Source organism: Lynx canadensis, chromosome B4 (genome assembly GCF_007474595.2).
Source record: "Lynx canadensis isolate LIC74 chromosome B4, mLynCan4.pri.v2, whole genome shotgun sequence".
NCBI lineage: Eukaryota > Metazoa > Chordata > Mammalia > Carnivora > Felidae > Lynx > Lynx canadensis.
The window spans coordinates 5,412,244-5,555,914 of record NC_044309.1 but is presented as its reverse complement, the minus strand read 5'-3'; the positions used below and the strand labels follow the sequence as shown (position 1 = coordinate 5,555,914).

Genomic DNA, 143,671 nt, shown 5'->3' with positions numbered 1-143,671 from the left:
TTGAATCATGGTATTGTAAACCTGAAAGTAACATGACACTGTATGTTAACTAATCGGAATTTAAATTACAACTTTAAAAAAGAAGAAAAGTTTTAAACACTCATAAAAACAAAATAGTACAACGGATCTGCCCAGGTCCATTACTCAGTGTCAACAATTATTTCATGACTTACCTTGCTTCATCTACACTCTGTTCTCTTCCCTCTTCCAGGTTACTTTTGAAGCAAATGATCACAGACATCATATTATTCAATCCAGAAATATTTCGGTATATCTCTAAAAATATAATTCTTTATAAAACAATGGTAATGCCCTTATTATATCTTCAAGATTGATAATTCCTTTACATCATCAAAAACCCAACAGTATTAAAATTTTTAATTGTCTCAGAAACACCATGTGTTGGAGTTGTTTTTTTTTTTTTTACAATTTGTTTGAATCAGTGTCCAAATAAGTTTCCCACATTGCGACTGAGGATTTTCTCCTAAGTCTCTCTGTAGATTCTATACACCCATTCTCACCCACATCTTTTATTTTCACTTGCAGTATTTTGTTGGGGAAATTAGATGGTTTGTCCTGTAGAGTTTCCCACAATCTGTATTTTGCAGATACATTCTCGTATGTTTCTAACTTATTCCTCTTTTGTTTGTATATTTTGTAAATTGGTGGTTTAATTTTGGCAGGACTACTTCGTAGGAGTGGCTGACCAGCATTTTTTAAGTGATGTTTATGAAATGATTTTTTAGTGAGTTCCAGAAACAAAAGATTTATACAGATCAGAAAGATATAAACATAGTCCTGGTTGGATGTACAGTGATGACTAAGTAATACAACTTACTCTCATGGGTACATGTTAACAGACGAACTGATAACAAAGTAGACAAGTTTAGAACTACGTCTAACTGTAGACAGCACATTTTTTAAAAGGCAATCATACCTTTAAGAGCAATGTCTATTTCCTAAATAAATTAAAGAAGTATAAGTTTACTTGCTGATCTTAATTGTACTAAGGTATATTCACAAAGTTGTTTCTTAAAAGTTTTAGGGAGATGTGTGTCAAGAAGGGTAAGAAGGCTGTATGTGAAGTCAATCGCATCCAAAACAAATAGTGATGCTATCGCCTCAGTAGCTTTTCCACTGAAAAGCTATTGCAAGAATTTTCATGATCTCTTGGGCTCTGGCACCAGACCACGAACCCTCAGATTCCCAGTCTGGATGATCAAATTTCTTCATGGCCAAGGTGGTGCAAGATGTAACTGTGGCAGAAGGAAGGAAGAAAAGAAAGCAGGGAAGGAGGGAGGGAGAGAGGGAATAATCTGAATGTTGGTATCTCCCCAAAATTCAGGACTGAAACCTCACTCCTGAAGGTGATGATGTGAGAAGATGGGCTTTGGCCTGATGGTACCATGAGGCAAAGCCTTCATGAATGGATTAGCAGCCTTTAAAAGAGGCCTCAGAGAGCTTCCTTGCCCCATCTACCATGTGAAGACACAGCAGGAAGATGGTGGTCTATGAACCGGAATGGAAGTTTCACCAGACATCATATTTGTCTGCATCTTGATTTTGGACTTCCTGATCTCCAGAACTATGAGAAATAAATTTCTCCTGTTTATAAGCCACCCAGGATATGGTATTTTGTTATAGCAGCTTGAACTGTCTAGGACTAGAAGGAAAGAGGGAAGGAAGGAAGGAAGGAAGGAAGGAAGGAAGGAAGGAAGGAAGGAGGGGAGGAGGAGTGGGGGAGGGGAGGGAGAGGGAGAATGGGGGAGAAGGGAGAGGGGGAGAGGGAGGGAAGGAGGAAGGAAGGAAGGAAAGAAGGGAGGAAGAAAGGATAGAAGGAAGGAAGGAAGGAAGGAAGGAAGGAAGGAAGGAGGGGAGGAGGAGTGGGGGAGGGGGAGGGGAGGGAGAGGGAGAATGGGGGAGAAGGGAGAGGGGGAGAGGGAGGGAAGGAGGAAGGAAGGAAGGAAAGAAGGGAGGAAGAAAGGATAGAAGGAAGGAAGGAAGGAAGGAAGGAAGGAAGGAAGGCAGGCAGGCAGGCAGGCAGGCATTTTAAACTGATCTATTCTCAGGGTGTTGAAATTGTCCTTTCCCTAGGGACACCCTTGGTAGCCACCTACATCCGGGATGTATTAATCAGTGTTCTCCGGAGAATAGAACCAATAGGATGCATAAATATAAAGAGATTTATTATAAGGAATTGGCTCACATAATTATGGAGGCTGGCAGGTCCAAATCTGCAGGGTGGGCAGGACCTAGGAGAGCCAATATGCCAGTTTAAGTCCAAAGGCTGTCTGCTGTAGACACAGGAAAAGTTGATCGCACAGAGATAGCCTGCTGGAAAATTCCCTCTTGCTTGGGGAAGGTCAGTCCTTTTGTTCTATTCAAGCTTTCAATTGATTGGATGAGGCCCACCCACATCATAGAGAGAAATCTGCTTTACTCAGAGTCCACCCACTTAAATGTTAATCACTTCCGCAAACACCTCAGAGATACACCCAGCATAACGTTTGACGAAATATCTGGGCACCCGGTAGCCCAGTCAAGTTGTCATAAATTTAGCCAACACTCCAAAGAGCTGAGAAAGTTGCCCTGATTACCACTTTTATAGCCCTATAGCCTCATTATCCCACACCCTATTGGAAGAGCCCCATGGAAGAAACGTGAGCACAGACTCATCTCTGGCCAGTTCTGAGACCGCTCTGCTCTACGGGCCTGGAACAGGGCCTTCCCGGTGCAAAGCCCTGAAAAATAATTATTCCATAAACAGAGGCTCTGTGGCAGGCCTGAAGGCATTTCCTCTTCCCTCTACTCACTCAATCTCAGTTCATCTTCCTGGGAGTTTTGCATGTTACTTCTTTGTTTTTTGGCAAAATATGTACAGAAATTTGTTACATTTTAGAAAAGCAAGCTTGACATCAGCCACCTGTTGATCTGAGCTTATGGGCACCCCCCCCCCCACACACACACACAAACACATCACTGCTCCTGGCCTGGCCCACAAACCCATAGGGAAGCTGCATGAACAGTCCATTCACAGCCCTCTGGAGGACTGAACACCCCCAAAGACGCTCCCAATGAAAATCACCAAAAGGCCAGGCTGAACATTCAACAGGCGTTTCCAAATGCACGTCTGAGAGGTCTGGCAAGATCACACTTGTGTGCCGGGTTTCTGGTGTGACAGGTGCACAGGGCTTGGGGACAGGCTCGGGACATGCTCAGGTAGAGTCTGTCACAAGAACTGGCCCCTCCCCCTCCCCAGCTCAGGGCTCTCCAACCAAGGGCAGATCGTCAGAGTAAGAGGAAGGAGAGAGGAGCACGATACGTATAAAATAAGGCAACCGAACTTGCTTATCTTGACCTTGGCACCGTGTGGAGGGGGGTGGGGGGGAGCAGAATCTGCCTTTGGAAATTGTGACCAGAAACCAGACTTCAGTCACGGTTTGCGTCGGAATCGCAAGTGACCTGTGTGACTTGAAATGGCTCATTGTGATATTTATATTTAAAGTGGTCAAGGTTGACAGCACTCCCAGACAACTGGCAGGAGCAGATAGTCTCTAGAGAAACGCACTTCAACCCAGGCCTCAAAAAACTCCCACAGCTAAAGTAACCCAGGAGAATCAGCCGCTCTCAGTAAAAGGATGATGGAACACACAAAAAAAGCAAAGCGGCACGTAGAAGGAAGCAAAAACGACAAGCAGCAGAATCAGACGTGCCAGTATGTCCGAGATACGACAATTATCTGACACGGAATACTTTTTGCAATTATGTTTGCCATCCTTACATAAACCGACGGAAGCTTGAAGGGAAAATCAAGGAACAAGAGACAGTAGGGAATGGCCACGCATATTTGAGCGGACGCAGATTCCATCAATGTAAGAACGCGTAATACTGAACGCTAACATTTCTGAGCGGTGAGGGAGCACCTTAGATACCATCAGAATCTGACTGTTGCAATGTGTGAAGAGGGTGAGTGTCCCGGAACAGAGGCCTGAAGAAGTGACAGGGACTCAGCACAGAGGCGAGCTAACTACAGTAACACCTTGGCCCCAAATGCGTAATGACCCGGACTTAACACAGGTTTACTTCTGTTTGTGACACTGATCAAAGCAAGTGCTGTTTGTTCACAACTACTCCACGGGGCAATTCAGGGACCCAGGATCCTTTCGTCTCGTGTTTCTACGGGGCTCTGGACCCTCCTTCTCCCTCGAACGCGGCCAGCAGCAGAGTGAGATGCTGTGTGTCTTCCAAGGTTCACCCAGAAGTGAGCATTTCACTGCTGTCGCTGTTCCACTGGCTCGACCTCACTATAATCACTTACTTCTCATTTTCCAGGTTTTTATCTTGGAATCGAGAGTAAATAAATGCTATTTTGGTATATATTGAAGTCATGAGCTTAGTTTGTACTAGACCCACCTATGTGACATTTAAATTTATAAAACCTTTTCTATTAAAACATCAGGGCTTTCTTTTCATCGAACCCTCACTGTATGGCGGGATATTGCTATCTTATACCATTTACCTATATTTTTACTAGACTTTCCACTTCTCTGGAAGGGAAACCAGTCTCTTTTTATTTTCCTTCTTCTTCTTTGTATTAGGTTTCTTCTAGTTTTGTAAATGATTGTATTGCCTACACAATATATAACATACTTATTACTCTCATAAGATTACAGTGGCACACAAATGCTTAAAGACATTAAGCTGGATTTTTAAATTTTTTTTTCTTTTTTCCAACGTTTTTATTTATTTTTGGGACAGAGAGAGACAGAGCATGAACGGGGGAGGGGCAGAGAGAGAGGGAGACACAGAATCGGAAACAGGCTCCAGGCTCTGAGCCATCAGCCCAGAGCCCGACGCGGGGCTCGAACTCACGGACCGCGAGATCGTGACCTGGTTGAAGTCGGACGCTTAACCGACTGCGCCACCCAGGCGCCCCAAGCTGGATTTTTAAAGGGCGAAGGAGTAAATAAGGTTGAAAAACAAATTATTTGTGCTTTACAAGGCCTTTTGTATGCTCGTTTCATCAGCGAGTGCCAGACCAGCTATTAGAGGACTGATCCTCGCCTCTGCCCTGTTCCACTGTCACCTGGGGCATGTCACAATGCCACATCACCGGGAGCTTCATTTTTAGCTGTACATAGGGTACTGGATAGACGTGATAGCCGAGATTTCTCCCAACAGCCCAAGGGTTTTTTTCTGAATTCCACAGATGACTTCTTCAGAAGCTAAGAAAGATCACTTTAAAACCAATATTTTTTTTCTTTTTTTTGCTTTGGCCTCCTACCTAAAAGGAAGACAGCTGTGGAAAAATCACAAATATGTTATCTTTGTGTAAGTAATGAAATCAGCACATTTCTCCGTCCCTGTCCCATGAGGACGTGGAAAAAGCAAAGTCACATTCCAGTCACTAAAAGTCTCCAGGAGGAACCTGTCAGGAATCAGTCACTAATCATTTACCAGAGCAGCTAGCAGGTGCTACCCTCCACCCAGATTTCTGCATGGAGATATTGTGGGCTCCCCTTTCCTGGAAGTTACATGACAGAAGGAGTGAAATGCAGTGTGGCCTCCCTTATCAGGATAGAGTGATGATGGTGCATTTGAACCCCATTTCCACTGTGGCTTGAGGCCATTAGCACAATTCTGACACAAGACCTTTGAACTGAGCTGCTATTTAAGGCTAACTTGTGCCACTAAGTCGACACTCAGGTTTATATCAACCAGTGCTTTTCAAAAAAGGGGTACGGGGAGCTCTCATTAATCTGTTATCGCATCAAGTATCCGGAAATCCAAATTAGCACAACTCTATTTCAACAAGAAGTCCTGACTTTAAGAAATGACGTGCTTCCCTAGGGTGTTTAGAACAATTCAATTCCAAGAGAAAAACTTTTGATCAGCACTCCATAGTTTTTAAGGATGTATCTCAAACGATCGGAGACTAGACGTTGACCATTACCTACAGTAAGGGCGAAGGAAAGTAATCTTGGTCAAGTCCCTTAAACATCCAGGAACTGCTAGACGTCTTACATATGTGCTAGGAATAAGTCTTAGTCCTGCAATCTAGATATGCGTGAATCATCACGTTACTTTATGTCCTTAAATCAAAGTCAACTCCAAGTCACCGAAAGAGTGCAGAGTCCAACTGCGGATGCTTCTTCCCATTCAACACCTTCTTCAAAGTTAAAAAGAGCAACACAGAGCAAAATATTCATTTCCTGTTCACACCTACATGGCCCACTGGGATCTGGCAGCCTGTGGCTTCCATGCCAAGTGTAGGCAGACGAATCTGCGGCAAGATGGTATATTCGGTCGTAGGGCCCAGCCTCCATGGTGCACCACATGGCCATGCCTTTCAGGGTCTTCTCACCTTTCCTGACGTTGCCAAAGAGAGAAGAACAGGATCCCCTATTCATGGGACCCACAGATCCCTGTCCCCTTCCCAGTCTGGGCACTACCCTTCTCTTAAGGGCAATAGCTTCTCTGTACTACCTATGGCATAATCTCCCTCAAGAAGCCAAGTTTCCAGAACTTAAATCCAGGAGGAAATCACATCCCATTATACACAACTCCTGACTTCCTCTCTGCATCACAAGACTGACCTTGCTGAAGCATGGGCTTCTGGGTAGCAGTTAATGATAAAACAGCAGGAAAGCGTGCTTTGGGGTGTGATACTTAGTTTCCTTTTCATTTCAGAGCTGTTCTGGCCCCAGGAGAGTACAGGTGAGTTGCCTTCGGGAAATGACAGGTCTGACGTTTCAGGTTAGCACATGCTGATAAGCATCTGATAGGTATTGAGAAAGAGTGCTGCCTGGCAAACCTGGGCAGGACTTGGCCGGTAAAGCTGATCTTGAGATGAGCTCACCATGTCTCTAGAATCTACTACTTGGTCCGTAAGTACAAATATTCCTTGCATACCTATTACATGCCGGGCACTATGTCAAATGATACAGGAAGTAAGGTGCATGAGACATGGTCTCACCTTTGAGGAGTTCAGTCTTGTGGACAAAGACGGAAAAATCCACCATGCAGTTTGTGCACACGAAAGGAGGCATCGAGGGATGCAAAAGAAGGATAAGAGATAGATGCTGCCCTAGAGCATCCTGCCTGAAGAGGTGAGAGAGAATGAGAGCCATTATCGCCAAACCATGAGGACTAACCCCAATTGCAACAGGAATTCTGGAAAGGGAGGACATCTTAACGGTGCTCTTACTGCAGCATTGGGAGGACTCGAATTAAATTTTACATCGCTCTCTCTTCCTAGAAAAGCTTGAGAGCCTATTGTGAACAGGCCCTGTGCTAGGCTCTGGGAATACAAGCGCGAAGATGTTAAAATCTATGCCTTAACATGCTCTGCGAAGAGTGAAGGAGGAGGCCAACGAAACGGAGTTACCAGACAATGTGATAATGTAAGCAGCAAGAGTGAGGGGCCCCCAGAAGAAGACAGACAGACATAGCTTTCTTAACATAAGGAAAGTCATTTTTGGCCCCTGGCCACTGTCAGGGCAGGACAGAACCTAATAATCACCTGATTGCACACTCGAGTTATCTTCAGGGGTTCCTGGGGGGCTCAGTTGGTCGGACGTTTGACTCTTGATTTCAGTTCAGGTCACGATCTCATGCCCGAAGATGAAGGATGCACTGAACAAATAAGTGGACTATGACTTCTCTGTTCTCCCTCCTTTCTCCATCCAGCTTCCATGGGGATCACCCAAGGACATTCTGTAATGGTTGCCCTGGAAGGTGCAGTGCAGATCCCATGGAGCCAAACTATAGACACAGAGATCTGGGTTCGGTGAGTCCCCAGGCGGGGTCACAGCATGCGCCCCACCTTTTCTTTTGGCTTTTACTCGGGCTGATTTGCAAGATAAATAGACTGCTAGCCAAGAAGGCTCTTTCTTTTCTTCTTCTTCTTTTTGTTTTGATAAGTTCCTTAACGAAATAGAACATAGGGACTTATGGTACCAGCCCAATTATTAAGAGCCACTTCAGTTTGAAAATGCAATTTATATGTTCGTTCATCCACAGTCTTGACAGATGAATGGACTGAGGCCCCTAGAAATTTGTCAGCAGAGGGAAGAAAGCCTGGTCTTTCAGGACACCTGGGACTCAGGTGCTCAACAAAAATGAAGGTACAGGAATTAGAGTCAGAAATACCCACACACGTGAAAGAGGACCCTACACCATCATCAAGGGAGTCCCCATCCACACAACAAGCCTCCTGCTCAAATGCGAAGGCCCTGAGCAAGTCCCCATGCGCAGAAACAGGTCTGCTCGGACTCCACCCTCCACGCACCCCTCATGGTGGCATCTTGCCAGAGTTCCTACAGCAGAAAATATTTTGCTGCCTCCAATGGTCCCACCACACCCCACCCAAGGGCACCGCATCCACACGTCTTCAAACAACATGGATGACCCCTCGTTGACAACTCTCTTCCTGATTCTGAGTTGTACTTTGCCACCTGGGCCCTAGAGCAGCCCTGCTCCTGTCCTTGATTCACACAAAGGCAGCCTTTATATCTTTTACCTACTCTCTTTAGGGTTCAGACATCATCCCCGTGTCCTATCTTGGGAACAAGTGGTATATACCATTTTCTCCCCAGAAATCTGCACAAAATAATGTTTCCCATGAAAGGTTCTTCCTTCATGCATGTCAACCATTGCAAACGCATAGCAGGCAGGGGGACACTGGGCCGCTATTTTAGCACTCAGCCTAACTTCTACTCTCAGTGTATGCTCTAGTGGAACACAAAAGGATGTCCTCAGACACCCCCCCAAAAATTCCCAGTTATATCCAGGGAAGCCTGGTCAGGGAGAGGAGACCCAGGTTCCAGCTCAAGATTGTCTTGCTGGTTCCCTACACCTTTGCCATGTAGATGTAAGGTCCGGTCTATCATCCCTCTGCCTCAGGTTCCTATAAACTAGGTCTGGGGAGTCCCTTTCATAAACTGAATAGTTGCCAGGGAGTTTCGGACAATACTTGCAGCCGTCAGTCTACAGTGGGTGCAAATCTCAGTCCTCAAACTAAGATGTACTGAAAAAGGCTAACTTCTTGTTTCCGGTCTAACGTGTAAAGAAGTTAGAAATCATCGCTACCATGCTCACAACAAGAAAACAAAAGCTGAGCGAACTAAAGATCAACACGTCTTGTTAGATCCATCAGAAAATTGAGGTCACAAAGCAAACAGCTGTCCCCAGAACCGGAGGGACAGACAGGCAAATACAAAAACTCACAGCTCATGCAGAGCAGAGGCCCAAAAGCAGAAGCCTGGGGCTGCAGCCAATATTTGTAGGAACACTTTAAGCTGTAATTGACTAGTTGCTAGAGGCTCAGTGTAGACAGGCTTGAGAATCAGACACAACTCTAATGGGACCCAGTCTTAGGAGTTTGCTCACACTTTTGTGAGTTTTACCTCCAAGAGTCCTGCCAGGTTCTCACTGTAGAGTTCAGAGCAAAAATCTCCTATTGCTTCCAAAAGGAGGAAGGGAAAACATTCTATTCTCATTAATGAGGCCTGCCCTTCAAGAGCAATTATTTACCAAAGTCTTACCGGTTGAGGCTTTACCAAAGCCCAGAGGGAGAGAAACATCCAACCCAGGCTCGTGGAAAGACTGAGGCCTCAACGAAAGACTACAGGATGCTTGCTATCCCTCATACCTCGCCACCACATCAGTAGGGTTCCTGTATAATAACAGGAGAGTACAGCTTAAAAAAAAAAAAAAAAGCAAACTTCATGTCCTATTTAAATGTCTTTAGGGAAATCCAAGACAGCGGGGGACATTAAAACAGGAATCTTAGAGGAAATTTTAGCCTCTGACACCACAGCTAGAGTAAAGAGTAAACACAGCCAACTAGACCTAAAACTCACATCAAAGGCCTACCTACCTCAGCTCCTCTCACCTGATACATCATATCTGACTTCCAGTAAAAAATTACAAGGCATGATGTAAGGTGAAAAAACACAATCTGAAGCGACCAAGCAAGTATCATAACCAGACTCGGATATGGTAGCAATTTGGGGATTATGAGACTGAGAATTTTTTTTTAATGTTTATTTATTTTTGAGACAGAGGGAGACCGAGCATGAGTTGGGGAGGGGCAGAGAGAGAGGGAGACACAGAATCTGAAACAGGCTCCAGGCTCCAAGCTGTCAGCACAGAGCCCGATGCGGGGCTCGAACTCACAGACCATGAGATCATGACCTGAGCTGAACTCGGATGCTTAACCGACTGAGCCACCCAGGCACCCCTAGAGAGACTGAGAATTTAAAAGAACTATGATTCATATGCTAAGGGCTCTAACCAGAGATCCTCAGAGAAACTCCAAGAACACCAAACAGATATACCTGGATACACTGTTATTTGAAATTGGACTTGAATTTGTTGTAAATGCAGACTGCATACTTTAGGACAACCACTAAAAAAGGTTAAAAAAAAAGGTATAATTGATATGTTAAGAGAAGAGAAAAAAATCGTACAAAATGTTCAATTAAAACCAGAGAAGGCATTCAAAAAGATATATGCCTCCCGGGGCACCTGAGTGACTCAGTTAGTTAAGCATCTAACTTCAGCTCAGGTCATGATCTCACGGTTCATGGGCTCAAGCCCCACACTGGGCTCTGTGTTGACAGCTCAGAGCCTGGAGCCTGCTTCGGATTCTGTGTCTCCCTCTCTGCCCCTCCTCCGCTCATATTCTGTCTCTCTCTCAGAAAATAAATAAATATTCTTAAAAATGTTTTAAAGATATATGCATCCCTATGTTCATTGCACCATTATCTGCGAGAGCCGAGGTATGGCAGCAATCTAAGTATCTACCAATAGATGCGTGTATAAATAAAATGTGATATGCGTGATGGAATACTACTTACCCATAAAAAGGAATGAAATCTTACCATTTGTGACAACACAGATGGATCTGGAGGATATTATGCTAAGTGAAATAAGGCAGACAGAGAAAGACAAATACCATATGATTGCACATATATGCAGAATCTAAAAAACAAAATAAATGAACAAAACAAAACAGAAACAGACCATTAATACAGAAAACAAATTGGCGCTTGCCAAAGGGGACAAGGGTAGAGGGATAGGTGAAACAGGTCAAAGGGATTAAGAGGTAAAAACTTCCAGTTATAAAAAATATGACTGGGGGATACAAAGTGCAGCATACAGAATATAGTCAATAATATTATAATAATGCTGTATGGTGACAGGTGGTAGCTATACTTGTGGTGATCAATTCATAATGTATATAAATGTTGAATCACTATTTTGTACACCTGAAATAATATTGTATCTCAACTATACTTCAATTCAAAAAATAAAAAATAAAACAGACAAAACAGAAAAACGGCAGAAGTGGGGAAAAAAGAAAAAAGAAAGAACCAAGGGTGATGAGGCATTGAATAGAAAACAGTTAGAAACATGGTCAATACTAAAGCAACTGTAATAATAACTTTACGTGTGAATGGTCTAAATATACCAATGAAAAGCCAGAGAGTGACAGAGTGAATAAAAAAAAAATACCCACCCAATTACATGCTGTCTACAAGAAACCCACTTGAAATACAACAATACAGATACATAAAATGTAAATAGATGGAGAAGAAATTGGAACCCTTCTATACTTCTGGTATAAATACAAAATAACGCAGCTGCTATGGAAAACAGTTGCCAGTTCCTAAAAACTTGAGCATAAATTACCAAATGATCCAGCAATCCCACCTCAAGGTTTATACCCAAAAGAATTGAAAGCAGGGACCCAAACAGATACCTGTATATCCATGTTCATAGCAGCATTTTTCCCAAGAGCCAAAAGGTAGAAACAACCCAGATGTTCATTAATGGATATATGGATAAACAAAATGTGGCATATTCATACAATGAAATATTATTCATCCTTAAAAGTGGAATGAAATTCTGATACATTACAACATGGATAAAACTTGAAAACGTTATAAGTAAAAAAAAAAAAAAAAGTCAGACAAAAGGACAAACATTGTACAATTCCATTTACATGTGGTACTCAGAATAGGCAAATTCATATAGACAGAAAGTAGGATAGAGGGCTACCAGCAGGGGGGGAAGTTATCATTAAATGGTCAGAGTTTCTGTTCCCAGGTTCTGGACATGAATAGGAGTGAAAGTTACACAATAATGCGAATGTACTTAATGCCATTGAATTATACATATAAAAACGGTTAAAATGGCAACATTTGTGTTGTATATTTTTTACCACAGTAAAAAAAAAATTAAGAAAAGGAATACAAAAAGACATATCATGCTACCACTTATCAAAAAGAAAACTGGAGCAGCTATTTTATTTTCAGAATTGAGAGCAAGAAAAATTATCAGGGATAAAGAGGAGAATTATGTAATGATAAAAGGGTCAATTCTCCAAGAAGACATAACAGTTCTTAATGTGTATGTGTATGTGCCTAACGCAAAGCATCAAAATACATGAAGCAAAAACTGATAGAACTACAAAGTGACATAGAAAAATCCACTATTATAGATGGAGACTTTGACGCTCCTCTGTCAAGAAATGTTCAGATCCAACAGGCAGAAAATCAGTAAAGATACAGTTGACTGAAAATCACCATCAATCAACTTTATGTAATTGACATTCATAGAGTAACTTCATCCAACAACAGCAGGGTATGCATTCTTCTCAAGCTCACATGGAACATTCACCAAGAGACCATATTCTGGGTGAAGAAAATGTCAAAATATGCTCTCAGACCACAGTGGAATTATGCTAGAGATCAACAAAGATAACTGGAAAAACACAAAATATGTGGAGATTAAACAACACAGTTCAGAATAACACAAGTCAAAGAAGAAGACAAAAGAAAAATTTTTTAATGTTTTGAAGAAAATGAAAATACAACCCACAAAATTTGTATGCACAGTGAGAGCAGTGCCTACAAGGAAATTTTTAGTATGAATGCATACATATATACATATATATACATATATATATGTATGCATTTATATATATATAAGTGATCTAAGCTTCTACTTAAGAAAACTAGAAAAGGTAGAGCAAACCAAATCCAAAAGTAAGCAGAGGAACAGAAATAATAAAAATTAGGGGATAAATCAGTGAAATTGGGAACAGAAAAACAAGAGATAAAATCATTCAGACCAAAAGGTAGTTCTTTGAAAAGATCAATAAAATTGGTAAACTCCTAGTCATGCTAATCAAGAAAAAAAGAGAGAAGACACAAATTACTAATATAGGAAATGAAAGAAAGAGTGGATATCATCACCAAAGATCCCATGGACATTAAAAAGATAATAAAGGAATATTATACACTACCATATACCCACAAATTTGATAACTTAGATGAAATGGACCAATTCCCTAAAAGACACAGTCTACCACAACTCACACAAGAAGAAATAGACAATCTGAATAGGCTTCTATTAAAAAATGATTCAATAATTAATAATCTTCCAAAACAGAAAGCACCAGGCCCAGATAGTTTCACTGGTGAATTTTACTACATTTTCAAGGAGCAAATCATACTCACTATCTACCATCTGTTCTAGAAAATAGGAGAAGAAACACTTCCTAACTATTCTATGAGATTCACCTAACACCAAAACCAGACAAAAACATTACAAGAAAATTACAGACCATTATCTCTCAAGAACATAGATGCAAAAATCTTCAACAAAACATTAGTAAGTCGAATCCAACAGTGTGTGAAAAGAATTATATACCACAACATAACCCAAGTGAAATTTATTCCAGGTATGCAAGGCTGGTTCAACATTCAAAAATCAATTAATATATTCTGTCTCATCAATAGGCTAAAGATATTATAGATAGATAGATAGATAGATAGGTAGATACATATAGATATTATATATATATATATATTATAAATAGCTTTTATGCTTAATTACATAAATATAATAAAGGACTGTCACCACAGAGGAAAAAACCAACTGATCCTGTCCAGTAGAGTCAAGGAATGCATCATAGAGGAAGTGACAGTGTAACCAGGTCTTGAGAAATGAGTAGAATTTCTCCAGGGAAAGGTGGTTTAGGGAAAAGGGGCACTTGAGCAAAGATAGCATAGCAGGAAGGTAGTCAGGTATGGCTAGTGTGTGATGTGGACAGTGTGGAAAATCTCTGGAATCCTTTGTCTCTCATACCTAGCTACTCTGCCCACCCGCAAATCCCAGATTTCTCCAAGAGGCATTTCTTAACAACCTTTCCTACTCTGCATCCTGCCAGGGTCAAGCGCAATGACAAAATAATCTTTATAAACCCGACATTGCCTTGACATGTCAAAGCCAATTGACTCTAGCTCCATTTATGTAATGGTAAATATCACTGGTCTTTATTTGTCAAATAGCTGGAAATTTCAGTCACCTCCTCCTGCCCCTGTAGCTAGTTAATGGTTAGTTTCTAATTGCTGCCTCATGTTGTCTGGCAGGAGGTTCCGTATGACTCAGGGCTTTACTGAGTATGACATTCCAAGAGGTCACTGGAGAGACACTCCCCCTGAACGTGACCCCGGGCACACATGCTGTGAGCACAAGCAGACAAGAGGAGAGATCCTCTCCCTTCTAAGTATTCAGGCAGCAATGAAATTTCTGAAAAAGAAAAGAAGGAACCAAGACACGTGTTGCTTATATGTATGGAAAGGGAAAAATAAAATCTGTTCACCCACTTTTATATGAGAAGATGCCATTTTCGAAGGTGGCTAGAAACCCCTCCACAGCTGCACAGAGAAGAACATTCCCATCTTTACAAATGTCTAAAAATGTGCATAGGCGGTTTGGTATTTGGCCATTAATGTTCCTAAGATAATACTATACATGATACGGTTAAGCAAGAGTTGTCATTTCAAAAAGAAGACACAACAGGGGCAAATGGGTGGCTCAGTCAGTTAAGCATCTGACTGCGGCTCAGGTCATGATCTCACAGCTTGTGAGTTCAAGCCCCGCATCGGGCTCTGTGCTGACAGCTCAGAGACTGGAGCCTGCTTCGGAGTCTGTGTCTCCCTCACTCTCTCTGCCCCTCCCCCACTCATACTCTGTCTCTCTCTTTCTCTCTCTCAAAAAATAAACATTAAAAAATTTAAAAAAAAGAAGATATAAGATATTTTGAATGTTCATGTATATCTACACACAGAATTTAAATTTGTGTAAATATCATGTATATCATGGCACATCTTCAGTTAAATGGAAAAGCTTTACAGAATAAAAGCAATAAAAAGATATGGCTTTTGCATTATTACGATCTTATGTAGGTCCATGACCAGCTTACGAATGATAGCAATAACAACCGAACTTGATTAAGTAATTAGTGAATAACAGACTGTGCTTAGAGCTTCATGCATTTCTTCACAACAGCCCTACGACAGCAGTCGTGCTATTATCCCATTTTACAGATGAGGAACAGAGGTCTGCATTCGATCAACCAGGAGGTGATAAAGTCAGGCCCCAAATTCTGGTCTGGATTTAAATCTTTATTTTAACCACCCCCCTACTGTCTCCTTGAAATGGCTGCTTTACATCTATTCAGTCACTAACCAAGCCTTTATCAAGTATGCATACATGAACACTGTGCTAAACACAGTGGATAAAAATGTGTCTAAAACGCCATCTGCCCTCAGCAAACTGTTGGTCTAGTAGTCAGTATAATTTTTTACCTTGAACATTACCATGCAGAAAGCAGCTTTATTCATAAGAGGAAAAAAAAACAGGAAATAAATGTCCTTCAGTGTACAAATGGATAAAATAAACCATGGTGCACCCCTATCATGGAATACCATCCAGCAATAAAAAGGATACATAACATGCAACATCATGGACGGATCTCAAAGGAATTAGGCCAAGAGAAAAAAGTCAACCAAAAGCTTAAACACTGTGCAATTCCATTTACGTAACAATATTGAAATAACAAAATTACAGAGCTGGAGAACAGGCTAGTAGTTGCCTGGGGTTAGGAATGGGGGGTGGGGGAGGAGGGGCAGCATGAGGTGGCTATGTTGATGGAACTGATGGACATCAGTAAGTTATAAGAATCCACACACGTGATAATATTGCATAGAACGATTCACACACACACGAATGCATATAAAACAGGGGGAGTCTGGATAAGCTCTGCAGACCTATGTCAACACCCTGGTGGTGATACTGTACTGTAGTCATGTAGGATGATACCATTAGGGGAAGCTGGGTGAGGAACACCACCTCACCACCAACCCCCCCCCCCCCCCCCCCGGGTATTTTGTTCTGCAACTCCCTTGAATCTACAATGATTTCAAAATTTTTTTAAAAATTTAACTAACGTGCAAGTATTTCTCCCTTTTTGGAGACTATTTAACTCCAGCAGTAGCTGCAACATCTCTGCCCTTGCCTTGAGGCCATTGCCCTAAGAAAGCAAAGATTTTGTGGGTCCTTGGCAGAATTCAAATTGAGATCATTATAGTCAATGGTTAAATCAGCCATTAACATGCAATGAAACTGCCAGCAGGTACGTGGCAATCCCATAGACAGAGATGTTTTTTTGTTTGTTTGTTTGTTTGTTAAACAGATCCACAACCCCATTTTGGACTTTAATACATTTTCTAAAGTATGATCTAAAACACATTGTGACTCATACATACAAATAAGTAACGGGTCCCTCTATTCCTCTGTCCTTCTTTTTGAAGAATTATCCTCTTTGCTATCTATATACAAAACATGCCCCCCGAATCTGATTCAAAGGACAAAAATCCCACAAAATTAAGGTAGCATTTGGCTGACTATCTACTCTGAGTGACCAAAGGCTTTTCTTGGGTGGGCAGAAGTCTTGGCCCTCTTTTTTATCAAAATCTTCTAGTTCCCTAATAGCCTGTATTTTTATGCACCCCATTTTGTCAAATACAAGATGCCAGGAATTTTAAGAGACACCCTGATTTTGGAAATATTCAAGCATAAACGAGGTGTGTCTTAGCATCAGTGGAACACTGTGAATAGTCTACCCAAAGGCCTCCAAAATTCCATCCGTAGATTTCCACATGTAACCTCTGCGTTTGTTTCAAGAACAGGACCCTTCCTTATGCCATAAAGAAAATGTTTCTATTTGTGGTGATGTAATCCCTCCGTTCAAACTACAAGGTCCAAATAGAGGCTTCCTTTCTGGAAGATAAGAACCTGTAAGGGAAGGGGAGAGTGTGGTTATTTGCACGGATGAGATGAGCTCATGTGAAACTGCCCGGCGACACCAGTGCCTGGGATCAGCCGTGTGTGAGTGAAGACCAGCTGACTGGAGGCCCATGATTCATCCACCACTGACTCCATCACAAGGGCAAGGATGCAGTTCCTGAGATAGATAATCAGCTACTTCCTGCCTGTGTGGGTCCGCAGGAAGGCTCAGCTGAGTCACACAACAATAACTGGGGTAGCTCTGCTGAGTCACAGGCCAGCCATGCAGAGAAGTCTTCTGGAGTAAGCACTGTGGTGCTTACGACTGAGAGGGGACCACTTCCACGAACAACGTGGGCCCTACCACCATGACAACAGAGAGGAGGAGGGTGTGGCACGACCACCAGCCCCTGACACCCAGTCCCCAAGGCCCACCTGGATGGTTGGTGGGACCAGGCAAGAAGCCACAGACTTCAGCCTCTAAGAGGAATTAATCCAGAGTCACCCAATCACAGATCTCCAAAGGTCCCAGACATCGGCCAGTCCGGGAATATGTACACTTGGATGAAAATAAAATCCTTGCTCCGCTAACCAGCAACGGATATCTAGCATCTTAACTATGAGTGTAGGCATCATGCCACATCAGCAGCCCTGTGTCTGCCACCAATAAAAACCATAACCTGGTCACATCCCATTATGGTTGTTGCAAATAGCTTGAAATAGCATTCACCTTTCATCTCTACTTAGAATTTATGATTCTTTTAGACTTGCCGCTCTCTCTTGGTATTGAATCCATTATTAAAGTAGCACCTACGTTCCTCTTCACAAATGTTTGGTATTTTGATAACTGTATTTCAGTAAACATTCTTATAGCTTGATGTATTATTTTTTACATGTAAGCATTATTGTGAGAAGGGATCCAGGGTTAACCTTAGACCACCGAAGAGGTCTGTGGGAGGAAAAAGCATAAAGACATCATAGAAGCTTGCTGGGGTTGCTGTGGGAAAGGACCACAGACTGGTGGCTTACACAACAGAACTTTGTCCCATCACCTGGAGACTGAAAGTCCAAGATCAAGGTTTTGGCTGGGTTGGTTCCTTCTGAGGCCTCTCTTCTTGGCCTATGGACAATGCATTTGTTCACATCACCTTCCTTCTATGTGGGTCCCTATGTCCAAATTTCTCCCCTCTCTCAGGACACCAGGCATGTTGAATTAGAGCCCACCCTAATCACCTCATTTTAACCTCATCACCTCTGCAGAGACCCTGTCTCCAACTAAGGTCATATGCTGGGGTCCTGGGGGTTAGGACTCCAACATATGGTTTTTGGGGGGACACAATTCAACCCTTAAGAGACACATACTGTCATGCAATCTCCATGCTTTCTTCGCGAGGAGCCTCAGGCCCAGATCAGTGGAGAAACTGACAAAATTGCCAGCAGAACACAGACTCCCCAATGCCTCGTTCAGGACTTACAGTGCTCTGTAAACCAGAAAGGACTGCAGTTGTAGGTTCAATGGCGATCTCTCCCTGGCAGGCGCTCTCAGAAGCGTGCAAGGTCCATCCGAATGCAAAACTTTTCATCTACTAGGCAGCCAGCTCTTTGGCCTCAGAGAAGGAACAGGGGCCGCTGGTGATACAATTTCATTACTTTCCTCTGGAAGCTGCTTCCAGTCTCATCTTTAATTTTTGTAGCAGTTGGATCGCCTGTATCAGGCATATACAGTGGTGGGCAACGGGGCCCAGGGGGTCCACTTGCGGTCTCCAAGAAAATGCCTACAGCCTTGACGGCACTTACTTACTGCACAGAAGACATGTGAACACTGTAGGAAAATGGGAAATTTCACCATTTCTCTCTGAGAGACTCTCTGATAAATCTTGCCCTCAGACCTAGTAACCAAATCTGAAATCCCATCCGCCCCGCCATCTGACCCTGTTCTCAAGAGAGCTGAAATGGACTCTTTCCACCTAGCTGTGGATATGCACAAATCCAAGATATGGAACCGGTCCAATGGAAACCAGTCAAAGCAGAGAGCTGCTGGAGTCCACACAGACATATTTCAATACACCAGCTAGAATCCATAAATCTGATCGTCATTCAGGGTTTACTTAAGAAACCACCAGGGGCACCTGGGTGGCTCAGTTGGTTGAGCATCTGACTTTGGCTCAGGTCATGATCTCATGGTTCATGGGTTTGAGTCCTGGGTCAGGCTGTGCGCTGGCAGCTCAGACTCTGGAGACTGCTTCAGATTCTGTGTCTCCCTCTCTCTCTGCCCCTCCCCTGCACATGCACTCACTCACGCTCTCTCTCTCTCTATGTCAAAAATAAATGACATTTTAAAAGAAAGAAAGAAAGAAAGAAAGAAAGAAAGAAAGAAAGAAAGAAAGAAAAGAAGGAAGGAAGAAAGGAAGAAAGAAAGAAAGAAACCAGCACACCCATGTCTCACTGAGGCATTCAGAACGATCATCTCCACTTAGCAGCTTGAAGTCAAGGCAGGGAACAGGGGATCTTATTGCCTGCAGGTCCTAAAGTGACATCTGGGACACTAATCATCTCTGAACAATGCCCCCATCAGCCGTTTACCAAAGCGTACCAGGCTGGTTACAGCCCCCACATTGCATGAACTTGGCACTTGGCATTTCTTCATCACATACTAATTACAAACACAGCAGCAATGAAGCATATAACAGCCAAGTCCCTCCCTGTCCTCCCTGCTAGAGGCTAGGGGCCACTGTGAGTCTTTCCTACCGCCATATTCTTGGTGCTAAGCAAGGATTCCCACACGTGGCCAACACCGATCAATATTTGTTCAGCAGACAAACAAATGCCTCCCCCACTTTCACACCCACCTCTCCGATAGCCTGTGCCCTTCTGTGGCACTCTCTGCCCTTCAGGGTGACCCAAGTTCATTTAAATTCAGCTTTAAAAATATGCCCAGAGTATGGGAGCAAAAAGGCCACTACAACCTGCCTCACAGACCCACCCATTGGACGGGGCCCTGTGGCGGTGTGGGGTGACCGGATCCTGGCTGCTCTACTGAACACTCCCTGTCTGTCAAGGGTCGAATGTAGACTGCCTCATTCATTCTGCACAGTGACTTTATTTGAAGGACTCACAGGCTAAGGGTTGAACATCTTAGGTGAGGTCACACGGCTGGAGGGTATTTGTGGCATAATAGGAAATACATTTGGTCTCTGTCCCCTATTCCCAGGGCAGAACTCCTAAAACCCTTGGAATTTCCTGAGTAATAGGAATGTCCTTTGTTTCTCACAAGGAGCCCCTTTGGACCTCACCTGAGTTTATGCCAATGAGGTCACACATTAGCATAAACCCACACACAGGTGGGGCCCCTAGATGGCCTCAGGATGGGGCTTTCAGGGTGGGGAGATTCCAGCCCTACCCCCTGAGCCCTCCATAGGGCGCTGGGGGCTACAGAACAACAAGACCACCTTCTGGGTTGGTGATGGCAGAGAGGTGCGGGGAGAGGGGCACCGCCAGGGAGCAGGGGAGCTCCACACCCCGTCCCACAGGCCCTGCGCATCTCCTCCCTCTGACTCCTCCTGACCTGGAGTCCTTTATGATGAGCCCGTAACAGCACCTGAGTTCTGTGAGCCACTTCAGCCAATTACCAAACCAGGGGAGGCCGACTCCCCCCACAGTATCGCCAGAGGGTCAGAAGTTCAGGTAACAAGCTGGTATCCTGCGCCTGGTGTCTGAAGGAGGGCGACAGTCATGTGGGAATAAGCCCTTACCCCATGAGGTCTGCGTTAACCCCAGGCATATAGCGTCAGAAGTTAACTGAATCAGCAGACACCTAGGGGGTGTGAGACAAGAGGTTGTTGGCCGGGACAAAAGCCCACATGTGGGGTCAGATGTGTTCCGTTCAGTCGGTATCGAACCAGCACTGGAGCTCAGATACGGCTGATTCAAACAGTGCGTTCATCAGTGAGGTGCGCACCCTACGTGGAGGTGGCTTTGTGATTTGCAAAGACCGATTGGCTTCCCAGCCCCTCTCTAAGCACCGCGACCATGCCCTTCACCCTGCCATCCCACAGCCATGTCCACATTTGACTTCTTGCCCCTTGGCTCCCAAGCTCCTAGCAGGCTGCCTTCAGAGTCCCTCGGTGACCAGAGGACTTCCCCAGACTGTCACACAGGCACCAGGAAATCAACAAAAAGATGACACTTTTTTTTGCAGTCTTCAGCCCTGTCTTATCCAGGTGCCACAGACAGTGCTGACATGTCGAGCCCCAAAACCAGACGCAGCAGCAATCACGACCAGACCCCCTGTTCCCTTGGCTGATCAGCAAGTGGCCAGAGAGTTCTCCCATTTCCTGAAAACCCCCGTGCCCCCTACTGTACCCGGGTAGATCCTCACTATAAAAAGCAGCTAAAGAAGAAGAAGAAGAAAGAAGAAGAAAGAAGAAAGAAGAAAGAAGAAAGAAGAAAGAAGAAAGAAGAAAGAAGAAAGAAGAAAGAAGAAAGAAGAAGAAGAAGAAGAAGAAGAAGAAGAAGAAGAAGAAGAAGAAGAAGAAGAAGAAGAAGAGAACAAATACAGAAAAGAGATTTTTCAACCACACAGCCTCCTTGGCTACCTTAGCAATTGCATCGCACGGGTGTTTCCAGGAGAATTTGTTTAAATTCTAAACACGTGCTCCCTTCGCACTGGAAACCAGGTTCCAGACGGTGGACGTGGCTGAATACTAATTACTTGTAGCCAAGGACACTCAAAGACCAATCCTTCCCTTTTTTCCTAATTTGAATCATCTGTTCCTAATGCTTCTTGCCCAACCCACTTCTCAGAAAACAAGTTAATAAACAGGCAAAACCGACAGTTGGGATGAAATTAATGAAATTAACAAGCTTCCTCTCCTTCCTTCGTTTACGTGACAAATATTTATTGGGTGCTTCCTCTCCCCAGGCAGTGGGCTAAGAGTGATGAGCAAACACAGGCACCGTGCCTGCCCCGGGTGCTGACTTCTAGCAAGAGAGCAGACATGAAGGAAATAATCACACCAATAAATGTAGAACTGCAACTTTGGGAGCCCCATGGGAGAGAGAGGTGCGGTCTAATGAGTGCATGTCACAGGGATTTGAGCTGGTCCTCAGGCTGGGAAGATGGCCCTGAGGACATGACAGCAGATGCATCAGGAGTTGGCCAGCAGGGGGAAGAGGGACACTTACGAGGCAGATGGAAACAGCAAGTGCAAGGGAAGTTCCAAGGGAAAGGATCATGGCCAGGTCAAGGGAGCTTCAGAAAGTCAGTATGACCGGAGGAGTAAGTGGTCTAAGATGAGGCCAAGGAGGCGGCCAAGGGCCAGGCCACCTGATGAACAGTGAGCTGTGCTGAGCAAGGTTGTCACCAAGCCCAAGAGCCACAGGAACCATGGAAGGACTTTGATCACTGGGATGACACAATCAAACTGTCACTTCAAAAATGTTACTTTCGTGGAGGCATCATAAGTAATATCAGCTGTACTGTACTTTTCATATGAAATAGGAAAAAGTAGGAATTGTTATCTCCTCTGGAGATGGCAGTCCTGACACACAGAGAAGGAAAGCAACTTGCCTGGTCATAGCGTATGAAGGGCTAAACCATGGGACCCTTGTCCCATGTTCCCAAATCTCTAAACATCCGTTCTTTTTTAAAAGTAGGTCAGGAGCACTTGGGTGGCTCAGTTGGCTGAGCATCCTACTCTAGATTTCGGCTTAGGTCATGATTCCAGCATCATGGACTTGAGCTCCATGTTGGGCTCTGCGATGAAGGTGCAGCTGGCTTGAGATTCTCTCTCTCCTTCTGCCCCTCCCCTATTCTCTCTCTCTCTTGCTCTCAAATAAAAAATAAAATAAAGTAGATTAAAAATCTGTCAATAGTCACATTCGGTGACCCTCTCAACTTATGCATCTGACATGCTGATTTCTGAAGTTGTGTGGGTGTAAAGGACTCAGCCAGTGGCCAGAAATACAAGCCACCTGATGTCGACTTCTAAGAGTGGTTAAGCTTTACTTCCTCTTCTCTCCACACACTGGATCTATTTCTCCACTCTAAGTCACCCCCAACTTCTTAAATGCAATGCCTCGCTCCTAGCACAGGCCATGTTCACTGCACTGCCAGGATGGCCTTGTCACCACAGATAAAACAGACCCGGAGTCTTGGAAATGAAAAGGAAATGTCATGTGTTATTCCCTAAGACAAGTCTAAATCGTTCTGGACCATTGAGTAATAAACAGTGAGAGAAAGACCCAGGGGCTCCAGTGAACAAGCACGAAGAGTTAAATGCTTCATATGCTCAAGGAGATAAAATACAAGACTGAACAATTCAGCAGAGAAATGGAAATTATTTCTTTTAAAAAGAACCAGCAAACGTGGCAGTTCTTTAGGGTCCACTGGGACCTCTGCCTGTGTAGAGGCCATGTAGCCTCTACCAAATACCCTCCAAGCAGGGGAACTGCTTCTCCCCGTGTGGCCCACGGACCCCTCACACCGCACTGCCTGTTCCTGGGGATTTGCCCTTCCTCCTCACCAGAGCACCACCAGGTACAGGTCTCTGGAATTTCTGACTCTGCAGTCCACTGTTTATAGAATCCTAATGGTATTGAAACCCTCTCCTTTCTCCCCATTAATGGTTTTGGGGAACAGATTTCTTGTTCAGTCCCTTGTATTTCCACTCTTTCTCTTTCTCTCCAGCTACTTTTGGGGGGAGTGCTTTGCTGCACTCTCCCCCCTTTCTCTGTCCTCTCTCCATAAAAACAGCTGCTTACCCTCCATGGCCTCTCTCTCCCCCAGTTCACCTCTTCACGCCACTTACCTGCCAAGTTCTGTGGCCCAAGTTATGCACATTGTTGTGTCAATCCTCAGATCAGTTTCCTAGGTGTGTAAGATGGTTTGGTGCTGATCTAGCTGTATTTCAGGGACGGGAAAAGCCAAGGATTTCCATGCTGCTCCGCCATCTTGGCCCCCAAATTAAAAAGATCCAATGGAAGTTCTAGAACTGAAAATATGGTATCCAAAATTAAGAGTGCTATGGACAAGTTCAAGAGAAAATTAGAAAACTAAAATATACAGGGGGAAGATAAAGCATAATAATAAGGCACCGAGCAGCAAAAACATGGAAAGCACAACAGAGCAGCTAACAGCAATAGAGTACACGCTGAGAATGTCTAGGGTATGTGCTTATGAAAGTCTAGAAGGATAGAAGAGAATGAGGGGAAAGTGATATGAAAGAAATAATGGCTGAGCAATTTCCAAAAATGGTGAAGATCAAATCGCAAAGTCAGAAAACCCTAAGAATTCCAGCAGGATAAACAAACAAACAAAAGAAACCCACCCCCAGGCACATCATAATAAAACTATTGAAAGTCAAAGACAAAAGGGATATCTTGAACACAGCAAGAGGAAAAAAGGCATATTATCTTAAAAAGACCTAAAATAAAATGTCCACAGACTTCTCAACAGAAGACAACAGAATGGTACCTTTAAAGTGCTTAGGGAAAGCACGTATATACAAAGTCAGGAATAAAAAAGCAATAGCACTGCCAATCCTACATGTATTAAAAATATACTACAAATCGCTCCTTGGCCTTTTGGCTAAGATCAAGTGTAAAATACCCTATGAAGGTATTATAAACAACCCTATGAAAGGTTAGATGGATGGTCAGATTACCAGAGAAATAAAACTTACTCAAACTGTCACAATAAAGCAGAAAATATAGTCATGTTACTATGAAAGCAATTGAATCCATAACTTAACCCCCCCCCCCCCCAAAAAAAGTCCTGGTCCGGATGAATTCACTGGGCATTCCAGTAAACACTCAAAACAGAAATAATATAAGTCTTACACAAACTCTTTCCAAGAAGGAAAAAAAGCAATCTAAAATTTGTGGGGTCTTAAATTATTTATTTATTTATTTATTTAGAGACAGAGTGTGAATAGGGGAGGGGCAGAGAGAGAGGGAGAGAGAGAAAGAATCCCAAGCAGGCTCCACACTGTCAGCGCACAGTCCAACACGGGGCTCGAACTCACGAAACTGTGAGATCATGACCTTAGCCGAAACCGAGAGTCGGACGCTTAACCGACTGAGCCACCAGGTGCCCCTCAAACTTGTTTTTTTGATGATGATCCCAAACCTCTTAAGAATATTACAAGAATGGAAACTTTCAGACCATTCTTACTCATGAACACAGACATAAAAGTGTAAACAAAAGAAGGGTAAACCAAATCGAACAATATAGAGAGAAATTAATACATTATAGCCAAGTTAGGCTCATCTCAGGAATGCTGGGTGTATGTAACATTCAAAAACCAGTCAGAATCATGTGACATCTCAATAAACACAGAAAAGGCATGAAACTCAACATACATTCGTCAATTAAAAACCTAAGAACAGAAGCTAACTCTTTGTTTTTATGTTTAAAAAGCGACTACAAAAAAACAGTATTGGTTAAACAACAAAAAAAAGTACACACTTTCCTTCTGACCTGACGAATGATGAAAATTCCCACTGTCATCACTTCTAGTCAATGCTGTACCGGAGGGCCTAACAGCAGTAAATCAAGAAAAATGGAGAAAGGATAGAATTGGAAAGAAAGAAGGAAAACGGTCATCATTCTCTGAGTACGTAATTGGTTTATGTAAAATGTCAAAACAAAACAAAATTGCAGATGAGGTATTAAGAGCTAGTAAGTGGATTTAACAAGGTCTGGAGGTACATAGATAGGTTTTTAAAAAGCAATTATTATTTCTACGTAACCACAGTAAATAATTAGAAAATCAAATTTTGAATATACCTTTAACCTTTTATGTTTGATCTTTCTGAATGTGTCACCCAGTCCAAAAATAATAATAATAATGGTTTTGATTAAACAGTCCTTTGTTGTGGAAAGAGAAAATTTTCACAATAGTATCAAATGCACACACGTCCTAATCTGTACTATAAGAGCAGCCACTTGAGTTTAAAACTCTCCATACGACCTCCCCAAAACAAGATCATCAAGGAGTGAAAATAAACCACACATGCCTTCAGCATTACCAGAATCTGGAGGAACTCCAAGTTATGCAGAGAAATACGCACTTAATGGCAACAAAGATATCACTGGAGCTCTGCTGGGGCTTCAAGACCTTGGGGGTAAAGAGTGGGGAGGGGAGTCTTAAGAAAATCCTTGAAGACTAGGAGTCCTATAAACTGTGCAGTCACCCAGGGCTCTGTGCTCAGAAGGACCTGCCCTTGGTTTAAAGCTCTGTTGTCACCATCTTGAAATTCTCACAATTTTATCTTCCAACCGATGCCATCATGCATGGGAGTTCAGGGAGGTTCAAAGCGAGTGCACAGAAAGTGTGTTATGCCTGCAGCTGGGTAAGTGAGAGAAGAGCCCCGAGGAGACCATGCTTTGTTTGACCTTGAACTACTTTGACTGCACACAGAAGGCTGTGCATCCTAGAAAAGGGCAACGACCAAGGAGCTTGAACATCATCTTTCTTCCCTCCAGTCACCACATATGCTAAAAATAATGACATAGAAGAAAGGGGAAAGACCAACAGCCCAGAGTGTCTTTTCTTCTCAGTCCTTCTTCCCTCATCAGTAACCCAAAGGGAGCAAGTGTTGGTAGAATGTGGGCATATCAAGAAGTGAAATAGGGGTGCCTGGCTGGCTCAGTTGGTTGGGTGTGGGACTCTTGATTTCAGCTCAGGTCATGATTTCACAGAGTCCCACATCCTGCCCCATGCTGATAGCATACAGCCTGCTTGGGATTCTCTCTCTCCCTCTCTCTCTACCCCTCCCCCCCTCAAAAATATATAAACTTTATTTTTTTTAAGTTTATTTATTTTGAGAGAGAGACAGTGCAAGTGGGGGAGGGGAAGAGAGAGAGAGAGACAATGAATCCCAAGTGGGGCTCAAACTGATGAAACCATGAGATCATGACCTGAGCTGCAACCAAGAGTCAGACACTTAATCGACTGAGCCCCCCAGGTGCCCCCCAAAAGAAATAAATTAAAAAAAATTAAGTTGCCATTCTGCAATATAAAGATGGACAACAGAATTTGTGCTGATAACTTACATTTAATTTTTCTTTATTTGGAATGACAGGAAGTAGCAAATAAAAAACACCATGACAAATCAAGAGGCAGCAAAAAGAAGATGCTTCATATTTTAGTACCTTTAATGACATTTTCCCCCTTTTTGAACAAAGGGTTTAGCATCTTCGTTTCACACATGGTTCCCAAATGCTATAGAAAGTCTTGAACAAATGTGTCAATACTGCCCATGAGCATTCTCACTATGGAAAAAGGGAGACAATACAAATATGCAATGATGAAGACAGAGCCTGCTGTGTGTGCGTGAGATGCAGGCAGTCACAGAGGGTTTGGTTCAGTGCTCTTTGCTGCTGAAATTCTGGACAAATTTTGAACCAGAGGTCCCACATTTCATCTTGCACTGGACTCCACAGATTATGGAGACAGTCCTGGGTGATTTTCCTGGTTGGAACTGAAGCTACCAGTGGGAAATTATATGTCTAATAATATAAATACATATAATTTTAATATAAATTGAATATAATATATATTAATATAAATATATTCAGATATATTCTACTTAATGTTAATTCTACTTAGTTTTATTTACACACACACACACACACACACACACGTATATTTATCCTAGCTCTGGCCACTGAAAGAGCACTGGACAGCCCTCCATCCAGATCCAGGAACAAGAGTTCAGGGGAGACATGGCTGGTTCCAGTGCTGAAACAGGGAAGGCAGGGATGAGCATGGGCTCTTGGGCCAGAAAGTAAGGACATGCTCAAAGAGGGTAGGCATGCCAAAGGACATAGGAGTAACCTCGAAGATGTTCTCACTCCCAAAATCTGGGACAATTTGAGAAGAAAAGAGAGAAAGAAAAGAAGGAAGGAAGGAAGGAAAGAAGGAAGGAAGGAAGGAAGGAAGGAAGGAAGGAAGGAAGGAAGGAAGGGAGGGACACTAATGGATTGTAATCCATTGACTATAATAGGAATCCATTCGTCCATACAACAAAAAGCAGAGAAACAAAGAAAGAAATGAGAAAGGAGGGCTCTTGCTGATGTCAAGTCAAATGCTGAATGATAAATGTGGAAGAAGTGGCAAAACTGGAAAATCACCTTTTTGCAATCATCCCAGCAAAGATGGGTTTGGGCAGGAACCATCAGCAGATGCTCACAGCAAGGGAGATGTTTCACAGGGAAAGGATATCTCCTGGGCAGGGCTTCGGTGTTTTCCCCCAGACCTGCATGTTCACCTCGAGGGGAAAGAGGATATGTGTAGAGTGGAGAAACTGAACAATGCTTTGGGTGGGTGATCACAACCGTTACCAACGAGAGGCAGGTGGGCACCTCGTGAGTCCAGATGGAACACCTGAGAGACACGTGTTACTTCCAACATATTGCAGCCAAGGGTGCATAACCTGAATCTGACCGTGAGGCAACATGAGACAATCCAACTTGAGAAACATCCAATGAGATAACTGGCCTGTAGCCTTCCACACGGTCGGCCTCATGGAAGCCCACGAGGGCCCATGGATCTGTACCACATCAAAGTAGACAAACACAGAATGACCACGAAATGCAGTCTGTGCTCCTGAACTAGCTCCTATACTGGAAGGATGCTATGAGGGCGACCGACGAAATTGGAAGGTGAACTGCTTTAGATGGAAGAATTAAATCAAGGCTAAGTTTTCTGTTTGAGAACTTCACTGTAGTTCTATAGGAGACTCTCTTTGTTCTTAGAAAATGCACATGTTAATATTAAAGGGTAAAGGGGACTGATTATGCAATCTACTCTCAAGTGATTTAGAAAATAAAAAATAAAAATACCTATAGACAGAATGAGAAAGAAAGAATAACAAATGAATGTGGCCAAGTTTCCAATGTCGAATCTGGATAGAGGGACTAAGGGATTTATTTCTCTGCACTCTCCTTGCAGGTCTTCTATAAGTTTAATATTATTTCAAATAACAAGTTAAAAGAACAAATACCCAAAACTATATGTGATGAAATATGTATGAGAACAGAAGAGCACCAAGCATCATGATGGGAAAATATTAGAAACCTAAATAAGAGAAGGAATAAGCCATATTCATGGATTGAAAACCCCAATACTGTAAAGATGTCAATTTTCCCAAAGTTATCTATAGAGTCAATGCAGTCTAAATAAAAATCCCAGCAAATGTTTATGGCAATTGAAAAGCTTATTCTAGAATCAAATGGAAATCCAATGGGCCAAGTCTAGCCAAGATAACCTTAAAAACAGAATGAGATGATCTACTTTATCAGATACCAAATTTTATTTTAAAGCTACATTAATTAAGGTGATATTGATGCAGGTTTAGACAAATCGGTAGAATATAATAGAGAATCTAGAAACGGGTCCTCTGGATTTATAACAAGATGGCCCTGGAGAGCAATGAGGAAAAGACAATCTTCCAGGAAGTGGTATTGAGTCAACTAGAGGTGGCAGGTCCAGGGGGGGAATGACGCCAGACTCCTAACTCTTACCATCCACAAAAATCAATTCCAGGAGCATCGCAGGTAAATGTAAAAGGCCAAATAATAAAACTTCTAGAAGATTACTGTGCCAGTTATTAAGTTCTTGTCTCTCAGCTCCAAATCCACTCTTCTGTTCTCTGCTTTGTGATTCGGGCTGGGACTTTCTACATTTCTCCTTTGCCAGTTGGTTTCCTGCTAGATTCTGTGGTTGGGGCTGCAAGAGGGAGACTGAGAGGTGGGAGAAACTGAGAAAATCCTTCCTCCTTCTGGCTCTGTGAGCTGTCCTGTGCGCATCTCTCCAGCTACAGCCCTTCACCCCGGCAGCACCTGGTTCCGGCCTCCGGCTCAGCCCGTCTTATCACTCCCGCCCAGGAGCCCTCAGCATCAGCAGGACAGCACCGGCACCTGCCTCCTCGGCTGTGAAGGATCTCATCTCTGAGTTCAAGGTTCTGATAACACCCACTCTTGTCTCTGTTGCCCTAGTCTTAGAAGCTCCACCCGTTTTCCGAAGTGATTATCTCTGTGTCGCTGTAAGCTCCCTTCTTTTCCTTCAGCTCCCGATCCCCATGTAACCACTTCTTATTAAATTCTCTCTGTTGTACCCGGTGTGACTTCAGTTTCCTAACTCCCGTGATGGCTGATCCAATAAGATTCTTATGCAAGAAGATTCTTATGACCTCAGGGTAAGCAAAGGTTTCTTAAGTAGGACCCCAAAAGTGCTAAGCATAAAGGAAATGCTTGGTGAGTTGAACTGCATGGAAAATATCAAAAGATAGCATTTAAATAATTAAAAGGCAATTATGTATGCCTCAATAAAGCTGGTAAAGGGGGCAAAGACTTCAAAACGTACTTTGCAAATGGTGACAGACAAATGTCCAAAAAAATACACAAAAAGGCTTCTGACCTAACTATACTGTTTGAGTATAGCTTGGTTAGAGGTCATTACCATACGCATGAGGATAGCGGTGACTTCTGGAAGGTAAGGAGTGGGTGATAGTTGAAAAGGGGGCACACAGAGGACTTCTGGGTTCTGGCAATGTTCTACTTTTTACCTTGTTATATATATACGACTTTGCTCTTTGACCAACTATTGAGCCATACCTTATTTGCAGTGTACCTGTCTTTATATACGTTCTATTTCACAATAAAGAGGATTAAAACGTAGACAATACATACTTCTTAGGATCACTGTAAGGATTAAATGAGATAGAGTGTATAGAGAGCTTTGCAAAGTACCTGACAGGCAATAAGCGTTCAGTACATGCTGGTTGTTATTATCTGGTGTAGTAACACTGAGAGACAAAAGTAACTATGAACCCAGGACTAGGAGAAAACAAACCCTAATAAGAAGCAGTCGGAGGGCCTGGAAATGGTTTCTAATATATGCTAAAGGCTGTAGGTAAAAGTTGGAGGTGAATTTCAAGTGTATTTGCTACAGATGAATGACAAAAGACCAGGAATAAATTGTCTGCTTCATGACACTCTCCCAGTAATTACTAGAAACATGGATGGATGGATGGATGGATGGATGGATGGATGGATGGATGGATGGATAGGTAGATGAGTAGGTAGACAAATGGGTGCATGGATGGGTGGGTAGATAGGTGGGTAGGTGAATGAATGGGTAAGTGAGTAGATTGGTGGGTGGGTGGGTGGATGGATGGACGGACAGACTGAAGGATGGGTGGATAAATTGAAACAAGAGTTGGTGTGATGCAAACCTTGCAGCTCCAAAGTGAAAAGACTTTCTCCATGCATTGCTCTTTGCCCAGAGCCTAACACAACCTCATATACAAGACTTTATTTCAGCCTTTGTGATTACAGGGATGTTGGTGACCACTTCTGCAGACCTTCTCATGGTCCTTCTTGGTTGTTTACTGGCCAGAGGAAGGGATTATATCAACCTGGATCTATAATACCTACCATCAAATCTTAATTTGATTTTACCTACAAATTAAGCGTCTGGCAGGGCTACCAATTCAGGCTGAAGGCCGAGTATTAGAGTAGTTTTTCCACCCAGACAGACCCCCCACAGGGAGGAGAGGCTAAACTGATGAACATCCAATGGATAGGGACTCAAGCATGACGAGGAGGCACCGGGCTAAAAGCATGTTTTCCTAAGACAGCCTAAAATGACAAACAGGCATCCGGAATAGAGACCACCAAAGCCACAATTTCTAGTCCGGTATTGTACGTAATTGTAGACTTCAAAGTTTTGTTCACTGCAGGGAAACATCACAATATGCACCAAGCAATCACTATGTCCCTTTCACTCAGGAAGCCTGTCTGGTTCTTAGAGCTGCACACAGAGTTACAGAGGCACGTACCATGGTCACACGGCAGAGGTCTTGGACGCTGCTTTATTTTTTCCTATTATAAAGCATAATAAATACGCTTGCCCGTAAATCTGAACATCTCCCCCTACTCCACCCCCCCCCTCAGGCCCTCACGTAGTAACACAGTTAACTGTTGGATCTGTTTCCTTCCAGGCTTTTTTCTTTACATGCACACAGACACACATTTCTCTTTATAAAAATATGACATCAAAATATATATGGAGTATAAGAAGCGATCTATTTGGGCTTTGCCCCCAGTTCCTGAAACAGAGCTCCTAAAACCCGTGGGATTTCCTGAGTAACTGGAAGGCCTTGTTATGCATAAGGTACACCTTTTGATCACACCCAAGTTTCTGCCAGTGAGGTGACACAGGTAGGGCCCCCAGATAGCTTCAGGATGGGGCTGGACCCAAGTGATTAGAGAACTGGAACTTTCAGCTCCATCCACCAACCTCGGGGAAGGGGAGAGGGGCTGGAGGTCGAGCTCTAGAAAAACTCTTGCATGAGATGTGACGAGCTTCCAGGTTGGTGAGGGCGGTGCACCTCGCCCTGGGCCTCTCTTCCATTTGCCTGCTCCTGAGCTGTATCCTTTATAATAAACCAGTAAATGTACGTACAAGAGTCTTCCTGAGCTCTGTGGGCCACTCTAACAAATTCTCAAATCTGAGGAGGGGATCCTGGGAACCCCAGTCTATAGCCAGTCAGCCAGCAGTACAGGTGACAGCCTGAGACTTGTAGCTGTCATCTGCTTTGGGGGTGGTCTTGTGGGACTGACTCTCCAGGGAGTGGGTGTCAGAATTGAATTGAATCACCGGCTACCCAGCGGGGGTTGGAGAATCGTTTGGTGCTGGGAAACACCCTGGAATATGTTGCTTCTTAACTTGCCTTTTCACTCAGTGTTTATCACAAAGAACTTTCAACGGGAGGACTTCACACTGCATTCTTTTCAATAGTTGAGTAGTTAAGCAGAGTCGAGCCAAACCCTCCAATCCCTCCACCATTTCAGTGTGTGTCCATCCCCTGGCCTATGTGTGCTTCTCTTTAGCTGTGCGCACCTGCTAAGGCCTGCCTTTGACCTTCCGGAGCCATCTTGCCTGTAGACACCGAGAACTGGGAGCACCTGTGGGATTATGAGAGCCAGCTCCTTGCCTCCAGTTGGCACAATTCATTCTCCAGAGATCACCCAAAGGTGCTGGGGGTGGTCTGAAGTCACTCCCTGACTTGATTTCTTCCCCTTCCCTGCTCCCACCTTCTTTCTACATTCCTACCAACACTCCTGTAATAATAAATGATAGCAAGTCACATGCGGACGAGTCCTCACTGCAGGGTGCATTCAGGGATGATTCATTACGTACAATATTCCACGGTATTGGATGTGCCTTCATCTTCCTAATTAATCTCCTGTTACTGGACTTCCATATTATTTCTGAATTTCTCTATCCCAGACCATGCTGCACACACACTTGCACCCTGCTCCTACAATAGAGTCCTCCGTGGCCCCCCACTTGGCAACTCTGACCGGGTGCTTTGGTGGTCAACTCAGCTGTCTGGCCCCCTATGGTCACTGCTTAAAAATAAGAACGTAAACACTGCTGCAAGCAACCCACTACCTTTATTAGCAACCAGGAAGCTAAATGAGTCAGTGTGCTTGTTTATCCCACCCCCCCCACCAAGTTAAGATCAAAGACCTCGGCCCACGCAGCTTCTCAAACCACCCTCCTCTCAGATTCCTAAGTAATCAATGGTTATTATCACACACCCTCCCCAGAGGCTGGTGTAGATGTATTTTCAGATCAATGACTCAGAAAGAGCCCTTTGAGAAATTACGGGGTCTTACATCTCAGTGTCTAACCTTTTCCCAACTCCTTGGATGGTCCCCAGAAAAAGATGAGCCCTGGGGCACCTGGGTGGCTCAGTCGGTTAAGCATCCGACTTCAGCTGAGGTCGTGATCTCACAGTTTGTAGGTTTGAGCCCTGCATCGGGTTCTGTGCTGACAGCTCAGAGCCTGGAACCTGCTTCGGATTCTGTGTCTCCCTCGCTTTCTGCCCCTCCCCCACTCACGCTCTGTCTCCCTCTCTCTCAAAAATAAATAAACATTAAAAAAATTAAAAAAATAAAAAAGATGAGCCCTTGCTGATGGAGAGACTTCACGTAGTGACGCGACTGTGAAATTTTCTGGGAATTTCTGGAAGGAAAAGACTCCAAGTGAGTTGACTATTTCTTTTTGAAACGAACAGCTAAGACATGTGGAAATCTGCTTGGAACTCTTGTTTTAGGAAACCTTTAAAAACAAGCCAAACTGTCTTACTCTCCAGGGAATCACCAGAGTAGAAACTTCCTCCACATCCGTCTCTCTTGGCACAGAACCTAACAGGCAGCAGTAACTTGGTTCCTTCCTTTTTCTCTCCTCGTGGGTGAATGTGATCTATCAACGTCTGAAAGGCCCCACTCATCTCTGACTACGGATTTCTACTCACTGAATCGTTCCAATGGGGTTGAAGGATGACAAATCTCCATCATACTAAATATGCCTGCCCGTAGCCACCCCGCCCCCATTCTTGAAATTCTCCAGGGCGATTGAGGAAGTCAGTCCACTTACAACAACACAGCCATCATGGGGGAAAAGGAGATGTAGCAGGTGCATCTCCCGCTTGCATGACAGCCTGGCCGAGAGATGGAACAGGAAAGAACGCTGCAGACACATTCCCATCACCCAACCCTGGGACCAGCTGGGGAGACACAGCATCTCCCTGGCGTGTTAGCGTTCGCATCCCAGCAAAGACAGGATCTCTCCTTTTTTTTTTTTTTTTTTTCCATCGGGGATGACAGACTTAAGACAGTTTGATTTACCTGCACCTCTTAATCTCCTATGAACACATCCCTTCCTGTGCTGGAAAAAAAAAAAGTCTTCAATCGCAGGCAATCCACTTCCCGGGGTTCTCGGGACGCTGGGCCAAACCATCCGCGAAGGGGAGAGTGATGTCTTCAAAAAGTCATCTCAGTCCTGATGCTAACAGCAAAAGACAAAGCAAGGGCTGAGGTCACAGACCCTAGAAACTTCGAGGTAGAAGGGAAGCCCGCAATCCGACTGTGAAGGAGCGGGATGTGGAATACAAGTTTTCAGAGTTTAAGTGGTTTACCCCAAGCCAGGTCATTAGTGGCAAATCAGAGACTGCAGCCTGTTCTCCTAATTCCTGGCCTGCGGCTCTTTCCACTAAGATTTGTTGCTAATGTTATTGGAAGCAGAAGGAACACGAGAAAGGAGAGTGAATGTCAAGGCCCCTCGGATCACCTGCCAGCACTTTATTATTATTACTATTACTAGTGTTATTGGTATACAATGCTGTTGTCACCTTTTTTTTTCACACTTGGCTAACTTCTTCCCCATGGCTTTAGCATCAGGCCCGCCCAAACTGCCCCCCTGGGTCGAGAGCCGAGAGCATCCCCAGAGTGATGTCATTCAAAACTCGGGACCTTCCCCCTGAAATCTGCACACCCAAACTGTCTCTGGCTCAGGGCAAAGCCTGCCGTCAGAACCACTGACCTGGCCGAGTCCTGCAGACTAAAGGAAACGACAGGAAACATTCCTCTTAAGTGCTCTCCTGTTTACGCCCTCTTAAAAGAAGACACCTGTTGAAAGAATCTTATCCATAAATATCATATGATTTCACACATATGTGGAATTTAAGAAACAAAACAGGTGAGCATAGGGGGAGGGAAGGAAAAATGAGATTAAAAGGAAAGAGGGAAACAAACTGTAAGAGACCCTTAAATACAGAGAACAAACTGAGGGCTGCTGGAGGGGAGGTGGGTGGGGGATGGGCTACATGGGGGATGGGCATTCAGGAGGGCACCTGTTGGGATGAGCACTGGGTGTCCTATGTAAGGGATGAATCACTGGGTTCTACTCAGGAAACCAATACTATGCTGTATGTTAACTAACTTGGATTTATTTTATTTTATTTTATTTTTTCATGTTTATTTTTGAGAGAAAGGGAGACAGAACACTAGCGAGGGGCAGAGAGAGAGAGAGAGAGGGAGACACAGAATCCGAAGCAGCTCCAGGCTCCGAGCTGTCAGCACAGAGCCCGACGTGGGGCTAGAACTCACCAACTGTGAGATCGTGACCTGAGCCGAAGTCGGACGCTTAACCGACTGAGCCCCCCAGGTGCCCCAACTAACTTAGATTTAAATAAAAATTTTAAAATGAAAAAAAAAATCTTACCCAGACAAAATATATCTTGCATTTTTGCATTAAACTTGATTGATTTAAAAAAAAAGAGGTTGATTTAAATTTTATTTCATTCCCATAGGGGTTAGAAAAAATAGATGTAAACCCCTCCCCATGAGGGTGTAAGTGGGGCCCAAGAGAATGAACGGCCAAAAAAAGCCAGGTTAACAGAAAACAGCCATTTTCAATTGGTCCGTACCAGCAAAACACAGAAGTAAAGACCCTAAACCTATTTCACTCAAGTGACACTGATCTGAGAGTGGCAAGTGGCCACAGAACGAGGAAACCCTCTCTCTGGGGCTCATCTTGGTCTCCAGTCAATGTGGTTTCTTCCAGGGCGTCACCAGAAGCTGCTGTCAAGAGAGCCAGAGGAGTGACAAAGCCGCACGACGCCGGTCTGGGCTCCGGGCTGCTGGGGCAAGGGCCAGCTGGGCCTCCTGGTGCCCGGGGCCCCTCTCCCGGTGTCAGCCAGGGGCTGGACTGGGTGAGCCAGGGTCCCTTCCAGAAACTCCATTCTTCCACTCCTGCAGAGGAAGAAGCGCGCTGTGGATTGAGTGGCTTGAGTGGATCATCAGAAGCGGATACAGGGGAAAGTACATGAATTAACAGACCGTCTGTTCCTGGTCCCAGGTGAAACCTGCTACTAAAGGCCGCCTAAAGACAGTGCCCTTTCCCTTGTCCTGGTGGTGCACTGCTCTCCCCTCCCCCAGCACCAGGCCACGGTGGCATCTTTTCCTTCTCTACACCAGTGGCCAAGGTAGAAGGACGTGGGACTGAAGGACGGGGTGCTCTTTCTGAGCTCACGTCTCAGAACACACCCCAGCCTTGGCTGTTGGGTGACGACACACTGTCACCCTCACGTGGAGCACCTCTGTCTGCATTAGGCGACCACATCCTGCCACCCACGGACACCCGCGTCAGCACAGCTTGTCTGCAAACCTCACCAGGTCGCCGGTTCACCTTGAAGCTATTGCCCGACTGGTTGAGTTTTATGAAACCACTTTAGATTTCTAGAAGAGGAGGTAGCTTTTTTTAAAATCTTGCAGTAAGCCGGCAAGCTTCAAGAGAAAGTACAGGGGCAGAAAACGAACACTCGAGACTTTTTACGATTTTACTGTGTTTTTTTTTAATTCAAGTTACTTTTTTTTTTTTTATTTTTTTTTAATTTTTTTTTTCAACGTTTATTTTTATTTTTTTTGGGACAGAGAGAGACAGAGCATGAACGGGGGAGGGCCAGAGAGAGAGGGAGACACAGAATCGGAAACAGGCTCCAGGCTCTGAGCCATCAGCCAGAGCCCGACGCGGGGCTCGAACTCACGGACCGCGAGATCGTGACCTGGCTGAAGTCGGACGCTTAACCGACTGCGCCACCCAGGCGCCCCTTAATTCAAGTTACTTAACACAGAGCGTAATAACGGTGTCAGGAGTAGAATTCGGCGATTCATCACTTGCAAATGACACCCAGTGCTCACCCCAACAAATGCCCTCCTGAATGCCCATCCCCCAGGTAGCCCATCCCCCCACCCACCTCCCCTCATCAACCCTCAGGTTGTTCTCTGGATTTTGAGTCTCTCATGATTTTCCAGATTTTACCATTTTTAATTACATAGGTAATAGATATAATTGTTCTCCTTGTAAAAGATCCAAATGTAGAAGTTTGTAGAGTAAAACGTAAAGGTCCTGCTTTACCATCTCCACCCACTTTACCCCCAAAACCAACTTAGCTCTGTTAACAGTTTGGTACCTATCCTTCTAAACACATAGGATTTTTTTCTATGAATTAGCATATAGTATTTGTAAATAGCATAGGTATAGGACATAAATGACACCATACTACACAATAATATGTGTTAGAGATCTTTTCAAATCTGTACATGTATGTTTATCTCATTACTTTTAATTGTTGCTGCTTCCCATCGTATGACTATATTACAGTGCTTTTTAATTTTTGTATTTGCTTTTGAGAGAGAGAGAGACAGAGTGTGAGTGGGGGAAGGGCAGAGAGAGAAGGACACACAGAATCCGAAGCCGGCTCCAGGCTCCAAGCTGTCAGCACAGAGCCCGACGCGGGGCTTGAACTCACAAACCGTGAGATCATGACCTGCACTGAAGTCAGACGCTTAACCAACTGAGCCACCCAGGCACCCCTAGATTATAGTTTTTTAACAATTCCGTATTGATGTCCATTTCAGTTGTTTCAGATATTTTTATAATCACATATACATGATTTTGCAGATATATATTATATATATCATCCCTTAATGTAAGAAATTTCAATCATTTCTAAATTTATCCTTACTATAAATAACTTTCTACACAAATCTTTGCCTGCATTTATGTCTTCGGACAGATTTCTAGAAGCTGAATCACTAAATTAGAAGAAACGAACTTTTTAAAACAGAAGCCTTCCATGCTTACGTATCCAATTACCAATCAGAAAGTCTACACTACTGTCAATGACAAACAACACCAAAAAAAGTCACAAAGGAGACTTCTATAGGGGATGTTCTAGGTACCTGCTAACAATCTTACCATGAGTTTGGGCATACGTTTTCTTTTTTTATTTTTATGTTTATTTGAATTTTAGTTAACATACAGTGCAATATTGGTTTCAGGAGTAGCATACATAGAACACCCAGTGCTCATCCCAATAAGTTTGGCGTAAGTTTTCTGAACCATCTCATTCATTCTCAGATACAACAAAGTTCAATGTAGGAGTCCCAGGAGCCAAAACCGTCTTCTACAATTACAGCAGGATAACAGCTTAAGCCAAAGAGTATTATTTCCATCTTAGCCATTCAGCAGGGGCAGTAAGCTTCCTCTGGCCAATTACACAAAGGACACGGAAGAGTTCAGGCGTTGGAGTGAGACACAAATTTGAGTCTTTCCCTAGAACTTGAAGCCTATTCTCTCATAATACCCCTCTCATTCATCAACTTCCGTTCCATTCTTACAACATCCTCCCTCCTGCCCATATCCTGACTCTCCTAAATTTAACTCATCCTGCCTTTGCCCCCAGACAAATCTTCCCGCCCAGCAATTTGCATGCCTCTCTTTGCAGAGCTTCCCAGTACCTAAGAGAGATCCACTTCCAACTGGAATACAGAAGAAACGATCACACCCACCACCACAACCCTTGGAGAAGAGGAAAAAGAAAAAGGAAACCGGATAAACTAGCAAGCACATATTTGTTAAAAAAGCTACTGGGAACCATGGATTCAAAGTGGTCTACAAACTAAATTCTAGAGGGAGAGGGTCTCTCCCCCCTGTGAATGCAGGTGGCAGTTCATCCTGGAGGCAGTGATGGGGACGGGTGGGAGGATGGATGGGGCTGCCGTAGACTGAGGGAAGGTGATATATAATCCCCGTGAAGATTAACTGAGATAAAATACTAATCCAGTGGTTTCCTCCCGCCCCAACCCTGCCCTCTGAACATCCTAGGTTTCCTCACATCAGTTTAGACTTATGCAATCTGAGAGCTGGAGAAGATAGTTTGGGTTACTGTAGTTCAACGGTTCTGAACCTTGGCTGCATGTTAGAATCACCTAAGAAATTTTAAAGAACAACCATGGGGGAAGGGGGCAGCGGGGTATCAGACCAATCAAAACAAGACCTCTGTGGGTAAGGTCTAGACCTCAGCACTTCATAGAGTTTACAAGGCGATTCTGGTGTGTTGCCAAAATTAAGACACACAGGCTTAGTTCAACATGCTCGTATGATCCCTTACGGTCTAGGTTAGACTTTTACGTGTCAAACTGTTTTATCTCCTTCGCTCTTCTGAGTGCTCAGGCAACATAGAGAGATCATCTTTGTATCTTTCACAGCATTCCATAGAGTGCTTTACCCAAAGCCAGTAGAAGGAAGGGAATAATAAAAGAGCAGAAATAAATGAAATGGAGAGCAAAAAACCAAAACAAAACAAAAAAACAAAAACAAAAACAAACAAACAGAGAACAGATCAATGAGCCAGGAACTGGTTCTTTGAAAAGGAGCAACACAATTCATGAATCTTCAGCCAGACTCATTTATAAAAAAGAAGAGAGAGGACTCGAATAAATAAAATCAGAAACGAAGGGCAAATAACTACCACAGGAACACAAGGAATTGTAAGAGAATACTATGAAAAATTATATGCCAACAAATTGGACAACTTGGAAGAAATGGATAAATTCCTAGAAACATATAAACTTGCAAAGATGAATCGGAAAGAAATAGAAACATTTGAACAGACCTATTGCTAGCAATGAAATTGGATCAGTAATCAAAAACTCCCAAAAGTCTAGGACCAGGTGGCTTCACAGGCGAATTCTACCAAATATTTAAAGAAGAGTTAATACCTGTTCTTCTCAAACTATTCTCAAAAAAACAGAGAGGAAGGAAAACTTCCAAATTCATCCCGGGAGGTTTGCATTACCCACTTATGAAAAACAGATAAAGACACTACAAAAAATAGAACTGCAGGCCAATATATCTGATGAACACAAATGCAAAATTCCTCAACAGTGTATCTAACAAACCAAATCCAACAAGACATTTAAAAAAATCATTCATCAGGGTGCCTGGGTGGCTCAGTCAGTTAAGCATCCTACTTCAGCTCAGGTCATGATCTCATGGTTCATGGGTTCGAGCCCTGTGTCGGGCTCTATGCTGACAGCTCAGAGCTGGAGCCTGCTTCAGATTCTGTGTCTCATCTCTCTCTTTCTGCCCCTGCCCCACTTGTGCTCTCTCTCTCTTTCTCAAAAATAAATAAACATTAAAAAAAATTTTTTTTAATCATTCACTACGATCAAGTGGATTTATTCCAGGAATGCAAGGGTTGTTTGATATTCACAAATCGATCAACAGATATATCACAAGAGAAAGGATAAAAAAACATATGATCATCTCAACAGATGCAAACAAAAAAAAAAAAGCACTTGAGAAAGTGCAACATCCATTCATGATAAAAACTCTCAACAAAGTAGGTTTAGAAGGAACATATCTCAACATAATAAAGGCCACATATGAAAAACTCACAGGTGGGGCACCTGGGTGGCTCGGTCAGTTAAGCTTCCGACTTTGGCTCGGGTCATGATCTCACGGCTCGTGAGTTCAAGCCCCACATCTGGCTCTGTGCTGACAGCTCAGAGCCTGGAGCCTGGTTTGGATTCCGTGTCTCCCTCTCTTTGCTCTCCCCACTCTCAGAAATAAACAAACATTAAAAAAAAATAAAAAAAATAAAAAACTCACAGGTAACATCATACCCAATCATGAAAAACTGAGTTTTTCCTCTAAAATTAACAACTAGGCAAGGATGCCCACTCTCACCACTGTTGTTCCACACAGTAATAATAAAAGTCCCAGCCACAAAAATCAGATAAGAAAAAGAAAGAAAAAGCATCCAAATTGAAAAAGAAATAAAAGGTATCCAAATTGGTAAGAAGGAAGTAAAACTGTCACTATTTGTAGATGACATGATACTATGTATAGAAAACCCTAAAAACTCAGGGCACCTGGGTGGCTCAGTCAGTTGAGCATCTAACTCTTGATTTTGGCTTAGGTCATGGTCCCAGGTTTATGGGATTGAGCCCCGTGTGGGGCTCCACAGTGAGCGTGGAGCCTGCTTAAGATTCTCTCTCTCCCCCTCTGCCCACTCCCTGCCCACGCTCTTTCTCAAAAAGTAAAATAAATCTTGAAAAAAAGAAAAAAAGAAAAATCCTAAAGAACCCACCAAGAAAACTACTAAAACTGACAAATAAATTCAGGAAAGTCACAGGATACAAAATTTAATATATAAAGAAATCTGTTGCATTTCTATATACTAATAAGGAAGTAGTAGAAAGAAAAATAGAGAAAACAATCCCATTTACAATTGCACCAAAAATAATAAAATACCTAGGAATAAACTCAGCCAAGGAGGTGAAAGACTGTAAAAACTAGAAAACATTGATGAAAGAAACTGGAGGACACAAACAAATGGAAAGACATCCCATGCTCATGGATTCGAAGAAACAATATTGCTAAAATGTCTATACTACCCAAACAATCTACACATTTAATGCAATCCCAATCAAAATACCAACAGCATTTTTCACAGAACTAGAACAAATAATCCTAAAATTTGTATGGCACCACAAAAAAAAAACTCTGAATGGGGCCCCTGGGTGGCTCAGTTGGTTGAGCATCTGACTTCGGCTCGGGTCATGATCTCGCAGTTTGTGAGGGTCATGATCTCACAGTTTGTGAGTTCGAGCCCCACGTCAGGCTCTGTGATGACAGCTCAGAGCCTGGAGCCTGCTTCAGATTCTGTGTCCCCCCCTCTCTCCTCCCCACCCCTGCTTGTGCTCTGTCTCTGTCTTTCAAAAATGAATAAAAATTTTTAAAAAATTAAAAAAAAAAACCTGAATAGCCAAAGCCATCTTGAAAAGGAAAAACAAAACTGGAGGTATCAGAATTCCAGATTTCAAGATATACAACAAAACTAATGTAATCAAAACAGTATGGTACTGGCACAGAAACAAACCCACAGATCAGTGGAACATAATAGAGAGCAAGAAATAAACCTACAGTCATATGGCCAACTGATCTATGACCAAAGAGGCAAGAATTATCAAATGGTAAAAAGACAGTGTCTTCAACAAATGGTGTTGGGAAAACTGGACAGCAACATGCAAAAGAATGAAACTGGACCATCTTCTTAGACCATCCACAAAAAAATAAACCCAAAATGGATTAAAGTCTTAAATGTGAGGGGCGCCTGGGTGGCTCAGTCGGTTAAGCGTCTGACTTCGGCTCAGGTCATGATCTCACGGTTCGTGAGTTCAAGCCCCGCGTCGGGCTCTGTGCTGACAGCTGAGCCTGGAGCCTGTTTCCGATTCTGTGTCTCCCTCTCTCTCTCTGACCCTCCCCCATTCATGTCTCTGTCCCCTCTCTCTGTCTCAAAAATAAATAAAAACGTTTAAAAAAATTAAAAAGAAAAAGACTTAAATGTGATACCTGAAACCATAAAATTCCTAGAAGAAAACATAGGCGGTAATTTCTTTGACATTGGCCATAGAAACATTTTTCTAGATAGTTCTCCTGAGGCAAGGAGAACAGATGCAAAATTAAAATATCAGGATGACACCAAAATGAAAAGCTTCTGCACAGTGAAGGACACCATAAAAAAAAAAATCTTACGGAATGGGAGAATATATTTGCAAGTGATATATCAGATAAGGGGTTAATACTCATTTTATAAAGAGCTCATGTAACTCAACACCAAAAAAAAAAAAAACACCCACAAATAATCCAATACAAAATAGGCAGAGGATCTGAATAGACACTTTTCCAAAGAAGACATACACATGGCCAACAAACACATGAAAAGATGCTCAACATCACTTATTATCAGGGAAATGCAAATTCAAACCACAATGAAGTATCACTTTACACCCGTCAAAATGGCTAAAATCAAAAACACAAGAAAAAACAAGTATTGGCAAGGATGTGGAGAAAAAGGAACCCTTGTGCACCGTTGGTAGGAATGCAAACTGGTGCAGCCACTGCGGTTCCTCAAAAAATTAAAATAGAATTATCGTATGATCCAGTAATCCCACCGCTGGCTATTTACCCAAAGAAAATGAAAACACCAGATTGAAAAGACACATGTACCCCTATATGTATTGCAGCATGATTTTCAATAGCCCAGATATGGAAGCAACCTAGGTGCCCATTGATAGGTGAATGGATAAAGAAGACGTGGTATGTATTATACAGTGATTATTCATCCCTAAAAAAGAATGGAATCTTGCCATTTGCAATGACATGGACGAAGCTAGAAAGTATAATGCTAAGTGAAATAAGTCAGTCAGAGAAAGACACATACCATATGATTCGACTCATATGTGGAATTTCAGCAACAAACAAGCAAAGAAAAGAAGAAACAAACAAGACTGTTAACTAGAACCAACTGGTGGTTGCCAGAAGGAAGGGGGTGTGGGCGGTGGGGTGAAGTAGATACAGGGGACTAATGACGAACACTTGAGGAGCACTGCAGAATGTATAGAATTGTTGAATCGTTATATTGTACACCTGAAACCAATAAAACACCGTGTGCTAATTATACTCAAATTTTAAAAAATCATTAAGTTGTAAATAAATAAATAAAAGCATATTGCTTTACATGCAGTAGGGATTCAACAAATATGTTCACAAGGTGATTGATTAAATACGCTCCCATGACAGTTGGTCTTTAAGAACTCAATATCGGGAATTAAATGCATTTCTTTACACATATAACACCTCAAATAAAGGAGAGAGAATGGCATTTCCAAGCCAGAAAAAATACATACCTTACGCTACGGGCCCAGGGAAATGGAAGTGACGACATTTCCAGGGAAATCACAAAAATGAAAGAAAAGGTCCATTTTTTCCCATCTCAAACGATTTCTCCCACAGGGTTTCTCCTCTTTCTGGAAACTCACTGACTTGTCTCTCATCACGTTGAATCCAGCAGAACAACAAAGACATTGGCTTTATGGCCACCTGGTAACCATGATCACCTGGTTTGTTTCCCGCCCCTCCCCCTCCCCTGCCACCTATGGCAATCTGTGTGATCTAGGGCAAATTATTCGACCTCTCAAATTATTTAACCTTTGAGCCAAATAGTTCTCATATATGTTGTTAAAAGACAAACTGAGGCCTCTGACAATTTCTGAAAGCTCAAGGAAAAATCCATCCAAATAGAACAAACATCCAATCTAGAAGATAGAGAGGAACTGTGAGTTGCTCTACACAAGGAAAGTCTTTTATAGGCAGAGTGGAGCCAGAACTAGGTCATATTAGGCAAGAAAGCATGTTGATGATTGCAAGGTCACTTTCCTTAGGAGATGGCAGGGGTCTATGCGGCAGATGACCCAGCCAGTGCTGCTCAAGAGATACCTGATGGTCTAATTCAGGATTCCATTTCTGGGAGAACCCACACTGTAATTAAGCCTCTGTTTGGTAACGGGGGCCTTAGCATAAGTGACTCCATTTGGAACCTGTTGTCTTGTTTTTTAACAATATAAAATGGAAAAAGGACATAGAATCAGGTCATAAAGCTATGGAGGAGGTTTAGTGCAATGTTCTAAGACTAAACACCTAGCCCATAGTAGGCATTCAAACATTGCTTCTGTTTATTCTTTGGGACCATTTTTCATATATTGTCTAGTAAGAAAACCAAGTTCTTGCTTCTAGTGATTCCCAGAACCATCTGAGCACCCAAACTAACCACTGTAGAGATACAAGATGCCCACGTCAAAACTACGAAGGTTCAAGTAGGAAGGGTCTGGGAGAGAACACGTCACAGCAGTGGAATGGGACTTGCGAGCTGGACTGGCCAGGAGAAGAGAGATGGCTTTTTCTGTTAACGCAGGGAGAGCTGAACTCTTGAACCAACTAGATGTGTTTTCCTTTGTTTTGCCTTCCCCTGGACCAGCCCACAGCAGTGGGCGGATGGATGTCATTGCCCATTTCCTCCGGTTGTTTTTATAGACCTACATTTTGAGAGGGCTAATTGTCGAAGCCCTCTTCCTTCTTCCCCACAAAGAAGAGAGCTTTGTTCGGCAACGAAATCAGGCTGTCTGACATGCAAAGCCCTTCCATTTTAGAGCAAGGTTTGGCCCCCAGAGTAAAAGAAATACTGCCTCTTTCTTATTCAGCTGACAATGTTTTCTCCCTCAGAGACCAAGGACTGGACTCTCCTGCACAAGAGAAACACTGGTCCCACCACGACATGTGCCAGGAGGGGAGACCCCCGTGAGCCCAGCAGAGCATGAAGATAACCAGTCAGACATCTTGTTTCTGCTTCCAACGAACGAATCCAAGCCAAGATTCCCTTTGGTTTGTCTACTAACAGCCTCAGGCCTCTCTCTTCCTTTCTGGGACCCGTCGGATTTCAGACCCCTCACCAGCCACATGGATTACACGCACCAGCTCCTGCCATCTCAAGAGGTCTTCTTGGGCACCCGACTTGGCGAAACTGATGTATTCTTCTCTGATGTCCTAGAGCCCCTGAGAAAGTCTCAAGGTCACTCTAAAGTGATCGCCTGCTCTCCGATTAAAGGGTTGTGTTCTGTGGTTTTAATCTGAGGGCAGACTCCTCCGGCCCTTTCTTTGGGAAACGGTGCCCAAGTTTCGTGGTGCGAGTCACATGGCAAGTTTACCCTTTAAACAGGAGACTCGGGAGCTTGGGTCTGGCGGGGCGGACGGCCAGCGCCACAAAGCGAGCCAGGAGAACACTGGGGCCAAGGGATGCCTGCAGGAGGCTGAGGGATCCCGGGCAGCAGAGTCTTTGAGAAGGGCTGGAAGGGCCGGCTTTCAGTAGCTGTATCTGGCAGCACGGAGCTCTTCTCCTAGAGCCACGCAGAGCTCTGCCACGTCTCTCCCTCTCTTGCGGGAGGTTAACCCTCACGGAAAAGAGAGCCAGATCGGGGGTCAAGCTGGTTGAGTCCCAGCTGCCGTCGTGCCTGAAATTACTGTCCCTCCGTGAGCCTCAGTTTCCTCCTCTGTTAAGTGATGGGGTCAACGAGAGCACCTCGAAGTTCCCAGCCCTAGCAATCTAAGCTTCTAGAACTAAAAAGCTCATGTTACAATGTGTTTGCGTTTCCCTTTGATAGGGACTAATGTTTTCCTCATGCATCTTCTGTAAAAGTTCTTCCCAGCACGTAGCGTTGGACCATAAGAGGAACCCCTTGAATTCTGGGTGAATGAAGGAATGAATGAACGAACCTGATTTAACCCAGGTCTTCGAACTCCCGCCGTGACGAGGGCCCCACACAGTAGCACGATACGCCTTTGTCCTCAACTGCCCTTGGCGGCTTCTCGGTCCACCCTAATCCTTTGTGAGCTGTGGATTTAAAACACCAAGAACTGCTTCTCCACATATAATCTGCTTTGCCATAGCACCTACTCATTCCCGTATAAGCCCAGACTCTTGACCGGGCTAAGGTGCACTTCAGGGTCGAAACAGAGCACCTGCCGAGTGCTTTTCCTGGTACGATGCCCACACTCTCGGGCATGGTCTGAACTGGAATATAGTTCGTGTGTTTCTAAAACAGAGCGAGCAAGCAGATCGCTCCAGGGAGACCGTGGGGTCTCCAGAAATTCCCTTCCAGTTTGACCAAACCCGTTTTCCTGCGGCCTGTGGTCATCTGGCTAGCTTGGAGAGCTGAGTTTGGGGGTCACCAAATGTGCCTCACTCCTTGGATAGGGTGCTTTCTTAATCCTGGTGAGGGATCTGGTACCTTGCTCTTCGTGTGGTGCCTGAGGCCCAGAAAGGCCCAAACATCTGAGTTGAGGTCACACTGCTCCCGCCCCCCCCCCCCCCACCGTGAGCTGAGGAAACAGAGCCAACACTTTAACTCGCAGGCCCTGAAGTCATCAAATGCCGAATGGTGATTTATGTCCCCCTTCTTCCCCACTCCATGTGAGTAGACACAAAACCATTAGAAAAAGAGAAGAGGCCCCAGTAGGAAAATGTCTCAGCTTCTACGGCTCAGATGCAAAGGAGATCAGAATGACAGGGCCCAAAGGCCAGCCTGCTCACAGGGGCCGTGTCTCCGGTCCCTTTCAGAGGGAGGGGCGGGCTTCTCTGACTCGGTCACAGTGGGTGTATTTCTCCCTTCATGTTGCTCTCTCTCTGTTGGCCATTCCTCAGTAAGTGCATCCGCCGAAGCCTTCTGGGGTTGAACCACAAAGTAAAGAAGTCTTGGACCAAGTTTCCCTTGAATCTTGGGGCTGCACAAGAGATGCTAAATTCGTTGTCCTGGGGACCTTCAGTGTCTCCATTTCCAAAAGTGGTTTTTAAAGGAGTCAGTCTCTCTCTCTCTCTCTCTCTCTCTCTCTCTCTCTCACTCCTTTTTTCCTTAACGAGACCTTCTGAAGCTCTTGCTCTCTTCTCTACCCAGCTCCCTTGGCTGTTCTGGAACTTTAAGGACCTGAGCATCCCTAGTGAACCCATCAGACTCCTAGGTCTGAAAGGAGCGGCCAAGGCCGAAAACATTCTCCAGCTCTGATGTGCACAACGAACCCTCAGACTGCGACAGAAGAGGCATGTAACAGCCACCTGCAGCCTGCAGCGGGGTGACCCCCCCCCAAGTCACACTGGAAGGCCTCACTGGAATAAGTAAAACCGAACCCCTCCAGGCTGGACAGTCACAGAAGGTGATATTGGAAAAACTGTTTTCAGCACCTTACAGGGAGGATATTTTCAACCGGCAGGCTTCGCCCAGACGGCCGAGTGAAATCTTCCCTAACAGTTAAGGCCTCGGACGAAAATGTGAGCCGGGACGACGTCGACTTACAGGCCAGGCCACTGCCTCCCACGCAGTCAGGAATATTAGGTGCTTGACATTTCAGGCAGTGGAGGGCATGTCTTCATGGAAATCAAACGATCAACGTTTAAGAAATACAAACTCTGGGGCGCCTGGGTGATTCGGTCGGTTGAGCGTCCGACTTCAGCTCAGGTCATGATCTCGCAGTTCGTGAGTTCGAGCCCCATGTCGGGCTCTGTGCTGACAGCTGGGAGCCTGGAGCCTGCTTCGGATTCTGTGTCTCCCTCTCTCTCTGCCCCTCCCCTGCTCGTGCTCTGTCTCTGTCTGAAAAATAAACTAAACATTAAAAAAAATTAAGAAAAAGAAAGAAACACAGAAGCTCATCTATGAAGGAATATCCACAACTCCACAGTAATATAAATACATGGTTGGATGAGCACTTAAATGGGGAGACGGGGCACATTTTCCTCAGGGAAGAATCACACGTAATAAATGTAAAAGGAATGAGGGGAAATAGACAGTTCCCACTAGAGCATCACAGCAATTGCTGCTAGGAAAATACACTCACGGGTGCTGACGTCAGGGGCTGCGGGGCGCCCGCGTGGCTCAGTCGGTTGAGCATCTGACTCGATTTTGGCTCAGGTCATGATCTCATGGTTCATGAGTTCGAGCCCTGCATCGGGCTCTGCACTGATAGTGTGCAGCCTCCTTGGGATTCTCTCTCTCCCTCTCTCTGCCCCTCCTCGCTCTGCCCGCCCCATTCACATGCTCTCTCTGTCAAAATAAATAAAACGCAAAATAAATAAACAAATAAATAAATAAAATCAGAGGCTGAAACTTTAAGAAACAGATATTTGTATGTCCTCAAAGTATCTCTCCCGATATATGTATTAATTACAGTGGTATTTTAACAAAGGTCTGCAAATTCTTGGACACGCCTCCCTTCAGGAGGGGGATCTAATGGTCTTCCCCTGCATGGGAAGTGGACTCCGTGACTCATCGCCAAATAACTAAAGATGGGAAGGGAAAAATACCAACTCTGCAGTGGCAAAACCCGGCAGGTGCCACCTGCCAAACGATCCGTTAACGTGACCAGTGACGTCATGTCGTTGTCACAAGTCACCTCACCTCTGTGCTCTTCTTCCCCAACACGCGGAGCCTTAGTCCAACCGTGAGAAACCATGAGACAAACCCAAACTGAGGAGCGGTCTCCAAGACACCTGATGAGCACTCTTCACACCGAGGCCATGAAAGAAGAGGAACGACGGATTGTCACAGATCCGAAGAGGTTAAGGGCATACAACCAAATGCGATGTTCCCTCCCGAAATGGGATCCTGGAACCGAAAATGGACGTTGGTGGAAAAACACAGGAAAATTCAAATAAAGTCTGCAGTTTTGTTAAAACAGTGTTGTACTAATGTTACAGAGCCTGGTGTGAACTCACAAACCGTGAGATCATGACCTGAACCGAAACCTAGAGTCAGACGCCCAACCGACTGAGGCACTCAGGCACCCCTAAGCTCTTCATTTTAAATATAAGCAACCTATGGGGCACCTGGGTGGCTCAGTCGGTTGAGCGTCCGACTTCGGCTCAGGTGATGATCTCGTGGCTCATGAATTCAAGCCCCGTGTCGGGCTCTGAGCTGACAGCTCAGAGCCTGGAGCCTGCTTTGGATTCTGTGTCTCCCTCTCTCTCTGCCCCTCCCCTGCTTGCATTACGTCTGTCTCCCTCTCTCAAAAATAAATAAAAACATTTTTTAAAAAATTTTAAATAAAATTAAGTATATATAAGAAATCTAGGGATGCCAGCTTGCAAGTGTTCATCATCCTAGCAGCAAACACGTGGTAAGTGTTTGATGAATGTTTCCTTCATTTCGTGGACTTTATTCTAATGACTAGGGGGTAAGCAACTGTCCCCAGAACCCAGGTGTCCTGGGCAAGTCCAAACAAACACTGACTCTATAAAGGAAGGATAATAATTTTTTAAAGTTTTGTTTTTAAAAATAAAACAGAAATAAAATAAAAACAAGAAGAAGCTTCAATGCTTTCACTGACCATCAAGTTCAGATTTTCTCTACATATAGTTCACGAAACCAAAAGGCAGGCATGCCTATAATCTAATCTGCTGGGCAGTGGGCACAGAATTTAAATTTTTGTTAATAGGAGGTAGACATCACTACACATTTAGAAGATAAACCATGAGGACTGATGGTAACCAGAGTAAGTATTTCATGATATGATTTGATAAAATAGGTTTTAATCTCGCATTAAACGGCACAGACTCTTAAAGAATTCCTGGAATTCTTTAAGAAGCAATTATTTTACACATTTTACAGATCTACACGTTTACGATTTCACCCTTTGGACTTTGTCAGAAACACCAGAGTTTTTGTCTTTTCCAGTCCTTGGTAATCTACTGACTTAAAGCAAAGAAAAAAAAAGCCAACTCCGAATACACCTTCGGAGTTTAGTTTTAGAATAAAAACTGTTTGAATAATTAGGTCTTTGCATTCCTGAAGATAAAACAAACATGCAGCCTTTTTATCCCATTTTGCTCAGTAAAACTGTTCAGAATATCAAAAGTGGTAAAGACGATGTAAACTTGAACATTTTTTCATACTGACATACATTGTTTTACTTAACATTTGGGAGAGTAACTCCCTCTGACTTGAACTTGAGGAAACACTTTTTTGCTTGCAAGACTATTCTAAGAACATTGCAAAGTTGCAGGAGTGAGAAGAGAATAACAACAGACTATACACCTTTTACCTAGACCTACCTGTGGTCAACACTGTGTCCCAGTTGGTTTACTCTTTATTCCCTCTCTCTCTCTCTCTCTCTGTGAATTTTCACTCAACCATTTTAGAGTAAGTTGTAGGTCTGCAGACACCATGGTCTGGGAACTTCAATACTGTAAGAAATAACACAGAAGTTTTATCTGCAGGGATTTTTTTCAGTGTTTTCTGAAAATACTTTAAGTCCTAGAAAACACTCCCATCACGTTTTAACAAATCTGTATGGCTAACCTATATTGCTGCTTCAACCGTTCAAAGGTATTTTTCTTTCCAGCTGGAGAATACCGACAATATTGCTCATGTTTAAATATGGTTTTAATTTTCAGCGCTCGGTATTTCTTACTGATGTTCTCTGCTTTGCTCTCAAGGCAACTCTTCATCAAGAGGGTAATGTCCTTTCATACTAGCAGACAACTGGAAGAGAACAAAACACTGAAACACAATGATTACTATTTCTACCATTTCATTCTACCATATATCATTCAGAATAATGGAACAAAGTGATTCTCCCTATAAAGAAATATACACAAGGCAGGGAAAGGCTGAAAGTCCTAGGGCTTATGCTACCTTGATTAAATAACTGAGGAGGTCTTACTTTTTGTGTTGTACCCTAGAATTTTTTTTACATGCTGGGCAATGCAGCCAGGTGAGATCTGAGATGGGTAAGAGGCACATTCTCAGACAGACTGGCTTTGCAAAAGAATACACGTGGAATTGAAGATCTGAGCTGGCCAGAAACCATTGCTGTTCCCCTTGCGTCTTAGAAAGTCTTCCCGAAAGCCCCAGGGGAAACCGTGTACCGGTTGAAAGACCACTGTGCTAAATGAGTCATGGTGGTCTGAGCAAAGAGAGGGCTCAACTGCGTAAGATCACCTGGACCCAGATTCTTGGAAAAGCAATTAGGGAGATGGCCCGCCCCCATCTGACTCATGGGATCACAGGGCAATGCAGAGTTGCATGAGTTCCATTTCGTCCATTGGTAGCCACCATAGCATCTAACAAATACTATATGATCAGAATGGCAGCCGAGAATATGATATGTGATCAATCAGGTGAAAAACAATTTGGTTGGCAAAGACAGAAAGGTATGAAGGAATCTGAACCACAGGATGAGGGCTCCCAATGGTAGCCCTTCCTTCACTCATTTGCCATCATCTCATTCACTCTGAGGTTGGTTATTGAGTACTCACCATGTATATATAGACGTCTCACTTGTTCTGGTCCTCCGGAGAATAATCCTGACCCTTCAACATTCTGGACTCTCAGAGCACCCCATGCTTAGCTTCATGTTGTCATACGACAATGTAACGGTCTACTTATAAACCTGTACACTTTATGTGTGTACATTTAAAGAGAGAGGGGAGGCTATAAATCCCAAGATCTGCAGGATGAGTCAGCACGCTGGAGACCCAAAAGAGCTGATGACATAATTCCTACATGAAGGCCTGCAGACTTGACGCCCAGGAGAAGCCAGTGTTTCAGTCTGAGTCCAAAGGCAGAAGAGGACCAATATCCCAAAGGCTGTCGGGCAGGAGGAATTCTCTCTTACACAGGGAAGGTCAGCCTTTTGTTTTATTCAGGCCTTCAACGGATTGGGTGAAACCCACCTACATAAGGGAGGGCAGTCTGCTTTGTGAAATCTACCCATTTAGATGTGACTCTCATCCAGAAACACCCACAATAAAATGTTTGACTTAATACCTGAGCATCCTCTGGCCCAGTCAAGTTGATACACAAGTGAAGGGAGACAGACCCAAAGACTGAGCTCTAAAATTAAATCTTTTTTTATTTAAATAATTTTTTAATGTTTATTTTTGAGAGAGAGAGACAGACAGAGCATGAGCAGGGGAGGGGCAGAGAGAGAGGGAGACACAGAATCCAAAGCAGGTTCTAGGCTCCGAGCTGTCAGCACAGAGCCCGGCGCGGGGCTCGAACCGTGAACCGTGAGATCTTGACCTGAGCCAAAGTTGGACACTCAGCTGGCCGAGCCACCCAGGTGCCCCTAAAATTAAATCTTAAAGGACTAGTGGGACTTGGTGGAATTGGAGGGAATGATTTCTGATCCAGACAGATAGAGGAGAAAATGAAAGGGTTCAAGAATGAAGTGCATGGCTCAGGATGGTGGCAGCTGGGATTGTAAGGACTGGAGGTCTTTAGTGAGGGATTACGAGGGAACCTTGTTGCCATGATAACATCCTGTCCTTTTTCTGTGGGAAATGAATGGGTGGTCCCTGAAAGGATTTACGCATGGGAATTATCAGATTTCCACTTTACAAAAAAAAAAAAAGGGGGGGTGGGGGGGTTTAACTTATAAAAACAATACAGTTTCTCAAAAACGCAGTGAGCTATCACTATGGAAAACAACTAACAGTATTTGTTGGAAATTTCAAGTTTTCAAATAAAAATTAAAACCGTAGAAAACTTATAGCTAACATTATCAGACCCATAGTTTTTCAATACTTTAAGAATCTTCTTCGGGGTGGGGACGGGCACCTGGGTGTCTCAGTCAGCTGAGTGTCCGACTTCAGCTCAGGTCACGATCTCGCAGTTCATGGATTCGAGCCCCACATCGGGCTCTGTGCTGACAGCTCAGAGCCTGGAGCCTGCTTCGGATTCTGTGTCTCCCTCTCTCTCTGCTCCTCCCCCACTCACGTGCTGTCTTTTCTAAAAATAAATAAACATTTAAAAAATAATACGAAAATAATAAAAAAGAATTTTCTGGGGTGCCTGGGTGGCTCAGTCAGCTGAGTGTCCAACTCTTGATTTTGGCTCAGGTCATGATCTCACACTTTGCGAGATCAAGCCCCATATCGGGCTCTGTGCTGACAGTGTGGAGCCTGCTTGGGATTCTCTCTTTCTCTCTCTCTCTTTCTCTCTGCCCCTCCCCACTCTCTCTCCCTCTTTCTCTCAAAATAATCATTTAAAAAATAAAGTAAAATAAATTATTACGTACGTGTACTTTTTAAAAAGTTTGTAGTTTTCATCTCAAGTACACTAAACATGAGTAGAAGTAACCCACGTAAACAAGGGCTCTTTGGAGCCTTTAATAATTTTTAAGAGCGAAAGGGAGTCTTGAGACCAGAAAGTTGGGAGCTGCTACAGGAAGTTAGAGCGCTTCACCTGTTCTCAATCCGAAACCTTCCAAAAGCTGTGGAGTTGCCCCTTTCACAGAGCCCGGGTAGGAAGGAAACCCCTGGTCGTGTGCCCTTTCAGGGGTTAACCGTTAAAGGAGGCTTCCCTCTGTTGGGGGCCCTGGAGGTGTCCCCACCCTGGGGCAATGCACTGTAGTCACTGCCTCTGAGGTAGGTGAGGGGTTCCCCTTTTGTTTGCAAAGCAAAGAAACACCATTGCAATTGCCGAGTAAACAAACTTCTCCGGCTGTTTTAGGAAGAGTGAATATGGAGGTTGAGGATCTGGAAACCTACTCCCCTAAAACTATGCGTGTGTACCCCTGGGAAATTCTGTGTACCCCAGGAATAGGGTACCCCAAAAGATGCTGGCTTGGAAGACGGGGGGGGGGCAGTGGAGGGGAAAACACAGAACCTTAGACACTGGACATCTGGTCTTCAGGGCCCTGCAATCATCCTGAATCACAGCCCTTTGAAGAAAATCTATTCATTTAAATGCCCACAGACCTCTCCATAGCCCCAGGATACAAAAGCCTGCTTGCTAAAATTAACACGCAACTCAGTCCCCATCTTGCGGTTGGTGATTCATCCAGCCGGGCCTGGCTCAGCTGTGTGGTTCTTAGGCTGCGTGATTTGGCAGTCTGACCAACGTAGGCTTACCCCCAGCGGTGGCTGGGCAAAATCAAGCAGGATCGTTAAATTCTCCTGGCCTCAGTTCCACATCTGCGAAGTGGGTATAACAATATCTACGTTGCATTTAAAGCACCCGGTGCTATTAGACGAATAGCTACCATTTCGGTACTTACTCTGTGCCAGAAACTGTCAAGGTCTCTTCACTTCTAAGATTGAATCCTCACAAAAAGCCTGAAAAGTAATTGTGGTATTTCTTCACTTCTAAAGAGAATTTTTGTCTTCATTTAACACATCCAGAAGTTGAACTGTGTCTCGCATCGGATGTACGTACGGTTTGTTCTATTTTGCATGAAAACTTAACAAATCAGTGGTGAATCTTAAAAAAAAGTGGTATGAACATCCCTGCTTTATGAACAGGAAGCAAGTTAAAAAACATGACAACTTGTCCAAGGCCACGCATCTAGAACGTGGTGGGACAGTCGGACGGACCTGGGACGATCCGTCTCCAAAGCCTGGGGGTGCCCCATCAATTCGTGGCTGGCTGCCTCCCCTGGCCCCAGCCCCTGGATTCTACCACACAGCCGGGACTTGGAAATGAGCTGAGTCCCCCACCAGGCCTTAAGAGCCGCCTCTGCCCCTTTCCTCACCAGATATAGTTGCCAGAACAAACAGGTGAGATGTCTTTAGATCAGTTCCACCGACATGTCCAAAGTAGTATGTCTCTGATGCCTGCGGCTTAGTTAAGGCCTCAGGGAACCGAAAACGGACAGCTTACCTGTACCCCCCACCCACCCACCCACCCCCAGCATCGAGGATTCGTCGACGATGCCACGTTATGAAGTCTGTTTTTTTTTAACATTCGTTTTGAGAGAGAGAGAGCAGGCGTGTGCAGGGGAGGGGCAGAGAGAGGGAGACAGAGAATCCCAAGCAGGCTCCACACTGTCAACGTGGAGTTGGGGCTCAGTCTCACAAACCGTGAGATCATGACCTGGACCGAAATTAAGAGTCAACTCTCAGCCAGCTGAGCCACCTAGGCACCTCCTTTTTTGGGGAGCACGTTATACATGGGGGACACTTCCCCGCTGAGCCCATCCCGTAGTACCATCCCGTATCTTCCCCAACCCAGCCCGCCCCAATCTGCACTTCACCCCGTGCATTGAATCTTACGCGGCCAACGATCCCTGCGCGTGAAAGAGATGAGGCTTCTGCGATTGGCAGCCAGGCAATTGAGTATCTCCAAAGACGTCTCCCCGGGAATGTGCAAACGATCCTCTTTAGTCCTAAGTGGCAAAAGTACCATGTTCTGAGGTGCCTCTGTGGTCTCTATGGGGGTTCTCTTTTAGCACGGTCTTAGGAGTATGTCCGAACCTGCAGGCTGAGAAACCAGTGCCTTTATAAAGATTACCTGGGCCATCGATGCATTGACTGTAAAGCCTCCTCACCTGCCGAGAAAATCTTGATTTAAACCCACTCATGCTGTGTTGAAAAAATGTGAGCTCAAAATGAAGTGTTTAAAACAACCTTCATAGCGTTAACCCCACCAGACTTCAGTTGCCCTGTCTTTAGTCTAAAAGATCGCAGGGGCGCCTGGACGGCTCAGTCGGTTAAACATCTCTGACTCTTGGTATCGGCCCAGGTCACGATCTCACAGTACGTGAGTTCAAGACCTGCATTTGGGCTCTGTGCTGACCGTGCAGAGCCTGCTTGGGATTCTCTCTGTCTCTGACCCTCCCCTGCACTCTCTCTTAAAATAAATAAACATAAAAAGAAAATAAGATTGCAAAGGTGTGGGGTAAAGATTAAATAAAAGCCTTTGGGAATCTAGGAGAGTCTGCACATTTTTCTGATCACTCTGGATGGGTCTCCAATTTGTATTTTAGGATAATTAGGATAACAGATTTGTTGCAAAATTTCTTAGCGCGTTGCTTCCCTTCTGCTTACAACGGTTGTTAATGACTTTGAAGTTAAAATAGTTACATTGTGGAATCTCAGTATTTCTTTTGTGGTTTATTTTACTGCTTTTAAGCCGGACTTTTGTCCACCCAATATTTTCTTCTCCTTTTCAACAGTTTGATCCTTTTTTAACACCGAGGTCAAAATGGATAGTGCAATGCTATGATCTAATTAGCTTCTTCTCAAATAGCAGACTAGTTTTCCCAGTTCTGTTTATTAAAATATCCCATTCATAAAAAATATCCCCAACGATGCTGGCGAGAAAAATGTTAAATGAGCCAAGGGCGGAGGGAGAGGAGAGTCGGGCTGGCTGGAGGCTCCCACCCGCGGGTCTGGACTGCGGGTGGGAGCCTCCAGCATTCTTTATAGAATGCAGGTGCCAGGGCACTTGGGAGGCTCAGTCGGTTAAGATCCGACTTCGGCTCAGGTCATGATCTCACAGTTTTTGAGTTCGAGGCCCACATCAGGCTCTGTGCTGACGGCTCAGGGCCCGGAGCCTGGTTTGGATTCTGTGTCTCCCTCTCTCTCTGGCCTTCTCGGGCTTGCACTCTCTCAAATAAAACGTTAAAAAGAATTTTTTTTAAAGAACGCAGGTACCGCCCTGCCTTGCTGAGAGCAAAGCCACCAGCTGCTTTCTCGCCGTGAGCCCCTCCAAACGCCCTCATGCTCGCTCCCCACCCCTCGCTGGCCGCCCACCTTTCTGGCCCAGTGCTATCTATCTGCTGCCTCTTGGAAGTGCCAGTAAAATTCTTGGAGAAACTTGTGCCAAGACAGATTTGGGGCATGACCTGGGGATTTCGGAAATCTGGGCCTGACGTGCTGCTGCTGCTGCTGCTGCTGACTCCTCTGGAGACCCTGACCACCTGAGCAGCAGCTGAGCACCGCAGGGAGCACGTAGGGAGGGCCAGCCCATCCTCCCGGCCCCACGGGCAAGCAGCTTTTAAAGCCCACCGGACGCCTCACCTGTTGCACTGCTAACTCCCGTTACCGTGGAAAGACCCAGGCCACGTGGAGGCGACATTTTACAGCGGTTGAAGCCACAAGCTTGAGAGTCCCAGAGACCTGGATCGGAACCACTAAAACCGGCCTGCCACGCTCAGGGCTAAGTTGCTTTCCTTCAGGGAGTCTCATATTCTTTATCTGCAAAACGGGCCTGGCAACAGCAGGTTAACTCCCAGGGCGCCCCGAAGGATCACTGAAGATCATTAACTCAGTATTTATTTAGTCTTGTAGCTGTTAGTACTTAGCACAATGACTTTATCTGCTACAGGGGAACTCCTGCTCTGGCTTTCAAGGTACAAAGAGCCACAGGGTGTCTGGCTCACGTTGGGGACCCAGTGAACGAATCCATTTCCTTCTGGCATCCACCGTCCTGCGGCTTCCTGCCCCTCTCCTCCCCCCCGACTCACCCACCTGGTCACCCTTTCGTCAATATTTATCCAGTAATTATAGCTCTGGCCCAAGGTCACACGCAGATGGATCTCAGAGTTTGCCCAAAAGGTCACGACACCTGCGGACTCCCATCACCCAGCAGGCCCGGGTTTTGAAAGTGTGCACACATCCTCCTTCAGGACGGCCTTCTAATTTCCTGGGGCCATAACCTGAGAGACTGGCCCGACCTAGGGGTGAAGACCCACATCTGCGAAGGCCACGTCTCCAAGCCCAAGCCCGCACAGCGAGCGCTGAAACGTGGGCTCAGAACTTGAGAGGCTGGCCTGAAGGGTGGGTCGAGCCCAGCCCGCACAGGGGTGTTCGCACCCCAGTCACTGGACAAGGCCCTTTACCCAAATGCTCTGCCCACCATGCCGGTTACAGAGAACCTCGGAAGCCGTTTCAAATGGAGGTGCCCAACTGCCGACTCCGGACACCTGGGGCGGAGAATGCATCAGGGACGCCCAAAGACGAATTTGGGAGAAGGACTATTTCTGGAGTCTTTAACAGTGGGGCCCGTGGAGGAAAACTCGGACCCGGTGAGGGCACTGCTGGTCGCCAATCCTCTGCCTGAAGGAAATGCTCCGGGCTCTCGTTCAGCCCTCAGCCCGGTCTGCGAGCGTCCTCATCGGTAGGGATGAAGGTGCGGAAGGAGAGTAACTTGCTCAGGGTGTGGCAGACTGGTCCTAGACGTGGACCGAGTGTTTTCCCCCAGCAGAAACCAGAAAGGGGCTGGGGGGGGGGGGATGGTGGAAGGAACCCGGAACCTGAAACACAATGGCTTCCTGTGATCCGCCCAGGGCCTGTCACACTGGGCGATGCTTGTGTAAGAGACACTGCTGCCATTCAAAGGGCTGAGGGGAAAGGACACGGGGTGAAGGGGATGCGAATTGCTGGGCGCTCTGTCTGCGGTAATGGGACATGCACACGGGTATGCATTGGCCAAAACCCGTGGAACCAGAGGGAGCCCTAGTGTTCACCACGGACTCTAGTCAACCGTAACGCATCAATGCTGGCAATCAGTACTGGCACGTCCTGTTTAAAGATGACGGCTCGGGGCGCCTGGGTGGCGCAGTCGGTTAAGCGTCCGACTTCAGCCAGGTCACGATCTCGCGGTCCGTGAGTTCGAGCCCTGCGTCGGGCTCTGGGCTGATGGCTCGGAGCCTGGAGCCTGTTTCCGATTCTGTGTCTCCCTCTCTCTCTGCCCCTCCCCCGTTCATGCTCTGTCTCTCTCTGTCCCAAAAATAAATAAACGTTGAAAAAAAAAAATTAAAAAAAAAAAATAAAAAAAATAAAAATAAAGATGACGGCTGGCGGGTCGGTCAGGAGCCCGGCGATAGCCACCCGGTGCGTGGACCGCAAGCGTCAACTGAAGACTTCTCTTCCCGCCTCCCCCCCCCTACCCCCCAGAAAGGACCAGGGGCGCACTTCATCAGCGTATTTCAATCAGGTATTTTATTGTTCTGGCAACTGCAAAATATACAAATTTCTGAAAAGCATCCCCTGTTTGAAAGCTGGCACAGCGTCATCCCAGGTCATTAATTCAGACAACTATACAGAACACAGAGAAGTCATGAGTCACACGTAAAAGGCCCCCCAAAACCAACCACCGAACTACACCCAATCTATACAGCTTTCTATTTTCAGGCTCCCTTATACATATTAAATAAATAAATAGCACATCTGCTATCAAAATAATAAAAAAATAAATTTCAAGTATTACAAACGAAAAACATCATTGGTGCGGCCGTTCCTCTGCTGCCCGCAAATGACGAGCTTCGCCCACGGTCTCCGGACAGAATGAGAAGGGGAAACCCACCCACAAACAACTATGCCAAGTGAACAAAATTGGTCCCAGGTGGTTTTCAGGGGGCCGGGGGAGGGGGGCGGGGAGAGGCCATAGTCAGAGTGGCAGGAGCCCCGTGAGTGCAGGTCAAACACGTCCCCCAGCTGGCGCCTCGAGTCCGATCACGGCTTTCAGTTGGGCAGCCTTCTGCAACCTCTGAGGTCTCGCTCCTCGTCCGCTGGCACGTTCTGTCGCCTCATCTAGGCCCCGACAAACGCGTGTGCAGGATGTTCGCCTCAGTGGGTAATGACCTCGGCAGCTGGAGGCGGGCAGGGCACCCACACCCACACCCAACCCCACGAGCATCATCGGCAGGAAGGGTCAAAGCTCAGCGTGGACTCCGACAACCGGTGTGAAAAGGAGGCCAGAGAGAGGGACACGTGGAAGCCGTTTCGCGAGAGCTGGGCTGCCAGGGAGAAGACCGACCCGCAAGCACACGCTTGTGCCCGTGCACACTCGCCACCCGACGAGACTCAGTTGGCAGGAAAGGGAAATAGCCCTTCTTCCGTCACACAGGAACAGAGATGTTACGTATCCTCGGGCACGGTGCCCGGCTGGGGAGGAGGTGGGGGGAGGGGGCGGGTTTTGGTGTGAAACCCACGAACTTGACCGCAGGGCATCTACAGCACATCCCAGTTTCCCACTGAACCCCAACCAGAGAAACACGCGTTGTCCGGTGCCCTCTCCAGATGTCCAAGCCCCCACAGCCGCGCTCCCAGAGCCTGTCCCGTAAGACAAGAGGGGGCGAGACCGTCAGGCTCGAAAGCAGAGGGCAAGCAAGGGAAGCGACCTTTGGCTCCAGCTTTGAGAGGTCCTCAAAGGGTCACTTGGACAAATCCTACGCCGGAGTCTCCAAATCGTTCTGTCTGGGCCTCAAGACGCCTCCTTTTCCCCAGGACGTGGAGGCAACGAGGAGAAACCAGGAGGCAGAAACTACAGGTATTTCGAACCACACGTCTCCCTGCTGTGAGCCACCCCAAAAAGAGGCCACAGGCGCCACGAACACCAGCGAAGACACCGTCTTCTTCGGACTTCGCAGCCACCGGGCACCCGCTGGGCGTAGGGCAGGTGCTCCACAAAAACAAGCAGGCTGAGCTCAGTCCTCAGTCCTGCCGGGAGACCACAGGCAGCCTCCTGGAGAAAGTGGCCGCAAGTGAGGTCTCGGCTGGGCCGCCGTCCCCACCTGGGAAGCACAGGGAGGTGACGAACATCCTGGAGGAAGGAGGTGACCCTCGATCATCTCTGTGCCAGCCTGGCAATGACCCACATGACTTGCTCTCCGGCTGGTTTCCTGGGTCCCTCCGAGCTCCCCACGGCACGGGCGCACCCGACTCCCCACGTTCTTTCCGAGCTCCAGCCCCCACGGGCACAAACCCCAAACATGTAAGTTCGTGGAGAGAAGGTACCACCTTCAGGTCCCGCCTTCTGCCGTTGAAAAAGTGCAAAAGCAAGCAGCTCCGGGGGGGCCTGGGGCCCAGGCGGGAGGGCGGAGACGGCAGAGCTCCCTGGGGGGGGTGAGGCCCCGGGACTGTTCCGGCAGAACCTTTCCTTTTGCCTGCACGGCCACACTGTGCGTGAGTCACCCTCTTCCGAGGCAGGACGCAGACCCGGCAAGCCGTGGACGCATTGCACGGTGGCTCAGAGCCTCCACCCTCCTCCTCCGGGACTGGCCCCAACCCGGCACGCGCCCGAGTCCTGCCCTCACGAGGCAACGTCCGGGGCCACGACGCACAGAAGAGCCTTGTGACAGTTTTCAACATCCCTTCTTCTTCAGCAACTAGACCCCCTTCGATTTTAGGATTCTGGGGCCCGTGTCCTCTCCCCAGGCTGGGACATAGGTCAGGGTCACAGAAACGAAACAAAACAGAAGAGCCTGGAGGCCACCGTCCCCTCCTCAGGGCCCTCTCTCACCTCTTCCACCGCTCATGGTCCTTTCCGAGCCTCGTGGGGGGTCAGCGAGGCTGGGGGCGGGGGGAGGGGCCGCTAGCGCGGGGTGCGCACACGGGAGGGGCCGCCGTCGGGGGCACGGTTCTGTCTGAGCGGCGGGCCCCTCTTCTACACCACCCACCCTGTTCGGAAGACGTCCTGGGGATGGCTGGCCTCGGGCGGGTGGAAAAGCACTAAGGAGAAGCTGCAGGAACAGAACTGGCACGGAGCCGACGGGCCTGCCTCAGTGCATCCTGGTGTCGATGCCACTCTGGGTGTTCTTCATGTTCTGTTTCCAGGAGAAGAGAGGGGCGAGGAAGGGGAATTAGCATTTCCTGCCGACTAGGCTTCTCAAGACCAAAGCCATGATGTGAGACCGCCCACCTCCCCCAGACAGAAAAACACAACCCTGGACGGGCGTCCTCACCAACTGGGCAGAAGAAAGCCCGGGGAGGCTCCGGGAATGTGGTGGGGGTTAAGCCCAGAGCTGCCCGGGAGAAGGGCCTGGCAAGGCCGGGGGAGGCCAGGCATCTGCCTCTAAATGGGGAAGGAGGGTGGGGTGGCCCTGGCGGGTCAGAGCTCTGGGGAGCACTGAGCGCCAGCACCTAAGGGAGCCTCCTCAGGGCCTGGCCCTTTTGCGCCTCGAGATCGCCTCCGCCCGCACCCAGGGCCCTCCTGCTGCCCGCGGCCGGGCAGGGGACGAGCCGGGACTCTCCTCCCAACAGGGTTCAGGTAGACCGTATGCTCCAGCCCCCAGAACCCACATTCTAGGAACATGGGCTCAGCAGCTAGAACACAGGTGCCCTGGGCTGAGTGGACGTCACAGGGGAGGACCCAGGCAGAGAAGGCAGGTGTCACTCACTAAAGCTCTCTTCCTGTTCCAACAAAAGCAATCTTGGCCACAAGTCCCACCCCTGAGAAGCTGCCAGAATCAAAAACCCCTTAAAAATGTTCTTCGGGGTGGTGGCTGACTCTTGATTTTGGCTTAGGTCACGATCTCATGGTTCCTGAGTTTGAGCCCCACGTCGGGCTCTGTGCCTGGGATTCTCTCTCTCCCTCTCTCCCTGCCCCTCCCCTGCTCACACTCTCTCTCTCTCTCAACGTTAAAAAAAATAGTTTTTCAATCGGCTGGGAACAGATGACAGCTGCCACTGCAGAGCAGCAGGCTCTCTGCCTGACTTGAATCCGCCGCAAAGAAAGGAAACACCACTTTTATAAGTGTTCTTTCCCTCCCTGTGTCCACCGAGACTGTCTTAAAGGGACAGGGTGAGGGGAGCGTGGATGCTGGGCACGCACATATGCAGGATCATGGCAGCCCATTCCCCTCCAGGCAGAACCAAGGGCCCACCGTGGAGAAATCTCTAGGGACTCGCAGAACCCGCACTCAGACCTGAGCCCGCTCTCAGCCCGACTCCGCCCAGGCCACCCGACCCTCCAGTCACGAGCACATCAGACAGTGTCTGTGAGTGGGGGGGTCTCCCAGGAGGACCCTGTGGCCTTGCACCCAGTCTCCCCCGATGGGGTCAGAGCCCGGGATGCTGCCAGGTCCCACTGCACCTGCCAGCTTCAACCCACCCTCAGACATCTCGCGCCCAAGGCTCCGAGCGCCCACGGATGATAGATGCAACAATGACACTGGGGACCACGTCACGTCACTCACTCATGGTGCCCTGGCTCAGGCCACACGGAGGGGAAGGAGGGAACGAGAGAGAGAGAGAGAGAGAGAGAGAGAGAGGACCTCGAGACAATGGTGCTGCTCTTGAAAGACACAAGTCGTCCGGCACGGGTGTATGAGTCACATACTGCACGATGGCCCGTCGTCACACAGACCAAGATGCCCTGACAGGCTGAGATGCCATGACTCGGGGAGATGCAGAGGGGACAGAGAGGGGCATGCACCGAGCCATTTACCTTTCCAAGGTTAGTAGGGAGAAAACTTTGAGAAAATGTGACAAACAGTTCGTCTTTCAAGCATAGTGGGGGGAAGGGAAGAAAACATGTTGGAAAAGAAAAACAAAACAAAACATCTTTAGTACTATCTTCTTTTCAGTGCGCATTTGAAACTTAAAAATCAAGGATGGCCGGATGGTCTGGTGGCCGGGAGCACTAGTGTGGCCCCCCAGGGCGCTGCATCCATCCGGGCTGTCGTCACCGACCGTGACAGTTTCACCATGAAGCCACGATCGCTGGTGTCCTCAGGCCACGACCCGTAAGCCCCCAGGGGTGCCCCACACTCCCCAGGCTCCCGGTGCTCCTGCTACTCAGAAGAAATCCTACTGGCCTGTGTGGAAGGGACGGCGGGGAGGGGGGGGGGGGCATCAAAATACAGAGCAAGTGCAAGCCCAGGGGCCTCGGGCATCCCCCCAAATTGCAGGGCACTACCTTCCCCACGATAACGACTGTGCTCCGCTGGACCCTGAGTACGCACCGGGCACTCTGCTAAGCGCTACGTGTATACTCTCCTGATCAAAAACACCTCAACGTGTCACCGCCTCCACCTTACGGACAAGGAAGTAGATGTGCCAGAATTGTGTCACCTCGCCCAGAATTCTAAAGAGGGAGGGTAGTAAAACCGAGATCCCAGCCCGGCTCAGTTCGATTTTAGCGGTCAGTTGTGGGGTCTGCAATCCCAGACACGGGCCCACGCTCCCAGGCTGGGCTGGATACTGGGACCCCAGAGTGGCGTGGCGGGTCCAGAGGAGACACTTCTGCTGAACTGGAGGCATTCTAGCTGGAAGCACTATTAGCCACCGAGACGGGCAAGGTCAACCTCGGAAGGTGGGGGGATGTGCCTGAGAGGACCCTCCCAGCAGGAAGAGCTCTTTCCTGGCAACATTAGGCCACGGCCCAAAAAGAACAGAATATGCACAGAGGCAAAAGCCGAAGGCTCCAAATCCAAAGGCCCGTTTTCACCAAGGGGAACTCTTGATCTAGACACACTCCGTGTTCTACGCCTGGCTTCGAGGAGGTACCAGACATGGGGCGGTTCGTCTTTAAGACTGAATTTAACGGACAGTTACACACCCAGCCGTGGAGGGCGGCTGCATGGGGACCCTGCAAGGGCTAGGAAGGAAACCCAACAGCTCGGCCCGGTGCCTCACGGCTGCCCGGGACAGGGGTAGGTGAGCAGTCCCTTGACCGTTCCCAGAAACCAGCAGAGAGAAAGCAGTCAGCCTTCAGGACCAGGAGACCCGTTCAAGTCCTGGTTCTGCTACTGACCGGCTGGCCGGCCGTAGGCAGGTGCCTCCCCCTCGGTCATCTGGTAAAAGGGACAGAACTGCCCTGCAGACCTCCTGGGCTTATTTTAAGGCCCAAAGGCACGGAACACACGTGAGCAAGCACTTTCGCCGTGAGCTGTCCAGTATCCCAAAATAGATTTCCCCGCAGGCGGTGCCACGGAATCGAAGCACCATGCTCCGCTACTATTTTCCAAGAACAAGCCCCGCTTTGAAGCTGACAGGCTGGACTCCTCAAGCCAGCTCAGTTTTTGCATCAAGTGGCGAAAAGAACTTAATCAGCAAAAGGGAGGACGGGCAGGTGTGACCTGAGGGGCTGGGGAGAGGCGCACTGGAACAGTGGAGACACTGAATTATCCAGCAGGCGCTCCGGCGGACCCTTAACCAGAAACTTCCTGCAGGGAGAGCTCCGGCTGAAGGAGAGGGGAAACCAAGGGTCTGACCGGAACGCTGCACCTGGCCCTGAATGTGACCGTTAAGGCTAAGCACGTGCTGGTAAAGGACAACCGGACCCAGAACTACGGTTTCCCAGGGTGTCAGGGTCCAGGAGCCTCTGCGAGGACAGAAGGGTGGGGGGGGGGCTCCAGGGCTGCAGCACCCCCCACACTCCCACCAAGAGTCTGTCCTCCGTTTGTTTTGCAGATTTTGCCTTCTAACGCGCAAGGCCTCTCCAAGGGGAGGCACAGAACTTAAAAGACAATGCAAGGGGCAGAAGACCCAGCCTGGCACGGAAATCTGACTCTGAAGGAAAAGGCAGACTTCTGTCAAGCCACGGGCCACCGCGAGCACCGGTAACCGGGACCCCGAGGGGCGTGCGAGAAGCCAGCCGTGTGAGGCAAGTGCCGGCAGCCAGACGCGCTGAAGGCAGCTGGGCCGTGTGGCTTCTTGTCTCCTTTTCTAGAAGTTCATGAATCCTCCCTCCCTCCGCCCCCATGCCCATCCTTCTCTATCAGATATGACAAAACCCGTCATCACCCGCAGCATTTTCACAGGCAAAAGGCCAAACCCGCAAGCAAGGAGAAAGAGGGGCGAGTGGCAAAACGATTCAGAGAAAAATACTTACAAACAGGCTTTCCCTAGCAAAGGCTGCAGAGAGAAAAAGCGGAGAGAGAGAAGTCAGTAGAGGACAGGGTACAGGCCCCGAGTCATTCGAAACCAAGGCATCCTCTGTGGGGACACGAAGCCCTGTCCGGCCTCCCGGCCCGGCCCACCCAACGGCTTCCAGACGTCCCGGGGACTTGGCCTGGCCACCTCAAAGGACGGTCCCGTCCAAGTCGGGGGAGCCCCAGCCACGCGTCTTCCGTGACCCTCCTCCGGGTCGGCCCCACATACCATCCAACCCCGGCCCAGGCCAGTGCCGCCCCCACGTGTCTGCGACAGCAGCCGCTGAACTTCCAACTATGACCCCACGGTCTCCACCACAACTGGGCGTCACAGGCAGACCGCTTCAGTTCTCAGCCTTCACAGAAAAACGCAGCAAAATCCTACAGCTACTGCCAGTGGGGGACACCAGCGTGTCGGCCGCTCAGCACGAACTACCTCGCTGGCCCTGCCTCTTGCAGTAGGTGCCACGCCCCCATTCCACAGATGGGAAAACTGAGGCCTGAAGAGGTTCGGTGGCCTCCCCGAGGCTGCACGGCCCTCTCCCCCCCATCCCAATTCCAGACACCACACAATTCAAATGAGCTTGAGGAGAAATGCAGGGTAAGTCTGTGGGCCTCAGCACGGAGCTCGTAAGTCTGACTCAAAATTCAGCCCGTGAGTTATCTGTTAAGAGCCCAGACGTGGTGGGTGGGAGTGGAGGTGGGGGGGGAGGCCTCAAGGTGGCCCCCAAATATGTGCCCAGGAGTTTCTATGTCTCACGTGCTGGCAAAGATTCTTGGCTGTCACCGAGGAAAAGACTGCTCTTGTGAAAAACATAAATCTTAATGTCCAACAGCCAAGAACCTTCAGCTTTTAATCTCTGTAGCACATGACACAAGTAAAACCTAGCTAGATTTTTGCTTACTGGTGTTTTTACTACCTGCTAAAGTAACTACGTGATGAAAGAAAGCGGCTGTTCCCAGGCCATCCTGCGAGTCTGGCTGTCCAGGTTCTAACCCGGCTCTGGAGGGGGACACGCTTTTCTCTAACTGGGGACCGGATGCAAGGGAGCACGTAAGGAAGGTCCTCAGCCACTGGCCTGGGACAGAAAAGACGTCCTCAGGCCACACATGGCCAAGGGCCCAGAACTGAATGGAAACTTCTAGGGTTTTGTCTTCAATCTTGAGAAAACAAAGGGTTCGGGAATGTGAGCGGGACGCAGACTCAGCCATTTCTTCTGCTCTGCCCAGTTTTCTGCTCCTCAGGAAAGAGGTGTGCGCGCTCAGGTCGGCGAGGAAGGACCCCAGGGTGTCACGGACCTCGTGGGAGGGCGTGCCCACGTTCTCCCCGTCCACCGCCCACGCGCGCTGCCCACGGCTGCTCTCCTCCCGACCCAGACTGACTGTGAGGAAGGAGAGGGGAGAACGCACTTGTCCAGGCAGCTGCGTGGGCACCTCCGGGGGCAGGCAGTTGGGCAGGGCAGCGGAGGGAGAAGCCACATGCTCCTCAAAGCTGTTGATGCGAGGCTTTTTGGTGGGCTCGGGGCTGGCTAGTGGGGTGACACTATTGCGTCTCATGAGCGGGTTAGGTCCCTTCTTTGCATCCTAAGCGAGACAAAGACAAAAGAGAGAAGGCGACAGTTACAAGGAGTGGGGAAGTATATAAGCCAAAAAAACCCCAAACCAAACCAAAAACGTTTCTCTGCTTCTGGATTTCCCAGATACGAGACTGACCGCGGCGACTGGCCCCAGGGACCAGCAGGGGTGCCATGCTGTCCTGCGTCCCCAGTCTGCAAGAACAAGGGATGACCTCCTGAGCCCCTGTGCCGGAACATTCCAAGACACCCACTCAGACAAGCGCAACACATTCAAGGCAGGCGAAGGGAGAACACAAGACCAGCTCTGCAGACAGTCATTCAAAGGCGGCAGATGATGAGGTCGGAGAAAAGAACCCGGCCACCAGCCTCCAAGAGAGCCAAGGAAGGGGGAGGGAGGCCTGAGTGGGAGGCTCAGGTCAACCACTGAGGGCAGGGAGGAGAAGGTGTCGGTGCCAGACTCCCTGCGCTGACCGTGAGCCGGGATCTGCACAGCAGACAAGGAACAGCGCCCGCTGCCCATCACTGCCCCCCCGGCTTGGGACGAGGAGTGCCGGCTTCAACCCCTGCCAGGGGACTAGAGGTGCAGAAACCCCAAGGTGGGCAGCAAGGCAAGCCAGGCCCAAACACGAGCCTTCCCTCCAAGTGACGACACAGTGGAGCGAGGACCTGTGTCCCCAGGCCTGTGGCTCTGCAGCCTCTAGCCCAGGGGCCTGCGCAGAGCTCTGTCTCCCTCAACACTGCCCCAGTTAGGCATAGGCAACCGTGTGCAGGGGCCACCGGAGCCCCGTTCCGGCCCAGCCCCGCCGGCGGAGTCAGGCCGGGAAGAAAGGTGGGACCCCACCACCCACGTTCAGAAGTGGGGGCCGTTACAGGGCCAAGGCTGGCCCACCCGCTTCCCCTGTGGCCACCCGGCCGGACAAGCTGGCGGAAGCTGGGATTTTAAGGCCAAGACCTTCGGACCGAGCTCCTTGGGAAACAGAGAGGTGTCCTGCTCGGACGGGAACACCACGCTCTGTGTGAGGGAAACGGTCAGCTGGCCAAACGCTGTTGTTTGACACTCAGTACAAAGTCAACCCAACATTCCTTCCCGACCGCGTCTGGGGCAGCAATCTGCTCTACCGCCGGGGCCTCCTGCAGAAAGCCTCCACCCGCCATGCCCCGAGTCCCTCCTGCCCAAACCACCTGGTCTCTGCCCTCCCACCTCCTTTCCACGATTTCCATCTTCTTGGTAATTCTGCACCGAAGCGTACACAGACGACTGAGTGGATTTGCTAATCCCGTGTGAACCTGGAAGGCATCTCAGCTGCCCCAAAGGAAAAGACGACGGTAACTGAGCTACGCCTACTCTTGAAAGCGCAGGATGCGTCTCCCTCTTTAATACTCACGTCGTGGGTTAAGTCGAAACGGGGGGAGAAAGCATGCAAAGTGAGAAAGAGAAAATGCCAAGCAGCCACATATAAACACGAGATAGGAACACACGGTAGCTGAGGAAGAGCAGGGGAGGAGGTCACAAAGGCCGGCCAATCTCAAACCAACTACTACTCCAGAGAGAACCCGCTAAAAGACACAGGTTCAGTTGCAGGCAACTCAACACGGGGACCTCTCGAGTGCTCACACTCCCTGGCCCTGTCACTCGACAGGGACCCTCTAGGGACGGAGGCCAGGACGGGGACGCTGGGGACCAGGAGGCAGGGGGCGTTTAGACTCACCTCTGACCTCTCCCGGTGTGTGCTCACAGACTCTACATTCAGGTAGATGGACTCTACGCGGCAACCTGGGTGGGGGGGGGACAGGGGTTGGCTTCCGGTTAGAGGGCACAGGCCGCGGACAGCCCCAGAGCCACCAGGAGCCAGCGTCCCAGGGGACATCTTGGCCGGGGCTGTGTCCCCATGCTCACCGTAAGCGACAGGTGTCAGTTTCAGGACGGTGTGAAGGGGGCATTTCAGGTAAGGCATCTCCTCTGAAAAGAAAAGGCCTCGCGATCAGCTAGGAGCCTTGAGGACGGATACGCACAAGTCCCCAGTGAGAGCTTCTGCCTGTCGTCTGTGCCCCTGGAGTCCAGGCCGAGCAGGAGACAGGGGTGTCTCCCCGCTACACACAGGCCCCCTGCTCCAGGCAGGCAGCCTAGAAAAACCAGTAGCCAAAAGACGAGCATCAAAACAAACCCCAAGCCCACCCTTGCACGGTACACTAGAGTTAAAAGAAAAAAATCGGGGGTGCCTGGCTGGCTCAGTCGACTAAGCGTCCAACTATTGGTTTCGGCTCAGGTCATGATCTCTGTGCTGGCAGCTCGGGGCCAGCTTAGCATTCTCTATCTCCCGCTCTCTCTCTGAAAATAAATACATAAACTTAAAAAAAAAAAATCATTCCCTGAACAATTTAGGTGTGTCAGGATTCCAGTGAGCCTTGGGTAGACATAGGCTTAAATTTTAAGAGTCTCATTAGAGTTTTCTGGGCTCTTTGTTCTTTAGAGGTGGGCTGCCCCACCCCGCCCCTCCCCCCCCCCAGAGGTGAGCGGCTGGGGGCCTGCGGGAGGCTGTGCTCTGAAGGCTCCAGCAGGAGGCGCGGCCGAGGCCTTTCCTAACGCTCAGCAGCAGTGAACCACGCGGGGAGAGAGACCCCGCGTGGTCCCGTGGGGAAGGTGCTGGTCCGCGGCGTCCCCCGACTCAAAGGCTGGCTTCCCTCCACCCTTTCTCGGAGCTCCACGGGCTTCCCCGTCGCCCCCACCACCCAGAGCAGGCTTGGGGGGGGGGGGGGGGCGGCGGCACCTGCGCTCTTATCCAGGAAGTAGGCGAGGAGGCAACGCAGGACGGCCTGATGGCAGATGACCAGCACGTTCTCCTGCCGCTCCAGCTCCATGATCACCGGCTCCAGGCGCTGCACCAGGTCCTGGTAGGACTGCAAGACAGAGGGACGGGTCGGTGCTGCTGCAGAGGCGCACGCGGGCGGGGGCGGGGCTCTGCCGCCTCAGCCACGCCCCTTCCCCCGTTAGAAACCAGAGAACACGCCATCGATCGATAATCGATCCACAGCCGGCGGTGTTTCGGGGCTGCACCCCTCAGGGCCCCTGGGGACCCACATCGACTGGCTTCTTAGAAAAGGGAGACCGTCCCCTTGTTGGTGAGGATGTGACGCATCCCCTGCCAGAACATGAACCCGCCGTCCTCCCTCTAAGGGCTGCCTCCTAATTCTCCACGCGGGGGGATGAGGGACTGACGACCGGACACACGCTGACAACGTGGGGGACCCTGAAAACGTCCCCTGAGTGAGAGAAGTCATACACAGTGTGACCACATGTTGTATGACCCCTTTCTGTCAAACGTACACAGTAAGCAATGCCACAGAGACGGGAAGTAGACCCCTGGTTTCCAGGGCTTGGGGGAGGGGGGAACAGGCTAGGGTTTCCTTTGGGAATGATGGAATGTTCTAGAATTTGTAGTAATGGTTGCCCAGTACTATGAATACACCTAAAAACCACTGAATCGTATGCTTTAGTGAGTTTTATATTGTGTGAATTTTCGCTCAATTAAAAAAAAAAAATTTGAAAAAAATGGGTGGGCATGTGACTTTTAAGGCTACCAAGGTTCCTGCTCACGCCCATCCCTCTGTGGTCTCCCTTGTTCTCTCACTAATCAGGTTCCGGGAACAAGGGCCATGGAGGAGGTGAGCGCCCTGAGCAGGAGGAAACTGAAACGTGACAGACAACCAAGACGGCCCTCAGACAGCAAGGACCCACCAGGTGTCACCAGGCTGCCTGCAGCCGACACCAGAGCATCGCCCGGAGGCTGCGTCCAGGGCTCCCTCAGCGAATCAGTGATGCGCGGGACCTGAGATGACACAGTTGCCATCGTGTCTGCAGTCAAAGGGGAACCCGCGCACATGGTGAGCCATCACCCCTGACTGCTGTTGCCTCCCACGTTACCATGGGCTCATCTGAGAGACACATCTCTCGCTGGTGCTCACAGGGAAATACACCTGTCCCTCTCCTGGAGCCGTTTATAAGGTTCAGTTTAGGAAAACTGGATTCAGAAGGGAGAGTGCCGGGAACAGGCATCAGAAGGCACAAGGGGCAGGCGTTTGCAAGAGCCCTTCCTGCCCCTTCCTCCCGGAGCACGTGGCTGCTGAGCACAGTTACCCGAATGGGGCCACCTGGGCCCCCCGAGGCCCTCTCTCAGCCCGGCCTGTCACCGGCTCCCGTGCGCACAGCACACACCGGCTGCACCGAGGGACGCGGGCGAGAGCGGGCACACGTACCTCCCCGGTGGGGTAGCGGTAGTAGTACTTGTCCTGCTCGCGCAGAGTGTACTCCTCAGGGTAGGTGTCCCTGATCTCCTCGTAGGTCATCTCCTCACAGACACCCTGGCGGGAACACCCAGACGTCACCTCAAGTTGCTCAGCATGGCACGTGCGGGTCTGCGAGGGCTCTCGTTTCCCAGGGGAGAGACCTCCGTGCCCTCCCGCTCCCACGGCCAAGGCCAGGCCCCGGCACTCACGGCGTCGATCTCGTTGAGTGCCTTCCACTGTTCGTAGGGGAGACGCAGGGCTTCCGCCGTCTGGATGGTGCTTTTCAGCTGGCTGGTCCACACCTTGAGGTCCTTCAGGTTCTGCTCCTCCACAAACTTGCTCAGGGCATTGGCAAACTGCAAGGGCGTGGGACAGAGGGACATGGCCTGACTCAGGCTCCTGCCCCTCCTGGAGAAGCAGAGCAAGACCTGTCTCATTCCGCATCGGGGGCGTGACTACACTATCACACACACACATACACGCACACGCATGCATGCACGCACGCACGCACGCTGCACACACGGGATGCACCCAGCCCCTCGGCAGCCCGCCTTGCCCCCGGCTCCCCCTACCTTCCTGCCCCGGCTGGACAGACCCGAGTCCCCTCCGATCTTGCCCTGGAGGTTGTGCTCGCTCTCGCCGTGCCGACACAGGTAGATGGTGCGGGGCTGCACGTGAATGTTCATCAGGTAGTACACGATGCGGCTCTGAATGTGGTCCTGAACTCTGTTCACCAAGAACCTCCGGCCCACGTCGATCACCTTGATCAAGGACAGGTCCCTGCAGGGGAAGGCGACCAGCCGATCAGAACTCCGCTGATAGCACAGCCCAGCCCAGCCAGCCCGGGTGTAAACCCCCATGGCCCCGGCCGATGGCAGAGACTCAGCCCCCACAGACCCACGAGGGGAGGGCGCAGACTGAATCTGTGTTCTCGGAGACAGAACACGTGGGCACTGTCCGCAGCAGCGTGTGGTCAGAAGAGGGGAGAGGGAGGCGGGAGACCAGAGCAGAGAGAAAGGACACGCACGTCAAGGGGACAGGAGCAAGACGGGGCTCACGTACACTTCCCATGCTTCTACAGTTAGTGCCGGAAACAGTCACGTGGAATACGCAATCAAGGATTTTTTTAAAGATGTTTTAAAAGACAGCTTATAAAAGGATGCAGGAGCAAGTGCTTTGTACGGACGGCACGAAAACGCTAAAAAACAAACAAACTCTACCAAAGCAGAAGAGTCAGAGACAGTCACCTCTTCGTTATTACCTGTCACATTTATCAGGGTCGAGGGGCTGATAGCTGGCTTCGTAGCAACTAATTCTCTTCATGAAGTCGTCCATAGCTTCTGCTGAGTTGCAATCTTTGTAATCCGGGCTAGAGATTTTAACTTCCTGTAACACCACAAAGAGGCAGCTGATGAATCACGCTGGAAGGCTTTCTGCTTAGACGAAGCGAGATTTGGGGCTCGCAAACAGGGAAAGTACAGACCAGCTCAGAGTAACGATGATCCCACCCAGCGTTGAAAAGAAAAAAAGAAATACACCGGGGCTTGAGTTCTCACCCAGTGATGACACAGGCAGAGCACCCACAGTGGACAGGGGATCGCTCCCTGGAAGGACGTACACAGGAAAGCCACAGGCTTCTACTGAACACATCCGAATGGGGCCACGATTCGGGGTCAACCTGGTAGGTCATCCCCAGACCGCCAAGCCTCAATTCGAACTCTGGATCCACACCTGCAGCACTCCCCACACCAAGGGCCAGGCTGTCGGTCAGCGAAGGCGCGCTCCCGAGTTGCTGGCGATGCCCTGCCCTGTGCGCCAGGCAGGATTCTTCCCGCCACCACCCATGGATGGGGCACCACATGCTTGTAACTGCTCCCCAACTAGTGCTTCTCCACCGGGCCCAGTCCTTTCTAAGGTTTGCTCTTATGGGAAGAGAAAGCAGAAGAAACAGCCCTCGGACTCACCCATCCCCTGTAAGTGAACGGTAGGTCTGAGAAACCTGGCAGGGTTTTTAGCAAAATTCAGCGAAATTTTAGCGAAATTTGTTCCTGCACGTGCTCTTTTCCTCTACAACCACCACCACTGCCAGGAGACAGGCGGACACTCTTTACACACCCGAGTTCAGGGGCGCCTGGGTGGTCAGTCGGTTAAGGGTCTGACTTTGTTCAGGTCACGATCTCACAGTTTGTGAGTTTGAGCCCTGTGTCGGGCTCTGTGCTGACAGCTCGGCGACATTCTGTCTCCCTCACTCTCTGACCCTCTCCTGCTCACATACACTCTCTCTTTCTCACAAAAATAAAGACATCAAAAATATATATATTCTTAAAAACAAAAAACCAGGTTCAGGGGCACCTAGGTGGCTGAGTCGATCAAGTGTCCGACTCTTGATTTCGGCTCAGGTCATGATCTCACGGTTCGTGAGACCGAGCCCTGCATCAGGCTCTGCACTGACTGCAGTGCCTGCTTGAGATTCTCTCTCTGCCCCTTCCCAGCTCACGTGCTCGCTCTCTCACAATAAATACATAAACATTACAAAACAAAACCTGAGTTCAGTGGGGAGTCAGCGCTTCACGGGTGCAGAGTCTCGGTCTGGGAAGATAAAAAGGTTCTGCGCATCCGTGGTGGTGACCACGGTGCAGAGACCTGTGCGTGCTGAGTGCCACGGGGTTGAACACTTGCGCGGTGAAGACGCTAAATTGTATATTTTACCACGATGAAAAACAATCTAAGTTCCCAAATCCCTTTCTCCCTAGCACGCCCGCCGCCAGAGAGCATGCTGGGAAGGCCTACCCTGCAAAGCTGCTCTGGGGCTTAATCGGAGACACAAGATTCCTGAACCCGGAGGGTCGGGGCAAATGACTGGATGTGTTAACAGAGGACAAGATCGGTGGTGAGCTCCTAGCCACGCACGTGCTGACTGCTCACTGCGGAAGATGCACTCTGCGTCCGCGCTGTGCTTCGCTACCAAGACGAAGCTAGTAGAATGAAACTAAAGGAACGTAGCAAAACCCTTTGTCCAGATCACAGCAACTTCTGTTCTACCTCCCCGTCCTTTGGGCCTCTTCCTCTGGACCCGATGAAACGCATCTGGGTTTTCCACAATGTGAACAGCCCTTTCTGAGCTATGAACTCCGTTCTTAGAAATGCTTGTACACATTCCCACTGCCTTGGAGAAAAGTTCCAACATTGGAAGCCAGTGAATCCTCAGCAACCCTTTAAAGATGCGTGCTTGTAACGCAGCAAACCCCAGCATTCCCTGTAGAAGCATCAGACCTGCTTTTCATTAGAGACACGGCTTATTCTCATGTATTTAAGCTGCACAGAAAATTACCTACATGAGAAGGTGACCTATGGTAGAGTCTTCATGGTAATGGCTTCCATTTATGGTATATTGCTTTCAAGCGGCAAAACTTAAGAATTATTCAAATTAAGCTGCCAATTACCCTCAGTTTATCTGGGCAACCTCCCCTCGGCACAGGGCGAGGAGAAGGGTATGTTAGGGACATGTCAGCAGGAAGATAGTTTTACTGCCCCCGTTTTTCCCACACTTGGGGATTCTGCCTTTCAGTCTGTTGTGTCCTATGAAGTTTTATCAACACACAGTCATTCTTTTCTACTGGGGACCTTCACAGCTAAAGAGAGTCCAGCCTGCTGCCTTCCTTCCCTTCTGGAAGGGTGAGCTGCCCTTTGTCCCAAGCAGCCCTGTCCCCACCCAGCTGCCAAGCTACTGCCACTCACAGAAACTGTTCCCAGGCCCCTGCTTTTTATCTCTTAGGTCCCGCAAAGGCTGCTTTCTGCCAACCGCCTGCAAGGACCCCAGATAAAGCCAGGGCAGGTCACAGAACATGCTTCTAAATTAAACACCACTCCACACCTCCCACTTTCCCGGTCCCACAACTCAGACAAAACCAACAGGCTGGGACAGCCGGCTCGTCCTCAGCGTCTAGTTACTGCTCTGGGCCCGAGCTGGTTCCCCACTTTTCTCAGACTGTCGCCCTACAGTGGGGTCCTACGTTGTCTTACCATGATGTTGGAGGCCACAACCATAGGGTCGTCGCACACAGACTCAATGAAAAACACCTGGAAGAAAGCAAAGAGGAAAGTTAGAAAACCACAAATGTGACACACGCGAAGCGTGGACGCTGGTGTCACTGTGATGTCACCAACCTCATTCGAGGAGGAAGGACCCCATTTACGAACACCCAAACACACACAAAGAACTACCTGCTCAACCCTGAGTCCTTTGCCCATCCCACACCCTAGTCTGGGTAACCGTCCCCCCCCCCCCCCAGAGCCCCCACAGGAAAGGCCCAATGTGTCCGCAGCAAAACAAGAGCAGCGGGAGGTAGAGAACCAGGCCCGGAGCAGAGACACAGGACTCAGCCCGTCCCCGAGCTGCCTTCCCTGCTCCCGCATGCTCCGGAGCAAGTGTCGCTCACCTTGAAGTCATTTTCTTTGGCAAAATGAAGGATCATGTGTCTCCTCTCTCTGGTGGTATTGGTGGCGTCGAACACCTGATGGGGAGACAGTAGGGCCGTGAAGAGAGGCCACGTTCGAGATGAACAGTAGGATACTTAGAGCCAACACACATCAGCTACACGCAGGGGAGGGGGCACGTGGAAGGGACCCCTGGCTACCGCAGCGGCAGCCCCCATCCCGGGTCCACCCCTTCCCCCCACCCCCAGCACACAGGGGAGGGGTGGGCACAGAGCACAGCACCAGCCGTGCCCCAGGTCCACCCCCCGCTAACCACTCTCCTGGCCCCCCCAGCGCTGCTCTAGGCCGTCGCTCCCCTCAACTCTCAGGCCACAGGCACTCGTCCCTTTTCGAGGTGTCCCTGCGGCGGCTCTCGGCACTGCCCGGGGCAGTGCCTACACTTCTGTCTCCCCGGGGCACCGTGTGCTATGGCCTCGGACACAGAGGCTGGCACCCCGCCCCCGGACTTACTGCAATTTGGCCCCCTTCCTTCGTCAGGTAACTTTTGACGTCTCTCAGGGCAGCCAGAGCGCACTGCCTGCAACAGGCAGGAAGAGAAAGCACGCGTCACGCCAGCCCGTCCGGCGGGGGAAGGCCCAGCAACCCGCCGCTCATCCCAGCGGGCAGAGTGAGGAAACCGCCAGGCCGGCCGGGGCTGCGGGGCCCCGTCCACTCGGGCCCACAGGCTCCCAGCCCAGCCCCGCAGACAGGCGGCTGCGGCTGCCCGTGGGAAATGGGGCTCATGCCCGGGCTGCGCCCCGAGATCTCACTGGGAGCTTTCACAGAGCTGACGCCCAGGTCCGGCCCACGGATCCTCACGCTCTGTCCAGGGCACGGCCCACATCCGGATCTCCCCAGGCTCCCAGGTGACCCTACGACACCTGTCAGGGTTGAGCGCCATGGCACTTGGGTTTCACGACCACCCTGGGCTTACAAGAAAAATCCTCTCCAAATGGAAGCGGAAGGTTTCCCGCAAAAATGGCCTTGTTCACTCCCAACGAGACACTGCTGTTGATTTGTATCAACCAGCGGCCGAGTTAGACCCTCCGGGAGCAGAGGAGGCAGTGAGTTTCACGGAGGCGGCGCCTCATCCTAACACACCCGGAGGTGGGGTCACGTGTCATGGCCACAGCGGAGCCACGCCGCAGACCAGCTTCTTTCTCCGACAGAACCCGGCTTCGGGAAGCCGAGCAAACCCAAGCCCAGGCCCCCACGGCGGCTCGGGCCTTACTTGCGGACTTTCATGGCCTCTTCGTTGTCGGGGCGAAAGAAGCTGTAGGAGCTGTACTGTTTGACGGCCTCCCGGCGGTACTCCCCGACGTTGAACACTGTGGGGACAAAGGTGGGAACCCTTAGCTGACCCCCCAGGAAGAAGGAGCCACCAACATCTGGGAGCTCTCTCTAAAAAAGGAAACCGAGCCTACACAGCTACACCAACCTGAATGAGGTTCTGCTGAGACACCGAGGCGGGAGAGCGGACCTCCACGCCCAGGGCTGCGAGCCCAGAAGGCAGCCCAGCTTCCCCCAGACCCGACGCTGCTTGGGGCCGCTCTACCTTCCCAGGGACTGGCTTCCACTGCCCCGTCTGCAGGTGCAGCGTCCTAAGGCTGTGCGGAGGGGCGGCTGCCACGGGTCCCGCGGAAACAGGGGCAGTGATTCCTGCGCACGATCCCCCAGGACAGCGCAGGGTCTCACGCGTGCCGTGGGGCCCAGATCTACCATTCACCTACTGAGCCAGCAGCCTGCGCCCCAGGGAAGCGTGGAGCATTTACGGGGCATTCACCATACGACACAAAGCGCCGGGCACCGTGGGGGACAGTGGATGCAAAACCTAGTCCCCCACCTCACCACCTTTCCGGTGTAGTCGGGAAGACCAGGCCAAGAGTCATACAAAGGTAGCCGATGGTGTGGAACTTTTGACGACAGTCAGTAGAAGAATGTCACAACTGAGTGCTAGAGTACTTAAAAGGGCACAGGGGCACCCGGGTGGCTCAGTCGGTTGAGCATCCGACTTCAGCTCAGGTCATGACCTTGCGGTTCATGAGTTCAAGCCCCACGTCAGGCTCACTGCCGTCGGCACAGAGCCTGCATCAGATCCTCGGGTCTCCCTCCGTCTCTCTGTACCTCCCCCGCAAACACTCTCTATCAAAAATAAATTTTATAAAAAAGGGGAGGGCCCAGATCTCCACAGACCATACGGCCAGAGAAGGCTTTTTGAAGGTGGTGAGGGCTGAGCAGGTTGTGGGGCAGCAGGAACGACAGAGCAGGAAAAGAAAAGATCCCAACGCCAAGCGAGGATACGTATATAGTGTACCGAGTGACAAGGCCCAAAAGGGTGCCCCACGCTTGTGGGCACAGGCCAGCCCAAGACTGGCCCTGCACGGCAGGTCCCAGCAGCTGGAGGCAGAAGGGACGTGGTTTTGGTCGCAGGGGTTGGTGAGCAAGAGTGAAAGGCTCCAGGTAACGACCTTGGCCTTGGCACACGCCTCACCTTTCGTGGGGACGCCGATCCAGTTGAGGTATCGAGTCAGCTTCTTTGAGATGTACGTCTTACCCCGGGCTGGGAGCCCCACCATGACAATCACGGTGGGGGAGTTGGTCAGCTTCGGCCCACAGGCTGGGGAGAGGACAGAGCGAGGTGTCAGCCACGAAGCAGTGTGTGCCCCGCGGCGAACCTTCAAGAATTCCGCAGAAATGCCTTTTTCGCTCCCACCTCAAAGCCCTGGGCGTTTTACAGTCCAGCAACGCCTCGACCCTCTACTGGCCAGAGCCCCGCCCAGCCCAGTCACAAATCTCCATCTTGCTTTCAGGTCACGCGTGGCAGGGGGACTGCCCCAACCCCAGATTCCCAACCTGATTCCTGAGGGCCCTAAACCCAGCCAGGAATCCCGCTACTAACCCCAAAGCAGAAAGCGTTATAAGGAAGGGATTCCCCAACACCAGTGGGGGTGAGGTTAACGGTAGGAGAAACGTTCCGATAATAAGACAAAACACCAGGGAGAGAGGTTTTCGCTGGATTTTAAGAAAGCAGCCCGAAGAACCCTGTTCTGGAGACTTAAGGTGCAGTGTTTCCTTGGCTGGTGTCTTATGCTTGAGACTCTAAGGAGACTCCAGCATCTGGTGACAAGAGTGGCAGGGGCTGCCCATTGAGAGCACGAGACTGGCCGCCTGCTCCCTCCCGGGTCAGCAACACTGCCCGGTGCTCGCTGGGCGCCACAGGCAACCTCGCTCTCCTGGCCAGCTACGTGCCATCGCTTCCGGGCACTGGTCATCCCGATGAGGCAAAGCTCCTGGGACCACGCCACAGATCTAGGCGGATGTCAGACATAGACAGGGGCTCTGTCTCTAAGCCAGCGGGTGCCAGATGGGGATAGGAGAGCCACCAGGCCACTGCCAGGCACAGGCTTCAAAGAGGACACCTTCCCTAAGCTGGACGCCCCAACACGGTCCCGTACTCAGCCCATGACCAAACTGAGATCGCATGCCCAAACACCCACCACGTTATTCCGGGATCTGCCCCCTGTGCCTGTGGGCTGGGGGCAGAGAGGAAGCAAACGGAACACAGAGGGGGCTGTTTCTTCATGTTCTAGACCATGCAGAGCGAGGAGGAAGAAGAAAGGCCATCAGGAGGCAAGGAGACACGTAGGAGCCACAAAAGCACTTGGCTGGGATTCTCCAGCTCCCAGTAGCTGGGAACAAACACGTTCCTAGAAGACAGGCATTTCCCTGCCCGGTGTGAGCACACAAGTGGAGCACAAAAGCGCCAGCGGACTTTCTTGAGTCCCAAGAAAAGTGATGGGCTTCTCGAAAACCGGCGTGGACAGAAGACAACGCCCTCCCGTGTGCATCGGGGCAGCCGCAGGTGACACATGAGAAGTCGTCTCACTCAGTCGCCTGGAAGCACCGACTCTACTAATCCTTCCCTCAAGCCACCGCTGGCTCCTGGTCTTATCTGATGTCCCCACCATGCCCCTGCTCCCAAGAGCGTCCAAACATGCAGGGACGGACGGACGCGCGCTCCCTCTCCCTCCCTCCCCTCAGCTGGGCACGTGCATGGAATACTTTTGATGGACTCACGCCAAGTGAGCGGAGACAGAGGATGACTGATTTATCAAATCGGGGATTAGTTCTACTATCAAGGAACCACATGCGCAAATCTCTGGCAGGAGACGCTTTGAGAGGAAAATCCCATAAAGACATGGCAGAGTAAATATCGTAAGCCAAAAATTCAGGTTGAATCTCAAACCCAAATAAGTCATCACTCTTTTATTTGGCAAAGCAGAGGCCATTCTCCCTATTCCTTTGGCTCCTTGCACAAGATTTGGAGGAGCTGCACGCGGGCTGTGGCTGTCATTCCAACCAGGCGCTCCTGGGTCTCAGACAGAGCAGGGAAACCTCCTGACTAAGCCTCCTGAACCCTAACATGTTCTTCTTTCAAACTCACAGGCCATCTCAGGTGTCTTCATCTTATAACCACCTGCCCCTGCTTCAGTTCCCCCCAGACCCTCAGTCTCTTCTTCTCTGCGGATCCTGTTAACCCACAGAAGAGCACCTCCTTCCACCTCCCACACCGTCTTCCCCGGAGCTCTGCTGTTTCCTCTTCGCCCCCCAACAAGCACAGGGATTAGGGAAGATAAGCGTGGAGTTTAACACAAAATCTTCCAAAAAGTTCTTGTGTGCTTCATCTCATCGTATACAAACATTTAGTATTTTAACCTATTTTGGACCTCCCCCCCCACCCCGGCAAAGAGTTTTTATCCTCAGATGTGTTTAGACGTTTAACTTGGATGTCAACGTAAGCATGTTTAAGGGGATACACGTATGCTCACTATGTTGAAGGGCTAAAGAAGCAATTGTTTAAAGACCGCGGGGTTAACAGACTATAAACATCTTGGCTGCAGCTTGGGGTGGGGCACGGGAGGGACGGAGCTCAAGCTAAAAGTGTCATCCAGAGTTAAGGCTGCCACTTGAGTAAAAGATCGCGGAAAACCACCACATTCTGGGACGCCACCCTCAACTCTGTCATTCCATTTACTCATTCACTCAACAGACACAGGTGCTAGGTGCCCCGTGAGCACAGAGCATTATGTGGACACCGCCCCTGTGCTGGGAAGCATCTGGCCTGCAGTGGGGAAGAGACAATGTACGAGCTAACAGATGCACAAAGTCATTTCGGAGCGGGACAAATGCTGTGATGAAAGCAGAGGGCTGACGCTGGGGCTAGGGGTCCACGGGGGGTCTGTTTGAATCGGGGAGCCAGAGTCTGTGTCCCTGAGCCGCACCTGAGCTAAGGCCTGATCGTCCACGGCCAGCCCCACCGGCTTACCAGTACATAACGCACACTGGCGACGTGTGTGTTCCCCGTGTGTATGTGGACACAGGAAAGCAGATGATAACCAGGAGGCCGGCTGGTAAGGGGAGTGAGCCACAGCCTCCGGCGACAGGCCAGGGTCTGTCGTCCTGGACAGAGCAGGCTGCATTCTAGGGTTCCTATGCCAGCCCCACTCCCCAGACGAAATGACTCACCTCCCTGATAACGTGTAACGCGCGGACACAGGCAGGAACGCCACAGCTCGCCCACCACACTGACACCCACAACCCATGCTCAGGACATAAACTGTTAGAAGACGCTGCTGGCTCTCTCACACCTCCTGCAAGCTTTCTTCTATCCAAAGGCACTCGAAAATGACAACTTCAAAAGATGCCACGTCACTAGCATTCTTTTTCGGCAAGCAGGTGATCACGCTTCAATGCTAAGTTCCAGGGAAACAAATGAAAGGGCTGTTTAGGACAGATGGATGGCCAGCTGCAGGTGCAGACAGGGTCAGTTCCCCGATGCAAGGCAAACCCAATGCTGCACAGAAAGACCTGTTGTGACCCCGCCATCACGCCGGGCCACCTCCGAAGGGCCCTCTGGGAAACAGACTTCACGGACTTGGCCCCGGGATAACAGAATGCAGGCCCAGAAAGTTCTGTCCCATACCATGCTCGTTCACTACCTCCCATGCACACTTCAACTCCTGCCTAACTGACCTGTGTCCAACGAACAGCCCTCCTAACCTGACGCGGTCTCTGCCGGCAACAGGGAGGGGCTGGGCATTTTAGAGAAACATTTGACAGCCTTGAGAGGCAAGAGATAGCACAGATAGCCTAGCGGCTGAGAGAGCGGAGCCGGGAGTCAAATAAATAGTGTTGGAAGTGCCAGGGCCCCACCCCTTCCTCGGACCTTGGCGAAGTTACTTGATCTCTCAGCGTCTTAGTTTCCTGGCCTGTAAAACAGAGGGATGCTTCATAAAGGTTCTTGGGAGGATTCACGACCGGGCGACGCGCGTGAACTGCTTCCTAGAGCAGCCGTGACGGTTTCCATCATACCAGATGTGAGGAAGCTAAGAGCTACAAGCGAAGACAGGTCCCGCTGCACAAGTCGTGAGGCCCGGAACTGGGGCTCACCTGGGTCTCTCTCACCTGAAATTCTTCACGTGCCCTTTCCTAAACTAAACTGATGGTTCTCAACCAGCGGCGGAACCGAAAAAGCTTTTAAACGATGCAGGATCCCCGGACCCCGCCTACAGGACTTCTAACCTGGCTTGGGCTACCAGTAGGGATTTTCCTTTTCTTATTTTCCCCCCAAATCCCGCCCCCCCCCCAAATGATTGTCAAGTGCAGCCAGGGCTGGGAATCACTGCTGTAAGCTGTAGTGGCCAGCCGAGGATAAGGTAGGGGTTTCTGGGGAACGTCCCCCTTACCTTAAGTTGGAATACCATCAGAGGCTTTAAGCCCCTATTGAGATAAAGTCTATCCGTAGACAGTATGTAACATATCAGACTGTAACAACAGGTTCCCGGTGGATAAGTAACTGGCCCAAATAAGTAAGGACTTCCACCCAGGGGCCCCTTTTACCGCTTTTAGTGATGGTAAACAAATAGCATAGCTAGCCAGTCAATAATCTACCTCCTTGTCGATGACTTCCCTGTCAGTAAATCCTGTTACCGGTTTGCATTTGAAGGAAACGGCAGGTTTTGTAAGAAGCATTTACCACCCTGTGCACGTTGCAACAGGGCACCCAACTGATGTGCTTTAGCGCCAGAAAGACAGTCAAACTAACCAACCCAGAGCCTTCCATTGTCGCTCTCCTGTCCTCTGTACGTGAATGGTAATGTTCACCACGCCATCTTTTCATGAACAAACCTCAGAGGAACCTGCTGTCGACTCTCATCTAAGACACCACTTAGAAAGATGGTAACAGGTTCAGAAGGAAGAAAATCCACCCAAGTTTCCAAATACCATTACAGAAGGGGAGGAGGCTGATGGGGGAGGGGGAGGGTATCAGGAAAGACGCAACAAGAAGAGATACCCTCTCTTCCCCATTCTGATGAGACACAAATGTGACTATATAACCCGAGAAAGACAGCACAACTGGAAATAAGGTCATGTAATAAATACCCAGGGTGCAGGCACTCTTGTAAGGAAGAATGTGTCTGAGACTACACCCCAGAACCACACACGGGGATTCCAGCAGTGGGCGGGGACAAGGGACTAAGAGACTTAATCCATCAGCTTTAGCACCCACCCCCCCCTTGCACACACCAGGGATATTAGGCAAATCTCTTATGTGCGTGTGAGACGTGCAGACTGATGGAGGCTAATGGATGGGTCTCGGGAGCCTGGAAGAAGGAGGCATCATCGCACACTCTCATCTCTGCAACTGACACGACAGATCGAACGCCAGCCAATCTCAGTGCCGTCCACACCCAACCTCAAGCCCCCACCCTGAACCTCGGGGGACAGACAAATGTGTGCACATGTGAACACCCATAACTACAAACACCCGTACTTAGGTATAGAGAACCAAACTAGATTTGTATGACCAACTACAGTTTACAAAGTGCTTCATAAATACTGGTTGTATTCAAAGTCAAAAAGGGCGGGGTCATCTCTGTGTCTTGCCGTGGCCACATCTCCCTCATGATTTACGGCACTGCATTCCCCAGCACCAACAGGGGGTCGCCGTGGTCAGCCCATGTGCAGCAAGCTGTTTAAGAGTGTATCAGAGAGGGCTGGGAGCAAGAAACAGATTGCAAAGCCCCCGCCCGGGGCCACCTTGCAAAGAAACCAGGTCTCCTTCAGGCTACTGTGGCCCCCAGAACCCTCAGGTCCGGCAGAGAGGGGGCAAGGTGGTGGAGGAGCGAGCGGCCCCCAGTGTCGGGAGCACCTTGCTTGGTCTCTGACACAGGATGACCTACGAGCACCCCAGAGCCCACTCTCCCCGGGTCCTGCCTGGGGGTGGAGGGAGGGTTGGTGATTCAGACCTGGGCAAAGCCTGAGGTGGCAAGCTGTCACCATGGCCTTGGTGACCATCCCCCGGAAAACGCGGCAGCAGTGAGGGCCAACAAGCTGCCTGGCACTCAGGAGCCACCGCTGCCTGGAAGCCACCTCGAGGACTTGTTCACGGGATCCCATGTTTACCAATCAGGCAACCTGACCCTGCCTGAAGCAAAATGCCCGCCACTCCACTGCCCCTGTCCACCTGGCAGGCGCCTGGCGGGGAGGGGGGGGGGGTTACGTGGAGAGTGGGTGTCACCTTCTAACCGCAGGGACCACCCTTTCACTAGGTGGCTCTCTCCGTGGCTAGGGACGGGGCCCAAGGTAGAAGGCAAACCTTTCCAAAGCATTTACGGCCGATGACAGAGCAGGAAGGTGGACTGCCAGCAAATTCCAAGCACGGTGGATTGTGTGAGCGCGAGTGTGCGCGCGGGTAGGAAACGCTGCCAAGTGTGCGGTCACTGATCCCCGGACCCTCCCCAAACCCAGGAGCGCAGGCTTGGTGCCAGGCAGCTCTCTTGTCGCCCCTGGAGCGGGAGCTGGTGGGGGGGGGGGGGGAGGAGAGAGAAAATATACTGAAGGAAAAGGAGAGAGCGAGGAGACAGAGGGGAAAGAGGGAGCAGAGAGAAATATAAAGAGAGTGGGTATTAAAAACAGGCCGAAGACAGAAGCAGGAGATTTAAGTACAGAGAAGAAAAAGAAATACAGAAAGCGGGAGAGAGGGGCGACGGAGATCGAGGTGGAGAGGAGGGAGGAAGGCAGAGAGCAGGGGAGGGAGCGACCGGCAGAGGGGGTGGGGAGCGACCGCCGCGTCTCTCGGCCGGACTCGGCCCGGCAGACGCCCGGGAGAGCGGTTCCGGCCGCGGGACGCGCGGCCGTCCGTCGCCAAGCGTCACCGAAGCCGAGGCTTCCCGCCGTGTCCCGCGCGTCCCGCCCCCGGCGGAGGGAGCGGAGGCCGGGGCGCGCTCGGGGTTGCCGAGTTGCCTCTGCGCTCCGGGCGCCGGCCGAGCGGGGCACCGCGGGGCGGGCGGTCCGGGCCACAGCGCCCCCGACGCCGGCCGGGGGAGGCGCAGCGCCCGCGCCCCGGCCCGCGCCGTCCCCGCCCCGCGGCGAAGGCAAGGGGACCCGCCCGCCCGCGGGGAGGAGCGGGGAGCGCCCGGCCCCGGCCCGCGGGGCCCGCCGTGGAGGGCGGCGCCCGGCCCGGCACCAGCGCGCGGGAGCAGCGGAGCCGGCACCACGGCGGGCCCCGCCGGCGCCCGCCACACAATGGCCCGGCTCTCCGCGCGGCGCGCCGCTCCCCTGCAGCCCGGCCCCCGCGCGAATCTGCACTCACATCTGGGCAGCGAGGGGCGGTGGTCGACGGGGATCCAGATCTTCTGCACTCGGCTCTGAGTCAGCTCCAAGGGCATCTTCACAGCCTAGACTCGGCGGCCGTCCGCCCCCCGCCCCCGCGAAGAATTCAGACTCGGGGAGGAGAGCAGCCGGTCGACCCCCGAAACAAAGGGGAAGAGGGGGTGCGTGCGCGGGAGCGCGGCGCGGGAGCTCTCCCGTGCGCTGCTTTTTGGAAACGTGCTTTGTGCTAAATCACGAACGATCGCTCGGGGCGTGAGGCTCCACGAGCGCGGCGAGGGAGGCAGGCGGCTAGGGCTGCACCCGCAGCCGCCGCAGGGCCGGGTTCGTCTACTCGGGAAGCCCTCGGGATGCTCGGAGCGCAGTGACAGCCGCGGTCCCCCTGCGCCAGCTCGAGTCGGACGCCCTCCCCACCCGCTCGCCTCGTCTCCAGCTCTGCTAGGATGCCTCGCGCAGCGCCGGGGCTTTTAAGTCGAGCCCACAGTGAGCCACACGTCAGCCTCGGGGCGGAGACGCCTTCTCCGGGTTCCAGCCCTCTTTCACGTCGGGGGGGGGGGGGGGGGGGGGGCGACGCGGGGCGGGGTGGGCAAGCCCTGAGGCGGCCTGCTGCCGCCCCCTGCAGGTAGGCACCAGCAGCGCGCCCTGCTCCTACAATCCCTCTGATGACGCCCTGAACTCGGCGGCGGCTAAAAAGTCGCACTCCCTAAGCCTCCTCCTACGTCCCCTAAAAACCACGAGCACAGCTTCCCAGAATAACCACCTCAGCTGTGATGGGAGGAAAGGAGCGGCGCCGTCCAGTGTGGTCCGTGGACCCCCGTAGCCGAATCCCTTTGGATGCTGGTAAAAATGCGTTCTACTGGCCCGGCCTCTCTGGGAGTGGGACCCCAATACACTACATTCTTAACACGCACTGCAGGTTAGGCGTAGTCAAGATGATGACCCAGGCTTAGGGCCACAGGCCGGAGAGAGGTTAGGGGCGTCGGGGGTGGGGGAATCTCTGCTACCTCGGGGGGGGGGGGGGAGGATGCCCTATGGGGCACAGGTCTCTGAGTCACGCCTTGCCAAAACTGCTCCCGGGTACCTGTGAGTCTCACCCACCTACGACCCCTGCCACCTGCGGGGAGGGGACTCCCCCTGGTCCTTCGTCCTCACCCCATCCACTTTCTTAAATCCCTTAGAAACCCTGGCTTGTGCTGAACATTGCTCCCCCAACACCCAGCCCTGGGACCTGGAACCCCGGGTCCCCCCCGCCCCCCGCCCTCCGCCCTCGCTGCTGAGAGGCCCGAGGGGGCTGGGCATCAGGAAGGGACACGAAAGCCCCAGAGGACCAGACGGAGCAGGACAGAGGCACCTTGGTTTCCACCGTCACCATTTATAACATTTTCAATATACTCTAATCTCTGAGCAGAAAAGTCAAGCTAGAGCCTATTCCGACCTGAATTCATTACCTGACCATAAGCCCCGGAATAACTATCGGGAGGTGGCACTTTGTGCAAACCCCTAAAATTCACAACATTTCTCTGGTCCAGCTTGCAACTCTTCCTCGCCATTTTTTTTTTTTTTTTTTTTTTTTTTGTCTATGTGTGTTTTCTGCTTCCACGGTCTTCGGAGTTTTGCATCAGCTCGTGGCGTGGGACAGTCGTGTAGTCAGGCCAGTGGCCACCCTGTGAAGATCCGGGGTGCTTTAGGGGGGACTTACGCCACCCACATGGTGGCATCACATGCATGTGAGTTTAGTGCACGACACAGCAGCACAGAAGCGCTGCCTGCCTTGCAGAGTGCATACCTCACTGTGAGATCGTGCTGTGATTGGAAGGAGGAAGGCGGCGCTCCCTGAAATCCACACTGCAACAGAACAGTCTGCGCAGAGGCTGCCACACGTCGCTCACGTCCCGCATGGCTCGGCTGGACCGCGCCCGCTCCCTGGCGGCAGGCACATCTGCTCCCGCCCCGCCCGCCAGCCCGCCCCGCCCCGCCCCTCCCGGGCCTCCACCCCTCCCTTCCCAGCACCCCAGCCCGCGCAGGGGCCGGGAGCGCCGAGCGTCGCCCACCGCGCGGGTGTCCCAGACCCCCACTCCGGGCACCCCGCCAAGCCAGGGCCTCCCACCTTCTCCGCACCCCAGCCGGTCCAGGGGCCGCGAGTGCCAGACGCAGCCCGCCGCGCGTGCACACCCCCTTCCCCCGCGTCCCGACTGTGTTGAGGGCAACACCCCCCCCCACACCCCCTCCCCCCCCCCCCCCCGCCGCTGCCCCAACCCTCTCCGGAGTCCCTGCTCTCCCTCCCTCCGACAGCTTTGCTGACTGTCTGGTTTCGGCGCTTGGGCAGCTGTTCAGAAACCCGAGTGCATTGCATTGGACTTGTTTTTCTGCAGTGGGAGCAAATGCCAGAGATGACACCCTATAACGCCCCAGGGAGAGTCCCACTCCACTCCTGAAACAAGAGTGGGCTGATCCAAAGAGAAAAACAGCTGCAGGCTAGCGCCCGGGCCCTCAGGAAAGTTGCTGGCCGGGGCTCGCTGGGGTCAGGGAGGGGAGCCTGCCTTGTGTGCATGTGAGAGTGGCTTGCACACTTGCACGCCTGCCTCTCCGGGAAGAATGAGTGTCCTTGCGTGCCTGCTACTTTCCCATCGGATGTTTTGCACACACAGGCAGGGCAGGGGACAAAGTGGCATTCTGTCAACCTGTAAGCTGGCGAACAGCTGTGGGTTTCAGCTCAGGGAGAGTGGGGTCCTCGAGAGCGGAGGCACATCTCTAATGACCTGACCTAGAAAATGTGTCTGGCAGAGTCCGGTTCTGAGGGCACCAGGCAGACGAAGTTCCCTGGGGATCACTGGCCACCAGACTGCTCACTCTCCCTGCCTGTGTGTCCAGAATGCCTCAGGCTTGTGTGTCCCGTGGTGCAGACCAAAGACTTAAATTCTTCCTCATCACCTGCTGCACCTGATGAGGGGGCAGGCAAAGGGAAGTTCACTTAACCCGGCTAGGCTTCTGACATCTAAGTGCACACAAAGTGGGAAAACCTGGGGTTCAAGGAGGAATTCACACTTGAACATAAAGCAAGGGCTAGGGTTCAGCTAGAACTGGTAAGGGCATTTGCAGCCTTGCTCAAGTGCATTAGGGTGGCATCCTTATGTGTTACCCTAATGTACTTGAGGACAAAATTGCTTCACTGCAAAACCGTTTATAAACAACCCCACTGCACCTGAATTCCAAGAAGGTACTAGTTCAGAGTTGAGACATCCTCCTAACTTTTCCCCTAGTTCTGCTAATGACTCCAGCCTCAACCAACTTCCCCTGTCACTAGTCTGGTGATCATGCACACACTCCTTCAGAAAAGGCTGTTGAGGATATAAAAATTTCTCTATGTGTTACAAACAGGACAGCTCCAGGTACGAGGGGAGATACCATGGTCCTAGACACAATTAAGGCAAGACGGCACCTTCCAGACTAGTCAGCCCCTTGTTTTGAGTAAAGGGAAGTTTAGAGATTAGAGGGCTTAAGGAACTCGCTCAAAGGTCCGAACCACCAGTTGGGAACTCTTCTCCCCCTCACTTGACGCAGGCATGGGATAGTTCCCTGGAGGGCTTGTGATGGGCACTTGTGATGATTTTCTCCATGACATTCTCTTCCCTCTGTTGGCCAATGTCATCTACCCCTGACCCCCGCTCCCTGATGCTGCTAAACAGCCAGAAGCAACCCCACACTTCTGGCCAGCTAGCCAGATTGAAACCTTTAAACCGTGCTATACGTATCCACCCCCTCCCCAGTGAGAGAATGAGAGAACAAGCTGTGGCAGGCTGGGAGCCATCAGAAGTTGTTAATTAGACACGAAGTGTCGTCATTTGCTCCTTTAACAATCCCATGTCTGAGAGAGTGAAGTGAGACACCAAATAAAACATTGGAATAAACCCTTACCTCACCATCCATCCAATAACAAGAGAGAGGGTGATTTTTTTTTTCATGTTTGTCACTCATACGTGAACATACATGAACGGGAACGGAGACACCAATGCCCACACGATGCTGCATCGGTGGGTTGAAAACCCAATTCAGGGGCGCCTGGGTGGCTCAGTCGGTTGAACGTCCGACTTCAGCTCAGGTCATGATGCCACAGTTTGTGGGTTCAAGCCCCATGTCGGGCTCTGTGCTGACAGCTCAGAGCCTAGAGCCTGCCTCAGATTCTGTGTCTCCCTCTCTCTCTGCCCCTCCCCCACTCATGCTCGCGTGCTCTCTCTCTCTCTCTCTCTCACTCAAAAATAAAAATAAACACTGAAAAAAATTTTTAAGTCTTACTTTATGACTTCAAAATAGTTGTGCTTTTTAAAAGCCAGATATTCTGCAATCTAGTTAACAGTATTGTACCAACGTTAATTTCCTGGTTTGGGTATTTCACTAGGTCACAGAAGATGTCACCAATAAAGGAAGCTGGGTGAAAGGTTTGTGGGACTCTGTGAACTATTTTGTAATTCCTTATATTTCAAAATAAAAAGTTAAAAAAAATGTAAAATCAGTGACAGTTCAGTTCCCTCAAATTCTGAAAAAAGCAAAAAATGCCCAGATTGTGTAGCTCCAGGCATCGAGGGAGAAGAGAACTGGCAGAAAGGGAGTCAAGAACTCTGTGGCAGTTTGCACGCGGTCCTAACATCTTTGCTTCTTGCAAATGACACACATGTACACACAGAAATTTGCATGAATCCTGTACCCGTGGAAAAAATGGAATCAGGCTCAAGCTGTGTTTTAATTTAGGGGGAAATGATTCTATTTCTGGGCTTTGGAGAGATCCTTAGGAGAACATCCACGGGTCTGTAGTCTCTGTCTTTCTTAAAACAAAAGAAGGGAAGGACAGTCACACAGAGGGCCGTTGAGGGCTCCAAGAGGTCCACCCTGACCCTGGCTTTCCCTGGGGGAAAAGCAGCACAAAAATAGGCGAGTACTTGAGAAGGTCGCTGCCCGTCTTGGGGTGCCCAGCATTTATTAGACACTCACAGCGGTGACAGTGTGCCAGACGCTCCAAGAGCAGGCTGCACTGGGATCTCAATGATCTTGGGTCCAGCCAGGCAAGAGGAGCGGGTGGGCACATAGCTGTCATCATGCTGTTCTGTGCCCGGCGTCACAATGAGTATTGCAGAGAAAAAGCTCCCACGCCCAAGAGCTTGTAACCTAAGACCAGAGCGGGGAATATACATGTAGTAGAATAAAAGCAGGGAGCTAAGAGAGAGGTGGTAGGTGAGAGCCGGCCATGGGTAGGTCCGTCTGCGACAGTGGAAAAGTCTGCACCTAATGGGGACACGTTAACTGGCAATTTCATGTTCATCTCGGGGTTCTTCAGTTTTTCTCCGAGTTCAAGAGGACACACGAAACAAAATCGACAGCTCTCATTCCTTCCTACACGCCACAAGTATTCACGGACAGCCGCTGCCCCACGGAGTCTGAGGACAAGTAAGGTGCGGTCCTTGTCAGAACTATGATTTCACTTCTGAACGTGGCAGGGCCCCCACAGCGTGCGCACACGCACACACACGCTCACTCATTCCTACCTTTTTTTCCTTACAGCTACTGAACCTGAGGTTCAGAAGTATTAAATTACTCGCCTGTGATCACACGGCTAATGAGCCGAGGAATAAAAAAACATGATCATCGACTAGCCTGGTATTCTTTCAACTTTCTCCCAACTCAGTCACCTTCCAAGTGAGATTTCCTTCCCAGTAACGATGCCCATGGTGAAATCTTGAATCTGAGTGGCTTTGACGACGCTCTCAAAATTACTTCGTATTTGGCTATGATGTGGAAATAAGACGAAGAATCATCAAACAATGCCAGCCCCCCCCAACCCTGGCCAAGAGTCACACACCTTTGTATTTCCGCAGGCACCCCACCTTTCCATGTAGGATAGGCTCGTGGCCGCCAGCACAGGAGAGTACATTCAGAAAGAAATGACAGTTTTGTGAAATAAAACTGGATCGGCCTTAAAAAAAATAAAAAAGAGGCAGAGGAGACCTTGGGGTGCTTGTGTACTTCTCCAAGGTTTTAAGAGGTCCTAATTTAGTAAAGGGAAAGAAGAAATACTCTTACATCTACATTATTCAAATTATTAGAGAAATCCCAAATTTCTATTGTTAATAATACATTTTTTTAATGTTTATTTATTTTTGAGAGAGGGAGAGAGACAGAGGGTGAGTGGGGGAGGGACAGAGAGAGAGGGAGACACAGAATCTGAAGCAGGTTCCAGGCTCCGAGCTGTCAGCACAGAGCCCAACATGGGGCTCGAACCCACAGACCATGAGATCATGACCTGAACCGAAGTTGGATGCTTAACCGACAGAGCCACGCAGGCGCCCCAATAATACATTTTTTAAATGTTTATTTATTTTTGAGAGAGAGAGAGAGAGAGAGAGAGAGAGAGAGAGAGAGACAGCACAAGCAGAGGAGGGGCAGAGAGAGAGGGAGAGAGAGAATCCCAAGCAGGCTCCGCATTGTCAGTGCAGAGCCGGATGCGGGGCTCGAACTCACGAACCGTGAGATCATGACCTGAGCCGAAGTCAGACACTCAGCCAACTGAGCCCCCCCAGGCACCCCATTAATAGCATATTTTTACAGAATGGCTGCTTCATCCAGGTTGTCAATAGCATGACATCTCTATGAGGGCAGCACTCCCCTAGGGCCTACAAACGTAGCTTACGACTTTCTAGCGGTAAAAAGCAACAGGTGAAACTACTATCAGTTATATGTTTTAGTTAACTAAAATCATGGATCCCAAACATTGTCATTTCATCATGTTGTAACAAATTGAGGTGTTTTACATTCCGTGTTTTAGCCTACATCTGCGACCACCCTTCCAGATACCTAGAGTAAGAACCATCCCAGGAAAGAGGAAAGAGGAACAAAGGCTCTAGGAATAGGGAGCTTGATCTGGGGTAGGGCCGGGGCGAGTGGGGTGGAGGTGGGGGGTGGGCCCAGAACCAGGCGGCAGGATACGACCCGCTAGGGCAGGGAGGCCATATCCATGAACACATTCGTGTTCACGGATGTAGCCATCCTGGGTGTCTGCACCAGAGACACGTCCACGGCGAGCTCTCAACAAACACGGGTTGACCGAATGGAAATGCGTTTGAAGAGTGGCCTCTGGATGCTGTGCTAAGAACAGGTTATAGCAGGCAGGCAATGATCTTGGGATCATTGGAATAATCATAAGTTTCAAAATCCCTGGTCTGGATTTATAAGGAAGAGGGGGTGAATGAGAGCTTAAGAGACAGGCCCCTGCATGGAGATACGTTTCAAACAACTTGGCTCACAATTCCTCTTCCCTCCCTCCCCCAGATAGTGTTTATCCTTGCAAAACTGAAAGAGGAGGGCAGACCAGAAAGCTTTATTCTGGAAAATTCCTCTCAAAGGCTTGAAAACAAGAGGCGGGGGGCAGAAAAAGAGCTGGATGTTGGAACCCGTAACCGAGCTATATGAAGCGGGAAGGGGCCCTCATATCACAAAGAAAGCTATCGTCTGCAGTGAGAATAACTTCATGGATAATTCACTGAGGAACTGATGTCCCAGGATGTTGAGGCTCTATAAGTGGCCATACCAGTCACCCCCACTTTCTCCTTCCTCTGTTCCACCGTGCACACTAGCCTTCTAATTATCACTCGCCTTCTCTCGCAGAGAGAACCACCACTTACCTTCTCTCACAGAGCATTTCCTGGCGAGCTGCCTTGAACGTTCTACCCCAAGCAGCAGTTGTCATCTAATCCTCTTGGAAACGTACCAAGCGGGCAATCTATATTTATATACCACTGTCTTGCCAGCTCGGTTTGTGACTCGGTCTCCCAAAGCTGGACTCTCTCTGGATGCGCTGCTAAAACCCAATTCTACAGAGAAGCATCTGAGGACCCGACCCTCGGCCACACAGGCCCATGCGGGCAGAGCCAGCCACCCGAGAGGGCACGGCTGAGGGGCCGGCCCGTTCTCGCCCTCACACCTCCATCTGGCTTCTTTTCATTATAAGCATGGACATATGCCCTAGGACACTCGTGGCTTTGTTCCTTGCCAGAATAGTTTCCCAATGACAGCATTTTATAGACACAAAACAAAGAGAGGTTGAAGAAAACATCCAGGAGGGTAGTGAGACCCGGATAAACTGATGCGACATCTCTGGGTAGACCCATTGTGGGGCAGGGAGAAGCCATGGCTGCTATGAACCCCTGATGTCTCCTGTCTAAGGGTCTTCTACGACCCTCATGACACTTTCTCCCACGTCGCAGGTGAAAACTCCCCTCTGCTAAGAAAAAGACCAGGTGACTTCCCGAAGGTGAGAGATGTTGACAGTGTATCGCTGGATAAACGAACACAGGTCTGTTGGAGGAGGACACGTTACACATCTCCTGGCGCTGAGGTTGTTTTTGACAGTTCAGGCTGTTTCTTCATCGGTGAGAAAACCATTACTCAGCCATCAGTCACGGTGGGTAAAGAGGGCAGGGATGCCAAGAATAGCGTGCAACCAGCTGGACGGTGACAAAGCCTGCGAAGGAGGCCCTCGGCCTGGCAGCTTTCACCGGCCCGTGGCAAGCTCACGACAACACGGCTGTTCGCCAGATGCCCGTGCGCTTTACAGCTTCCAGGGGCACAGCGGTGCCAGCAACCCCCTGATACAGAAGGCTGGACGTGCACCCAGCCGCCCGTCACCCGTGTCTGGGACAGTATACACGGCCTACCTGGCCCCCGTCTCCCGTCCATCCCCCAATGCCAGTCACCTCTTTACGTAAAAAGACAGCGGGCGTACCGGCAGTATTCGCAATAGCCAGAAGTCCAAGTGTCTGTCTGCAGACGACTGGATAAACAAAGCGCGGTCTATCCACAGGGTGGAGTATTACTCGGCCATGAAAAGGAGCAGAGTGCTGAAGCACGCTGCGACACGGATGGGCCCCGAAACATCACCGTCACGGATCGGAACTGTGTTCTCCCAAAAGTCGTATGCTGAGCCCCAAGCCCCCAGTACCTCACCACGTGACTGGATTTGGACACAGGATCTTCAAAGAAGTTAAATGAGGTTAGGGTGGGCCCCAAGCCGACCTGACTAAGTCCTCTGTGAGAGGAGGCAGTTTGGACACGCACAGGGACTCCAGAGAAAAGACCATACGGGGACACAGCAAGGCAGCGGCCATCGACAAGCCAAGGAGAGAGGCCTCAGGAAAAACCAAACCTCAGCCTGGACTTCCAGCTTCCAGAACCGTGGGAAAATTAATTTCTGCCGGTTAGGAGTACTTTGTTACGGCCACCAGGGCAAACTAACACAATCACGCTAAAGGGAAGGAAACCAGACACAAAAAGTCATGTACCGCATGACTCCACTGACATACAATCTCCAGCATTGGCAAATCCATAGGCACAGAAGGCAGATTTGTGACTGTCGGGGCAGGGTGGAGGGGAGAAGGGGGAGGGGCTGCTTAATGGGGACGGGGCTTCCTTGAGGAAACATCCTGGAGCCAGACACAGGCGATGGTTGCGCCAAATGCCACTCAACCATGAGCCGTAAAACGGTTGGTTCTGTATTATGTGACTTTAACTGCTGCCAACCCCACCTATACCGGGCTGCAGGACCTCCCTCTCTGGACCTCAGTGCCTTCATCCGGTGGGCCATCTACATGGTCGCTCAGTCTCTCATTCTCCAATGATCCCAACTGTTCTCGATGAAATAGAAACTTGATAGTAATTACTGGAATAGAAACAGCTCAAAGCAGGGACAGTGGTTCATCCCTGTATCAGCGGAACCTACCAAAGCATCGGGCACGTACGAGGTGTTCGACGTCTGTGTGTTTGTTGAAGAGTGGTCTGACTACAACGACCCAGTGTGGCTCACATCGTGGACTGGAAGGGGTCCACTCCAGGAACCACAGGGCCCGGACGTGGGCGACGGCCACACGATGTGGCAATCCGTTGCTTCATCTGTAAAATGAGGGTAACACCTGCCTGTCTACCTTGAGAGGTGCTAATGAGGATCGAATCAGATATGAATAAAAACGCTCTCGGAAAGACTGCAGTCCTCCACAGCCATCCAAAGACCAGAATTTCTGAGTTGTCCTGGCCCACCCCAAGGTGGATGATTAAGATGTCTGAATAGACTTCCTCTAATCTTGACTGCTCTGGAATCTGGTCTCCATCCCTCAGTTTCCCCAGCAGATAGACTACATCTCTCCCGCCCCCAACGCAGCACCCACACAAAATGGGGGCAAGGGCCCTAGTTGGAACAACTGAGGCTCCTGACCCAGGACTCTGGTGAGAACGGAAACGGACATGCAGACCATCTTCTGCTCAGTATGGAAGCTCGTCATGGTGACGCATGGAGGGAGCCTGGGAGGAGAAAGTCGGGGAATGGGTCCTGTGTTGCAAGGCGAGCTCACGTGGCACGGCACGTGCAACTCTGGGATTGCCACATCAGGGCTGGCATCCTGGCCTTTCTCTGTTCCCCTTACACTTCTTCCTTCTCCCAGTGGAAAACATTCTAAAAATAGAGCTAAATCAAGGCCAACAATTTTTAATGCAGCTTTTGGAAAATAATGTCGGCTAAGCGTTGGAAACCCCCCACAGCTGGGCTATACTCGGGCACCGTGTTCAAATGAGAGCACAGGACGGTCTGTCGTCGCCGGTGGTAAGAACACACCGTGGCTCCACGTCCAGTTCTCGGTGATGCTTTCTCAAAGCATCCGAGCACGTACAGCGGGCGCAGCGGTTAGGGTACAAGATGAGTGGACTCCCGACATTCAGCCGGCTTCTCATAGATGGAACATCTCTGGCCACTGGGATGGGTTTGGTCATCACACAGCTTTAAATGGATTTAACTTCAATTATTTAGTATTTAACTTATACCCATAACTGATCACCGGGAGCACAGGAAACGCTAATGTTGAAATAACGAGTTAATGAGAACACGATAAGCCTCCGTGCAAAAAGACGTAAGAACCTACTTTAAGGGGTGTTCTACTGGCCAAACGTGGAACAATCTGAGCAGCGAAATGAGTGATAACAGTAATAGATTATAATCCCGAGAAAAATGAGAACCCCCGAATCCATTCAACTATTTATGGAAGGAAGGAAGGAAGGAAGGAAGGAAGGAAGGAAGGAAGGAAGGAAGGAAGGAAGGAAGGAATTCAGGAGATGAGATCCCTTTTCCTTTTGGCAGAATGCCAACTAACCAAGAGAGAAGGGAAGACAGAATTTGTGACTCATCGCTTGGGAATCACCACAGTAATTATCATTCCAGACAAGAATCACCAAGTGACTGAAAATCTGAGAAGAAACAGGATATATGCAGAGTCTCAAAATCTCTCTCCACGAAACACGCATCTGTTACAAAGAAGGAATAGTAACGTGCAACAGACAAGCCTGGCAGACGTCATCCTATGCAAGGATATCAAGGTTAGTATCACCAGAAACGGGACAGGGCAGTATCGTGTGTCTCTCGATTCGATAAGCCGAAGACACCACAACTTCTCAGGTAAAATACAGAACCTGGATCTAATCATAAAGAAGCAACAAGCCCACCCTGAGCGATCTTCTGAAAAACATAAAGGGCCTGGATCCTGAGGAGATACAGCAGGCCCGTGTTCATAATGGTGTTAACCACAGCAGCCAAGAGGTGGAGACAACGCAAATGTCCATCCACAGATGAATGGGTAAACAAGACGGGGTCTACGCGTGCAAGGGAGTATTAATATTATTCAGCCTTAATAAGGAAGGAAATCCTGCCATGTGCTGAAGCATGGACGAACCTGGAGGGCGTGACGCTGAGTGAAATGTGCCAGTCACAGTAGGACAAATACGGTCCGATTCTACTTCTCTGAGGTACTTAGGGCAGGTGGGTGGGTGGGTTGGACTGATAGAGAGATGGACAGATGGACAGATGGGTGGGTGGATGGGTTAGATCGATAGAGAGATGGACAGACGGACAGGTGGGTGGGCGGATGGATGGATGGATGGGCAGAGAAGAAACGAGGGAAAGAGGGAAGGAAGAAGAGAGAGAGAAAGGATCAAGCAAATAGGGTAAAATGTTAAGAATTGCAAAATCTGGGTGAAGCCTATCCCGGAATGCTTTGCACTATTTTTGCAGATTTCCTGCAAGTCTGAAATTATTTCAAAACGAAAACTTACAACCCAAAAGATGTTTAAGTTCACGAGGTGCACAAAACGGTAACGATTCTTCCGGACGTTCACTTCCCAAGGATCTTCCCCAGGTTCAGAAGCTGTATACGTGGGATCCACGTTCTTCTACAACAAACCAAGACATCGCTGATATTTCAAAACCTCATGTTGAAAGGTAACGTAGGGAAGGGCAGTCTTTTAGCGGGACTGACTGCCCAGGGCGCTGCCACTCAGGAAGAGGAGGGGACGGGCGCTAGGGAAACGCTAGCAGTCTCTACCACAGTATCCTGTTCTGAGGACACCATTTTCCAACACACATCTGTCAAGAGACATACAGTCATGTGTTATACGTTATTATATATTAACCAAGTGAGAAAGATATTACACTTTGCACTGGGTCAAGATCAGTGATGTTTCTGTACATTCACTCCCCAACCCTAACACGGACAAGGCCATTCTGGAATCTATCTGTTGAAAATTCACGTTGCCCTTGACCTACTGAAGCAAATCGAATAGCGTGCGTTAACTGTAAAATATAGGAAGCTAAAGCTTTAGTTCAATTTGCATAGAGACACCGCTCATTATGTGCCTACAGCCACCCCCCCTCCCCCCCCACTTCTTCCCGGCTGACTGACCCTTGATTTGGCAGATTGGGGGGGGGGGAGATAGAGATCCCTGATTTCACAGAAAGCCGCTTTCCATGCTGACTTCTCCACGGGGATAAGCCATGATGGGGCTCATCCGCTCCCCCTCGCAGATGACAGTGTGGATGGGACCGTATGACCAGCTCTTTATAACAGACAATACCTGACATCCCTCTGGCGAAGCCGCTCTCGGTCAGGCTTTCTGTTAGCTGCAGCCGAAAGCATTCCGAACCGGCGAACACATTGCGGGTGTCATCAAAATTTTACTAATGCGAACTTTGTAGTGAAAATGTTAATCATATGATCGAGAGTAGTGTTACCTAAAATCACTTCTGTACTGCACATCACCAAAAGCTTTGGATGTCGGCCTCACGGCATCCCTGAACGCAAAGTAGGCCGGCAACAGCCTTACTGGGGCCACCCCAGAACATGCAGCCGGAGGTCCTGCTCTTGAAGGATAGTCCGCAAGACGACGTCACCGTGAAAGGGGTTCCGGAGGGAGAAGCTGTCGCTGCAGGGCATCCAGGCGAGGTCTGGCCCCACGGAGTGGCTTGGCTGGGCCCTCAGACTGCGTACGAGTCCAGCCACACCAGAGGGAAGACACATGAGCCCAGAAGGGACAGCGTGGAGGCTCCAGTCTTCCTCCGAGGCCCTCCTCACCCCTTCAGTGGCCGGTTTGTACGGGCTGCCCTCTCCACCCTTAACAAACTTGCTTTCAGAAGAGAATCTGCACCCCCTCCCCGTCCAATTGTCTCTGACTGCTAAATGGCTCAGAGCATACCCTCTGCTGTGGTGCCCCACCTTTAGTTTTTATCCAGGCCTTACGCACAAGGAGGAGGTAGAAGGAAGAAAGAGCATGCCAGGCACCACTGTACGAGGCGGTGGGCACTTGCCTCTGGGTGGACTTGGGAATGGCCTCTCATGGCTTAGGTCTGTTTCAAGGGACTGGTCTCTTCCGGAGGGATCCGGGAGCCCCTCCACCTCCTGCCTTCTGGAGGGTTTCCCCCTTCCCTGCGGACTTGAGGGAAGTGGGCGGTGTCGCTCAGCGTCCTGGCCCAGGGATGCCCCAGATCACTGCCTGAGGAGATGGAAAGACACCCCAAAGACGGCAGAGGGCACAAGGCCGGGCTGGCAATGGCAAAGACGTGTGGGGAAAGCCGCGCTCACGCCAAGCAAGAGGGAACTCTCCAGGCATGGAGAGGCAGAGCCCTTCGCAAGGGCGTCCTTCGCTCTGCAGAAACCAAGCCCCCTCACAGAGAGAGAGAGAGGACCCTTTCGGTGACACGCTGCCACAGCGAGTCGTCAGAAACTCGTCACCAGGGAGGAAGAAACAGAAAGATAAAAGCCAGAGCACGTGGATGTCAGAGGACACGGGCGGTGTCACTGTCAATGTAAGTGAGTTCTTTGAGAACCGCAACGCACCTTATGTAAGATGCGCTCCTAACAGCCAAATGTGGTGACAAGGAAATTATACACAAAAGTAGTGCTAACGGGATCTTAATTTTCTAAAACTTATTAGGTATTTCTACACATCAGAAATGATACATCTTGGTGGTTGGATAATAGGTAATTTTCCTTTTTTCAATGTTTGTTTATTTTGAGACACAGAAAGTGAGAGAGAGAGAGAGAATGCACACAAACAGAGGAGGGGCAGAGAGAGAGAGAGGGAGAAGGAGGGGCAGAGAGAGAGAGAGGGAGAGAGAGAGAGAATCCCAAGCAGGCTCCATGCTGTCAGCACAGAGCCCGACTCGGGGCTTGATCTCACACCCGTGATGAGATCATGACCGGAGCCGGTATCAAGAGTCGGATGCTAGGCGCACCTGGGTGGCTCAGTGGGTTAAACCTCCAACTCTAGATTTCAGCTCAGGTCATGATCTCATGGTTCATGAGTTCGAGCTCCACATCAGGCTCTGCACTGTCAGTGCGGAGTCTGCTTGGGATTCTCTCTTTCCCTCTCTCTCAAAATAAATACATAAACTTAAAAAAAAAAAAAGAAGGGAAGAAAAGAGCTGGACACCTAACCAACTGAGCCCCTCAGGCACCCCGAATTTTAATTTTCATTTTCGCTTTGTGTGTGTGCCTTCCTGTATTTCAAAATATTTTATAGTAACTATAATATAATAGTCTAGTAACTACTTTATAATCATAATAGCAATCAATCATCATTAAAACAGCTACCATTTATTGAGCACTTATTCTGGGCCAGACCCTGTGCCCAAGTTTTGCAAATGTTTTCCCAACAACTCACTGGAAAGTAATAGTGTCACTACTTTCAGAGAAGGAAATCCAGGATTAGAGAGGTAACACTCTTATATCAGGGTCACACAACAGGGATTCCAATACAGATTAGATCTGTGCCCTGCTGGCCTCCAGAAACGAAGTCTTTTTTTTTTTTTTTTTTTAAAGAATATACATATAAATCTGGCAAAGGAGACAAGAAAGGAAGAAGGGCACAGGTCTGCGATGGAGAAGGTCTGCCGGAAACCTCAGGCAGGAAGGGCCACCGGGAGCCCCATGTCACTCCAGAGGAGGCGCTGCCTGGGAGCACCCCCCCCCCCAACTAACCGAATAGCAGCTGACATGTATAAATGAGGGTTCCTTCCACCAGGTCCCACAACTGAGAGATCTCTGCGTGTCTCTCTGAGACGCTGCGTGCACTCGTTTGAAGAGCCTGTGGGCCAGCTCAGCCCTTTCCATATGAAACAGAAGAGTGGACCGCTTGGTCCCAGGTCACGTTGTGACCTCTGGGACGCTGGAGACATTGTACAACTTGGATGGCTCTGCCTGAAACGATGAGCCTCTCAAGTGATTCATAGTTCAAACTGGGTATCACCCAGGTCTTATGCAGGAAAGAGGGGCCAGAGGCTCCCGACAGTGACTGCACCCCCGGAAACGGAGCCAAGGTCAGAGACATCAGCTCTGGACGCTGTGGCATCCGTGTAAAGTGGATGAGTTGAGCCCATCCTGGGATGCTTCGTAAATGGATTAAGGACGACACCAGCGGGCTGTTTCTGCAATCCTCCCCAAAGCAATGAGAACATCAAATGAGGAAGTACGGAAGGAGCTGGAAGTCCTCACAGGCAGACAGGAAATGTGACGCTTCACAGGGAAGCCCTCTGGGGCCCTCTGGTCACCGAAGTATTCCTTCCACTAGAGTCCACAGGAAAGCCAGACTTGGCCTCCTGGCTCTTTACATCAGCTTGTCTATCTCGGGTTTCAGGAAACTGAGATGCCAGGCTGCTATGCCGGGTAACCTGGGGGGGGCTGGGGGAGTGAACAACGCAAAGCCGATCGTTTAGTCTGAACCACAATATCGATTGCTGGCTTTCCACATCTGTGCTGTGTAAGAATCCTCCACGGAGATTTTTAAAAATACCGAGTCTGTGAGGCACCTGGGTGGCTCAGTCGGTTAAGCGACCGACTCTTGGCTTCGGCTCAGGTCGCGATCTCACGGTTCGTGGGGTGGAGTCCCACCTCGGGTTCTGAGCTGCCGACTGGAAGCCTGCTTGGGATCCTCCCTTTCTCTGCCCCTCCCCCCCCTCAAAAAAATACTAATAAATAAATACCTAGTCTGTAAACCCACGCTAGACCTATTAGATCAGAACTGGTGGGTGGGTTTCGGGCTTTGCAATTTGATAAAAGCTTCTCGAGTGAGTCCTGAGGCTAGCCAACGATTCCCATTCCCCTTGTCACCACACCTAGCCACGGCCCCAGCCACGCGCTGAGCTTCAGGCTGGCAGTACAGGAATAGGGAAGCCACACAGGACACCTGACCGCAAATACCTGCTACCTTGTTGAGGGACAGATGCACGGGAAGAACTTCCCGAACAAAAGCATAGCGGGGTCTGGAGGTATCCCGGAGAGATTTCGGAGCAAAAACTCGAGGGTCTAGAACAAGTGAACCCTTTGGAGTTGATGCTCCTGCTCCGTCTGCCGCTGATTTTTCCGTGGCCTAGGACAAGCCATTTAGCTACCTTGAAACCTTTTTGTTTGTTTTGTTTCTGAGCATGGAGAACGGGGTTGGCCTTCTCAAAGAAGGCTGGATAAACTCTTAGGATTCTAAAGTACTAGGTAGTTTCCAGAGAAAATTCCTTCCCGCCTGCTATCACGGGGATAAAAAAGTCCCCTGAGAGGTCACTTATCCCACCCAGGACTTCACCCAACAGACAGAGAGAACACTGGAAGTCCCCGGTGGGCGCGGCAGGTGTGGCCGGAAAGGGCTGAGTCCACTGGGATGGGAAGGGGTGTGTGTGCCCGTGTGGGCACACATCCGCACTCAGCTGGCTCCACCTCCTGGGCCTCAGGTGAACGGGACGGGTTCATGGGGACAGACAACCACTCTGGCTGACCCCGCCGTGCAGCAAGCAGGGCCCCAGGGGCACCGGTGAGGTATTGCACTGTCTGGCAGAGACCCAGCCCTCTGCCCTCCTGGCCCTGGACCCAGACCGGAGGTCGAACCTCACCCACATCTGGGCACAGTCCAGGGGTCTCCCCTCCCTCTCCCTCCTCCGCTGGCTGCACGGTCAAGGCTCCCTATTCCCAGCCTGCTACGGCGGGGGCCAAGCAGAGGACCAAGGCCTGGGGGTGCCGAGCAGGGGGCTTCTGCCCTGCCATTCCCAGCTTACCGGACAGAAGCCTCCTGCCCTGCCAATTCCGCTGCACCCTCGAGGGAGGTACAGGGTGCCGGTGTGGAGAGCTGGCCCGGGGGGAAGGTGGGGAAGGGGCCGCACCTGTGATTCAGGAGCCCCTGCTTGTCTCGGAAGTGGCATCGGGATTCAAAGCTGCCCCCTCGCACGCCGCACTCCTGCACAGTTACTTCTCCTTCCTCCTCCCTTCCTCTTGTTCCTGACACATGCATGCACTACCCAGTCTCCCTCTCACCAATCACACTCTGTTCCTGCATCAGAAACTTCCATGAATTCCAACTTATTGAACTCTATTATGCGTAGGAGGGGAAAAAACATCTGATCAGGGAAATTCATACTAAGATGTGAATGGCTGCATTTCAGTCGCCAAGTAGCTTCTGAATTTCTCCATCCTCTGGGAGGAAAACCAAACGAGTCCATCAACCCTGTCAGAGTTTACTGAAGAGCTAGGAAATCGGTCACAAGGGGAGCCATCACAGAACAACGGAGGGTTGAAGTACCTCCGTGTAGGCTGACTACCAGAGCCCCCGAGTCGCCTCCCAAGTGCAGGAAACACAGCCCCTCGAGAGCATGCGGTCCGGGCGCTCCCGCCCGCCTCCTGGAGCCCTAGCCAGACGGGAGCCACAGCTCCTGGGCTGCCTTCATTCCCGACCTCATCCCAACCCGTGCGATCTGCTTCCTATGTTTAGATTCCAGGTTCTGCAGCTCTGATAGATTTGCAAACCACGATCTGCTTCAAGCCATCGATTTTAAGGAAAGTGTATCCAGACTGAGGTTATTTGCTGGACATACTCACAGGTAGTAGGAACTAGGACCAGAACCCAGGCTTCCTGTCACCCAAGTCATCTGTTAAACAGAAGTGTTACATGTAAAAATGCACAGTTTGGGGGGCGCCTGGGTGGCTCAGTCGGTTAAGCATCCGACTTCGGCTCAGGTCATGATCTCGCGGTTTGTGGGTTCGAGCCCCGCGTCGGGCTCTGTGCTGACAGCTCGGAGCCTGGAGCCTGCTTCGGATTCTGAGCCTCCCTCTCTGTCTGCCCCTCCCCTGCTCATGCTCTGTCTCTCTCTGTCTCTCAAAAATAAACAAATGTAAAAAAAAAAATACAGAGGATGGATGATATATTTTTTAAAAAATACAGTCACGGGCCGCCTGGGTGGCTCAGTTGGTTCAGCGTCCAACTTCGGCTCAGATCATGATCTCATGGCTCATGGGTTTGAGCCCTGAGTCGGGCTCTGTGTTGACAGCTCAGAGCCTGGAGCCTGCTTCAGATTCTGTGTCTCCCTCTCTCTCTGCCCCTCCCCCTGTGCTTGCTCTCTCTCAAAAATAAACATTAAAAAAATGTAATAAAAAAAGGCAGTTTGATAAATGCTCCAAAAAACACACCTCAGCAACCATTGCTCAGCTCGAGAACTAGGTCTTTTACCAGAACCTCAGAAGCCTCCCATGCCCCTTGCCAGTGCACACCCCCAGGGTAACCAGAATCTTAACTTCTAACAACACGGATTAATTTGTATGGTTTGGACTTTGTATCGGTGGAACAGCACATTATGCGTTCTGTTGGGTCTGGGTTTATTCACTCAATATTTTGCCCAGAAGGATCTTCCATGTTGTCTCGCGCAGCTCAGATTCCTTCATTACCGTCGATCTACACTACTGCATTGCAGAAATACACTACAGCTTATTTATGCACGTTGACGGTACCTTGACTTGTTTCTATTCGGGTTGCTCTGTTAAGTAATGCTGCTGGGAACTTTCTCGTACATGTCTTAGCGCACACGTGAAGGTACTTTTGTAGGGTTTCTACCAATAAGTGGAGTTGCTAGACCACAGTACGTGCATCCATTCCGTAAATACTGCCAAATGCTTTTCCAAAGTGATTATATCAATTTTCACTCCACATGAGAGTTCTTTTTCCTCTGTTCTGGTATGGAGTAGTGTAAAACAGGTTTAGAGTAAGATCTGACTATCGCTTTGATTCGTATTCCTAGATGATTAAGGAGGTCGAGTGGCTTTTCATTGCTTCCTGGCTACTGGAGTATCTTCTTTTATGAACATCATAAAATATGTTAACTGTGGGGCGCCTGGGTGGCTCAGTTGGTTGGGCGGCCGACTTCGGCTCGGGTCATGATCTCGCGGTCCGTGAGTTCGAGCCCCGCGTCGGGCTCTGTGCTGACAGCTCAGAGCCTGGAGCCTGTTTCAGATTCTGTGTCTCCCTCTCTCTGACCCTCCCCTGTTCATGCTCTGTCTCTCCCTGTCTCAAAAATAAATAAAACATCAAAAAACATTTTTAAAACAATGTTAACTGTTTCCATGATAGGCTGTTTTTGGTCTGCTTGGTTTGTTTTTCCTTTCTCCCCAGTGACTTTTGTGGATCTATACATGTGGGAACAAAACCCTTTCCTGAGTAAGGGCTCTGTAGCCAGACTACCTGGGTTACTTTCCAGCTCTAGCGGTAACTGGCTGTCATTCTGGGCTGGCTGAGTCCTCTCCGGACCCCCACGGTGCCGTCTGTAAGGTCGGATGAGGGGAACAGGACCTCAGAATGCGTCAGTGAATGAATGCATGCCAGCACCCAGGACAATCTGGGCACATCAGAAGTGCTCAACACGTTGGGATTTTTACCGCTACACCTAGCATTCTGTCCCCAAAAGTGCCCAAAACCGCCAAGAAAGAGGAGGGCACGTCCCAAGACTGAGACGAAATTTCACAATTTGTCAGTCACGTATCACCACCTGAATAGCGGCTTCATACTTCTCCCTGCTAAAAAGAGACCTTTGCCTCGTGTGTGGAAACCAAAGAAGAGGTGGCTCTGGTGTTGGGTAGGGAGGCTGGGGCCAATTCATCCCCACTGAAAAGAAACAAAACGGAAGCGGTCCGCGAGGACACAAGGACCACGCGCCCGCGCACCACCCGCAAAGGCTGCGGAAGAGGAATGCCGTGTCCACGCAGCCGAGGACACCCCCTGGCTCCCCCAGGCCCGCCCCCACCCCCGCCAGCCCTCTGGCCTCAGGGGACACTCACAGCCCGGGGGCCCTGAAACAAAGGGAAAGTGCTCGGTGGCTCACCCAGGCCTGCCCGGGCCTCAGTCCTTGCACTGTGGTCCGGTGTCAGCAAAGCCTGGCTCCAGGGACCAAACCGACCTGACGACTGGGCCTAAGACCTCAGGCCAGATGGCCGCCCCAGGCACTGCGGCCGTCCCCAGGGCCCCTTCGCTGTACTGACACAGTAGGCTGTGTGGCCAGACAGGAAGAGGTCAGGGAAGTCTCAGCTTTTCTGGGAAACAGGCCTGGGTCAGCGACATGTGCTCTGAGACCAGGTCTACCGCGAGACCGGAATGAGTCACAGGGACCGAATCCTCTTATCTTGCACACAGGGAGACTGAGGCTCCGGGAGGTCTGCAGGCAAAGGACGGGCTTTGGGGTAAAGGCCCACCTGGTACCACCGATTCCTCCTTTCGTTCGACCTACGGGTTCAAGCACTGCCAGTCACCACGGCCAAGGAGCCCCCGATCCCATCTTCCGCGTGGTGCTCCCACTGGTCATCAGCGTTTGTGCCGCTGCCTTCTCCACCGGGATGAAACCACAGGGCCTCGCCCAGACCACAGGCCGCGCCCTTCCCACCCCTAGCCAGCGCCCACACCTGGGACACCCTGGGTTCCTGCAACAATGCTTCGTCTGTGCTTCCCCCGCTCAGAAACCAACACCGGCTCCTGGCTTCCTCCAGGGCTCCCCCCCCCCCCCGGGAGGGGGGAGGAGTTCCTGAGCAACCTCTCTCCCCTCACCCCTACCTCCACTCTGCTCTGTTCACCTGACCTGCTTCTTCCCGCAAACTCCCTCCTCCAGTACGTTTCTGCCGTTCTCGAGCATTCCTCCAGAAACCCCTTCCCCTCCTAATTCCTACCCGTCCCACGCGTCCCTTAGCATCCCTCCCGGCCGCGGCCACCAGCTGCCATCTCCACGCCGCGGCAAACGCTGGCGTCTTGTTGGCTCCTGGGGCGCGCACGCATCTGCCGCGTGTGTTCTCACCCGCAAGCTCGAACACCCTTCCCCGTGTCCAGCCGTCTGCAGTTCGGGTGGAAAAACGCACACAGCCAGCAACGCCGGCGGCCTTCTCAGCGAGCTCTCCGTCCACCCGGCCCGGCCCCCGAGGACGGCAAGACCGCCACCGCTGCCTCTCCAGGGCCGCCGGCCCGCGGGGACGCGGACCCAAGCGAGGACAGCGATGGCACGGCTTCTGTTCTCAGGTGCGGCAGGGCCGGGTGGACGGGCCCAGACAAGGCTCGATCCTGCCACAAGACGGGGGAGGGGTTCGTGAGCTCTGAAGCGGGCGAGGGGAGGGCTGCGGGGGATCGGGGGCGAGAGAGAAGGGGGCGTCCGGGGGCGGGGGGGAACCCGGGAGCGTCCAGGCCGTGAGCGAGGGGCTCTGGGAAGACCCGAATGGCGGTGGCACGTGACGGCCGACGGATAGCAGCCCGAACGAGGCTTACCAGGTGAAGACACAGAACCGTGGGAGAGGCCCTGTGTCGGGAGGGACAGGGCACAGGGGCCCCCGCATGCCAGGCAGAGGTGCAGGCCCTACTTCTGCTCCTCCTCCTCTGTCGAGTTGTCTGGCCTCGGGCCAACCTGCACATGGCTCTAGTCCTCAGGGCCTCGATGGACATGTCTATCCTTTTCCCCACGTCCACCGGGGTGACCCTGAAGACTCGGACCGTGCCCTTGGAAAACCACCCCTAGCGAGGGGACCCATCACCCTCCCAGTGTCCCTGGTCCACAGACCCCCGGTCGTGAGCTCCAACTAACGGTGCTGGAAATCACACCTCTTGTGGCTCCCTCCTAACCCGGAAGAAGCCTGTGCCCACTGACCACTGGGTCTCTTTAGAGACCTGAGAACTTAGTGTCTGGACTGCAAGATGACTGAGCCCTGACAGGGTGCATCCACGGGGCGCCTGGATGTTTACCTGGAGGATGACCTTTCCTTTGCATGGTGTAGACACGGAGGCGGAGGTCCTTTCCCACACCCAGGGCCAATCCCTTTTGCTCCAGGACGTGTCACATCGCCCTGGCTGTCACATTGTAGGCTTGAGGTTAAGGAGTCAGAAAACCTGTTTTCAAAGGGACTCTCCCCGGGCCGTGTCTGGGCTGCGCGCCACAGCCCAGAGCACCGTCAGATTTACCCGGAGTTCGTGTGCCCTACGTAAGTAACCCCCTTTTGCAAACCGATCAGCTCTTCGCCATTGTAAGATGTCGTCATGAGGCCACTGAGCTTTTTCAGGCCAGAAGGGGATTCGAGGGGAAAAGCTGGATGCCTTCCAAGGCAGGATGTGGGCATGAGGGCAGGGAGCGTGGTTTCTAAACTGGCTGCATCTACCGGCCCCTCCTTTCTCAAACTAGCGCCCCCAAACCTGAGCTCTCACACCCAGAAGGCCGCTGACTCTGGGGTCTCCCACTGGAGAAACCTTCAGAGCAAGCAGGCCAAACCCACATCCAGCCTCTGGCTCAGAACAGGCTGGGAGAACCACCCTTCTCACCTCCCATCTGCTTCCTTTTGGCTCTTGGCTCAGAGGGTAAATGGTCTAAACGCTAATGCAAAGCCACAATCACATTGGGTGAAAAGAAAAGGCAAGCCCAACTCTAAGAAATCCACTTGAAACATAAAGATGTAGCCAGTTAACAGTAAAACCCACCACACAAACACTGATCAACCGGAAAGGGAGTAAGCAAAGTCAATTTCAAAAGAAACAATTTTTGTGGGGTTCAAGAGGGACACTTGACCGTGATGACACCAGCTGGTCTGGCAAGAAGACATGGCAACTAATGAGCACGTCTCGAGGATTATCTTTATTGAGTCTCAAACGTATTAATTACCATCATCTCTATTTGGGTCGGATCTAGGAAAACTTCCTGCTGTCGGCTTACTGATTTCCCTGCTGGCAGCTTCCTCCCCGTCTTTCTCTTGCTACTCTTGGTCACCCCTCAGAGACCCTTCGGCCAGTCAACCTTCCCTGCCGCCCCTTCCGTGGGCCAGCGGACCCTCCCACGGCGCAGTGACCTGACCCCGGTATGGCACTCAGCAGTCTGGTAAATGCATCTTTGCTTCTCCATCCCCCTCCTTCAGGCCACCGACTGTTTTGTTCATCTCCGAATCCTGAACGCTGAGTACCAGACACATGGCCTTGCGCGATGAATGCGCGAATGAGAACTTAGGTCCTCAAACACCCAGGCCTCTGGACTCTCACTGGCTCCCAGGACATGGGCAGATTTGGTTCAAGCAGAGAGAACACTGGGCACGCAGTCGGAGGAGTGTGCCCTGTCCTACTACTTACAAGCCCTGTGATCTCAGATACGTGACTCGGCCACTCAGGGCCTCCGTTTCCTCACCTGCAAGCTGGTGACAGAAGAGTGGCCCCGCAAAACAGCCACATTAAAGCAGCAGTGTTGAAATGCACTGGGCAGATGTTGGCTAACATCAGAAGCAGCAGGTGCCGTATTACCCGTGTCACCAGTGCCACGAATGAGGGCAAGGAAAGCCAAGGAAGGCACTGACGTCCGCCAGGTACGGAACAGCGAGAGGCAACAGCCGCCTGTGTGGTGAGCACACCTGTTCTCCACACTTCACAGACATCAGCTTTTCTCTGCTGCACCCAGCACCTTCCCTTTCTGTGAAGTGGGGTCCAGGTGGTGTCTGGAAGAAGCCAACTGACACCACGTGACAGGTGACAATGACACATCCCTTATGGGAACGGATGTGGGCAAGTTGCTCCGCGGTGCACGGGACTTCCTCGCAGCGTCAAGAGCAAGGCCCTGGCGTTCCAGGAAAGGAAAAGCCAGAGCATCTGCCCCTGACCCCCTGGGGGCCTCCGGGTTTCCCTGCGCGTCTAAGACGCCAAGTGCGAAACTGCGGCAAAAAGAGGAAAGAAAAGCATGGATCTCATGCCTCCTGGGTCAGTTCCAACCGCAGAATGCAGGGCTCCAGCCCAGAACCAGGGAATCCAAGTGTGCATGTTAGCAACATCATCAACCATCCTGCGCGTCCTCGTTTGAGAAGCACAGGCTGTTTCCCCGCCCGGTTTTCTCTGACCACAAACTATTAGCTCTCAAAAAGGCAGTTTTTAGTTGTAAATTATATACACATGCTGCTGTGCTGTTATACTGTATAGATCATAAAACTGAAGCCAGAATTATATGTGTAAAAGGATGCGCTAAAATAAACACAAAAAGGAGCTGTAAAAGTACTCTTTTGGGGGCCACAGAAGGACATGGGGTATGCCCCGTCTGTCCCGACTCCTGGATTAATGGAACTGGTACCAGTAACCTCTTTTCAGAAAGTTCTTACTCCTCTGTCCCCACACCCACCCAGCTTCAAGGCCACCACCTCCTTACGCTCCTTCTATCTCGCGATGCCCCCCACACCCCACTTTTGTTCTAATCTTCCCATGTGGCATCATCAACAGTCCCAGGAGTCTTTGTGGCTGTGAGTTTCTAGTCCCATTTAAATGGAGATCTCCTGCACTTCACTTGCGGAAAGACTAAGAAAGAAAACATAAAGGAGGGGCCAAGGGGAGCAGGGCAGAATCTGGGAGATTCTGGGGTTTCTTTTTTTATGTTAAAATACTTAGTGTTCTTTCTCATTTCTAGATCACCAAACGACCAAGAAGTCGCTCAAGATAAAGTGATAGTCAAGAGCTACAGTGGTTTTTAAATTGCTTCTAGGCATGCCACCACCACTGTCCTGGGATAAGCATCTATTTCTGGAGCTCTGGTAAATGTGACTCTTCTGCTTGAAACCAAAACCATGGCCTCCTCATTAGAGAACCAGAGGATGGGCCCCCAGGGCACACAAACCCCAACCCCACCCTTCAAAACCACCACAAGTCCAGGAAAATCGACGCAAAAAAAAAATTCCCCAGATGTGACTAATTTAAGGTTCCTACAAATAGAGAATAGGAGAAGTCTTTCCAGAGAGCAAGCCACACATACTACCGATCGATAGTTCAACGTCCTTTCCCCAAGACGCTGGGAGAGGCTTGAGGAAATGCACATCCATTAAATAACTATAACCAACCCTCCCCTGAACCTCCCTGAGCCTTGTGGCCAATTTCGTACGCAAGAGCTCAGCAGCTGAGATATCACCCCGCAGCGTAACACGCAGAGGGTACCAAATTGTTCCCGAGTATTTTCAAAGGCTCTGCACACTAGCAAGCTTTTGTCTGGACTACAGCAAACTATCCCGTTTCTCCCGGCCCCTCGGGCGTCCCCACGCCAGCAGACAGCAGGGGCAAGTTCACCTCCAAGGCAGCCTAAGGCACAGATACGAAGGCCCAAGAGCGACAACATCAAAAGCCGCAGGGGAAGACGGAAGACGGTACTGCTCAGGGTCTGCTGACGCCCCGCCTCCTACCCCTTCTAACCAACCGCACTGACTCCGCCCACCTTGGAGCCGCCTTCTTCCTCCGTTCTCTAAAATTGAGACCCAGCTCTGCTCGTCGCCACCAGAGACCCCATCACAATCCCCCGGGTAGAAGAATGAGAAAGAATGGAAAAAGTTCTGCTCCCCAGGCACGTGGCCACCCAACCAGCTACCTCGTGGCAAAAGTATGAGAGGGCGACCAGCCTGGTAGAGAAGTGTGGGGGCAGGAAGGAGAGGTGTTCCACTAAGGACCACTTTGGGAGGGGCTGTCCTGGGTGGGAGTCAAGGCCATGCAGACTGCCTGGTTTGAGGACCAGTTAGCACATGGGGCAGGGGCACCTGCTGTGCCGACCACCCATCCTGGAGTCCTCCAGCCCTTTTAAGCTCAACGGAAGCGGTGCTGACAGCAACCACAGAGCGGTCACTGCGAGACTGAGGGCTCCTTCCGGTCGGGAACAAACAGCCGCGGAGCCTGGAGCACCAAGCATATGCCAGCATTAGGCATGGTTGGGGCCTAATCCTCACAACCACCCCGCGCCGTTGACAAGTGAGGACACTGAGGCACAGAGAGGTGAAGGAACTTCTCCAAGGTCACACAGCTCCTACCTGGCTGGCGTCTGAGCCCAGGCAGTCTGACTTGCAGAGCCCAGAGACAACTTTTCATTCTTGCTATCCCTCCCTGCTGCAGCAAGAGCCTGAGGGGTTCCATGTCTGCCCCTTATTCATTAATACAAAGATGGCGGGGTCAGGGTGGTGGTGACCAGGGAGCTGTGCTGGGGGGGGGGGGGATGTTGGGGTGGGGACAGCGAAAGGCCAGGGAAAGAACAATGCATCTGAACTTTTGCTCCTACCCTCTCCCTAAGTTTAAGCCTTAAAGCCCACCATTAGGATGCCATCCCTTGAGTTAAAGATCTTTGAGATCAGTTAAAACGAAAACTGAGCTACGATCCCTTAAAGAATCATCGTTAAGGAAGGATCTGAGAGAGGAGAGAGAACGCAGGAGAGTACTTGCAGGCAGACAGAAATATTTCACCTTCTCTGCATCACTGCTTAGATCTTAATCTTATATGTAGGCACTGCTTAGCTGGGCTGGACTGGCTACCTGGGAGATCTCCGCGCCCTTAATACCCCGGAAGCAGAGGACACACGTTAAGACCCAGGGGATTAGGAAGGAATAACCAGAGCCTTACTGAAAGGAAGGTACACACCTTCTAGATCTCTGAAAATTATGTCCAGGGCAGAGAGGAGACCACTCTGCTTCCAGCAAATTCCTCCAGGAGAAGAAGGCTCAGTTTGGTATTTTCTGGCTGGGTTTTGATAAGAAACTGTAACCTGGTCTGCTGGAGAGCCAAGAAAAACCAGATATTGCCTCTTTATACCCATTCCATACTCCTACCTTCCTTCCAGGGATGCTATTATGGGTTTTGTTTTGGACAATTCAATACATGCACGTGAGACAAAAGGAGATTCCTAAAGACCTCTTGTGAAGCTATTAATTCACAAAATGACTCCCGAACTTCAGAGAAAGTTCCCTCCTGGATGCATCTGCCCTACAGGCTCGAGGTCAGCAGTATCAGACCCCGAGGGCCACAGCTCAAATCCGAGCAGCCCAGGTCCTTCCCTCCTGACCTTTCCAGACACCACACCTGGCACTGCCTAGAGGGCCGAAATGAACCCAGGTTACTCGCGCATCTACTCATCTACTCCTCCTCATCTACTCCTCCGCGCTTACTGCACTGGTCCCACTTTTAGTCTGGCCTAGGCAGAAGGGCTGGATAAGGAAAAGGGGTATCAGATTTGAAAAAAGGAAGGGCTAGGAGGCAGTAAGGACGTTGGATGACAGCTGGATACTGTGATCACATTTGTTAAACTCAAAGTCAAGATTATTGCTTTAACCAGGCGGAGAGCACTCACAGGCACAATGGGTAAGAGATGTACCCTGCTGGAAATTTTCACTTGCAGGGAGATAGGTGGCCTCCTCCCTCTGGCATCCTCGTCTGGCCCGGGGCAACCTCCCTCTTCAACCCAAGTAGAGAATCAGTGACACGGCTAAACACAGCTGAACGAATCCTCCAGTCCAATGGGTTCCAGCGATGCAGAAACTCTTTGGCACTACGCCCAAAGTAACCCATTCCATTAAAACAAATGCATCACGAAAGGCAGAGAGCAGCTTTGCAGTCCTAGCAGATCGAAATTCCAATCGTGGCTCTGCTATTTTCTTACTGATACATGCAAACACCTAGCTGTACCTGGTTCCCGGGGAGAACCCAACATTTGTTCCTGCCCCGTCTCTGTAATTGACCTGAAATTCACCTCCTGTAAACAGCTCTGTTCTGTCCCCTAGGGCAGCACGAGACCAGTCAAATCTGATCACATGAGTCTTTCAAATACTTGCAGACAGGCTCACAGGCCCTCGGGGCCCGTCTGGTCTGAGCTAAACATCCCCAGTTCTTCAAGCACCTCTCCTAGGACTTGGTTTCCTGACCCTTCACCAGCTGAGTCACTCTGCAAGTTAACTCCAAGCCCTCCTAAGGAAGAGTCCGTTACAGCCAAGGTCCCAATTCATTCTAGGCCATGGGGCCGGGACCAGTGGGGAGGGGAGCGTGCCCCCAGCTTGTGGTCAGAGCCTGGGCCCCAAACCAGGGGCTGAGACAGCTTGCACCCAGGAGGTGGCTGCTGTGTCCCGGGACCACCGTGGCCCTCAGTAAGGCGTCATCGCGCAGCACCTGTGCCGGCTGTTTACTGAGGTTGCACAGAACATCACGTCCACGATGCTGAGAGCGGGGAAAAGCAGCGTCGGGCACTTAGAACTATGTACTCCCCAAAGATAAAAACACTGCGTGCTCTTTAGCAACCTCCCGCGTTCTGACTTTCTTTTAACGTGTCCCCGTGTGCCCTTCCCCCTCCGCTGCGTGCACCAGCGTCCCAGCCCCGCCCAACCGGATCGGTCAGCCACCTGCCGACCTATTTCCTCCGGCGCGCTGGCAGCGCGCCGCCGCTCCCAGACCTAATGGGGGGGGGGGGAAATCCCGGCCAGCAGAACGAAAACAGGCCACCGGCCGGTGAGGGGGGGGAAGGGGACAGAGCGTCCACGAGGCGCGCAGCTGCGCCGGGTGCACGCCGCGCCCACGTGCCGGAGCGAGCGGCGCGGGGCAGGCTGGGGCGGCGCCACGTGAACGCGGCGTGCGGCGCGGGGGAGCGGGGGCGGGGCGCGCGCTGACCAGCCCGTGCGCCGCGCCTGCAGCCAATCGGCGCGCGCGCGCGCGCCCGCTGGCCCCGCCCCGCCCCGCGCAGGGTGTCCCGGGCTGACCTCGCCCCCGCCAGCCGGGCTCCGCTGACCTCAGCGCCGGGCACCGGCGGTGGCAAGGGATCGGGCGTGTCGCCCGGCTCTGTGGCGCCCCCGGTCTGCCAGGCGGCTCCTGCCCCACAGAGCCGTCCCGACCGGAGACCCGAGAAAAGGCACGGGTGGGGGCATCGCCCTAGAAACCGAGCTGCCAGGGGCGGGAGAGTGCAGAGCCCGGGGCTCCTCCTCGACCTTCCTGCTGGAGAAGAGGCCCCCGGAGCGCTGCCCTCTGCCTGCCATCCTCTCATCACTCGGTACTTGACCATCTCTGTGCCCACGGTGTCTGGCTCTATGGCAGGGGACCAGAACATGCCACCCCAAGTATGCCTCTGGCATAAGGATTTTTGTGCTGATTGTTTTTGAGAAACTGCAGACACAGGAGGAGCCTGCAAACAGCATAAGTGACCCTTTTATCGGGGGAATTTACATAGAAAGGGGGGTTATGCCAGGAATGCAGCTATGCCCACACATCACTTCACCTGACTCCTGTGCATGGCAGGGCAGCCTTGTTTACCATGAATTTCTCTTCTGACCTTCCTGTGAGTATTCTTCCTTGCCTTTGGAACCCCTGACCCTAATCCCTTTCCTTAGCTCAGAATGGTCCATGAGCCTCAACTGCCTGGCGGTCTTTTGAGTCTCTTATCTTTGTGGGGCTCGTGAATGGATGCACATACATAATTAAAAATTGGTGGCGGGGGGGTTCCTCCTGTTTATTTTTTATGGGGGCGGGGAGAGTCTCAGCCAAGAATCTAAACGGGTAAAGGGAAAATGATCTTTCCTTTCCTACAATATGTAGGACCAAAGTATTGACATCCAGCCTATCTAGGTTTCTTTTGCCTTAAAATACTCCTATTTTGTTATTTTAAGAGTAGCATACATTCATTGTGAAATGACTAGAAAATATGGAAAAAACATAACACATTCGTGCTTGTGTTTCCCTCCAGACTCTCCTATCTGTGCAGATATTTTTTAGAGCCCCAGGAGATGGGGCACGAGCCTTCACCTCTGCCCTGAATTTATGATCTACTGAATGTCCTCACTTACGGGGAAACAGACATCAATCACGAGGAATTTTATTTTCATAATAAGACCAGGAGTAAAGGAGATTCAAGCCTTTTTTTAAATTCCTAGGGAAAATATAAAAAGTGAATGAAAGAAGCAAAACCCAGAATGGGGAGAAGAGAGGGAGAACTTTCTGGTATTGGACTGGGATAAGAGCAATATGAATTTGTGATCTTGAAAAACCTGTTTCCTAGCTCTGTCCATGGGAAAGGCCCTAGAAACGATGACACCCTGTAACAAGGAACACAGCAGAGCCCAGACCTTGGTTACCAACTCTCATTCTCCCCTAAACGTAACCAGGGCTCCTTGGCTGAGCTTGGGACCTCTGGTTGTGCCAGAATATAAGGAAGAACTCAGATGGTGTCGAAAGGACACAGCAACCAGCTTGAGTGGGCTCTCATCCCAATTTGGGATAATCCGAGCATCAAAATGAGTAAGTCAGGGATGGATTGCTTATAATACATGTGATGGTAATTTTTAAAATGCCTGAATCTATACCGATACCATTACTATTATTAATAATAATGAAATGAAAACTATTTTAAAGGGAAGGGTAGGCAGGAAAGCTCTTCTTTATAATAGAATGCCAACCAATAAATGTTGAAAGGATGGCAGAAATGTACGTTGCCATTTTTTAGCCACCATAAGTGTTCCAGTCAAGAATCATCAATCCATGCTAAAACCACTGCATTAAAGATTACTGGGGACAAGAGTACTTTTATTCACATTTTGTGAATGATCCCAAAGGATCCGCACAGATACATTTTTTAAATGTTTAATTTTTTTGAGGGAGGGAGGGGCAGAGAGGGGGAGAGAGAGAATCTCAAGCAGGCTCCACCCTATGAACAAGGAGCTCGACTCGGGGCTTGATCCCACGCACCGTGAGACTGTGACCTAAGCCAAAATCAAAAGCTAGACACTTAACCAACTGGGCCACCCAAGGGGCCCCCACACAGATACATTTTTAATTGGAAAGGGGAAAAGTTATCTTTGTAAGTGAACCAAATGACCGAAGTTATTTAACATCACTGCTAAAGGGACAAGCGGATATCTTAGTCTGTTGATGTAACACCAGTAAGAAGGATGTATATCACGCATGCTGTGTTCTTGCCAAAAATGTTAAACTTCAATCTAAGAAGGAAACAATCAGGCAATTCCAGATCGAGGGGCTCCTGCAAAAGATGTGGCCAGGGTCTTCACAAATATCAGTATCACTAAAATAACTATAAATAAGATGCAGAACTCTTCTAGATAAAAAGAGACTTCTAGATAAATGTGTGACACGTGATGGGATCCTAGATACAAAAAGAAAAAATGAATCTATAAGAGACACTACCGAGATGATCCAAATACGGACCAGCTGCTAGTAACAGTCTGGTGTCCGTGTTCAGTTTCCAACTAGGCTGATAAGTATATCGTGATAATTTAAGAGAATGTTCTCGTTCTTGGGAAGAACATGCTGACGCATTTGGGGATGGTGTCATGATGTCTGCAGCTGGTTATTTGACATCAACAAAATCAACTGAGGAACTAACAGGGTAAAATGCAACAGCGGGTGAATCTCGGTGATACAGGTCGTTCTCTATGCCATTCTTGAAACTTTTCGGAAGGCTGGACATTTTTTAGAGCAGAAAGAGACAGAAATGAAAATTTCCCCAGGCCAGCAGTCCCTTGCCTTCACACGCCTTGACTTTCCTAACACGCAATCAAGGCTCGGCGGGCCAGGAAACTGTATTTCTAGTCATCAAACACCTACAAGTCGAAGTTGGTATGTTTGTGTAGAAACACAAATACAATACGTATGAAGTTAACGGCACAAGTCTCTGGCAAGTGAGTCACTAAGTCCCAGGTGTTTTATCCAGTGTTTGACACAGAGGGATCCTTCCCGTCTGCTTATGAGCCATCTCTCCCGAGCAGGGCGGCCCTTCCCTCTTCCGGAGGCCAGTGTACAAACACACACCGAGTGTCGGGGAGAGTCAAGTGACTCAGGAAGGGGGGCGGATTCTGCAATTTCTGTTTCAAAACAAAGAACACCACGGACATGGGTTATTAGGAGGCCAAGTGGGTCAGAGAGGTCTCCTGACATCTCGGCCTCCTTTTGGGCAGTTCTGCCCTGATGCCTCTCTGGCTGTCGCTTAAGCAGCCAGCGTCTCCTCTGTTACGGGAGGCCGGCAAAGCCTGTGTGGTCCGTTCGTTCAACAGACATCTGCAGCGGTCCTCACGCCTTCTAGGGGGAGACCCGCTACCGCTCATCTTTGTCGCCTTGCGTAGCGCAGGGCCACCCTCTCCCGAGGCTCCATTCCCTTTTTAATGTCCACCTGACGCTCTAGGTCATTGGGACGGAGGAGGGTATTCCCAGCTAGGATAACAGGACACGATCGAAGCAACGTACAGCAAGCAGCGTGGAACCCAACGTGGTCTCCCTCTGAAAAATAAGTATGTGGCTTGTTGGGGGCGGGCCCGGGGGGTGGGGGGATGAGGGAAAGGTGCGACGGAGAAGACGATGAAGTGAAACACCCCAAAATAAGTCACCTGAACGATTTTACAGGTTCAACTACACATAAAGACGTAAAGGCTGGGAGTTCCATGAACCAGTCAGCCGCAAAGGACTTCGGGAAAGCTGCAGGCCTTCCAGGCTTCTATTCCTTCTATTCCTCCCTCACTCAGCACATCAGCCTCCCCTGACCACCCCCTTCACGCGATCCTTGTAAGGAAGCACAACAAGATTCTGATGCACTTTGAAATTTTAATCATGAATGGAGAATTAAAGAATCTCGAGTCAGAGAATGCCATTCTTTGAGGAATCTTACGGGCACCGGAGTATTAACGTTCCCATAAATGAATTCCCCCAACACACAGTTTTTGATCATCTGCCAGGCCCTCGGCTGGACAGGAGGAGCACTGCCCAGGGAGTTTACAGTCAAGTTGGGGAGACGGAATGAGCACAAGTTATAGCACAAGAACCATGATTACCTCCAGCTGTGAGACTGTGAGACTGTAAGGCAGACGGTGGCTTGAAGAGTGAGGCCTTGCAAATGGGGAGCAAACACACCAAAAGAGGGAGCTATTGAGAGAAGGCAGAGCTGGGAGAGAGAGGGGTGTGCCCAAGGAAAGGCAGGCCATGAGGCTGTTAATGCAAAGAACTGGAGGAGCGCCTGGATGGCCCAGTCGGTTAAGCATCCGAGTCTTGGTTTTGGCTGAGGTCATGATCTCACGGTCTGTGGGTTCGAGCTCACAGCACAGACCCTGCTTGGGATTCTCTCTCTCTCTCTCTCTCTCTCTCTCTCTCTCCCTCTGCCCCTCCCTCCTGCTCATTCACTCCCTCTCTTTCTCTCTCTCTGTCTTAAAATAAATAAATAAACATTAAAGAAAGAATGGGAAAACAATGTTTTCAGGGGCAAAGACACAGTAAGGAAGATGTAAGGGGAATAAAATCTTGAGAAGGTAAACTTTTCCTGAGGAAGATAGTACCTTTCCTCCAGATCATATAGATAACCCAGTCTCGAATTTACAGAGGAGAAAATCATCCAGACCAAGGGATTTAGGAGCTAAACTTACACCTCCACTCTGACCCAGCAAGACCACCAAGTGGATGCTTTTATCAACCAAAAGACAGGTACAACAGAGTGTTCACGGTGGCTCCGAACATAACGACCCCAAACCAGAAACAACCCAAAGGTCCGACAACAACAACAGAAGGGACACGATGAGTCATGTATGAATTTGTTGAATCACTATCTCATACAGCTGAAAATAATATAATGCCATATGTTAACTATACTGGAATTAAAATTTTTTTAATAAAAAAAAAACGGGGGGTGCTGGGTGGCTCAGTCGGTTAAGCATCTGACTTTGGCTCGAGTCATGATCTGAAGTTTGTGGGTTCGAGCCCCACGGTGGGCTCTGTGCTGACAGCTGGAGCCTGGAGCCTGCTTCAGGTTCTGTGTCCCCCTTTCTCTCTGCTTCTTCCCCACTCACACTCTGTTCCTGTCTCTCTCAAAAATAAACATTAAGAGAATTTTTTTAATTAAATACAAATGAATGAATGAATACAATGGAAGGGGCAAACCGTAGTCTATAAAATACTATATAGCAATGAAGATGAACTAAGGATTTCTACACACAACAACACAGAAAAATCCAGTTAGGATGTTGGGGGAAAAAAACCACATTCAAAAGATATGTAAGGTAGAATTCCTTCTATGTGAATTTCAAGAACAAGCAAACATACATAATGAGAGAAGTCAAAAGAACAGTGAGTGGTTTCTGCTGAGAAGCTTTCTCAATGGCAAGGGTGGGAAGGAGCCTTCTGGGGGTTACTGGAAATGTTCTACAGCTTGATCAGGTGTTGGTTGCACGGATGCACACGTATGCACATTTGCACACTTACCGTATATATGTTATACCTCAGCTGTAAAGAGAGGTAAAATGTAAGCCAATAGCAACAACAAAAAAGTGACGTAGGGCATGCTGCGAACCATTTTTCTGGACTTGCTAAGGACAAAAGATTTACTGACCCCAGAGTATGACAGGGATATGCCATTTTATGCCAGGGGACTGGCTCGTCCTGATGTGTTCAAGGTGGCTATGTATGTTCTTCCAGAGTCCAGTCTGACACACGTTTTGTGCAGGGGATGAAGAAGGGCTACTAATTAAACTTCATTTTTTAAGACTTCCCTGATACACATTGAGATTATTAAAATATGACATGCGTCACAAGTTAAATACCATTACTATACCCATCTTGGGGCTAAAAACCAAATGTAGGTTGTAAAAACCAATAATTACACTATGACAGATGAAAGAGAATCTCCAGAATCGTAGCATATAAGAGCCGGAAGAGATAATCCGGGTAACCCTTTGACTTTATAGACGCGAGAAGGAAGGTCCAGAGGGGTGAGGTGGCCAATCAGAAGCCACATGACAAATAGAGCCATCACAGGACAAGAAAACAGGTCTCTGCTCAGTACCTCTCTATGTTCTCTGAGGTCTCCGTGCTGCTATAGGGCAGAGCTCAGGTCAGGAACCACTGTCCTCACTGCCCCAAGGCTAGGCCCCCCGGGAAGAACAAGGACATGATGGTCCAGGCAGAAGATGAGGGAGCCTGGAACCCAGGACCCAGCCTCAGCCACTCCTCCTGGTCCTCCATTCACCTTGACAAAGTTTGTAAAATCTTGGTACCTTTCTGCTTATCCAGAAATGGGGATAAGAGTTGCTTCTCGAAGGGTGAGAAACCAGCTTCCGTGGAGGATGATGAAATCTGTTTGTTGGTTTGTTTTTTGGAACAGCTTTCCTGAGATAGAAGTTGCCCATTTAAAACTGTGCAATCCATGGGCACTTGGGTGGCTCAGTTGGTTGAGCGTCCGACTTCAGCTCAGGTCACGATCTCACAGTTTGTGAGTTTGAGCCCCACGTCAGGCTCTGTGCTGACAGCTCAGAGCCTGGAGCCTGGTTTGGATCTTCGGATTCTGTGTCTCCCTGTCTCTCTCTGCCCCCTCCCCAACTCACACTCTCAATCTCTCTCAAAAATAAATATTAAAAATAAATTAAAAATAAATAAATAAAGCTACACAATCCAGTGCATTTTCTATATTCACAAACTTGTGTGAACATCGCAATTTTGGGACCGTTCTATTACCCCGAAAGAACCCGTGAGCTGTCACACCCCCATTTTCTCCTCCTTTAACCTGCAGGCAGCCATGAGCCACTTTTTATGTCTGCAGATGGGCCTTTTTGGACATTAAATATGAATGAAATCACACTATCTTCTGTGAATAGCTTTTTCACTTAGCATGTTTTTCAAGACCCCTCTGCTCTGTAGATACGCAATTCCTTTTTAGTGCTGGGTTGCAGTGTATGGGTAGGTATACCTCATGTGTTCATCAATCAGTTGGTGGATACTGGGTTGCTGGTACTTCGGGGGTATCATGACTGCCTCTGCTCTGACAGTTCACATATACCTTTCTGTGGGCAACTGTTTTCATTTCTCTTGGGTTTACACCTAGGAACGGGATTGCTGGGTCATACAGTCGGTGAATCTGTATAAAAAGTGCCCTTGCCTGTACCCTCAGAAATGGGGGGATGAGAAAAGCCAAGAAATGAGTGATGGGAAGGGCGGGGGGCTCTTAGAGGGGTGGTCAGGGAAGGCCTCCATGAGGAGGCGAGAATCAGTTGATGCTTTGCAGGGTTCACGCCAAGCTCTGAGGGAGGAATATTCCAGGCAGGGTGAACATGGCCCCAGGCCACACCGAAGGACGGAAGGATGGGGCAAAAGGAACGGGATTAGGCAATGTGGCTGGAGAAGTGACCGAGCATTTCTCATTCCTGTTTTAACTTCTCCTTTTGACATAATTTCAGCCTTACAGAAAAATGTCAAGTAGCACAGAGAATTTCCACGCATCCTTCACCCAGACTCACCAATTGTTAATACTTTGCCACATCTGCTTTATCTCCCTCTATGTAATTACATTTTTTAAATATGTATTTTATATAGGCAAAATAGCACATACGCAATATTTTTTAAATTAAAAAAATTCATGCATATTTCTTTCTGAACCATGAAGACAAAACGTGCCCCATTTCTTCTTAATACTTCAGAGTGTATTACCTAAAGGCAGAGATGCTTTCCTACACGCATAACTACAATATAACCATTAAAAGCAGGAGATTAACTCGAATACAATAAGGACTCCAAACGCATCTGGCCAAATGCCATGGCGATGCCCAGTCCCTAGTCCAGGCTCATGTACTGTATTTATTGTATCATTCTCTTTCTCTCCCTCTCCCTCTCCCTCTCTCTCTCTCACACACACACACACATACACATACCTGGGTCCGTATCTTTAAGGACCTAATGCTTACAAGTACCTACTACTCGAAATGGACTCTAAATAATTCCGTTTCCCTGTTAAAACTTAAACATAGGGGCACCTGGATGCCTCAGTGGGTAAAGCGTCTGACTCTTGGTTTTGGCTCAGGTCATCTCATGGCTTCATGGGTTTGAGCCCCATGTCAGGCTCTGCATTGACAGTGCAGAGCCTGCTTGGAATTCTCTCTCTCTCTCTCTCTCTCTCTCTCTCTCTCTCTGCCCCTCCTCCACTTTCTCTATCTCTGTCTCTCCCAAAATAAACAAATAGACTAAAAAAAACTTAAATATAATTGGTAGTAATAAAAACGAGCAATTAAAATTTAAAAATACAATTTTATGTCCTATTTTGATGGAGTACCACACTCAGTGTTTAGATTTACCACACTCTTCTTTTTTAATTTTTTTTTAATGTTTATTTATTTTTGAGAGAGACAGAGAGTGTGAGCAGGGGAAGGGCTGAGAGAGGGGAGACACAGAATCCGAAGCAGGCTGCAGGCCCTGAGCTGTCAGCACAGAGCCCGACGCGGGGCTTGAACTCACGGACCAAGAGATCATGACCCGAGCCGAAGTCGGACGCTCAACCGACTGAGCCACCCAGGCGCCCCATCGATTTACCACACTCTTCTTACACACTCTTCTTTCTTGTCCATTTGCCTAGAAAACAATCATGACTGTAGACACAAAGGGCACTCAACTTGCCTGACAATTATTTCATGAACCATGAAAACACAGCTTTGGAAACTGCTGATCTCCTTAACAAGTAGGAGGAAAAATTCTTCATTCTTTCTTGATTTGGGGGCCCCAAACACAGAGGTTTGGGTTCATAATCCTTGGTTCATCTCATGCACTCCTCATTGATCTTTGAACGGCCCCCTTTTATACTGTTGAAGTGACATAACAGACCAGCAGAAACCCATCAGCCAATTGATAGCTGAGCTTTTCACTCTTTATACATGTTCCCCCATCCCTGCTCCTGCCTCCCTCCAGACGGAAGTAGCCATTATACTGAATTTTACAAAAGAAATATTGTTTTGGGGGCACCTGGGTGGCTCAGTTGGTTAAGCGTCTGACTTCAGCTCAGGTCACGATCTCGCGGTTCATGAGTTCGAGCCCCGCATCGGGCTCTGTGCTGACAGCTCGGAGCCTGGAGCCTGCTTCGGATTCTGTCTCCCTCTCTCTCTCTGCCCCTCCCCTGCTTGCGCACTCTCTGTCTCAATAAATAAACATTAAAAAAAATAACAATAATAAAAAGAAATATTGTTTTGTTATGTAAGTATTGCTTAAAAGCAATATTGTTTAGTTTCAGGTGTTTTATAAAAAAATATTTTACGGGGCCCCTGGGTGGCTCAGTTGGTTAAGACTCTTGACTTCAGCTCAGGTCCCGATCTCACGGTTCGTGGGATAGAGCCCTGCGTTGGGTTCTCTCTCCCTCTCTCTCTGCCCCTTCTTCCCAGCTTGCTCTAGCTCTCTCTCAAAAATTAAACGTTAAAAAAAAATTTTTTTAAGTATTTCACTGCACCTAACGTTTTGCAATTTTTTAAACAGTCATGACAATATCGAATACAGCCGTCTATCAGAGCGCATGGCTCACCCAGACCACAGTGTAACACTGCATGGCGCGACTACCCCGAAAGGTCATTTATTCGTCTCCTGTACGTGTGCATCTAGCCGCTGAAAGCTGTTCCTTTTGGACTGAACATCACCGGTGCAGAAGCTTCTCTCCGTGACATGCCCACGAACGACACACCTGTTGACGGACAGGTGTTACGAACCGTTGGGTTCTTTCTCACCGAAGCCAGGGGAAGGAACGTAGCCACAGAGGAAAAAGGCCCGTCTCACTGCTCGGTAGCACGGATCGTGATTCTACCGTCATGCCGTTTGTCACTTACTGGCATGCATTACAAAATGAATCTTTTGAAGTCTTATACGCTTAAGAAATAATAAATTTCCTTAAAGCAGCAGCAGTGACAACAGGACCTTTTGCTTCATTCAAATGACTTCAAATGAAAAGCTGTTACATAATCCAGGATTTGCCCAAAACATGATTTGGCTTGAGGTGGGCTCCACTTTTTGTTCTCCACGTCTATCTGGGAAATGATGTCTCTGCAGCAGACATGATTCACGGTGAAGTGGATGCCAACCGACTCACTTTATCATAAAAGCGTGACATTCCAGTTGCAGACTTTTCACACAGACACCAGCCAATCTGCAGATTCGGATTCCTTTACTGTGAGCAGGAGACAGCGAGTGGCTGACAATTCTTGCTTTGATTTCCTTCCACGCCCCTTGGCAGAACCGCAAGGAAACACATCTTCCTGAGTCTTCAAGTCTGCGGGACCGTGACGTTAGCTTGGATTCTTTCCTTTTGTTATTCAAACATTAATGAGGTTTTAAAACCTATTCCTCTAAATGAGGCCATCAAGCCCGGGGGCCAGGGCTGGCTGGAGGCAAGTGGGGTGACCCAGCGTCCTGGTGTGCCCGGCACTCAGGAGGTGGCCTTGTCTCCTGGTTTCCCCGCACTAAGGAGGGGGACATCCCGGGCAATCCTGGTCGAGCCGGTCACCCTGTTTGGAGGCCAACATGGCCAGCTGGTGGCCGGGCTGAGTTTGTTTGGGACAGCTCTCTGGCCCGGAGTTCTCCCCTCTCCGACAATGGAGGCCTTCGTGGTCTAAGGAAACTGAAGGATGGACAGAAATTGTCTGGCAATCGGGTAGTACGGACACAGAAACACTGGCAACGTGAAAACCCCAGCGCACGCTTCTCTCCCGGCTGGGAAACTACCCATGCTCGGCCATGTGTCCGTTATGTAAAACACACCCGACTTTAAGAATCCCTCATGTGTGGCAATAATAATCAATCCTGGTTTTGAAAGCCAGGTTTTTCTTAAAGGAGGTGTCTGTCTGACACGCGGCTCAGAGCATAATCGGTCTTTCTGGAAGGCTCCTTGCTGAGTCCCAACCCTCCCGAACCACGGATACAAGCCGAACCGCTGCTTGGGGAGGTCCGCTCCTCTTGGAGGTCAACAGCACAGTTACAGAGCGCCAATGAACTCCCCGGGATTGGTGGCGCCTCGGCTGGTGGCGCGGCCGCGACCATAACCACCAGGGCCCTCGGCATCCCTCCCACAAGGCAGCTAGGGAGTCACCTGTGGCTCACCCTTCCTCGTCCCCTACATCCAATCCCTCACAAACCCTGCAGTCTGCGAATCCTAAATATATTCAGAATCCAACCACTTTGGACCACCTGCCCCTCCCCCAGCCTGACCTAAGCCAATGTCACCGCTCACCAACAGGCTCCCACCTGGTCTCCCTGATTCACCCTCGTCACCCTACAGCCTGTTCTCAGGAAGGCAGCCACATCCTGCATTCATGGCTTATAATAGCCAAGTTCATTTCTGCCACGCCTCGGCTGAAACCCTCCAAGGATCCCACTCGGAGTCAAGGGGCCCAGGCCCTAGAGTAGCCTTGATCTATAGCATCTGCCCTGCTACCTTTCTAAAGGTGGCCTCACTGGCTTGCATATTTCCTCCCAAACTCAGCCCACTGTGGCCACAGGACCTTTGCGCCTGCACTTCCCCCTGTGAGAACACTCTCCTAACTTACTGCACCGTCCACCCCTCACTCCCTTCAGTCTCTACCCAAATGTCACCCTGGGGTGACCATCCTACTTAAAACAGAGGCCTGCCCCCCATCCCCACTCTCCTTCCTCCTCTCCATAGCCATTAGGCCCATTGGGCACACTCTATATTCACCTATCTGTTTACTGCCTGTCTACCCCCATTAGAAAGTCAGTCCCATGAAGGCAGGCAGTTTTGCCTACACTGGTCCCTGCTGTACCCTCAGCTCTTTACCCCGCAGGTAAAGCAGGTGCTGTGGGGTTTGTTTGGAGCCGAACAGATAGATCTTTGCCAGATGATTGAAGAGCGTATGGAAATGACTGAAGTAACAGCACAGGGAGGTACTGTGGGCAGAGGCAGCCAGCTGGCATCCAGTTGTGTTTCTTGCTTTTTTTTTTTTTTTTAGGTTTATTTATTTATTTTAAGGGGGAGAGAGAGAGAGAGAGAGAGAGAGAGTGCAAGTGGGAGCAGGAGCGGGGGGAGGGGCAGAGAGAAAGAGAGAGAGAATCTTAGGCAGGCTCCACACTCAGTGCAGAGGCTGACACGGGGCTCGATCCCACAAACCGTGAGATCATGACTTGAGCCGACACCAAGAGTCGAACCCTTAACCGACTGAGCCACCCAGGCGCCCCTCTTGCCCGTTCTATGTCAATGTCCTCAACTATTGAGTGAGTCTACAACCCTCCCTTTCTCAGTGTTCCCCAACTGGTTATTTTGTGCATGTCCCCAGAGAAATGGGGCCTTTGCGGATGGCTGACTGAACGGGGGGGACTCTAACCTTTTATCCACGTTCCCTGCCTCTTGCCGAGGCCGCCTGGTTCAGAAAGCCCCCCGCTGAGAGGCTGGACGCCTCCACAGCTGTACCTGCCGGAATCCTGAAGCAGGACCACTCGGACCTTGATGAAAACCCTTGATGAAAACACGCTCGGCACCCCAGCTGCAGGGGAGAGCCGGGAAATGCGGTTTTCAGGCCCCAGCCTCTGCAGCACGAGCTATCACGCTAGAACAGTGTTTTCAAGATTGTGGGCTCCTCCCCACTAGTGGCCTTGAAATCGATTTGCTGGAAGCACACCAGAATCCTTTTCAACGAGACAGAAGAGACTACAAAATATCACAGCGTGCCATACACTCTGGGATCAGTACCGGCTCACGAAACTTTCTGCCCGAGCATCGGCCCAAAACTATCCCATCAGAATTTCTGGTGCATCAGACTTTTTTAAAAGCTCCCCGGTTAATCCAAATGTGTGGCCAGGAATAAGGCCCACAGGGTCTGGACAGTTCCCTACAGAAGGGGACTTTCTGCACCCACTCTTCCCCGGCAGCATCTGGCCACACGAGCAGTCATGCGGCCATGGTGCTGGGGGCCAGGCTTTCCAGGGTCTGTCTGCATCAAAACGCATCTCTCTCCTGACAGGTTCGTTCTCTTTCTTTCTTCCTGCCCCGAAGCCCACGCTTCTCTGGGGTACCTCTCTGAGCTCCTGTTTGCCCCCACTGACCGATGAAACTTTGCTCTGCCTGTGACTGGACCGAGCCAGGTCCCCAAGCCTCGTGATGACTTCCACAGCCTCGAGGGGAGGGCTTGCTGAATCCAATCCATTGCTGGAGTTCAATACGTCAAGGAGAAGGTAAAAACACCAAAGCAGTTTGGCCCTAAGGAAGAACACAGTAGTTTCCTCAAAAAGCATCAGCACAGCTCAGCTCCCTGCACATCAAGAGAGGAAAGCCAGGTGAAGGGCCCACACTTCTGGAACACCCGCTTGTTTTCATCGGGCCAAGGACACGGGGAAGAGGGAGGCTCTCCTTCTTTTTTTTTTTTTTTTTTTTAAATTTTTTTTTTTTTTCAACGTTTTTATTTATTTTTGGGACAGAGAGAGACAGAGCATGAACGGGGGAGGGGCAGAGAGAGAGGGAGACACAGAATCGGAAACAGGCTCCAGGCTCTGAGCCATCAGCCCAGAGCCCGACGCGGGGCTCGAACCCACGGACCGCGAGATCGTGACCTGGCTGAAGTCGGATGCTTAACCGACTGCGCCACCCAGGCGCCCCGGGAGGCTCTCCTTCTGACAAATTGACTGTCAGCATGGTGTGGGCACAGTCACTCTTACCTATAAAGTTCCACCGGGGGGGGGCCTGCTACTTATGATTACTTTAGACTCTGGGAAGATGAGCAAAACGTTCTCAGCCCTGGAGCTACCTGATGGAACTGCCAGACCCATGAATGTGATGGCCCGACATCAGACACACAGACTTCCAGACTCCATAGGACAGGAAGGTATAACGCACATTCAGGAGACTGCACTCTGAGGGGCGTGTGGGTGGCTCAGCTGGTGACGCGTCCAGCTTCGGCTCAGGTCACGACCTCACGGTTCGTGGGTTCGAGCCCCGCGTCGGGCTCTGTGCTGACAGCTCGGAGCCTGGAGCCTGGAGCCTGCTTCGGATTCGGTGTCTCCCTCCCTCTCTCTGCCCCTCCCCCGCTTGTGCTCGCTCTCCTCAAAAATAAATAAATAAACATTAAAAAGAAGGAAAGAAAGAAATTGGACTCCGATACCAACTTCCTTGGGCATAAATTTCAGTCCTGAAGTCAAAGCTGAAGGATCACGGAGACCAGAGAACGCAGGGCCATGACTTTGTCATGTGCCACTTGCCTGAAACTTAGTTTCTCTCCTGAAGACACCGGGAGACAGCAGGCTAGCATGCCCAGGACAGTCTTTGGGGACAAAGGCACAGAGACGATCCCTTCTACCTCCTGCAGACAGCTTGCCCAAGACGCGTGGGAGACTCCGTGTGTGTGAGACAAATGATTAGAGGGCACGGAGTCAGATCTGGAGGGAATCTTAGCTCACGCTCCTTTCCCAGGCTGGTAAACTGAGGCCAAGTGCTCTTAAGTGACTTGAGATAATCCAGCCAGTAACTGACCCCAGTCGCCCTGTCACTACCTGGTCTCTGAGCTCCCCGGCCAGACTCTTCCCCCCGATACCAGGACCTGTCCGTACACAACACCGCTGGGTCTCCTTCCTTGGGGAGCACGCCGCAAGCACATCTGGGATACGGCTCTGAAACGGCCAGGGAGCCCCGGCCTCATCCCGGAAGCTGCTAGGCCCTGGGGGAGGAGAGCGCACCCCAGAACATAGCCCACCATCACAGACACCCAGAGTGCAAGGAGGCGCCCGGGACAGGAAGGAAGGAGAGCCCAGCCCCTCCTGGAGAAGGTCTTTTCAGGATCTGATCTTCGCACTTCCCCTGGGGAGAGAAAGGAAGGACAGGTCCTGGGTTTACGGTCCCAAAATGCTGACCCCAGTCAGCAAAATCGAAACAAATGTAACTGATTTCCTGTTGCAAGTGGCTGAGTTGCAGGAATTCCAAATGCGTCGCATCCCTTGTGATGGTATTTGTTTTTCCCTTAGTTCCCTCAGCATCCCCGGAAACCCTGTGCCCAGCAGGCACGGGTCAGCTCCCCAAGCAGCTGCGGCCTGTCATCAGCTCCGCGACACGGGATCGGCACTTATGACGGCAGTGTCCTGGGGCCACCTGAAGAGAGGCAGAAGGCCGGTATTGTCCTGTGCGGGCCCACCCGCATCCGCCTGCATCCGTCTCTCAAAGACCCAGACGCGTCAGGCAACCCCGTCTGTCCCTCTGCTCCTTTCTGATGTGGAAGAAATTGCTGGTTCACACGGCAGACTTCTCATACTGTACGGTTTCTCTGCCTGATGGCGATCATATCCTACGTCACCTCCTAACCTGTGCCATCGCCGGCCGTGCCGGAAAGGCAGAATGCAGAGGCCTAAGTCCCAGCCCTACGGAGCACACAACTTGGCGAGGGAATTTAGACAAACTGCATTGTCCCTGTAAGCCGCGTGTCCTTTACCTTTACAGGGAAATGACGCCACTCACATCAGCAGGTGGGGAGAACCGGTGAGCACACAGAAGGCACTTGGAGAAGGCCTGTGGAGGATGCTCTGTGATGCTAGTTGGGTTTCTTACTGTCATTCACTGTTCCCCTTGTCCCCCCGAAGGTGGGGCTGTGCCAGAATCCTTGCAACCCCGTTCCCTAAGACAGTTTTACTTCTCAACCAGAAGGGGACCTCAAGAAGGTAGTGGAGACCCCAGGCTCGGACAGAGCCGCACCTAAATCTCAGGAACAGTCACCCCGTCTCCTATCTGTAAAGCCCTCTGAGAAGAGCCACCCCCTCCCTTCACAGCGGGGCTCCAGCCTTCACCCCCCACCACGGCCTCCCCCGCCCACCACCGCCTTCTCCTGGTGTTGGCCCAAGCTCTTCCTGCCCGCTTCGGAGAGTGCTGCCTCCTCCTGACCCAGACCAATCTCGAAGCCTACTCCTTCCAGCCACATGGCAGAGGACCCAGCTCTGTTCCCCACTGTGGCCACCGTCATCCCCACCTGCCCGTGGGGAAGGTCGCTGGCAGCTGCTGCCCGGGCCGATCTCGGCCAGCTTCGTTCATCCATCCGCGCTCGGTGGTTTCTGCCTGGCCGTACGGGAGCGCCGTGGACCGGACTGGAGGTGTCAGTCCAGGGAGGGAGCTGCCAAACCTCACTGGGCCAGCACGGTGCGTGACCCTGGTACATAGCACGCACTCGATCCAGAGAATGAATGAATGAATGAATGAATGAACGAATGAACAAAACAAAGAATGACGTAGCGTGCAGTCACTGAACTCTGCCTTCGGGAGACATCAGCTTGTTCATCCCACACTCAAGGCACAGGACCTAAGATCCTGGGCAGGTCACCTGTTTGTCTCACCAGATCCGCCCTCCACCAAAGGTGAGCCCACCCAGCTCTGCGTCCCAGCGGGCCAGCCTGCGTGGAATCGAGGGGCTCCGGCCGGCAGGCTGCCCAGGCCTTGAGGTCAGAGGGAGGGAGGAGCGTGACCTTGCTGCTGACTCTCCCAGTCTGCTCTCCGCTCTCCTTGGGACTACGAGCTGCCCGGATCATAAGCTGGCTCAGCTCGGATCAGGCTCCTCAGCCCTTTGGGCCTCGGGCGGTAATGCCCGAGGTTCTGCACTCTCTTTTGCGCTTTTCGTACACCCCACCCAAATGTTCTAACAGTCCCCTTATTAAACTTTGCTCAGCTTGCCCCCTATGAGCGAGCACACCTTGTGTTCTCACTGGGCCTCTGACCGAGCTGATCCCAAAGTCCTACCTGTCAAGCCCCAAAAACACAGCATGGGAAGGGAATTAGTAGTCAAGTAACTTTCAAGAGGTTAGCTAGGAGGAAGTCCTTCTCCATCGGGCTTCTTTTCATCGTGGGGGCAAGGGGGGTGGAGAGAGCAGGAAAGGCTTTTCATTTCCTAATTTTTTAATTATTTTTTTGAATTGTTCAAAATTCAAATGGCTCAAAATCCAAAAAAAAAAAAAAAAAAAAAAAAAGAAAACATATGCACTTAAGTGTCCACCATCTGGACAGTTCCAGGGACACGGTGCTGAGCCCCACCCCACAGCCGACCTTTCCAACTTGCGCAGCCCCAAATGACATCCTATCACGATACTGAACAAACCAGGTCTCCCTGCAATTTCCACTTGGGCTTACTTCTAGGTAGGAGATCACGACTCAATCAAGTGGGGGAGTTCTGGCTCGGGCTCCAAGCCCTCCAGAGTCCCAGCCCTGGTTGGCTTACCACCAAAGCTTCGAAAACCCAGCAACTACTGTTCCTCCCATCCTAGGACCTTCACAAATTAGCATCCACACAACAGGGAACGGTATCGTCCCCTTCGTGCAGCAACGACAAAGCCTTAACCTTTAGCAGTTTGCAAATGTTTTGTCCTGTGTGAGCTATTAATACTGTCATCAAGGGAAATCGTCACACGTGCAAGATCATTTAGCTGCGCAGGTATTTAATCCTTGATGTGGATGCTCGCCACCCCCTCCCCGGTCCCCACCAACAAGTGCTGGGACAGGCCTTCTGGGAGCTCCCCGCAGAGACCACAAGGAAATGAGCGAGCGGAGAAGTGGTAAAGTCAGCAGACATGCGACTGTTCACGCTGCAGTTAAATGAGGTCAGGTGAGAGCCTGAGGGACCGTCTAGGCAAGGCCGCCATGTTATGAGTGGAGTAATGATGGAGACACTAAGGACAGTGACCGAGGGGCGGGACGTCGTGAGCTGACAGAGGACCGAAGACAGCTTTCTCCCTGCTCCTAGAAGCAGAGGCCTTCCTTCTCACCACCCCCCACCCACCCCGCCTGCTCTTAGAAGCAGCCGCCTTCCTTCTCACCAGTCCCGTTCACAACCAGGAGCTCTATCCGGCAACCTTTGTAAAAAGGACAAAGGCCAACAGGGCTTCAAGTGCAACCAGAGCATTGGCCTAGAATCTGAGTTATGAGGAAAGGAAGAGCCGGCAAGAAGACAGGCAGAGGGCCACCCAGCTCAGTCCCAGCCGCCCCCCCCCGGGGGGGCGGGGTGGAGGCTTCCTCTTAGTTACTCCTCACCCGGCCAGGGTACCCAGGTAGGGGTGGGTCACCAGAGCCCGAACCCCTCCCCACACGAAGAGAAAAGGGGAAGGAGTCAGACAGCTCGGACTGGGAAGTAAAACTGAATCTCCCTCTCTACCCTGGGCTCCGAGCTGACCGGCAGCCGCCAGGATCCGAGAGGAGCTCTGCAGTGACACGGCCTTCATCACCCGGCTAGCCAACTGAGGCCAAATACAGTGGGTCCCCCTTCCGGGACAGGGGGCCACAGGAGAATCTGAGGCTCGCGGACAGGGCTTGTGCACCCTCCCACACACACCCGCTGCAGAGGGGGAGGGCCCAGTGAACAGGCTTAAACGCCAGGCCTGCAGGTGGGCCAGGTGGGTGTCTCCGTGCCAGGCGCAGGGCGGGGGGAGGTCTTGCCCGAGGGCACCTTCCTAGGCCAGGCCGACCTCACCTCCGGTCGTTACCCGCCTTTCGGTGCATTGTCCCACCGGTCCCACACAGCCGTCCCCAGTCCCCCATTTTGCCGAAGAACTGAGGTTCCGGGTGGTTTACATGACGTCCCAGGAGTCGGAGGGTAGAGAAGGGCGGCGGCAGGACTCGCACACAGACCTGCCTCTCCCACCCGCGTGTCCCGGCGGTCCCTCCCCCCGGACTCAGCCTGCCACCGAGTGCGCAGCGGGGAATCCCACGCGGCCAAGCCCCCGCCACCGAGGGCCCCCAGCCCGCCGGTCGCGCGCGACCTCCAACTTAATGAGGCGCGACCGGGGGTTCGTTCAAAGTCGCGCGAGTGGCGCAGGCCCTGGGCAGCCCGCGCGGCGCACCGGCCGGGACACGTGCGGCGGTGGCGGGGGCGGACGGGGCAGCGCGCGGTCCGAGGGCGGTGCGGGACCGGGGGCGGGCAGGGCCGAGGGCAGAGCCGGCGCGGGGGGCGGTGCGGAGGGCCGGGCAGTGCCCGGCAGCGCGGGGGGTGGCGGGCGGCGCGGGGCCCGGGGTGGGTGGGGGTGGCGGGCACGGCAGGGCCGGGCGGGGGTTCGCGCGGGGAGCGGCGCGCGCCCGGGGGGGGGGGGAGGGGGGAGGGGGAGACCACGCGGGCTGGGCTCTCGGGGCTGCGTCGCCGGCGGCCGTGCGCGGGGTTGGGCGCCTACCTTTCCTGAAGGGCATCGCGGAGGGGTGCGCCCCGCGGGGCCGGCCCGGGGTACCGAAGCCGGGCGACGTCCGAGTGCCAGCCTCGCGGCTCGGGGGCGCCTGCGGGCGCCGGGCGAGGGAGGGGGGAAAGGGACATATTTGGACAGAGCGGGGCGCGTCACCGCCGGAGGGTGGGACCGCGGCGAGGCGGGCGGCGCGGCCTCCGGGGCGGGCCCGGCGGAAAGCGCTTAACCCCTGCGCGCCCGGCGCCGCTGCGCGCCCCTCCCCACGCCGCGGGTACACCTTCCGGGCGGGGCCTCGGGGGACCGCCTCCCGCGCTGATTCTGCCCTCGGGCGCTCGGCACCGGCACGGGGGGTGGGGGGGAGGGGGGGCGGCGCCGACGGCTGGCCGGCGTGGACGGAAATTAAACGAAGGCCGGAGGGAGTAATCCCCGCAAAGCGCATCTCTGGCCGCCCTCGTGGAAAATCCGTCCAGCTCCTGGGCTCCCGCCCCGCGCTCTTCCACCGCCCACCCCGACCCCACCCCGGCAGTGATCGCCTCCGGCAAACTGTGCGTCTCTCCCTTGCGCATCGCTGTTTCCCCGGGGACCTAGAACAGCACCTCACATCCCGATCAATACATATGTCAAAAATAATTTTAAAATGATAATAATAATGGGACTTCCAGGAACCGTAACCTCGAGAAATGGAGAAGGGAGACCATGCCTCACATCACTGAACATTTTGTGTGAAGGCCAGCACCCGAAAAATGCTTAACTACTTGGTGGGATCAAATTTCTCAAAGGCAGAGGTCATCTGTCCGTCCAGGTGAGAGTTAGTTCCTGTGAAAAAGTGCCGTTTTATGTTACAGTTTGAAGAAATGGTGTTGGGAACAGTTTCCAGATCTAATATTTAAGGTACCTATGCAATTCCCCACTTTCTACGTAGTGGAAAAAAAAAAAAAATCCAGGTGAACAGAAAAGTCAGAGCCCGTGGGGTGTTCGTGGGTTTTTAATCATTTCGTGATGGGGGGGGGGGGGGGGGGCAGTTCCTTGGGCTGCTACCCTTTATGGGTGGTGGTCCAGACTCCACCCCCACATTCGAAGGGAGCCCACGTCTGGGAGAAGGAAGCCAGCGTTGGTTCAGACAAGGTATTGTCATTTGGGTTCCTGAGCTCTCCGACTTCAGCTCCTGAGTGTGGGTGTCAGTCTGTGTAAGAGGAACAGGAAGTGGGGGGGGGGCAGATCTGACACTGAGAGAGATCGCCAACGCCCTCTGCCCTTTCCCCTGCCACAACCTTAACACCCAGCGGACCTGCACTTTACTCCATGGACTCACTTGCAGGAAGGCAAATTTTATCTAAGGCCAGATAAATGCAAGCCTGCACATCTCGGATTTGTGCGGCTGCGAGTCACAGTGAAGCCAGAGGACATGCACGCTGGGGGGGGGGGGGGGAAGGGCGGGGACCTCTTCCTTGTAGCTGGTGCCTTTACTGCCTTGTGGACTCAGGCGGCTGATTGTGATACAGTAAGACATGCGTATTTGGTCTTTGTTCCCAGTTCCTGGCACCTGGCGCTTAAAAACCTCGGAATCTCCAGAGTGAAAAGAGGGTTTTTGCATGTTCATGAAATGACTGGTGGCTGGGACACTTAGGTAGCTTCAGGATAAGGGCTGGTGGCCAGAAAGACCACATCATGCTTAGAGGGTTGGAACTCTCAGCTCTATCCCCCCAACCCCCACCCAGGGAGGGGAGAGGGGCTGGCAATTGGGTCGGATCACCAGTGGTCAGTCATGCGCATGTAATGAAGCCTGGATAAAAACCCCTAAATGACGGGTTCGGAGAGTTTCCAGGCTGAAGGTGGCAGGTTCCGATAGGACGGGGAGGCTCCACGCACCTCTACCCGCTCACCTCGTCCTACGCTCCTCTCCCATTTGGCTGTTCCTGAGTTGTATAAACTGATACATGCAATAAACTGATAAGAACAAGTAAAGCACTTCTCTGGGTTCCGTGAGCAGCGCTAGCAAATTATCAAACCTGAAAGCGAAAGTCGCGGAGACCCCAGACTTTGTGGCCACGTCAGACAGAAGAGCGGGTACCTGGGCACCCAGTAGTTGCACTGGCATCTGAAGTGGGGGCAGTGTTGTGGGGCTGAGCCCCTTGTTGCCCTGTGGGGTCCATGCCAAGCGCAGGGAGTTAGTGTGGGAACTGGATGCAATTGCAGGACACTTGGGAGAAGCGCTCATAGGTGTGGAAAGTCCCCCCCATGCGGAATCAGAAGTGATGCAGGAAAACCGGTTCCCCACAGAGGAACCGGAGCCCCATCTCTCCACTCCTGAGCATAATCCCCTATAGGAACAACAGGGGACTCGTGGCTGTCTTATTCCCATCATTTCCGAGAGCAGCCCTCTCTGATGTCGGGTCTTGTTGTTCATAATCCCCGGGGACGTCTGTTCTTTCACGTCCAATCAGAACCTGCCAACAAGGGTTGCCGTGGACATTTCATAACCGCAAGAGTGTCTCTGCTTGTCCTTTGCACAAGGGAGGCAACAGCCTAGGCAAGTTCACACAGGAGAGAAACGAGGGGCCTGAAACATTGGATCTGCTCAAGAACTACTAACTCACTGTGGCCAGTAGCCAGTATGGGCTGGGGTAGTGGTTCACAGCCCTCTGGTTTTCGGCGCGGAGGCAGGATTTGAAGAGATCTTAAGTGGAGAGTATATTCCGAGGCACTTTCCACAATATAGTGTGAGTCGCAGAGTGAAGGAATCGCATCATTATTCCCCAAACTCCCCGTTGTGTCCGCTGACATTTCTGTTCGGGGTCTGATGACCTATGGACGGGACAGTACTCTTCTGAGGAGCTCTGAGCACAGCACACTGCCGTCTAGAGTCCAGCCTAGTGGCTGGAACCTTGCGGAAACTGCAAGAGTTGTCAGGCGGGTTCCGGTCTTCCTCCAGGGCCCCAGCTGTCATCGTGCTAGAATGGCCACCATCACTAGCACCAGCCGGTCATCGGGGGCCTGAGGACAGAGCCGCTCCAGCCCAAGGGCAGGGAGCAAGCTGCAGGACTGGATTTGTGACAGCTGGCTGGGCCCCAGGGGCGGTTTCTGATTTAGTAAGCCTGGGGCGGGGCCTGAAGCTTCCCAGGTGATAAGGGTGCAGCCGGCCCTCCTTGTGTAGGGCTGCGCTCAGACACCCAGGCGGGGGAGTGGGACCGGGCTGGGAGGGGTCCTGCAGGATCTGGAGCAGAATCAGGGCTCCTCCCACCCAGGGCACCAGCCTCCCTTCTCCTCTGGTCCTGGTGCTCCGCGGGGCGCCTCCCGGCCCAGGCTCTTGGGGCAGAAAGTGCCAGAGCCGTGGCCTCTGGTTTTCTTACTGCAGGAAGAAAAGGGCCCTCCTTCCCAGATTTCTTTTCCAGTTTGTAGGCCAAACTGAAGGCTTTCATGCTGTCTCCAAAGTGAGGGTAACACTCAGAGATCTAACACGTTCCACCCCGGAAATTCATCCCTACCCACAAGCCTTTCCTCTCTAGCTGTAGGATGTGAGGTTTGGTCTCCAGTGAAGGAACTGAGGTCATAGGAAGAGGGAACATTTGATCAGGGTCAGGGAACACTGGTAAAGAAGAGTGTGTTAGGAAGGACGGAAGGAAGGAAGGAAGGAAGGAAGGGAGGGAGGGAGGGAGGGAGGAAGGAAGGAAGGAAGGAAGGAAGGAAAGAAGGGGCATGCCTGGGGACAGGGACCAGCAGGGCCCATAAAGTACTTGAGGGCCCCACCCCCACCTCCACCAGACTCCCCAGAGTGGAGAGTCCAGCGGCTGTCCCCACTGCGGGCCACCCCCCATTGATACGGTCCGGGTGGTTTAAAGCTGCTGCCGCCTCAAGCTTCTGGGCCCCTGGGTCCTGCCAAAAGGCAGACCTCCGGCCAGCCAGCCCTGGCATGGGTGCGTGCAAGACGCAAGCAAGGGGTGAGGAGAAGACACTGGCTGAGAATCTCTGCCATGGCTTCCCAAGGCTGTATGATAGACCCTCTTCGAGCTTCAGTATTTTGCCTATAAAATGGGCATAATGCATTCTCTACAGGTTGCTGTAAGGATCGCGTGAAATCGTATTTGCCTGGAGCACACATGCTCAGTGAAAGGCAGCTGCCATGAGTAACAGCAGTAGTAGAGCTGGAAGCAGGGGCCCTGGGGTAGTGAGAGGGAAGGGTCCTCACATGGGGGAGGGGAGGGCGTGGGGCAGGAGCACGTGGGCTGGCCCAGGAATGTCGGGGCTGAGCTTCCTTGGGGTCGAGGGGGCCGAGGGAAATCCAGCTGCTGGGGGATGAACAACTATCCATTACCAAAATGTGTGTGTGTGTGCATGTGCGTGTGCATGGGCGTGCACGCATGCACGTGTTCACCTGCGCACACCTAATTATGGAACTATGAAAGAATCAATGATTCACAGTATCGGAGAAAACTATAAATACTAAGGGTAGCTATAAGGACACATCTAACTCACGGCTGTTGGTTCCTAAACACCAGTCTCCGACTGAAGGAGCCAAGAGCCCCCGGAGGGTTTGAGCGGCTAAGCACAGGATGAGCCTGAAACATCTTGTTGTGCCAGAAAATAAGTAATCATTTTGCAGACCTGCCGACAAACGACGGGGACGCGTCCAAAACACACAGGGTCCAACGTGAAAGGGCTCCTCCAAAACGGTCATGGCAGCAATGGATTGTGACCCAGAGAACAAAGTGAGAAGCCATGAGTCCACACTGGCATAAATAAATAGGAAAGTGAATAGATACATAGGGGAGGAGGGAGAGCTCTTGCTCACAAATCCTCGACCTCACAGAAATGACTAGAATCCTAGCTCATAGATGGAGAAGGAATCATGGCGCTAGAAAAGTCACCATTTGGCAAATAGCACAGAAATAATTGTTTCACAGAAGAACCCTCCGGGGAGGCTAAAATTAGCAAGCAGCAATAATGCAGTGAGACACAGGATATTAACAGTCTCAAAGTACCTCCTACAAGGTAAGCATTAGTTGCAAAGGGGAAGGTGGTGGCTTTGCGGTAGAAAAAACTGGAAGCCACCTCCACCACCTAATCAAAGTCAACGTCACCAGTAATGGACCAAATCAGCATCAGGTGCCTCTTGATACAATGCACTGAGAAGGACACATCACATGGGCAGTATTCTTGCGCAAAAATGCATAACCTGAATTTGATCATGAGGAGACATGAGACACCTAAAATAAAGGACATTACAAAAATAACTAGCAAACAGTTCTTCAAAAATGTCAAAATCGTGAAAGACAAAGATAGACTGAGGAAGTGTTCTTGCTTTACAGGCAGCTGACGAGCCATGAAGACCAAATGGAACATGGGATCCTGGATGGCTTCCTGAACCACAGAAGGGACATTAGTAGGACAGCTGGTGAAACAGGAATAGTACCGTACCAATATTAATTTCCGGATTTGGGTAACCGTACTGTGTTTATGCAACATCTGGAGAATTGGGGGAGGGGTGTTTGAGACTTCTTTAGACTGTTTGCAGAATGTTTGTAAGTTTAAAAATTCAGAATAAAAAGTTAAAAAAAAAAATTAAAGAGTAATCATAGAGACTGCAGAACTCGCTAAATGAGACAACTCCCAAACTGATCTGGCTGTGTAATCAGCTACTAATTACCATTAATGATGGGAACTGCCTAATTTCCAGGCAGCACAGTGAGGAGGAGCTTTTACCACAAACTTAGTGGCTTAATACCACCCACGTATTCTCTCCCGATTCTGTAGGTCAGAAGTCACACTGGCAAGACTGGGGTCTGTGCTCAGGGTCTCAGGAGGCCGAAATCACTGTGAGCGGGGGAGTTCCCAACCGGAGACTGGAGAAAAACCGCCTCGCAAGCTCATTCCCAGGGCAGAATTCAGTTCCTGTAGTTCAGGAGTAAAGTCCTCACTTCCTGCCGGCGCCAGCCGCCAGCCGCCAGCACTCTGTTCCCAGGGGCTGCCCGCATCCTTGCCGCGTGGCCGCCTCCTGTCTTCAGGTCAGCGGAGGCAGGTGGATGGCTTCTGGGGCTTTGAACTCTGACCCCTTCCTCTGGGACCAGCGGAGGAAACTCCCTGCCTTAAGGAAGGACACAGGCCCTTGCAGATAGTTTCCGTATCGTAAGCCCAGCTGATTTGGGATCCTACTTTTGTCTGCAAATTCACGGCAATACTGGGTTAGCGTTTGAGTAACTGGGAAAGGTTTGTGTACACGAGGGCCAGGAATCCTGGGGCCACGTGGGAGTCCTGCCTGCCGCAGGGTAGTTTCTTAAACCAAATAAATGGATATAAACGGGCAACAGGTTTGTGGACGGTGGGGGGCACGGCCTACCTGCTCTGAGGACCTGGGCTCCCCGGTGCCCACCAGATCAGTCTGACCTGGCTCAGAGAGAGTCTCCTTCTTTCCTACTAATCCTCCCGTTTAAACCGGTTCCTAAGTACAGCCCTGACCCTGTTGGAATGAAATTATCACCTCTTCTCTTTCCGGTCGCGGAGTTTCAGAAATCAGGATTCAGTCTCTAGGGGACAGACGCTATCCACATCCTCGCTGTCCCGGATGGAAGGAGAGGAGCATTGTGTTTCAGAAATCACGACTCAGTCTCTAGGGAACAGACGCTATCCACATCCTCGCTGTCCCGGATGGAAGGAGAGGAGCATTGTGTTTCAGAAATCAGGATTCAGTCTCTAGGGGACAGACGCTATCCACATCCTCGCTGTCCCGGATGGAAGGAGAGGAGCATTGTGTTTCAGAAATCAGGATTCAGGGGCGCCTGGGTGGCGCAGTCGGTTAAGCGTCCGACTTCAGCCAGGTCACAATCTCGCGGTCCGTGAGTTCGAGCCCCGCGTCAGGCTCTGGGCTCATGGCTCAGAGCCTGGAGCCTGTTTCCGATTCTGTGTCTCCCTCTCTCTCTGCCCCTCCCCTTTTCATGCTCTGTCTCTCTCTGTCCCAAAAAGAAATAAAAACGTTGAAAAAAAAAAATTAAAAAAAAAAAAAAAAGAAATCAGGATTCAGTCTCTAGGGGACAGATGCTATCCACATCCTCGCTGTTCCGGATGGAAGGAGAGGAGCATTGTGTTTCAGAAATCACGACTCAGTCTCTAGGGGACAGATGCTATCCACATCCTCGCTGTTCCGGATGGAAGGAGAGGAGGATTGTGTTTCAGAAATCAGGATTCAGTCTCTAGCGGACAGACGCTATCCACATCCTCGCTGTCCCGGATGGAAGGAGAGGAGCATTGTGTTTCAGAAATCAGGATTCAGTCTCTAGGGGACAGACGCTATCCACATCCTCGCTGTCCCGGATGGAAGGAGAGGAGCATTGTGTTTCAGAAATCACGACTCAGTCTCTAGGGGACAGACGCTATCCACATCCTCGCTGTCCCGGATGGAAGGAGAGGAGCATTGTGTTACAGAAATCAGGATTCAGTCTCTAGGGGACAGACGCTATCCACATCCTCGCTGTCCCGGATGGAAGGAGAGGAGCATTGTGTTTCAGAAATCACGACTCAGTCTCTAGGGGACAGATGCTATCCACATCCTCGCTGTCCCGGATGGAAGGAGAGGAGCATTGTGTTTCAGAAATCAGGATGCAGTCTCTAGGGGACAGACGCTATCCACATCATCGCTGTCCCGGATGGAAGGAGAGGAGCATTGTGTTTCAGAAATCACGACTCAGTCTCTAGGGGACAGACGCTATCCACATCCTCGCTGTCCCGGATGGAAGGAGAGGAGCATTGTGTTTCAGAAATCAGGATTCAGTCTCTAGGGGACAGACGCTATCCACATCCTCGCTGTCCCGGATGGAAGGAGAGGAGCATTGTGTTTCAGAAATCAGGATTCAGTCTCTAGGGGACAGACGCTATCCACATCCTCGCTGTCCCGGATGGAAGGAGAGGAGCATTGTGTTTCAGAAATCAGATTCAGTCTCTAGGGGACAGACGCTATCCACATCCTCGCTGTCCCGGATGGAAGGAGAGGAGCATTGTGTTTCAGAAATCAGGACGCAGTCTCTAGGGGACAGATGCTATCCACATCCTCGCTGTCCCAGATGGAAGGAGAGGAGCATTGTGTTTCAGAAATCACGACTCAGTCTCTAGGGGACAGACGCTATCCACATCCTCGCTGTCCGGATGGAAGGAGAGGAGCATTGTGTTTCAGAAATCACGACTCAGTCTCTAGGGGACAGACGCTATCCACATCCTCGCTGTCCCGGATGGAAGGAGAGGAGCATTGTGTTTCAGAAATCAGGATTCAGTCTCTAGGGGACAGACGCTATCCACATCCTCGCTGTCCCGGATGGAAGGAGAGGAGCATTGTGTTTCAGAAATCAGGATTCAGTCTCTAGGGGACAGACGCTATCCACATCCTCGCTGTCCCGGATGGAAGGAGAGGAGCATTGTGTTTCAGAAATCACGACTCAGTCTCTAGGGGACAGACGCTATCCACATCCTCGCTGTCCCGGATGGAAGGAGAGGAGCATTGTGTTTCAGAAATCAGGATTCAGTCTCTAGGGGACAGACGCTATCCACATCCTCGCTGTCCCGGATGGAAGGAGAGGAGCATTGTGTTTCAGAAATCAGGATTCAGTCTCTAGGGGACAGACGCTATCCACATCCTCGCTGTCCCGGATGGAAGGAGAGGAGCATTGTGTTTCAGAAATCAGATTCAGTCTCTAGGGGACAGACGCTATCCACATCCTCGCTGTCCCGGATGGAAGGAGAGGAGCATTGTGTTTCAGAAATCACGACTCAGTCTCTGGGGGACAGACGCTATCCACATCCTCGCTGTCCCGGATGGAAGGAGAGGAGCA

The 143,671-nt window shown here is 50.3% G+C and overlaps 1 protein-coding gene and 2 long non-coding RNA genes across 5 annotated transcripts; 2 read left to right on the top strand and 1 right to left on the bottom strand.

The window, feature by feature from the left end:
• Positions 1-59,881: 59,881 nt before the first annotated feature.
• Positions 59,882-134,955, bottom strand: PFKFB3 (6-phosphofructo-2-kinase/fructose-2,6-biphosphatase 3). Of its 3 annotated transcripts, XM_030321719.1 has the most exons (16): positions 86,553-87,781; positions 79,389-79,514; positions 78,129-78,225; positions 77,369-77,435; positions 76,861-76,935; positions 76,445-76,501; positions 73,683-73,807; positions 72,994-73,201; positions 72,631-72,777; positions 72,392-72,496; positions 70,906-71,035; positions 70,035-70,097; positions 69,847-69,911; positions 67,971-68,144; positions 66,521-66,543; positions 59,882-62,510 (listed from the first exon to the last, which is right to left on the bottom strand). In XM_030321719.1, the coding sequence occupies exons 1-16, from the start codon at positions 86,626-86,628 to the stop codon at positions 62,504-62,506; spliced, it is 1,545 nt and encodes a 514-aa protein (XP_030177579.1). In that variant the 5' UTR covers positions 86,629-87,781; the 3' UTR covers positions 59,882-62,503. The 3 variants fall into 3 exon arrangements, with proteins under 3 accessions (XP_030177579.1, XP_030177580.1, XP_030177578.1); XM_030321720.1 differs by lacking the exons at positions 66,521-66,543; positions 86,553-87,781 and adding an exon at positions 134,853-134,955; XM_030321718.1 differs by lacking the exon at positions 66,521-66,543 and having other exon boundaries at positions 86,553-87,778.
• Positions 115,907-120,019, top strand: LOC115518294. Its single transcript, XR_003970217.1, has 3 exons — positions 115,907-116,274; positions 119,128-119,233; positions 119,346-120,019. It is a non-coding gene; the product is annotated as an uncharacterized LOC115518294 (long non-coding RNA).
• Positions 133,655-140,603, top strand: LOC115518293. The gene is made up of 3 exons (XR_003970216.1): positions 133,655-134,081; positions 135,521-135,660; positions 140,165-140,603. It is a non-coding gene; the product is annotated as an uncharacterized LOC115518293 (long non-coding RNA).
• Positions 140,604-143,671: the final 3,068 nt, after the last annotated feature.

Bases quoted from the DNA above. Each gene is read 5' to 3' on its own strand.
- PFKFB3 (XM_030321718.1), bottom strand. From the start codon at position 86,628: ATGCCCTTGGAGCTGACTCAGAGCCGAGTGCAGAAGATCTGGATCCCC. The intron at 77,436-78,128 runs GTAAGGCCCGAG...TGCCTGTTGCAG, and splicing joins GAGGCCATGAAAGTCCGCAA to GCAGTGCGCTCTGGCTGCCC. The intron at 76,936-77,368 runs GTAAGTCCGGGG...TCTCCCCATCAG, and splicing joins AGGAAGGGGGCCAAATTGCA to GTGTTCGACGCCACCAATAC.